The sequence below is a fragment of the Tenrec ecaudatus genome, chromosome 1, assembly GCF_050624435.1.
Source record: "Tenrec ecaudatus isolate mTenEca1 chromosome 1, mTenEca1.hap1, whole genome shotgun sequence".
NCBI lineage: Eukaryota > Metazoa > Chordata > Mammalia > Afrosoricida > Tenrecidae > Tenrec > Tenrec ecaudatus.
In genome coordinates, this window is record NC_134530.1 from 242,803 (window position 1) to 349,452 (window position 106,650).

General features: G+C 59.5%; 7 protein-coding genes and 1 pseudogene across 11 annotated transcripts; 1 reads left to right on the forward strand and 7 right to left on the reverse strand.

Annotated features, from left to right (window-relative positions):
- Window positions 1–7,241: 7,241 nt before the first annotated feature.
- EFNA2 (ephrin A2) lies at window positions 7,242–19,229 on the reverse strand. The gene is made up of 4 exons (XM_075543626.1): window positions 19,090–19,229; window positions 11,127–11,440; window positions 8,762–8,827; window positions 7,242–8,382 (listed from the first exon to the last, which is right to left on the reverse strand). The coding sequence occupies exons 1-4, from the start codon at window positions 19,227–19,229 to the stop codon at window positions 8,261–8,263; spliced, it is 642 nt and encodes a 213-aa protein (XP_075399741.1). The 3' UTR covers window positions 7,242–8,260.
- Window positions 19,230–24,169: 4,940 nt separating this feature from the next.
- Window positions 24,170–26,517, reverse strand: FAM174C (family with sequence similarity 174 member C). The gene is made up of 3 exons (XM_075543638.1): window positions 25,961–26,517; window positions 24,728–24,844; window positions 24,170–24,470 (listed from the first exon to the last, which is right to left on the reverse strand). Coding segments are annotated over exons 1-3 (351 nt in total). The 5' UTR covers window positions 26,194–26,517; the 3' UTR covers window positions 24,170–24,469.
- Window positions 26,518–26,705: 188 nt separating this feature from the next.
- Window positions 26,706–31,392, reverse strand: CIRBP (cold inducible RNA binding protein). Of its 2 annotated transcripts, XR_012783434.1 has the most exons (8): window positions 31,274–31,392; window positions 30,107–30,214; window positions 29,913–30,019; window positions 29,683–29,821; window positions 29,518–29,599; window positions 29,345–29,415; window positions 26,901–27,042; window positions 26,706–26,819 (listed from the first exon to the last, which is right to left on the reverse strand). XR_012783434.1 is itself a non-coding variant. In XM_075543654.1 (7 exons), the coding sequence occupies exons 2-7, from the start codon at window positions 30,207–30,209 to the stop codon at window positions 28,996–28,998; spliced, it is 519 nt and encodes a 172-aa protein (XP_075399769.1). In that variant the 5' UTR covers window positions 30,210–30,214; window positions 31,274–31,324; the 3' UTR covers window positions 28,205–28,995. The 2 variants fall into 2 exon arrangements, 1 of the variants encoding a protein (XP_075399769.1); XM_075543654.1 differs by lacking the exons at window positions 26,706–26,819; window positions 26,901–27,042 and adding an exon at window positions 28,205–29,012 and having other exon boundaries at window positions 31,274–31,324.
- Window positions 31,393–39,740: 8,348 nt separating this feature from the next.
- Window positions 39,741–49,089, reverse strand: MIDN (midnolin). Of its 4 annotated transcripts, none has more exons than XM_075543671.1 (9): window positions 48,943–49,089; window positions 47,180–47,772; window positions 46,070–46,157; window positions 45,794–45,856; window positions 43,663–43,791; window positions 43,270–43,575; window positions 42,960–43,104; window positions 42,516–42,782; window positions 39,741–41,632 (listed from the first exon to the last, which is right to left on the reverse strand). In XM_075543671.1, the coding sequence occupies exons 2-9, from the start codon at window positions 47,410–47,412 to the stop codon at window positions 41,358–41,360; spliced, it is 1,506 nt and encodes a 501-aa protein (XP_075399786.1). In that variant the 5' UTR covers window positions 47,413–47,772; window positions 48,943–49,089; the 3' UTR covers window positions 39,741–41,357. The 4 variants fall into 4 exon arrangements, with proteins under 4 accessions (XP_075399786.1, XP_075399778.1, XP_075399802.1 ...); XM_075543663.1 differs by having other exon boundaries at window positions 42,960–43,107; XM_075543687.1 differs by lacking the exon at window positions 43,663–43,791.
- Window positions 49,090–50,828: 1,739 nt separating this feature from the next.
- On the reverse strand, window positions 50,829–52,538 carry ATP5F1D (ATP synthase F1 subunit delta). Its single transcript, XM_075543702.1, has 4 exons — window positions 52,288–52,538; window positions 51,685–51,838; window positions 51,251–51,339; window positions 50,829–51,152 (listed from the first exon to the last, which is right to left on the reverse strand). The coding sequence occupies exons 1-4, from the start codon at window positions 52,426–52,428 to the stop codon at window positions 51,030–51,032; spliced, it is 507 nt and encodes a 168-aa protein (XP_075399817.1). The 5' UTR covers window positions 52,429–52,538; the 3' UTR covers window positions 50,829–51,029.
- A 2,855-nt stretch (window positions 52,539–55,393) lies between these two features.
- CBARP (CACN subunit beta associated regulatory protein) lies at window positions 55,394–63,380 on the forward strand. Its single transcript, XM_075543715.1, has 10 exons — window positions 55,394–55,642; window positions 56,917–57,026; window positions 57,099–57,238; window positions 57,732–57,796; window positions 57,990–58,134; window positions 58,205–58,361; window positions 58,528–58,668; window positions 58,948–59,164; window positions 60,444–60,618; window positions 61,392–63,380. The coding sequence occupies exons 2-10, from the start codon at window positions 56,937–56,939 to the stop codon at window positions 62,416–62,418; spliced, it is 2,157 nt and encodes a 718-aa protein (XP_075399830.1). The 5' UTR covers window positions 55,394–55,642; window positions 56,917–56,936; the 3' UTR covers window positions 62,419–63,380.
- On the reverse strand, window positions 63,227–77,143 carry STK11 (serine/threonine kinase 11). The gene is made up of 10 exons (XM_075543724.1): window positions 76,286–77,143; window positions 72,226–72,309; window positions 71,786–71,875; window positions 71,553–71,685; window positions 71,334–71,470; window positions 71,049–71,176; window positions 67,661–67,718; window positions 67,188–67,390; window positions 64,794–65,014; window positions 63,227–64,294 (listed from the first exon to the last, which is right to left on the reverse strand). Exons 1-9 carry the CDS (start codon window positions 76,573–76,575, stop codon window positions 64,815–64,817), a joined length of 1,323 nt encoding a protein of 440 aa, XP_075399839.1. The 5' UTR covers window positions 76,576–77,143; the 3' UTR covers window positions 63,227–64,294; window positions 64,794–64,814.
- Window positions 77,144–92,697: 15,554 nt separating this feature from the next.
- LOC142430211 (prolyl hydroxylase EGLN3 pseudogene) lies at window positions 92,698–93,360 on the reverse strand (annotated as a pseudogene).
- Between the last annotated feature and the right edge of the window lie 13,290 nt (window positions 93,361–106,650).

Consider the following 106,650-nt stretch of genomic DNA (forward strand, 5'->3'; position numbering starts at 1 on the left):
ATGGGGACGCGTCCCTGTCCCCGCCCCGCCCCCAGCTGTCGCTGCCGGGTCCCCGACCGTGCGACTTAATTCCGCTTGTCACCCGGACGTGGGCTGGGTTTATTTATCAGGCGTATATGTGTATTTTAATATAAAGGTCTGTCCAAAGCGCGCCGACTCCCGCGGCGCCCCCCTGGTCGCAGCTCCCACCTTGGCTTTCGGAGGAGCGAGCCCCGAAGGAGGCCGGCGAGGTGACTGCGGGCCTGGCCTGTCTGACCTCCTGGGCAGCGGAGGGCACTCGCCTTGGGTGCCCCGCGGCGGCGCTGGCCGCGAGCGGGCCCGAAGGCGGGTTCTCGGGCCGGGCGCGCAGGGCAGTGGGTGCGCACCCCGGCCGGCGCTGCCCGAGGCCGCCCGCGCGCCCGCCGCGTGCCTCGGCTTCCTTTGCTGGCCGCCGGGCCTCTCGGAGCGCGGCGGGGTCAGCGAGGCCTGATGAATGGAGCTAATAACCGGCCCCCGGCGGCGCCGGGACTCCGGCGGCGCTGCCGTCATTAAACGCCGGCCGGCGGGGAGAGCCAATATTGCAAACCATAATTCTGGCGCGCCTGGCGGGCCGGGCGGGGCGAGACCCCCGCACCCCTCCTCAGTCACAGCTAGGGACCCACCCGCGCTGCACCGCGCCTCCAAGGCCACAAACGCACCGCTCCCGGGACCGCGCTGCTGGGGCGGGGCCGCTCCACCGCGCGACCCGGCGTCGCTAGTAGGGGCAGAAGGATAAACTGAGGCCCCTAAGAGGAGCCGGCCCCACCACCTCCCTTCCCACCGCAGGCACCCCGAGGGACGAACCTCCGCCAGGGCTTGTAAATGGGGAAACTGAGGCCCAGCGCGCAGACGCAGGGCCGAGGATAAGGAGGGGGCAATGGGGCGCGGGCCTCGCCGGGTGGGGGGCCGAGTCTTTGTTCTAGGGTCTGGGGAGTCACGCGGCGGGGACGGGGGGCGACGATGGAGCTCCGAGGTTTCACGCGGCGGGGTATGCCCACCTGTTCCAGATTCAAAGCTCCCGCCGCTCAGCCCGGGCGTCCCCTCCCCCACCCCGAGACCCTAGAGGGCGCCCCCTCCCCCGCCCCGAGGCCCTAGAGGGCGCCCCCTCCCCCGCCCCGAGGCCCCAGCGCCCCCTCCCCCACCCCGAGGCCCCAGCGGCCCCTCCCCCACCCCGAGGCCCCAGCGGCGGCCCGAGGCTTTTAAGCACTTTAGCCGCCGGGCGGGCGCGGGTGGGAGGGTGTGAGGTCAGCGTCTGGGCCGCCCGCCTCCGCCCCTCCTCGCGCCTCCTCTTCCTCCACCAGGACCCTCCCTGGAGGGGCTACAAGCCTGACACCTGCTCCCCGCCCCGCCTCAGTTTCCCTTTCGGAGTGTGGGTAATTGAGGACGCCCTCCTAGCACTCGAGGGAGGCCACTCCAGCTCCCCGCCTCCCCCTCCATCCGTGCGTTTGGGGGGGCTGCGGCTGCGAGGGTGGGGGCCAGGTGGACGACTTTCCTGGAACCCACCCCCAGGGGTCTGGGCCACACAGGCGAAGGAACCGGGATTGAGAGGTGGGGTGTCCCCCTCTCCGCTGAAGTGGGAGGCAATGGCAGTTTCAACCCCACCGGCCATGGGGCCACAGCCTCCCGTTCTCCCGCTTAGCACGCTTGTTGCCTAGCATCCACCCCCACCCCAGACACACACACATACACACTGTGAGGAGCTGGGGCTACCCCAGTCACGCCCACCCACACCCCCTCCCTGGCCCAGTCTCCTCCTGGACACCCTGGGCGGGGGCTCAGTTTCCCCATCTGCCCAGGAAAGGGGCGTCTCCTCGGCTTGGCGCCCCAGCCTGCGCTGACAGCTCAGCCCATTACTCTATCGATCTGTGGGCTCCTGACTCCATTTCCGGATCCATGGGGGCGGGGCACGGGGGTCCCCGTGGAGACCGGCCTATTCTCCCCCAGAGGTGGGGCTCAGCTGGCCAGGTGGCTCCACTGCGGGCCCTTAGGTGGTTCTGCCACCAACTATAGGCACAAGTTTAATGTCAGCAGCACTGGGTGTGGGGGGACAGAGGAGCAGGGAGATCCAGCTGCTTCTGGCTCAGCCACCCTCCCACCCTAGACCAGTACCCCTCCCCTCCCATCTCCAGGCCTTCCCTACTGTACTCCCCCTACATTACTCCCCTGCCCTACACCCCCACCCCAGGCTCAGCCTTCTGGAACCCACAATGGGACTCCAGCCTTCCCCAGCCCTCGATGGCCAGGCTGGGTGCAGTTCCCAGGGCTGCAGACTGCCTGGTCAGGCTGGAGCTCAGCATAAGATCTACACCAGGTCTAGACCTGACCGGGCCCAGCCCAGGGCAGAATCAGGGAGCTGTGAGCCCAGTACTGGGGCCAGCTCCGACGCTGTAATAAAGACTGTAGGTTCCAAAACCCCAAAGGAGAGACTAAGGCTGGGAAAGGGCTGCCAGCCCCACCCTGCTGTCCCTTCCCTGCTGGTCATTCACTCCATTTGTCCATCTGGTAGGGCCACTTGTGGCCTGCCCGAAGCCCCCCCTCCCTCCTGGAGCCCACCTACTCGAGTACTCACCACCTCAGAGTTGATTCAGACTCTTAGGGACTAGGGACGCTACAGGACAAAGCCGTTGGAGTGTTCCGAGACGACATCTCTTTTTCCAGTCAAAACCAAGTTATTGGTAGCTAATATCCTAACATTCCAGAGTTCAATCACACGATGCAGCTTTGTACAATTGCTACCACAATCAGTTTCAAAACATTTTCTTCCTTCCTAAGCTCCTTGATATCAGCTCCCCTTTGTCCCCCTTCCCCACTGTGCCCCCCAGGAACCCTTATTTTGCTCATTACCTCTGTCGCTTCATTAATCTTGGGTTTCCAGATGGACCCTTAACCCCATCTGAGCCTCATCTTTCTCCCACGAGCAGCTGGGGGTTTCCAGCTGCTCACCTGTGCTTAGCGACTCCCTGCATACCCACCACACCATCAAGTCCCCACTGGGGGGCCCGGAGACCCTGGGGAAGGTCCCACCATCCAGGTCCTGGCCCCGGAAAAGGAGGAGTCCCTGTGATGGCAGAATCTAGAAGTGAGGCTAACTATTGGCTGGAAGCAGGAGCATAGCTTCCGTGCAAATGCAGCAAGCGCTTTATTGAGTTCCTGCTGTCTACCAGGAAGGAGGCTGGGGGACGCCTGGTGGAAGGCACAGCCAGGGACCAGATCTAGGGTTGGAGTGCCTGGTACAGGGCAGCTTGAGGAGGGCCTGTCTCTGGGGAGTCCGTGAGGGTTGGAACGGGGCTCTGAGAAGGGCCTTAGGTCAGTGCAGTGGGGGAGGGGCTAAACTACATTCAAGGGGGCTCAACACCCCCTCTAAAAGGCCTCGGGCTGGGGTGATCCTCTTCTGTCCTAAGCCTGAGGATGGGGTGGGTGGGTAGGGCTTTCTTTAAAAGAGATGCAGAGGCCCAGAGGGGAAGGGGCAGTGGGCTGCTGTCCTGGGACTGACCACCCAGCCCACCCCAACCAAGGTTGGCTGGGTCTGACAGGAGGCACAGCCTGTTGTAGGATCTATCTTGAGGGAGGAGTCCTGAACCTGAACTGACAGGAGGGGGCAGGCAGCTCCACCCTAGTATCTGAGGGGGCAGGTAGTCCCCACCCAGGGGATCTTAATTGCGGCAGCCTTATGGGGCCCTAGGAGTCTGATAGGGAGGCAAAGACTAGCCCTAGGGAGGACGTTAGGGCTCCAGTCAGAATAGTCATCCTGCCGGAGGGCCCATCCAGGCAGAAGTCACCAGCCGACAGGAGGGAACTCACTTCCAACCAGAATCTTCCCAGCGATAGGTGGAACAAAGAGAGGTCGCCGGGGCCAGGCCCAGGGAGATGGGTGCCTGTTCACCCACCCACACCCACCCCACCCCTGCAGCACACTGCTCCCAGGGATGGCGGGCTGCAGGGAGATGGGTGCCTGAGAATCTCAGGCTCAGCATTCAGGGCCCTTGCATGTGATTCTGTGCACATGTGTCATACTCGTCAGGGGGCCACTAGGTCCTGGAGGTGACACCCACCCTGCCCCCAACTCTGGGCCTCAGCCGGTGGAGAGGACAGCTGAACAGAGAGTCGGGGAGCAAGCAGAGCTCATGTACTGGAGAAGAGGGTGCCAGGAGGGAAACAGCATGTGGGAGGGCCCCGCAGCAGGAACAAGGCACAGGTCAGCACTCACCCTCCCAGGTAACACGATAACCACAGAAACCACATGTCCACCAACAAATAGACCGGTGGATGCAGTGGCCCATCCACACGGTGTCCTATCTCAAGGCAGATAGAGGGACAGGTGGACACCATCCTCGCAGGTGCGGTCCATCCTCGCAGTGGGGTCACCCTGACCCAGTCTGCCTACAACGTGAATGAACCTTGAAACCAGGGTGCTTGGTGGGGGCGGCCCGGACTTTCAGGACCTATTTGAGTGGGTGTTGTAACCACAGGATAGGGTCCCCGGGGACAGGAAGTACACTCCAGGGCGGGGTGGGGTGAGGTGATGGTTGCAGGGTTGTGAATACACCAGGGAATACAGCAATGGGGAGTCGAACTTTGAACTATATGGAACTCAAGCTCCAGAGAGGGTGGAATGGCCCCTGTGGGTTTCCAAGAACGTAACTCTCCACAGGAGTAGAAAGCCCTTCTCTGTCCCACAAAGCCGCTGGTGGTTTTAAACTGCTGACCTTGCAGTGATCAGACTACGGGAAACCACTGCACAATAGGGTTCTGGGTTGCTGTTCAGGGCAATGGAAAATATGGGGGCAGAGAAGGCCAAGTGGAGGCCAACATGGGGAAGTCCTTAATGTCAGTGAATTGAACACATGCATCTGGCTGCAATACAGAGCTTCTTGTCCAAAGCACACGCACGCACACACATCCACACACAAGACCGTGCACATACGCCGTGCATGTGCACGCACACCCACACACAAGACCATGCACACACACACACCGTGCATGTGCAGGCACACACACGCACAAGGCCGTGCACGTGTGCACACACACAGGCTATGTGCACGCGTGCACGTGCATGGATATGAGCAAGCACAGTCACGCACGCACACGGTGAGCTCATGAACACACATGGCCACACACACACACGCACAGTGGGCATGCACATAAGCATGAGCACACCTGCACACGTGCACACTCATACCTGTGCTTCGCATTCACACACAGTACATGGACATGCGGGCACGCAGAAGCATGCACATCACGAAGGCACACATATGCATGTGTGTGGGGCTGAGGGACACTGAAAGGTCAGGGCCCTGGTCCACATAGGCACCAGGAAGAAAGGCCTGGCACTCCTTCTGAGGAGCCAGCACTGAAGCGGTGTGGTACTCAGGGGCCCTGATGCACCTGGGGTCACCGGGACAGGAGTCAAGGGCACAGTGATGACAGCCGATTTCAGCTCTTAAATATCCTTTGTGTTTAAATGTCCCCCGTGATTTTAAACCTGGTGATGTCGGGCTGCTGCTGCAACCCACCCACCTCTGGGGCCAGCTGACTCTCTCCAAGTCCGCATAGACTGTGGGTCAGCTGTGGTGACAGCATCCAGGAGCAAGCCACCTGGAACCCTGAGGTCACCACCACTCTGGGCCTCAGCGGTGGAGGGTATGCAGTCCTGCTGCCCGGCACCCAGCATGGGCACACCAGTCCATCCTTCTGTCCAGAGCTGCTGGGCAGGGGCAGGCAGCACACAGGCGTCTTTGTGCATCTGCCAGTCTCATTAGGAGGCAGCCCCCGTCAGCAGACCCGCTCAGCCGAGTTCCTTAGCTGCCAGTGTCCCAGCCTGGCTGGCCAGGCCACATGTGCCCCAGAGGCTGGAGTTGCCACAAGGGCAGAGACCTTGGGCTACTAGTTCTGCTGGCGAGGCCAGGCCTCCCTGTGCCTGTTTCTTCCATCCAGGGCCAGGCGCAGGGCCACCGTGCCCAGTCTACAGACCAAAAGCAGGCAATGAAATCTCAACAGAATGATTACCAGTCCGGGACAGGTGGGGAAACTGAGTCTGCCGGTTCAGCCCTGATCCCCCTGAGCAGAGCTGAGCGTCAGCACAGGGCCTCCGGCTTGCAGGTGGGGGACAATGCTCTGTGCCCACAGCTGACCAGCACCACCCATCGGGGGTGGGCAATCCTCCTCCGTTTCCAAGAGGGGGAACCGAGGCCCACTGGTGCCCTCGGGTGCAGCTATTAGGGGCTCAGATCCCAAGTAGCACAGACCCCCAAGGTCCCAGCTGTCGGTTCCTTTTGGTAATCAGATGGGAAAGACACATCAGGAGAGACCAGTCCCTGGAGAAGGCCATCGCACTGGGTGAGGGGAAGGAGCAGTGAAAGAGAGGAAGGCCTTCAATGAGACGGACACACCAGTGTCTGCCGCAGTGCCTCGAACCTAACCGCCACGAGGACGGTGCCGGAGTCGGCGGCCTTTCCTTCTGTTGTACTCAGGGTCGCTGCGGGTTGGAACCAACTCGACGGCTGGCCCGGCAACCACATGCTGCCGCCATTGCTGTGAATCAGGTCAGGGCATTGACCTTGTCATGAGAATGCCATGCGTGGAGACAGTGCCGACATAAACAGCACTGTCCTCTCAACTGCCCTTGTTTGCGGGCCTGGCTGGAACTCCGGTGTCCGTCCATCTTGTTGAGGGCCATCCTCTCTTCCGTTGCCCCTCTACTTGACTAAGCACGATGTCCTTCTCTGGGACTGGTCTCTCCTGACCACACATCCAAAGTAAGTGAGATGAAGTCCTGCCATCTTTGCTGCTAAGTGCAAAATCTGTTGCCAGAGAGTCCATTCCAAGGCACAGTGGAACCGCCCTGTGGGTGTCCGAGACTGCAACTCCTTACAGGAATAGCCAGCCTCAGCTTTCTCCTGTGGAGCAGCTCGCGGTCTCGAGCTGCCAACCTCGCCTTACCCAGGGCTCCTTCTCGATTCTAAGGAGAGCAGAGATCCCTCAAATACAGGCCTCCCCAGAAGACCCCAGGCCCCTGAGCTCCCACACAGACAGACACAGGCCTTGAGGTTGCTGCTCATTTTATTATAAAAAAATACAGAATCCAAAGTTGATTGTGGTAGGGGGAGGGAGGCCCCCCGCTGCCAGCTCCAGGCATGGCGACTGCACCAGCCCCTACAAAAGGGCCCCCCCCCACCCCTTGCCACCTGGTGTGCCTCGAGCCCCCATCCCCCCCCACGGCCGTACACAATATATATTTATATATAATATTTATAAAACACAGTCAGGAAAGGTGGGTAGAAATATGAAATCTGTATAAAGGAGTTGTCTGCTTCATTTAAAGTGACTTTGGGGAGGGGTTCTCTATTTGAGGGTGGTCCCTCTCTTTTCTTTTGTCCTTTTTATGAATTATTTTACACACATTATTAGGTCAGAGAGCATGGAGGGGGCGGGGAGGGCTCCGACAGACGAGACAGGCTTTATTGCGAAGGGCAGTGGCTTCTACTCTACAAGGTCCACCCGGCCCCCTCCCTACCAAAACAAAAGTCCCCTATGAGGGGTGGGCCACAGAAAGCAGGTTCATCCGCCCTCAGGAGTACATTAAAAATAAATCACAGTATAGACTTGCTGGTTCTATTTACAGAAACATAATGTCTTCAGGGACCCGGTGTCTACCCACCGTGGGGCCAGGCTTGGGGGTGAGGTGGGTTCATCCACATCGTCCAAAGCAGTTTATAAGTTGGGGGGCTTTGGCTCTGAGGGGCTGGGGGCTCGGGATTTGCAGGGTCACCAGGAGCCGTGAGAGGGTGGGATTGGGAGGGATCAGGGCCAGGTCACAAGGGCAGTGAGCCCGTTTGAGTGGACTCATGGGCAAGGGGAAGGGGTACGATGAGACAGAAAGGAGCTCCCCAGCAGGCGGCACCCGACCCCCTCCAGCGGGGCCGTCCCGAATGTTTCCTTCCTGTCACCCAAGACAGCAGGGAATAAATTAAATGAAAAGTGTCGGTCTCTCCAACCAGACATGAGACGCATGTGAAGGGGAAGCACCGGAGGACGCTGCCCAAAGGCCCCCGGCCCCCATGGGGATGGCTGGGCAGCACCAGGAGACAGGGCGTCTCTATTTGGTCTTGGAGGTGGGGCCATGGCCAGGGCCAGGCTAGCATCCAGGAGGCTGGCATCCGGAGGGGGGTGCGGGGGGGGTCCTGTGTCCAGGACCCAGTGTCTGGCAGTCCAGCGTCTGGGACCCAGCAGCCAGGGGCCAGCACTAGGAGCCCAGGATGGTCCAGAGGACGGGGACGGTGCTAAGGAAGAGGCGGCAGTGGCCCAGGCTGCTGCAGGAGTTATTGCTGGTGAAGATGGGCTCGGGGGCTTCATACAGGCTCTCGTCTGGGCATGGACGCAGAGATGGTGGTCAGCAGGGTGCAGTGGGCACCGTCCCACCCCACGCCCTCCCTGAGGTAGCTGGCCTGGAAAAGCACTGGAGGTGAGGTTCTGGCATCACCAGGAGTTAGGAGCCCTCTGATCAGGGGCCTTCCCTCCCCAGCCCTCCCCAGGTCGGAGGGATGGGGAGGGGCTGGGAGGTGTCAGGAAGGCCATCTGGCTGGCCATGGACCTAAACATCGACCCTTGAAGGTCTCAGACATGGTCCCCATTTATAGGACAGGAAACGGAGTGAGAGTTTAGGGGGCCTCTCCAGGCCAGAATCTGACTGCTCTCTCTCCTGGGACCCCCACTGGGCTCAGCTGGCAAGACCCTGAGCACTTACTGGTCGGTCGCACATACACCTTCAGCCGCAGGCAGGGCCTGTCCACAGCATTCGGGGGGGTGGCAGCTGAAAGAGAGGGGACGGTAGTTGGGTGACGGGTAGAGGGGTACCCACACCGAGAACTCCTCAGACTGCCTGAACCCACTCCCACAGCGGTGGGCCAACCGCCAACTCCTGTTCATACATCACATCCCCCAACACAATGCCCCTTCCCAGCAGGTCCCTGCTCCTGCCCTCCCTAAAGGAGATGCCCAGCATCTGTCTGACTCCATCCCAGCCCTAGGCAGGGCAGGCGGGCAGGCAGGTAGCAGAGCGAGGCTGAGAGGAGACACGGACAGGGCAGTGTGGCCTCCACGCACAGTCTTTGCAGCACTGTGGCCAGGGCTTGGGCTCCCGCTCTACAGGTGACTGTGGACAAGCAGCGTCCACTCCATCAGCCCCTCAGACATTCTAAAGATGCTGAGACCCAGGGTCCATGTGCCCACACGGTCCCCCTGCCTCAAATCCCACCATTGGTGCTCCCTGCTCCTGGCCCATGTGGCACATGCTCCCTCTGTGTCCTGGTTCAGCGAGGGAACACAGGGACTGTGATGGGGCTGGCCTAGGAGGCTAGAGGCTGGCTGGACAAGCAGAGTGTGGCCCTTCAGGGGCTGAGCGAGAAGATGGGCATGTCCACACTGGGACACACTGGCCTGTCCCCACCAGGCTGGGGGGAGGGGGCAGTGGCCTGGCTCTCATCAGCTGTCCCCTGCCCCCTGCCGGCCCCCAAAGCCCTTCCAGCTGGGAGATGAAGATAAAGAACATGTAATAAAGATAACATTTGTCACAGATAGGACGAATAATGACAATAATTATCTTTATGAAACTCCCGTCTCGGAGAGAAAAATGTAATTTTTCTTACATGATGGGGACTTAAACACCTTCTCCCAGCTCTCCCACCTCTTCCCTGAATCAAAAGGGGAAGAAAAAAAAAACCCAAATAGGGCACAGGAAGGAGGAAATGGGGCTTTGTACAGTTTAATTGACACAGTGGGAGCCAGGTGTGGGGGAGGCCCTCCCCAGACCTCCCGCTGGGACCTCTCTAAAGGCTGAGAAACAGGATGCCCTGGACGCCTGTGCCATGGCTCTGAGCAGGCTCCCCTGGAATGATGCCCGTCAGTCCTGCCTGCCTGGGGCCCTGGGCAGAAGGAAGCCCCCTGAAGTCCCAGCAAAGGCCTCATCTTCCTCCCAGGGAGCACTGAGGAGAGAGGTTCAAATGCTGACCTTGCTTGTGATTAGCAGCCACCAGGGCTGCCTACCAGGCACAGGTTTTATGGGGTATAAGCAGTGTCTTTACAACAGAGGCACGGGTAGCCCCACTTTCCCTCTGCCCCAGTTTGAGGTAGACCACTGTGGGCCCTACATTGCCAGCGGGGAGGTTCACCCAGACGCAGGAACTGGGGGGCTCAAATCTGGCCTGCTTCTGCCTCGCCCTGCCCCCTGTGCTGTGTTGGCATTTCTTGGGATGGCCCATCACAGCAGGGAGAATGCTGCCTCCCCCAACCCAGCCCACCGCCACTAACAGACCTTGAAATTAAGACTTCTGCATTCTAGGGATTCAGGGAGCACGCTTGCCCCCGAGGAGATGAAGAGACAAGCATCAGGTGCAGCTCTGCGTCACACTGGCTGGTACCCTCCCAGGCCACCAGCTCCACAGGCCCGCCCACCCGTGAGTGTGGGTGGCCCAGGCCTCTGGGAGGGGGTGAGGTGGTTCAGGTGGCCCCCAGAGGCCAAGTGGCCTGAGCTAGAGGCCTAGTCCCAAGCGGATACATGTGTGTGGCTTTGGCCTGTGTCTGAGCCTCAGTTTCCCTATCTGCAACACAGGAACCATGGTGGCCCAGGCCAGAGTCAGCTGGGGGGACAAGCCAGTGGTGGTCAGAGGAGGAAAGGGCATCAGGGGGCAAGGGCCGAGCTGGCTCCGATGTGGGGGGGGTGTGGGGGAGGACTAGGGGCCGGGCAGGCTCCAATGGGGGGGGAGGGGAAGGGGCAGGCTCTAATGCGGGGGTGGGGGGTGGGTGCAGACCAGGGTCCAGTTCTGATATGGAGGGGGGTGGGGCTGGGGACAAGGACAGGCAGGGTCCCAGGTTGGCTTCAATGGGGCAGGGGGGGACCCTGGGTGGCTCCTGTATTCTAGGATCCAAAGCTCAGTCCTGTCTTCCACAGATACCTGTCCCCATGTCCCTGGCCCTCAATTCTACCATCTGAGGCCTCTGACTCCCTGTTCCAGCCCCACAGGACACCCACCAGTGGGTTCACCCCAGTCTCAGAGGTCTCATGCCCCTGCCACTGCCCACTCACAGACGTAGTAGGGCCCGTGTCCACTCACAGATGTAGTAGTACTCGTGGCCCGGCCGGAACTCGAAGCCCAGGGAGAACGGCGTGAACAGCTGGAACTTCTCGGAGAACTTGAGCGGGCCGCCGGGCGCCGCGGGCCGGTTGCACTCCCAGCGCTTGAAGCCGCGCTGCCGGTGGTCGCAGGAGGCGTGGCCCTCGCCGTTGACCATGTACAGAACATAGCGCTCCATGTGCTCGGCCGGCGGCAGCGGGGCGCCATAGTGTGGACAGTAGATGTCCAGGTAGTCGTTGATGCTCACCTCCACCGTGTAGCCGCTGCCACCGCCCGCCGCGCCCGCCTGGAACCTGCGGGCGGGGGTCAAGGGCAGCGGCGCCGAGCGGGGCGGGGCGCACAGGGAGTGGGTGGGGGGCGTGGGCGGGCCTGGAGCCTGGAGGGAACGTGAGGGGGATGGGCGGCTCGAGGTGGACGTGGTGGGGATTGGGGGAAAGCAGGGGGGGTGGTCAGAGGTACCCTGGGGCCGACCGGGGGTGGGTGGGGGGCAATGGAGGGGCGTGGGGGTGAGGAGGGGGCGGACAAGCAGGCAGGTTCCAAGAAGTGGTTAAATGTGGGGGAAGGGCGGGAAGTGCAGTAGGGGGGCAGGAGCATGGCCTCAGGAGTCCAGCCCCAGACCAGTTTCCTCCCAGAAGATGGGCGTGCAGTAAAGGGTGCCCCACACCCCCAGCACACACAGCGTCCCAGACTCCGAGCTCAGAGGAGCCGGGTGTTGGAAGCCAGCCCACCCACCTCCCATCCCGCGGGCTCCGTGGGGTCCCAAGACCTGAACCTCCAGCGCCACGCCTGCCTCTGCCCCAGGACTGCACCCCGTCTGCTCGCCCTTCCTGGGGGGCCCTGACCCCACCTTGGGCGAGAACTGAGGTTAGCAGTGGCACGGCGCGACGCCGCAGCCCCTCATCCAGCGCCCGGGGCTACAGCCCGGCGCCCTCAGATCTCCCCACCAGGTCTCCCGGGCCAGTTGCAAAACGCTGCCAGGCCAAGGGCGCATGAGGGGCGCCCACAGGGGCTGATTAGCACTTAAAAGGCACTCTGGAAGGACTGGGAAAACTTCCCCCAGACGCCCTCCTCCCTGCACAGATGGGGTAAACTGAGGGCCAGTGACAGGCAGGGGCAGGCGACGCCTAGCTCTTCAGGGACAGGGAGGGCTGGGACTCCTGGGTGAGTCAGTGCCTCAGTTTCCCCACTGGCCCGGAAGATCAGAGGAAGGTGCCAGGGTATTTGGCCAAGTGAAGTATTGCAGGGCGAAGGGTGGGGGTGGGCGGATGAAATTTGCCCTCAGTTCCTTCCCTGGCCTGTTGGGTCCTTGGGTGGGGGCAGGGAGGGGTTGTCATTCACAACCCCCCATGGTCCTGGGTGGAGGGGGGATCTGGGGAAGACCATATGTGTCCAGGGGGCTTAGGAGGGGCAGGCAGGCTGGAAAGGGCTAGGTGCTGACCCTGTGGTCCCCGCACAGCCCCACCTTTGTTCAAAGGCCCTCTCCTGTAGTGACCAGAGCCCTAGTGGTTGGAAATGGACGCCCCTCAGACCCAAGTCCCTTGCAGGAGGGAGGAGCAGGGGCAGGGCTGAGGACCAGCATGCTAAGCCCCACCAGGTGGCCTCAGCTCCACCTTCGGGGACAGCCGGGGCAGGTCCCCACTGGTCCCCTACCTCAGCCAAGAGCCCCCTCCTGATTTCTCTGCCTTCACAGGAGCAGATGTCCTGCCCGAGCCCCCAATGCTGGAGCTGTAAACCAGACGCCCATCCCATAGCTCATGACTCAGGATACAACACACCAGCCTGAGTGGCCTCCACACCCTGCCCCCGCCAACCTCATGGGTCCCATGGATGTCTCCTCATCTGCCTCCCTGACCTTGAGGGTAGGGCTGGACAGCTCCTTCTGGACCCCTCCATCCCAACAGACCCCTGGACACGCGGGAGGAGAAGGAGGGTTTCCCAAGACGTGGCTGGTGATGGAACGGACAGGAATGGGGGAGGTGGGTGTGGAGCCTGAAAGGCCAGGTCACTGGGTCCCTGAGCTGCTAGATGTCCTGTCCTGGGAGCTGAAAACAGCCTTGCTGCATGCTGAGGCCGAGGGGTGGAGACAAGGACCCCTGGAAGGGGGTCCAGGAGAACGCCCCCACCCCCAGCTCCAGCCCACGGAGCATGCCTCTTCCCCCTTCCCTCCTGCTCTGAAATAGCTCAGACCTTGCTGCCTTGGTTCTCATTCCAGGTTCCAAGCTGGCGGGAGCACCAGGGGCGGCGCCTTGGCCCTGCTCAGGGTGGCGCCTGCGGTGGGGGGGCGTGGGGGGTGGGGTTGCCCAGCCCCAAACCCACGTTGCCTTGAAGATAAGGCCCCACTGCAGAGGTTCTCCATTAACACTGCATCTTGAGAAAAAAACACAGCCACTCCATGGGGGTCACGGATCGAAATTCTCACTAAGGGGTTAATGACTGACTTGGGAGTGTGCCCAGCCACCGCTCAGCACCTCCTGCTCTGGCCCCCACCCTCCTGGCAGCAATCCTGGCCCCAGGCCCACCGGGCCCACGCCAGCCCTCTCCTCCAGCAATCAGCTGCAGGTCAGTAGACATTAATAGCAAAACCTCTTATCAGGAGCCTCCTGGAAACTACAGGGGGTACAGTCCCATTTTCCCAGGTGGTAAACTGGGTGTCAGGCCACACTGCTGGGGGTCTCCACCTCCCTTCTGAAGAGATCAGAGGCCCTTAAGGAAGGCTGGGGTCATCCCTACTGAACCCTCAGGCCCCCACCCGCCACCCTGCCCACAGCCATTTAGGGACCCATAAGTCTCCTCTCCCAAGGAATGGCAGGGAAGAGCAGGGGGACCAGGACCCCAAGGGGCCGAGTCTGCTGAGAGGGAGCACAGGGGCTGAGGGGTAGGAGGGAGACCAGAGGCCAGGTCCCCGAGTCCAAGCAGGAGAAAATCAGTGGGAGGGCCCCCAGGGGAGTAGCAGGGCAGGGGAGCAGGGAACAGCCTGTGGGTGCCTGCTTCTAGACCAGGCAGCACCTCTAGGGCAGGGACCTCAGCTGCTCATCTGTGCAATAGGCAAGCTCCCTGGCACCAGGTCAACAGGGATGGGGTGGGGGGCAGCTGGCACAGAGGGCAGACCCTCTCTCAAGGCCTCTGTACTGGTGTCTGGGGTGGGGGTACCTCAGAAGCAAGCAACAGTGTGGCTGTGCCCTTAAGCAGGGGAGGACACCCCCCCCCCCACAGGGACTACACAGGGATTCACACCAACTCTAGGCTGTACCCACATACCCCTGGCTGACCCCCTAAACCTGCCCTTTCCCCTCCCCCAGTCCCCCTTAACCCACCCTGGATGACTCCCCTCAGCCCACCCCCACACCCTAAAGCCAATTAGGGTTCCTCACAGACCCCGGGCCAAGAGAGGCTTGAAGTCCAATCCTACCATGTCACCCCTTTGTGCCTCAGTGTACACATCTGCAAAGTGGGGATGACGCAGCTTCCCAGAACAAGGTGAGGTCAAGGTGGGGGCCACCACTCCCAGACCCGGCAAAGGCCACTGCTCCCAAGGCTGCAAGGGGATATGATATGGGGACACACGGGTCTCCCTGCTCTGTGCCCTGGCTGTTGGGTCCTGGCCATGTCTTGCCCAGTGGGGAGTTGCCTCACCCCAGTGCTGAGCAAATGTGGTCCCCCCCACAGCCCTGGGGCCCCAAGCCTCTGGTCTCACGCTAACCTTACTGCTGCCCAAAGCCCCTCCGTGCCCCTCCAAGCTGGCCCCCCAAGGGCGCCACACGCTTCACAGTGGATCCCACCTCCATTGCAGGGAACCACCACCCACAGGTTGGCTGGCCGCCATCTTTTCAGCAGCCCTTGGAGAGGGCGGCACAGCCAGGCTGTGGGGCGGGGCTAACCCCAGTATGGGGCAGGGCCATGAAGCATGGGCGGGGACAGACCCAGTGTGGGGCGGGGTTAACCCTAATGCCCCTTACTAGGTCAATGTAACTACTGCTCCAGCCAGAAAACGGGGTGCGGTCCTGTGCAGTCAGCAGGTAGCTGACATGGGGACCACTCCAGTTCTGGGTGGACCCCTGCCCCTCAGGCAGCCTAGTGTAGACTCTGTCCCCTGGGAGCCTCTACAGCAAGAGGAGGGTACTGTGGCTGAACCCCTCGCCCCACACACAGACCCTTCTTGGGTGATTGCACCCACACCCAAGGCAGTCAGAGCTGCTCCACACGCAGACCCACATGTGCATGGCAGATACACGCACGAACTCACATGTACACAGCACCCACGCACCCACACGTACACAGCAGACACACTCACGCAGACCCACACATACTGAGCAGACACACGCTCACGCAGATCCACACGTACAGAGAAGACACACAGACCCATGCATGTAGGGCAGGTACACTCACTGACCCACATGTGCATGGCAAATGCACACTCACAGGAACCCATGCATATGCGGCAGACACGCATGCACATGGGCCCATGCGTATGCGGCAGACACACGCTCACGTAGACCCACACATACACAGCAGACACGCTCATGCAGGCCCAGAGTGTAGGGAAGATGCACAGTAACACGGATCCATGTGTGCATGGCAGATACACACACAGACCCACGTATGCATGGCAGACATGCTTACACAGCAGAGACAAGCACACACAGCAGACATGCACACACATAAATATGCACGGCAGACACACGTTTACACAGACCCACAAGTGCATGGCAGGTGCTCGGTCACACAGATCCACATACACACAGCTGACACACTCACACCGACCCACGCATGCACAGCACACACTCAGCCGACTCACGGGTGCATGGGAGATGCACGCTCACACAGCAGACACAATCTCGCTCAGACCCTAGTGTGCACCGCAGAGACACACTCACGCAGAGCTACCGTGCCCACCAGGCACACTCACAGACTCACACATGCATGGCACAGACATGTTCATGTGAACCCACACATACACAGCAGAGATGTGGTCACACAGAGTTAGCTACACATGCAAAACAAAGACACAGCCACACAGACCTACATGTGCACAGCAGAGACGGGCTCCCTCAGACCCATGCGTGCATACCACACAGACAAGCTCAGCCTGCCCAAAGTGTGCACTCCACGCAGATGCACATACATGTATCAGCTGGCACATAAGCCTACTCCATGTACACTGCACATACATGTGTGCTCTACCCATACTCAGACACACGAATGCATCTCATGCACTCCAGGCGCAGAGATGTGCATATGCAGACACATGTGCAACCCGCTGCCCACACATGTGCACTGCACCACACGGGCGCACACCTCCCCAGACACAAGAACACACAGTCACGGGTGCGGACCCGCCCTGCGGCTGATGCGACACCCCCCAGTACGGATGAACACACAGCAGACCCGAACCAGGGACCTCAGCCCAGCCGGAAAGGCTCAGAGACCCCCAGCAGTCACCGCAGGGCACCCAGCCAGCCAGACGCTGGATGCTGGGTCATTGCCTGGGCTGGGGTGGGTGGCTGGACCGGCCGGCAGGCCCCACCCTGCCGCGACTGTGGGTTGGGTGCGGGCTCCCTGGGCGCCGTGGCTGGCCGCCTGCTGCGCAGGAAATGCATTTCACAGCAGGAGATGCAATTTGGGAAGCGGCCATGGCCGGCCAGGGTATGGCCTGGGTGCAGGTACCAGGCCCAGCCGGGGCGGTTGTCCGTCAGGAGATGGGGCATGGGCAGCCTCACCGCAGAACTGCATCTGCCCGATGCCCCATCACAGCTGGGCTTACCCCCATCAAAGCTCAGGCTGCTCCCCCAGCCCTGACACTGCCTGCCGTCCCCCCCCCACCTGAGGACAGGCTGCCTGACCCTGCCCGGGCTGCCCGCTGCCCCCCATCACAGCCCCCTCCCCACTTCTGTCTTTTGTGTGTGCCTGCTGCTCGCCACCGTCGCCCTTGCACACCGAGCTCTCTGCCTCGAGAATCAGTTCTCCAATGATACCCTCCAGTCTGCTCCCCAATTCTAAACTTCCCCCCAGTCCCCAGCCCTGTGACTGGATGCCCCTGAGAAATCCCATCCCGGTCCCCTCAAATGCCAAGGCTTGATATCCATTCCCCTTTGTGCCCAGCACAGACGGTGTCACCGACAGCAGGCCCCCACCCCTAATTGCAGTGGTCTCTGGCCTGCCAAGCGTGCCCCATTTCAGCAGAGAGCCCCCCCATCACCAGCCTCAGGGTCGATGGGGCCGATTCTGAATGGAGCCCAGCACTGTGAATGAGGTGCTCACCCAACACGGGGTGCCTGGGTCACTCAGGGCAAGAGGAGGACATTCTGGGGGGGCCACCAGGCTGGCTTCCAGGACAAGGAAGGCCGTCCCCATGGGCAGGCAGCTGGTGAGGGGCTGTCAGGTCAGCGTTCAGCAGCAGCAGGTAACCCAGTGGCCAGCAGAGCCAGGCGCTGGGCCACCTCCCTGCCCCACAGGAGTCCCACCAGTGCCCCGAGTCCCGTGCAAGTGGGGACTGCGGGAGGTCCAGACAACCATACTTCCCACGGCTCAGCCCTGTGCCTGGGGCACTCACTAGAACAAAGGGTGGACTGCTGGACCCCAACTCTGGAGCTGAAACCAGAAACTTGGGCCGGGGCAGCACTGCCCACTGGCCCTGCAGCTACAACGGGCAAGCAGCCTAATCAGACCCACATGTGACCGAAGGGCTGGCGGGCAGCCACGAGGGGCTGGCTCCACAGAGGCCTGCCAGCCCTTTGGGCTGGCCCCGGGGGCCTGCCCTGTGGCCCATGCTGGGGTTGGCCGCTCCCCATCCCCAAGGCGGGCCACTGGCCTGTCCAGGAGCCTGCGTCCCAATGGCCATTTATGCAACTTTCCTCCTCAGCCGCGGGTGGGACGCGGGGGTCTGGAAGTGGCTGCAAGACCGGGAGACAGGTTGGGGTGACAGAGGAGCCAGGAGCTGAGGTGCTTGCTGGATGCCTGGGCCCCTGATCTGAAGCCCCGCCGGCCAGCGTCAGCAGACACTGACCCTAGTCATCAGCTGACCCTCAAGCTGCAGGACCCCAAAGGCTCCCACAGGACCCACAGCCTGCTCAGGCTTCTGCACCCCAGGATGACCCAGGGGTGTCCAGAGCTTGTCAGTCCCGGTGAAACTTTCCTCTCCCCAATGAACAAGGGCTGCAGTTGCCCCCCCAGACCGCACCCAGACTCAATCTGGAACCCAGGGCTGGGTGCAGGCTGGTGGGCTGGTAAGGCGCCCCTGGTCGGGTGTGGCCACCTGGGCACCAGGCCACCTGGGTCCTGGCCCACCTCTGCTCCCTGGCTGTGACCTTGACCAGCCCCTCAGCCCCTCTGCGCCTCAGTTTCCCCATCAGCCTTAAAAGCCAAGGAGCAGGCGCTGCCCCACTGCACCCCCTGGGGTGACCCACACCCCTTCTATGTCTTGAATCTCCCCTTCCTCACAAAACCGGGCCAGGGACTCCCTGGGAGTGAGTGTGGGGGCCTCGAGAGGGACTTTTCAACTTCCCCAACTTTGCCTGGAGACCCGCAGGCAGGGTGCACTAGTGGTCTTGGCCAGGGGCTGCCATACCCCATCTACGGGGCACCTCCGTCCTATGGTCCTTGGAGCTTTGTACCAACTCCAAAGACATGGGAGTCCCTGGGGAGGCCGTGGGCACGGGTTCGCGAAGTCCAAGAAAGATGCCCACGGGCTCGCCAGCTTCTACCGAGGAGAGGGAGCAACAAACTTCAGGGGGCAGTGGTGCGAGGGGACTGTGGGGTGCGGGGTCCCCCAAGTCCACGCGGCGACAGGTCGCCGGGTACTTCCCGGGGGCGCAGGAGGAGCACAAGTCCCCAAACTCCCGGGAGCCCAACTCCCGAGGGGGCCCCCGCGGGGGCCGGCGGCGGCCCCGCAGGATTCCCGGGGTCCCGCGCTGCAGGGGGTCGGCGGGCCGGGGGGCGCGCTCACCTGGGGTTGCTGCGGTTCCAGTAGACGGCGTAGCGGTCCGCGTTGGCGCGGGCGGCGTCCTCGGCGCGCGCCAGGGGCGGCGGCGGCGGCAGCGGCAGCAGCAGCAGAGGCAGCAGCAGGCGCAGCGGCGCGGGCGCCATGGCCCCGGTCCGGCCGCCGCGCTCTGGCCGCCGCCTGCCCGCGTCTCCGCCTCCTCCTCCGCCGCCGCCGCCGCCGCGCGGGCGGGAGCGCGGGCCGAGGGGCGGCGCTAGGAGGGCTCGGCGGCGCTTGGAGATCGGGGCGCCCCCCGCTCCGCCCGCGGCGACCTGGGGCGCGGAGAAGTCCGGCGGCGGCGAGGGCGCGGGGCGCGGCCACGCGGACGCACGGGCACCCCGAGCTCGGGGAGCGGGTAGGGGTGGGCCAGCGCCAAGTCCGGTCTTTGTCCCGCGCGAGCGCTCACAGGGTCGCGGGCGCCCCCTCCCGCCCTGCCCCGGCCTCGGGGGCTGGACAGGGATTAGGGAGCGCCGGTTGCAGTTGTAACCATGCCTTGGCCCAGCGCTGGCCATCCGGTCTCAGACCCGTTTCTTCCCCAGACTTCAGCGACCCCCGTCTCGGGCTGGACCGAGTCGACACGTGCAGTGACTCCACCTCCCCTCCCTTCACCGTCTGCAGCACACACAACCCAGACACGCTTACGATCTGGGTCTGGGGGCTTCAGGCCCCCTGCAGCGGGTCGGGGGTGCTCAGTGGGCACCTGAAGCGTGGAGGGTGAATGGGCTGCCGTGGAGACCCCAAGCAAATCTGGGCACACACAAGCCCACACACCACTGTTGCCTGGCAGAGGATGGGGGAAGGGTGCTGGGGAAGTGGGGCAGCGCCCCCTCCCTCCCAAGGCCACGGAGTCTGAACTGCTAAGAATTCAGGGGTGCCAGCACCCAAGGGCCAGGCTTGTTTCTGCCCTTGTTTGTGTGGCAGCCTCCCACCGGACTCCACTTTGCACACCAAGGACTGGCTACACCCTGTCGGAGGGCCATCCCCTAGAGACAGACTTACTGCCATCCAGTCAATGTTCTTAATGGCCTTATGGCACAGGCCCTATAGAAGTGTCCCGTGGGGTTCTGAGAATGGAGCTATTTACAGGAGTAGAAAGCCCAGTCTTTCTCCTGAAGAGCTGATGCTGGTGTCAAACTGCTGACCACACGGCCCCAACGTAACCCTTGCCACAGGGCTCCCTCAGCCGAGGTCTGCCTTCTAATACAACCAAACTCACTGCTGTCCAGTCAGTGCTGACTCACAGCAGCCCTGGAGGACAGGCTCAGAGGTGTCCAAGACTAACTGTTCCCAGGAGTAGAAAGCCCAGTCTTTCTGCCACAGAGCAGCTGGTAGTTTTGCAGCTCGAAGTCCAGCGCTTAACCACTGCACTACCAGGATTCCCCCCACCTCCAGCCTGGGAGCCCGGAGCTCTTACAGGGCGGCCGCTGGTGGACACTCCTGGCAGGGGCAGTGAAGGCCCTGTGAGACAGTGATCACTAGCTGGTGCCACAGAAGCCCTAGCAGCATGGTGGGGCTGCAAGATGGGTAGTTCAAGCCCATTCCCAGAATATTGAGGCTGTCTGCTCCCTTGACCACTGACAGCCTCAGAAACCCACAGCGGCAGCTTCACTGTGTTGGCAGGGAACTTGGCACCGGGAGCTGGAGTTGGGGAGCAAGGTGGGGAAGGGAATGAGGAAGCCAGGTGTGGGTGTGTGCCAGGTGTGCCTGAGTCTACCCCTTCTGCCCCACCCTGACCTCTGCTCTAGCTGTGGCCCTACCTGGAAGCCCTCCCATGTAAACTCTGCTCCTCCCACCCAAGGGACAATGCTTTCTGCCCTTTCCACTGGCGGTTTGCCCCAGCCATGAAGGGACCATAGGGTGAAACATCCCCTCAGGCCACACTCAGGCAGACCCTAGACCCCAGATGCACCCCCACAGAGGGGGCCCAGGGTGTGGGGAGAGGCATCCTGAGCTCAGGGGCCTTCTTGGGGAGGTCAGGGGTTCGGCCCGGTCCAGTGGCCCCATCCTGCTCTGCAGGGCTCTGCGGGGTCTCTGGGGGCAGCAGGCATGGGCTGCGGGCTGGCACCTCATCTGCATGCAGGCTCAGGCAGGCTCAGAGCTTCTTCTGTTCTGTCTCTCTCAAGGTCAGAGCAGAGTGGGGACAGGAACAAAGGCAGCGAGTCCCCCATTCAACCTCCTGCCGCAGGCCGCTCCAGAGGAAACTGGGGAGGCCGGGCAGGCAGCTAGAGGCATGGGCCTGGGGGGCAAGGGGGAGGGCAGGAAACCCTGCCTGCCCTGTGAGAGTCTGAGACCCCTGGCCTGCCAGAGGCTCAGACTGGAAAGGGTCAGCTAGGGCCAAAGGTCATTCAGGGGCCAAGTTTTCTTTAGCATCAGGGGTTAGAGGTCAGGGGTCAGCACTCAGCCAGGGTCAGTCCCAGGCAGGGTCTTGATAGGCTGTGTCCCCTCTCCAGTTGGGCGGCATGCACTCTTGAGCTCAGTATCCTTGCTGCCCTTGGTGGGGAGGGCCTTTGGTCCTGCCGTGGGCCCCAACCTGAGCCTGCCACCTAATGTCCCTGCCCACCCATGGCCTGGGCTCGTCACATCCAGCCGCCCTGCAGCCCTCAAAGGCAGTTAAAAATTAGCAGAGGGATGTTTCTCATCGCTGAGTCAATGGACTGCTAGGCTTGAAGTTTCAGGCACCCAGAGAGATGGCTGGTTGGGGAGGGTGCCCGCTCCGAGGCCAGGCCAGTGCCCTGGTGATAAGGGCCCCCTCAGGCTTGTCCTTCCTCTGGGCCCAAGCCCCTCAGCACACCGTGGGGCACGCTTGTCACTGAACCTAAACCCACCTTCCCTTCCTCTTCTGGGGCCCTTGAAACTGCTGCAGCCATGCCCACCAGGCCTGTCACCCCACCATCTCAGAGACGGAGCCACGGAGGTCCTTCCTTCTCCTCCAGCTCTGGCGCCTGGTGACACAGTCCTTGGTCCTCTGATGACACCGTACTGTCCTGGCAGTCCAGCCACACCAGCTGCTAGCCACAGGCAGTACGGCTGAGGACTGGACTGTCCTGGCCTCACAGGGTAAACAGAGGCTCTGGTGCATGGTGGCCACATGCTGAGCTGCTCACCACAGGGTCCAGCCTTTGGAAACCACCAGCCACTCCTTGGGAGGCTCCGGGGGGGGGGGCAGGGGGGGGCTGTGCATGTGTGTGGTCACAGAGGGAAGCCAGAGCTCTAGGGTTTGGGAGTGATGGCTGAGGCAGGGGTGCTGCAATGGCACCCCCTAGAGGATGCTGAATTCAGGCCACATCTGTGGGTCCTGGGGTCAGATACAGTAAGGGGCTCTCACTTGCCCCCCCAAATGCTGTGCTTCTGAGCCCAAAGTGCCCCGGTGGCCACCCTACCCTGGACTCTGGCAGACTCGGTCCACGGAAACAGGACTTGAAACCAGACACAGACTACCTGAGGACTTTGAGTGAGACGTGGTACGGCATCCTGGGGGCAGGTGGGGCCCAGCTGTCCATGTCGGGTCCACATTGTGGTGTCAGCTGAGTGTGGATATGTGCGCATGACCTAGCTGTCCACGTGTCTAACTTGTGGTGTGAACTGAGTGTGGGCGTGCACACCTGACTCCATGTCGTTTCCATATTGTGGAGTCAGCTGAGTGTGCATGAGAGGTGGCAGCACACAGGCAAGCATGTGCCAGCCTTTCATCTCTTGCTGACAGCCCGTCTCTTGGCTTTTTGCCGCTGAGCACTTCCTACTCACAGCACATTAACCTTGGCGGGGCTGCCAATTACCCCCATGAATGCCAGGGGGGCCAGGGTCAGGCGCTGACAGGCCGCAGGGCGGGCATGGGGTGGGGGCACTGCTTTCTAGAGCCGGATGGCATGTACAGAGTCTCTCCTGACCTCATTAGAGTAATTAATGTGCCTTTTGAAGCTGGAGAGCAGCTCAGAGCTATGGGAAGGGGCACAGAACACAGGGTGGGAACCAAGGCTGTGTCTTCCTGTTTGTCCCTGCGGGTCAGAGACAGAGATGGGAACACAAGAGAACAGACAGAGGGAGACAGACAGGCAGGCAGAGGAAGCAGACATTGGGGAAGATGCAGAGACAGCAGAGGCAGAGGCAGGAAGAGTTAGATTCAAAGCCGAGGAGCCCCACAGGGTAGTGGTCACTGAGAAGGGAGAAGGTGACTGCCCGTAGGCCCCAGCATAGCCAGGACAAGCCACTCTCCTTGCCACCTGGACCCCACTGCTACTCCGGCAGCTGCTTTGCCAACCTTCCCTGGGGGAGCCCTGGGCCCAGTGCAGGGTTCTTGAAAAGAGCCATCCAATCCCGGAGGTTCTCCCAGAGACCCTGGAATGGGAGCGGTGCGAGCAGGGCTGGGCTGGTCCAGGAGACTGGGGTCTCCTGGAGAGGAGGCTATTGCTTTGTGACCAGTTCTGGTAGTTTGTCAGGTCTGTAGCAGCTGGCAGCCATCGCTATGAGGTGGATGGGCTGGGCGGAAACAAATGTGGTCCTGCAGAGAGGCAAGTAGTGGGGCAAACCCTCTCCTCCAACTGGACAAGGGTCCCCCTCCCCAGGCTGAGTTGAGGCCTGCCACAGGCCACACTGGGCAGGCAGCCCACAGCTGCCATCTGGTGGCAACTTAGCCTCATGACATGGAGGTGGCGGTGGCAGTGGCTCTGGGCAGGCAGGCAGGGAGGAAAGGTGCCAGCATCTCCCCAAGTCTCGAGGGCAAAGTCCCATGGAGAGGGGGTGGCAGAATCCAGATGGAAGGAGGCTCACACAAGGGAGGAGACCTGGGTCCTTCAAGTTCCCACAAAGACTGACAGGGGGACAAGAGGATCCACAACAGCAAGAACATCTAGCCCCAGTTAACTAAGGTTCCAAGACAGGGGCAAATGAGGCTGGGTCCAGAGGAAGAACAGGAGCCAGGGGCTGAAGGGGTGCAGGGGAGGGGCAAGTACCCTGGACAGGGGCTTTCAGAGATGAAGTGGCGTTCTCCCATGCAGCTGGAGCCCTTGGCTGCAAGGACACCTGTGGGGTCAGGCACCAGCCCGTGAGCTGCAATCACTGCTGATTTTATTGTCCCTATCCAGGTGGGTGGGCACTTTGGCAGGCCCACCTACCCAATGCCCTCAGCTCCAGGATACCATGCCACATGGGAAGGGGGAGCAGCCACGGTCACAGTCGAGGGGGCTGAGGGGCCCTCATTTCTTGGGGTGGGGGGTTGGCTGAGGCTGCTCAGGGCATGCTGGGCACGCTCCGGCAGGTGCTCCCCGGACCTCTGAGCCAAGGCCAGCAGCACAGATGCCAGTCCTGCCCTGGTCCTTTTCTTGCAGTCTGCTGGCCCGTCTTGGCCTTGTCTGGAAGAAGAGAGAGCAGGGGGGATGCTGGGGAGGAGAGACCCTGGAGACCTGTGTCCAGCCCTGTCTGGATCCCTTCTGCCTGAGTCCCTTTCCCAGGACTGGGCCCCAGCCCACCCACAGCATAGAGGCCCAGAATATCTCCATCCTGCACACCCACTGTGTCCCCGGGTCTCTCGGGAAAGCCTGCTAGAGAGAATACAGCAGGAGAGGGGGAGGCAACCCAGCCAGACTGCCCTCCCCACCCTCCCACCCACCATCTCCGGTTCCTCCTCTCAAAGACCGTCTCCTCGTTGCTGTCCAGCAATGACAGCTCTGTGGAGTCGTCCGTGTTGGCCAGGAGGCTGTAGCTCTGCCGCTGAGGCTTCTTCAGCCTGGAGGGGGAAGCAGTTCAAGCCATGGGGCCCCTCCCCACCAGCTGCCTTGGCCCCGCCTGGGGCTTTTCAAGCTCTCAAGGAGTTACGGAGCACCAGTGACGCTTGGGGAAGGGTGGGAAAGGGTAAAGTCGCTGACACTGTCGTTGGTCTCAGAATCCCTCCCTCAGGTTAAGCATTGGACTGCTCACCACCAAGAGGTCGGCAGATCAAACTCACTGCCTGCTCCTGGCCCCGCCCCCTCCCGGCAGCTGCAGAGGCCATGGGATGAGCTGGCTCAGTGGTTGACACTTCCAACCTACCAGCTGCTCCGTGGGACAAAGGCCTGCTATCTACCTTGTGAAGGCCAGTCTGGGGACTAAGGTGCATTCTGTTCACTAGGGGTCAGGATGACACAGTGGGCCGGAAGGACCCCATCTCCACACACATTGGGGCTACAGCCACCAGGAAGTCAGGAATGAGGCTAACTCAGCACAGGTCATGGCCCAGAAGGGAGGGATCTAGAATTTGCATAGGGCCACTGGAGGTGGTTAGTTCTGTGGGACTAAGGCTCTTTGGGGGGTCGGCATGGGAGAGGAAGGCAGTTTGATGTCTGGGGACTCTGTTGAGATTTATACAAATCAGCCTGACTTTGGAGGTGACCAACACAGCCAGCTCTGCGACCAGAGGAAACCCTGTGGGGGAAGGGGCTGCCCCGGGCCTCGGTAGCGCAGGTCGCTCACACGTGGGGCCAGGCTGATTAAAGGAGCCTCCGTGGAGGGAACCTGGGTAAGGGTAGGTGGCTGGCCAAGAAGACTAGGAGAGCGTGGCGCAGCCCAGGAGGAAGCCGGAAAAAGTCGGTTCCCACGGACGGGAGTCCACAGGGCGCTGGGAGCGGCACCGGAAGCAGGGGAGGGCGGAGGGCTGGGGCTCCCGAAGAGGGGTAGGTGGTCAGACGCGGGTCCCGAGGCGGGCGAGAAGGCCCGCCCGGCGCTGCTCAGCCTCCGCGTCCATCAGTGAAAGTTAGCAGTGCGCCACACAATCCCAGCACCCCCACCTCGTGACGATGGCAAAGCCACGCCCGCCCAGGGGGCGGGGAAGCCGCGAAGAGCGCCTACATTGGCCGCGTCGACGCACCTGAAAGCCCGGATGAGGAAGTAGCACGCCACCAAAACGCTGACGCCCGCGAGCACGTAGAGAGCGCGCAGCAGCGGTGTGCCCGGAGCGCCCGGCGGCCGGGTGCCGTTGCTCAGCGGTACCGGCCGGCTCCCGTTCGCCGCGGCGGGCGCCAGCAGGCGGGCGGCTTCCTGGGCCCCGCAGAGCAGCAGCAGCGCCGGGAGCAGCAGCGGCGGCAGCACTCGCGGCCCCATGGCCAGGCGGAAGCGGCGGCGCCCAGCTCGTGTCACTCAATGCGCGGGCGGGGCGTACAACGCCCCACCCCCAGCCAAGCCAGACCCCGCCCCGTTCCTACAGCAGGGGCTGCCACCCAAGGTCTGAACTAAAGCCTGGACCCCAAAATTATCCTGAACCGGAAGCAGCTGTACGGAGGCTGACCCTATGGAGGTAGCTAGCCACCGCTTATCTTGAGTAGCAACTGGGTAGGAAATTCCTGGATTGGCCTTAGGACAGGTCGGGACTGTCCAATTCAAGGCCCCTAACGAGCAAACAAGGTGATGTGAAACTTCCACTTGGGACCACAACATAGGCGTGCCCCCTCGAGCAGGAAGGAACCCATCATTAGCCCCCCCCTCCCCTTGGGCCCAACCCTGGACCACCTGTCTGGTGTATACAGCCGGTCTGGGCCTCCACCCTCTCTGATGATGGTCTCATCTGGCAGCCTCTGGAGCCACCCAAAGGCACCCCCATCAGACAGACACTTCAGTGGGCACACACACTTTATTCCAGCTGGGCCTTGCAGGCACCACCCCACTTCCAGCTGTCATGGGGGTCTGTCCTGGGTCTGCACTGGGTGCTCAGCCTGGAGCCACCGCTGTACCTGTGGAGAGATGGAGGAGTCAGGCTTGCTGGCCCAGTGAGGTGGTTAATACTGCCCAGCAAGCCCAGGTCCTGCACTCACGGGGAGGGGGAGGGACCAGCTGGCTGCAGGCAGCCCACTCCAGCTTGTGGCCCCTGGTAAAAACCGCTCCAGACCAGTCCCTCCTGGGATCTGAGAATGTGGGGAGCTCATCTTCTTCCTGGGTTCCGCTTGTTCCTTCAACCTGCCAAAGCAAAGGAGTGTTACTCCTGTGTGCTGGCCGGGGTTCACAGCTGTCCTCCCCACCTCCCAGAACCTGCCACAGCTCCTAGAAGGGTCTCAAAGCGAACTGTGCCCAGCCCGGCCCAGGTGCACTGCCGGGGCCTGGCCAGGAGTGCCTGCACCTGGGCCGGCCAAGGCCACATCCACCCGAAGCAGAACCAGCTGCCCCTGAGAGGATCACTGAGGGTGCTGGGAAAACATAATGGAGGCAGTGAGACAGTAGAGGATGCTCGGTACAGTGTGTGGCTCACTCAGGAGGCTGGAAGGGCACTTTGACCCTGCTCACAGGCCTCCTACTGTGAGCGAGGCCTGGCCACCCCAGTTGCCCACATGGGAAAGAGCGGCTTAGAGATGGATCATTGTGGGCGCTGGTAAATCTAATGGCAGCAGTAAAAGATGGCAGAGGATACCACTTGGTGCAGCCCTCACCGAGAAGGGCTGGAAGGGCGCTCTGACCCTGCTCACAGGGTGGTCACCGAGCTGCCCACAAGCCAACAGCTGAAGCCTGGTAACTTTAGTTCCAGCTCCACTTCAAAAATCAAAAAAAAAAAAAAAAAAAGAAAAGGAAAAAAAAAAAAAACAACCAAAAGCCAGTCAAAGAAACACTCCCCGGGTGGGCGCTCTCGACAGAGGGATGCGGACACGAGCAAAGGAGTTACCTCGAATTACAGGGCTATTTCCACATATGAGCTAGCCAAGGAAGCAGCTTGCATCTGAGGTTTCTGTTGGGCGCACAACACTTCTGTTCTCCAAGGGGCTGCAGCTTCCATAGGCTAGCAGAGAACGCTCAGAACGGGTCAAGTAACGGTAGGCTAGCTACTCAGTCGGGGGCCCTCAGGTCAGCGTCGGGAGCCTACCTGCATGTCCACGTCAGTCCGTCCCGCTGCACTATGCTGTGCTGCCCAGCCCTCCGAGCCCTCGGGGAGCCCAGCCCCCAGGGCTGACCTGACACCTGCACTGCCCATGCCCGTCGCCCACCACCTCACCTAGCCGAGACTGGTGGCCGTCAGCTGGAGGTCTACTGGCTGCTCTCGGCTATGGCTGACTGGCCTGTCCTCACTGCCCAGCTGATATGGGATGGACAGGGCGTGTTGTGCAATGAAAGGGCGAGTGTCAGAGCAAGGTTCGTTTCAGACGGGCTTTTAATCGGCTTCGTGAAGCCAGAACTTCGTACAAGAATTCCTTAACCACTTCAAATACAACATCAATGGATATGCACACGTCTTCCAGTAAAAAAGGACAATATAAATAAACATTTTTAAGAACTTCTCGGGCATATCTGAGTCTCTACTGGTGGCGTTTAACAGCGAGTGAGACACCTGTGCAGGTGGCCAGGCAGGCAGAGCTTGGGGCAGCTGTGCGCCCCGAGCTACAACCTGCCTGCCCGCCTGTGCCCGCCCTACTCCCCGCTCCGCTCGGAGTTGGGGAAACCCACAGCGTGCTCAGCTTCCGATAAAGAGTGGATCCGAGTCCTTTCCGGCTCAAAGGCAAGGTCACCAGGGAAGGCCCCCAGTGTCCAGGAGCCATGCGCCAAAAATAAACCAAAATGGCCAATCCCCCCAAAAGACACCCAATACCACCCTCCCCCGCCCCCCGACCACTTCGGGGGGAAAAAAAGAAACCACAAAACAAAACCTCATGGCTCATGATAAAAACAAAAAGGTAGAATCTGAAGTGCTTTCCAGAACATGTTCAAAACTCTTAAGACTAAAACGGACAGCGAGTCCTCAAAAAGCAAATTCTATAAACGGCCCTCTCGGGTCAGAAGCTGTCAGGCTGTGTTGGACAAGATCAAAACGGAAAGGACTACAAAAGTGGAAACACAGGTGTGTCAGTACACACGAACGACTCCGCGAAGCTCCCACAATCTGTAAATATACGGCCATTGGCAGGACGGTCTTGAGCAGGAAGGGTTTTACTCGTTGTGTGTAGCTGAGGACAGAAGCAGCACAGTGTCAAGGCACCGAAGCAGCAGCAGCCGCGCATCCTCACCCCGCGGCCGGCCGGGGGCGGCCTGGGCCGGAGCACCAACCCCCCAGAGGCCAGGGCACGGGCCAGGCCCGCACATGCATGTGGGGAGGCCACGCGACCTTAGGCCCCTTTCTACAGCGGGCGGGCTGGTTTTTCTGCTCTGTGGGGACAGATGGTTCCATTACGGGCAAGCACTGCGATCAGGTCTGAATGTGGTGCCCAGGGCGGCAGGCAGAGGCCGCAGAGCGCCCGCCTCGGCCACAACAGCGTGGCACCCTTGGAGCAACACTTACCATAGCTGTCATAGCTGTCTCGGTAAGACCCTCCTGAGCTCCGGTCACCATAACCACCACCCTGACTCCGGCTGTAAGGACAAGAAGGTTTGCAACCAGACTACCACACCCCGCCCAGAGCCATCTGCCCAAGGCTGTCTGCAGCATAAGAGAAAAGCCACCCCACACCTCACCTGCTGTAGTAGTCTCTGGAGCCTCCATAGCCCCCACTCCGGGACTCAAATCGGCTTCCCCCATAGCCTCGGTCCCCTCCACCTGCAGTGGGGGACAGACAGGAGAGGGTGAGGCCTTGCTGTAGAGCCAGTACAGCTGACCCCAGTCCGCAAACAGCAACTCACCTCTGGAGAAGCCACGGCCACGGCCCCGGCCCCCCCGGAAGAAGCCTCGGCCCCCTGCTGAACCACCTCGGTAGCCACGAGAGCGGTTGTCAGATGACTTGCCGGCCTGGTCCACTCGAATCTGCCGCCCATCTACAGACTGGAGACAGAGGCCACCAGGTCAGCCCCCCTGCTGCTCACTCCCTACCCACCCAGAGCGTTAGTGGGAGACGTGCTGCAGGGGCACTCACCTTCCCATTCATGGCCATCATCGCGTCCTTGGCATCATCGATGTTCTCAAAGGTAACAAAGCCAAAGCCCCGGGACCGCTGGGTCTCCCTGTCTTTCACGACCACCACTGCCGGCAAGAGTCCCAGTCAATGCACAGCAGCCCCACATCAGCACCCAGTAGCCCTAAGGCCCACCCTACCAGCCATAGACTCACCTTCAGAGATCTGCCCATACTTTGAGAAGACCTGCTCCAGCGACTGCTCGTTGGTGTCAAAACTCAGCCCTCCAACAAAAAGCTTGCCCTCATCCGATGCCATGATGCCTGCCACAAATGCTTTTTCAATTCTGGAGCCTCCCTGCCCATCCAGGCCCATGTACCAAACATACGGACACAGGGACGACTAGGAAATTTGCCCTGCGGCCCAGTAGCACCCTAAGCCTTCCTACTTCTCATACACCTGACACTCCTCGGTGCCCTTACACCCCTACTACTCCAGGTTCCCCCTAGCACTCCTCTGCGCTGAGCCCAATGGGAAACATTACATTACCCAGACTGCCTTGGGAAGCTACACTTCATGCCACCTTGTAAACCGGACAGAGGTGGTGCCAGGCTGACCTGACGTGGGGCTTGGCTAATTGTGGGCGTCTCCCTTGAGCCGGCTGTTAACATTAGCACCTGGGACGGGGACCCAGGATGGGAGCCAGCAGTGTAAATACCAGCTCCACGGGTGGGCCTACCTCTTGGGAGTATGGTAAGGGGACGAGTCAGCGATTGAAGGAGGGCAGACATACTTTAAATGAGAACCACTATGAGGTGGCTCCAAACACAAGAACCTAAGTGACTTGGAAAAGAGGTTCTAACGGAACCAAACGCTGGTGGCGTGCGTGTCACGGGGTCGAAAGGACACTACAAGGTGACTTTCTCTAACGTCCTCGATGAAACAGTGGGCTCCAGGGGCTGAGGCGACGTGGGAGGTAGGGAGCGGGGTCCCCACCACTCCTGAGCCTCCAGCTTCAGAGGAGAGGTCGGATCACGTGGTGCCGCCAGGCCCGCCCCTGCCCGCGCGCATGCGCCCCCCGCGCGCCCTGCGCCACCACATCCGGGCACTGGGCGCTCCCGCCATTTCGCTAGGCGCAGCTTCCAGCCCGCGGCCGCCATTTTGCGGCAGTGCCCCGTTCGCCTGCGGCCCCTCGCCCGCAGAGATCCGTCCCTGGCCGCCTGGGCCTGTCTCCCGCTGCCCCAGCCGCCGGCGGGGCCGACTCCACCCCGGGCCCGCCCCGGCCGCCGACCCGCCCAGGGGCGTGCCGTCGCAGTCCCGCCTCGCCTGCCGGCCGCCCGCCGCCTCAGGCTCCCCGGAGCCGGCACCGCCAGGGCCCTCACCACTGAGCCGGGCAGGTCCCTGACGCAGGCGGGAAGACAGCGTAGTACAACGACCTGAGCCTCCTAACGCGCGAGTGAGGGGGGGCGCTCCACAGCCAGTCCTTATATATGCCACCGCCGGGGCCCGCCCAGAGCCCGCCCCCAAAGCAACATAGGCCAATCCGAACCAGCGGAAGCCACTGTGGCTTCTCATATTCATGAGACGAGGGGCTGAGCCTGCATGAGCCCCGCCCCTAACCGCGCGCCGGCGCCGGGCGACGAGGTGATTGGCAAGGCGCTTCCGGCCCGCAGTCCGCAGTCCCCACCCGCGCACGCGGGGGGCGGGGCCGGGGCGGAGCTGACCCACTTCCGTGCTCCGCCCTCCCGCCTGCGGGAACAAAGAAGCATCAGGCCACTGTTTCCCAGGGCCAGCCTTGTGAGCGCTCCCAGGAAGAGCTTCACCCCGCACATTGTTCCCCACCCCGGCCGGCCTCCGGGCGCTGCCACCTCTGAACTCCAGTGTACCTGACCACCGCTTCAAGAGATTTACGCCAAGCTCCCCCACCCCACCCCCTGCAAGTATATTCTCACGAAATTCGTCACCCTGATTACTCGTAGTTGACTCTTGGACTTCGCTCAGGTCAGATTGCCTAGAACCCTAACTTCCCCACAGAACTCCTGACCTGACCCTCATTCTCCCTAACTCACTGCACCTCAACATTCTGCTCGCCCACCACGCGCTACCTCACACCAACCCCTGCTCCCGCCCGCCCAACCCGTGTTGTAGCCCACCTCCAAGCCGGCTACCACTCACAACCCTCCCTGAGGCTCCCAGCTCCACCCACCTAGCCCCCACCGCCAACCTAAGTGTTTTATCTTTCAAGAGACGTGGTGAGCCTGGGTTCTGGGAGACTTGGAAGGTCCCAAGACCTCTTGGGATCAGGACGAACCCTGTAAAGATCCAAGACCTCTGGGAGTCCCTGGCTGGCCTTGGCTCTCAGTCGTCTCCCCTGGCTATAGGTAGCCCCTCCTGGGGGTGGCAGAAGCTAGTTCAGAGCCCTGACCTGCCCAGACCAGAAATCCAAACTATAGTTTAGCACCCAAGACCCTAGGTAAGCAAACCCGGTCACGCACAATGCCTCCCCCCCCAAGGGGCAGGAATCCCGTCTTTGCTCTGACCCCTCCCCACTTGGGCTTCGAGACACACAGCAGGAGGCAAGGGCAAAGCCATGTCTTAAGGAACAAGGTTGGCCAGACTCCTCCTAGGCTGGAGAGGCCTCCCTGAGGCAACAGCTGTGTGACTCATGGGCGCCTCCCTGCCACTTCACAACCCGACTCTGTACCCCGTCCTTGTCCCTCCCGTCCCCCCCCTTCCAATGCAAGTCCCAGTCAGCAGCAGCTTCTGCGTCAGCCCCTCACGCAGGGGAGCTATTAAAAGCAACAGGATTCATGGGCATTCAATTCAGCCTCCTTCCTGCGGAGCTGCTGCAGGGGGTGGGGGGATGGGCACACATGGGAGCCCAGGAAAAAAGCCACTGGGTGGACAAACTATGCAGCCCCCCCCCCCCGCTTCTGATTTGTAACGCCAGGTGCCTGGACCGCCTGTCTCAAAACAGACCCAGGCCCTACATCCTCCTCTACTTGCCTTTGAGCCCCCGTCCCCAAACGCACACACTGCCCTGCATTGCTGCCAGCTGCTGGATCTGTACCAAGCTGGGGCTCCTTCATTCATTCTTCCTGCTCCTTCATAGTTAGTAAGCGCTCACTTCAGCCCCAGGTGCACCTACCACTGCGTGTACTTTATGGGCAGACGATTCTTAGCGTGTTCTCACATTCATGGTCCCTACGTGCACCAGCGTTCGTACCTGCATCGCAGGTGTGTACCTGGCAGGGCCACCTGGGCTCCGTGGTTATCTAGGTCTCTATACATTTGTGACTCGGTGCCGACCCGCGACCCTGTGTGTGTGTTCTGTGAGGGGCCCCTCCCGCCATCGCCGAGACGCCACTTGGGTCCTGGGCGCGATCTCTGACACGAGGGGGCGCTGCAGCCTCAGCCGCCCTGCCTGGTCGGCCAGTCTTCCCCGTGGTCCAAGCCCCCGTGTCGGCCCGGGGGTTGGGGAACTCCGGTGGGAGAAGGGTCCTATTTGAGTCCCTAGTTCCCCCGACCTCCGACCCGGACGCCCACCCTGCGAGCCTTCCTTCCCGCTCAACTCCACGTGGTGTGGGTATCCCGGCCCCTGGACACAAGGTGTGGGCTCGCCTTAGCGAAGAAGCAGGGTCTGCGAACGGCCGGCCGCCCGAGGGGACCGGAAATCGCGTGCGAGGCCTCCCGTACGCCGTCCCACCGGACCCGCAACCCGCAGGCGCCAGCCCCCGCCTCCGCCCGCTAGTGTCGCTGTGGAAACGAGGGGGGCGGCGCTTTTGCTCTCCTCACCGCCCGCCCCGCGGGCCGGGCCTGCCTGACGGACGCTGGGCCTCCTCCGACCCCGCTAATGATCGGGCGGGAGGCGTAATGAGCGTCTGGCCAGGGTCGGGCGCGCCGGGATGAAAGGCGCGTGGGGGGACCCCAAGGCCACGTAATTAGCGCCCCTCCCGGCTGGGCGGGGGCCGGACAGTGCACCTGGCGGCGGCCTGTCGGAGGCGTGGAGCATGGAGCAGAGCCCAGATCCGCGGGGGCCAGAGCCCGGGTGGGGGTGCAGGGAGGTGGCCCATACTGTGCCTGCGTCCACACATGTACCCATGGGCAGGGAGGACTTAGGCACGAAGAGGAAGAGTCAGGACCAAGTGTGCATATGCATGCCAGTGCACGGGTGTGGGATTGTGTGCAGGAAGCCCAGATCACTGTGTGTGTGTGTGTGTGTGTGTGTGTGTGTGTGTGTGTGTGTGTGTCCACATGGGAAGTGTGGCCATGTACTGGGCTGTAAACACTGCAGTTGGGACTTGGGCATGGGAGCCCTGTGTGTCTGACTCAGGGGAGCAGGCATCACATGGACCCAGCCTGTGGTGACTCATGACCCCCACACACACCGTGGGCACCATACTGGGCCAGCAGCAGCTGGGATGCCTCAGAGAGGGGACACCATTTAGCAAGAACCAGGGCCAAACCTGCCCTCCCTCAATTCCCCAGGTGTCTTACTAGGTCAGGCCAAGAGAGCTGCATCTGGTCCTCAGTCTCCCTGCTGCTCCTCTACAGAGTCTGGAGGGGAGGGGCAGCACAGGGTCAGGCCTGGTCTCCAAATGACTCAGCCCCTCCCCAGAGGACTGAGTCAGGGCTTGGGAAGTAGCCATCTGCTCACAGAGTCCCAGCTGAGGCCTCCCACCCCAGGGAACACACAGTCCTGTTTTCGGACACAGCCCTATATAGCATGCCCACAGTCACAAACACATAGTTCACAGCGCCCCACCGGGCCATGCATAGTAACTGCAGCCCCCACCCACCAAATATATGTGCAGCAAGTTCTGTGTGCCCCTCCCCACCAAAAAAACGAAGATGCTGCACACCGAGAAACCTGGACTCACACAGATAGAGACACAGGCCAGGCACCAGTATGTGGGCATGTGCCCTTGGGGTCACAACTGAACTTGCTCTTTCTGTCTTCGTGCCCTTGGCGCACAGATGGAGGCCCTCCAGGGAACCCACAAACGGCTATTGCTGTATCCAATAAAATCCATGTTATGTGTGTCTGTGGAATGCCTGAACACACAGTACATGGAAGAGCTAGGGCTATGCCAAGGTGGGTATGTTAGTTAAGTGTCCCAACTCCATGCACCCTCAGATATTAGACACAATGCCTCCCACCGTCCCTCCCAGGTAGAGGAGGAACCCCCGTGCTATCAAAGTCTTGGTCAGTCACATGACCGGGGACCTCAAATCTGGAGAAGAAATCTCCACAGACATGATCAGGAGCCCTATACATGGAGGTGCAGATGACGTCTCCACACACATGGTGGAGAAGGGCCCTGATCTGGGGTTGGTGCCGGCCATCTGGCGGCTATGAGGGTAGAACAAATGAAAAATGCTCCCTGGGGCTCAGAGTACACACAGGGCACGTGGGGGTGTACAGCAGATACAGCACCAGCACAGATGTCTCTCCCCACATACCTGCACACAGGTACCCAGGTCTGTGGCACGCCCAGGCGACCATGCAGACAGACCACACAGGCTGCCATTAGTCAGTCACCCGAGGCCCCCAACTTGGCTGTTATGGCCAAACACAGCCAAACCTTGACCACTCTACTGCCACCAGGCTGATTTCACTCGTAGGCGACCTGCAGGGCAGAGAACAGCTAGCTTGCTTTACCCCAGCACCCAGCCTTATTTTTCTGCCAAGGAATGGCTGGTGGGCATACACTGCTGCCGTGTGGTTAGCAGTTCAACCCAGCTCCTCCTAACATAAGAGGAGGACTATGGGGGAGCCTGGGGGCGGGGGCAGCACCCAGGCCCCTTTGCACATCAGCTGCTTTAACCCAGAAATGGGCACCAAGGAGTGGCCACGTATGTAACCTGTTTTGTCCTTTCTTCTTGTTGCAGGGCCCATGTTCTCCTACTCGCCCCATGGCCAGGCTGGGAGTGGCCTCTGCAAGGGTCTGCAGGCAGTACTGGTGTTTGGGGTGTCCTGTGCCGTGGGGTCAGGGGCTGGTTGGGGGGCTGTAACTGGAAGGGGATGCCTGTAGTGAGTACATGGCTGTTGACAGGGAGACCAGTTAGATTGGGGCCAGATTACCCAATAAGCAACTAAGCAGGAGTGAAGAATTCCACATTTTTTTCACATCAAATCCATGTGGCATGGCTCACTGCAAGTTCCTAATTACAGGCTAGGTTGGGCTTACCTAGCTGAGGCGTCTGTCTGCTCTGGGTGTGATTAGGGATGGGGGCTGGCTTTAACTCCTGGGGGCTCTGTTGCCTGTGTCTCAAGTCAGGGTGAGCCTCAGGCAGTGGTCACCAGTTGTCCCCAGCAGGTCCAGAGAGAGGGCCTCCCGTAAGGGGCAGGCCCCAACCACATTCCAGAGGGGTTAGGGTGGCGTCCCATCTGCCCTGCCCATCCCCTCTCTGTCTGACCTCTGATCTGGAGCCCACCCCCTGTATCTCCGCACTCTCCAGGGCAGCTGGCCCCAGGGAGGGCCAGGAGGCTGGAATTCCAGCAGGGGGAGGGGTGGATGGAGGCCCCAAGAAGGGCCGGAAGTGGGGGATGGGCCGGGGCGGAGGAGATGGTGGGACCCGGACAGGCAAAAATAGCCGAGACCGCCAGAGAGAAGGAGACAGAGACAGAAATAGAGGCGGAGGGACTGAGAGAAGCCTCGCTGAGAAGCAGAAGCTGGGAAAGAGAAGTGGAGGGGGAGGGGACCAGAGACTTGAGAGATGCAGAGGGGGAAAGGACAGGTAGTGAGGGGGAGGAGCAGGTAGGGGAGGTAAACTCAGTTGTGAACCAAGAGATCCAGAGCCGGGCCCAGGTGACAGCCGCCCTCTTCCACAGGCACGGCTTCGAGGCTCCGAGGGGCCAGGTGACATTGGAAGTGGCCGTTTTGGGCCCTCTCCCAGGCTGTATGCAGGCAGATCTTGGGGCTGGGACCTCAGGTGAGTGGTCTGAGGACTTGCCTTCAGCCTGGCCAAACTCACTGCCACGTGCCCAGACAGGAAGTGGGTCACACCCAGGCCTGATGGGGGTCTCTGTGCCTGGGGTACCATGTCTGGTGCTGGCAGTACAGAACCTGACCCTACATCCACAAAGCTTCTCTCCCCAGGGGTAGGGCCTCCCTGTGACCTTCTACCTGTCTATCTTGTCACAGGAATTTACTCCTCACCTGTGAGGTCCCAGCCTGGGTTCCCTCTGGCCATGACCTGTGCACATAGCTAGCCCCACCAACTCAATGGTTTGCCCTCTTCTCAAGCTAGTCCCAGGGTCTAGGCTGGGACTGGTACAAGTTCACCTGGCAAAGACACCCACCTCACTCTGGCCTTTCGGAGTGGAAGCCAGGGTGCTTCCATGGCAAGGTGGCTCACGACAGGTGCAAGTATTGCTCAACCACCCTTTAGGGGCCCCGTGGCCTCCGGGGCCAACCTCTCCAACCAGCGTGCTTCCTCGAACCTCAGCCCTCGTTGCCAGTCACGGAAACCAGAGTGTCACCTGCCCATCTGTCCCAGTATCCATGGGCACCCGTGACCCCCTTTGCTTGCCATGCTAGAACCTGGCGGAGGCACTGAAGGCCCGCCTAGGTCCATGCTAAGGGTGCAGTTGCCCCCATACGTCCTGGACCTGCTTCTCTCCCAGGTCCCCCTGTTACCCCTCCCTCAAGTCACAGACTAGGAGTGCTAATTATCTTCCCAGCTGCTCCCCACATGCTTCCACTCTGCGCTGGGCGCCTTGCCCTCTGCTGTCGCCACGCCACCTTTGCCTCCTCTTTAGCCTGTGCTCCGGCAGGCGGGGCCAGGAAGGGCTAGGGGCGGCGAGAAACGCCCAGGCTTCGTAAACGAGTGGGTGCACGTGTGCGTGCCAGAGTCCACGTGTGGCGGGGTCCCCAGATACGCCCCCTCTTCCGTTCGGGCCCCGCCGCAGCTCTCAGACCTGCGCCTGCGTCTCCCGCCCCCAGCTTTGCAGACGCGGTGGGAGGGGGCTGCGCGTCTCTGCGCTCGGGCCTGCGCACTCGGCCCAAGTCCCGCCTCTAGGGGTAAGTCCCTAATCTCTATTGGTGAGTACAGATAAGTGACGTGCTAATTCACCAATGAAGTGCCTCGGGTAGGATGGATGGTTCCTAAGCCTCTCGACGCGCCGTCGGGGGCCGCGATGACGTCAGGCCCGCTTCGAGCTGCGTTGTCCTGGAAACCGCGTTCCTTTTCCCCGCAGGTTCCGGGGCCGCCCCCTCCCATTCATCTTTTTCCTCAATGGAGGGAGGGGGAGGCGCAAAGCTGGCCCCGCCCCTTGAGATCGGGTCGACCCTGGGCCGCCTAGTTAGTCATTACGTACCTTCCAGTTCACTCCTGGCTCCCTGCGCTGTCCCCCTGGCCCCCGCACTACTCGGGATCGCCCGATCGACCCTCGGGCATCTGCTGAAGCAGGTGTGGGTGCTGAGGGCAGGCGAACAAACGGGGTTAAATGGCTCCCACCCTACCTGTCTTTGTAGGTGCCCAGGCAGGACCATGTCCCTCAGAACCAACTGTGTTCCCTCAGCCTACCCAGCAAGGCTAGCCCCTCCGACAAACACCCCCCCAAAAAAACCAAAACAAAACGACATGCTGTGCCCTTACCACTCCAGGGCAGGCCTGTGACCCTTGAAGGGCCCCAGGCTGGAGTCCAGGCTGTGAGTCAGCCTCACCTGGCCAGCTGCTCTCCCCACCTAGTCTAGGGGCTGGCGGCCATCCTGACCTCAACCATGTGGCCCTGGCCACGACCTTTCCCACCCACAGCCCTGCCTTGTGGCCCTGCCTGAGGCCCAGTGATCCCCACTGTCGTCAACTGAGGGGGCCTGACTCAGCCGCCCTCTCTGTTGAGTGTGGAGGGAGTAGTGCAGGATGCTTTCAGGGTGACTGGGCAGTGGGAGGGGCAGATGGAAGAGCCTTCAGGAGGGGTGGGTGGGTACATAATTTCACAAACACTGAAATACTCTGGCCTGTTTCCTCATCTATAAAATGGAAACAAAATTACGTCTGACTCCATGGTTGTGAGCATCACAGAGATTCCGTAAAGGGGCAATGAGCAGAATAATGATGACTATCCCAGTCTCTGAGGGGGCTGAGGCAGTGCCCTGGCGGGGAGCCTCAGGCTGGGGGCAGTCCTGGAGGAGCAGGGCACCACTGGCATGAGGGCGGTGCCAGGCGAGAAGTTCCCAGGTTGAGCTAGAGGCAGAGGCAGTCTGGTGGCAGGGGTGTTCCACAGTCTGGGCAAAGACCTGTGACTGTTAGGGCCAGGGTGCAAGGCTGAGGTGTGGCTGCAGAGGGGCCAAGGGTGTGTGTGTGGGGTTGTGGGTCACTGAGGCTGGCTGAACCAGGCCTTGAGCACCTGCCCACTAGAACCTGTTGCAAGAGGAATGAGGGGCAGAGGCTCCTTGCCTGCTGTGTTCACTGCAGCAAGAATGACAGAGATTTGAGAATAGGATCCAGCTACCTCACTCCCCGCGACTGGGGAAACAAGTCCAAAGTGGCTCCCAACAGACTGACCCATCATTTCACGAATCCAGGTACTGAGGCCTGCGTGGGGGCTGGCCAGCATAGGTCCCCTCGGTCAGTAGGGGAAGTGGTCAGGTCCCTCCCCTCACCCCAGGCAACTTCCTGGCTCACCCCACGCCAAGGGAGGGGGCGTGGGAACCACTTAGGAACCTCACTCCACCCCTACTAGGGAGCCTTGGCCCCACTTCCTATCACCCACTGTAAAGTGGGCACCACCCTCGCCTTCCCACAGCACCCCTGCAGCCAGGGAAGACCACAGCAAACTCAGGCAAGGGCTCTCCCAGGCCTGGAGCCCAGCTGCACCCCGCCCCCAGCAAAGCAGGCCAATTCTTGTTTCATCTCGTTTATTACTCGAAATCAAGGTGTTTTGGAGGTTTCTTTTTCTTAGTTTTTCCATACCAGAAACTCCCGCGAGGTCCGGGACCCCCACAGCCCGGCCCCCAAGGGCGGGTAATTTTTTTCTGGGGGGGAGTAGGGGGTGAGAGCCTGGGGAGGGCAGAGGTGGACAGGCCATGGCTGCCCCAGGGAGCCTCCGCCTCCCACCCGCGGAGGCACATACGTTTATTAGAAAATTGAACGTTTAAATAGGATCCCAAGACCATTCTTGGGGGAAAACCCGCTTTTTTTTCCTTTTTGTTTTTTTTTTGAAAAAAAAAAAATCCTCGACCCCCCTAACCCCTCCCGACCCACCCCCCAAACCCCCCACGAAAAAATTTACAAAGCTACAGTAACACATGAAGTTCACATCTGAAACCATTAAGTTTAAACACGTGACTGAGCGGGAGGGGGCTGAGGACCTGGGGTTTACCTAAGGGGGGACAAGCAGGGGCTGGGAGAACAGGGGAGCAAGACAGGACAGGTAACGAGATTGTGGCCAGGACTCAGACAAGGGCGTCAGGTGGCGCCCAACATCTCCATTATCAGTGAAAAACAATTAAAAAAAAAAGCCCACCCACTTTGAAATGGCCCTGGTCTGGAGGCGTGCCCCAGTGACCCCATCTCTGGGGCCTGCACACCCCCAGGACCCTCACTGAGTGGGGAGGGTCCAAATTAGACCAGCAGCGACCCCCCCTCCCCCAAGGGGGTTAATGCTACACGGCTTTTGCCCTGCTCAGGGATTCACAGCTCAGCATGCCCCTTCCAGGTTGTGGAGAGGCCCCTCCCCAGACAGTTCCCGGTCCCGCAGGGAGCCTGGATGGATGGGGTGGGGGAATCTTCTCAGACCCCTGGCCGTGTGCTCTTCCGGGGGCTGCGACCCATGATTGGCTCAGTCAGAAATTAATAGTCTATAAATACCCCAAGCTCAGGCAGATCAGTTAGGGGTGCCAGGGGAGTTTGCAGCACAGTGTGCGAGAGGTGCCTGCGCACCTGGGGGCGGGGCCCTGGGTCCTACCCTCTTCCCCTGCCCCTCCCCGCTCCCGCAGCAGACCCTGGGCCTTTCCCAACAGAAAATAGGGCAATGTGAAGGTTGCCCGGTCACGGCCGGCCGTCCCAAGAGTCTTGGGCCAAGACTCCAGTGCCTTTTGGGGGAAGGGGTGTTCCCGAGTGGGCGTCTCCTTGTGGACGGGGCAGGGCGCAAGGGGCGGGGGTCTCCGGCCCCTCCCCTCCGTAAAGTGCATGAGGCTTGAGAGTTGTGACTTTAACCTGAATGGGGTGGAGGTGGTGAGGGGGCGGAGCGGAAGGGGCGGGGGCGCCGTCTGTCTTCCGGCTCAGCCATCTGGGAGGCTGCTACATCTGGGACTCGGGCGGGCAGGAGACCGGGAGGTGGGCGGCGGGGCCGGAGCCGGGAGGGGTGGGCACGTGAGAGGCCCACGGGCGTCTGGGAAACCTTGGTGACGCGGGAGGGCGCGCGTGCGCGAGCGGCCTGCGGAGGGGCGCCTGCTGTGAGGCGCCTGTGCTGGCTCTGCCCGATCACCAGAGGCTCCCCGGGTCCTTGGCCGATTCCTAGGCCACCACGAACTCAGATTTGATGTCGGGGTTCACTTCCGGTTTCCACACGGAGTCCTCAAAGTCGAGGCCCAGGCCTGTGGACTCGCCAGGGCTGCCCCCGCCCCCGCTGGGGCTGTCACTGCGGCCAGCCTTGCGGCTGGGTGGCCAGTGGTAGGGGCCTCGCGCGTCGCGCCTCGCCTTCCGACGCAGCCGCTTCTGTTGCAGCAGCAGCTGCAGGCGCTCCACCTTGCAGCGTGTGGCGCGGTTCTCAGTCTGCCGCAGACGGTCCCCTGCAAGGGGTTGGGTGGGAGCGTGAGTCCCAGGCTGGCCTCAGAGGGGGCCCAAGTGGGAGGCCATGGGTGGGTGGGGCAACCCTGCAATGTCTGTCTGTGGTGGGGTGAGAGGACTGCCCCTTGGGGTTTGTCTGCAGTCTTGGGGTCAGAGGCCATCGGCAGGCCTAAGGATGAAGAGCCCACTTTGCCACTAGGTCCACTTCAGGGTGCTCTGCCTATCTGTGTTTAACTGAGGCTGGTTATGGCCCCCCTGGTCCCCCACCATATCACCCAATTTACCACAAAAAAATCACAAAGGTGGAAATTTTATCCTGAGGCTGGCTCACTCCCTCCCTGCCACCTGCTTGTCCAGTGTTCCCAAGGACAGCTGAACTGGGACTGCTGCAGCAGCCAACTGCCCCTGCCCTGCAGCCCAGTGCCCTGCCCCTGCTGCTCCTGCCCTGGCTTGAGAAGAGCAATGTGACCCAACAGGAGCCAAGTAGGAAGAAATGGTCATTCACTGGAGGACAAGGGGAAGCGGGAGGTCAGGTGCCTGCCTGTCCCCTGAGGGTTTTTCCCAAGTCCCCAATGAAAGGGGCAGGGGGGGCCTCCCTCCCTAGGGGAACCTGGCCTGAGCTGGCTATTCATAACAGATAACAGCTCTGAATGCCATCTGGAAGGGGGTCTCCCAGCAGGGGGGGAAGGGTGTGAAGAGGAAGTGAAGAAGGATGACCCCCCCCAGGGGTGGACAAGGCCACTTTGTGCCCCTGTACACATGCTCCCTTCTCTAGCTTAGGCGGGGGAAGCAGCAGCTGGTGCCCATGGCTCGGTGGGTCAGCTGCTAGGCGCCAAGCCGCACAAGAGGGTCCTTGGCGGGGTAAGGGGGAGGGTGGATACTCACCCGGAGGCTTACACATTCGGATCTGGGAGGCCGGGGGCCCAGCCGGCAGCTTCTCACAGGAGGTAGACTTGGGGGTCAGCTCGGGGCCTGGGGTAGCGGTGGCATTGGCGGGTGTGCACTGTGCGTGGCAGCGCAGCTGGGTGAGTGAGGGGGGCATGCCCTGGTAGTGCCGCGTAGCACTCAGGAGGTCGTTGAGGATCTGCAGGATGGTGCCAATGTCCCGCCGGGGTCGCCCGCTGCTGTCCTGACAGTTGGGGTGTAGCGTGCCTGTGGGGGTGGGGTGGGCATGGGGTGAATACACACACGTGGCCCAGCCGATTAGCATGTGCAATGCACAGAAGTGTGGCGAGATCTGTAGGTTTAAGTGTGTCACCTCTCGGGGAGAAGTGCTCCAAGTGTAGGGGCCCCTGGGGTTCACCATGGGTACAGTCATGCATCACCTACCAGAGAAGGTCCCTGAGAAGACCCCTGGTGCGTGGTTCACAAAGCTCTCGATGACAGCGCCAGGTTTGCGGGGGCGGGAAGCTGGGCTGCCCCCTGGGGTGGATGTGGTGCTGGCACCACTGCTTGTTGGAGTGGAACAGTCCGTCTGCTGGCGGAGAGAAGGATTGTGAGCAGGGGTGGGATGGGGTGGAGCGATGACCTGGGACTGGAGAGGGCCACCACCTGCCCACCTGAAGCAAATGGCCAACCTCCCAGGAGTCCAAGAGCAGCACAGCCCTTTGGCTCCAGACCAGCCCCGAGCTAGACTGACCTTGGGACAGGTAGCTGAGGCTGGGTGCGATCTGAAGGACCCAGCTGTGAGCGGTGAGGGAGATGCAGGGGCTGGGCTGTTGGGCACTGGGGGAACACGGGTGACACCGGACACGGGCCGGCAAGGCGAGGACACAGGGGTGCTTGTGTTGGAGTCTCCGCGGGCAGCGGCGGCTGCAGTGGCCAGCACGTGCCGGTGTTGCAGAGGGGCATGCTGGGCAGCGAGCTGCAGCTGGACGAACATCATGTGGTCACCCACTCGAAGCGCCAGGGTCAGTGGCGAACGGCCAGACAGGAAGTCGCTGACCTACAGAGGGAGTGTGGCCTGTCAGCTGCAGGGCCCCACCCGTGGCGCCCCCGCCCGGCCCAGCCCGGTCCCCCCGCGCTGTGTGACCTGGGGCCTCTCGCCGCCCCTCTCTGGGCTCTGGGGTCCCTGTCGCTGCCACGGACGCTTAAATAAAAGGAATCGATATTTCCGGAAGCCGCCTCCGCCAGCCCGGCCCAGCTCAGGTGCCGCATGGGGCTGTGGGGGGACAGAGGCGGGTCAGATGGGGGCCTGGCCCTCCCTGGCCAGCCTGGTTCTTAAAGGGAACTTGAGGCCAGAGGGGGCGGGCCCAGCTGCAGAGCCTGCTCTCTAGTAACCCATAGCCCACACCACAGCCCCGCCCTCTTGGTGCCCGTGAACATGGGGAGGGGAGGCCTGCCTCAACCCCCTCCCAGCTAAGCCACCCAGCAGGCCAATGAGTGGGTGGAATTCCTGTACAAATTCTTCCATCCTAACCTTTGCTTTCTCAAGATAAATATTTATCTGTCCTGGGCGGGGCTAGGGCTGAGGCTGAGGCATGGTGCCGGCCCCAGGGAAAGGGAGCCCTACTGGTTCCCTGGGGTCTGAGTCCCCCACCCCCAGCCCTTTTACCTGGGGCCCCACAGCCAGCACCCCATAAAAAGGAATACCAAAGTAGCCTCTCCCAAGGCCGAAAGTGGGGGTTGGGGTGGGTGGAGTGGCATTTCTGCCCCCTTGACCTGGTTTTAGGGCTCCCCTCCTCTGAGCCTGGCCAGTGCCTTGCCCTCTCCCCAGGGGCCAGGATGGGGGGGGGTGGAGGTTTCTGAGAAGTGACACAGGCCGGAGTGACTCAGCGGCTGCCTCCCTCTCTCCACCCCAGCTCACTTCTCTGCAAGGGGGCCGTGGGGAGGGGGAGGAGGCAGCAGGGTGGGGCCCCCATTCTGCTGCCAGACCCCCAGTCCAGAGGCAGCCCCTCCTCACAGGAAGGGCCCAGGGGTGACTTCCCGGGAGCAGCTGGGGCCCCCCCACCCTACTACTTCCTCCCTGGGGAGGGTGTGCGGGCATGACTGTGCCAGGCGCCAGGAGCCCAGTCACTCCGCCCAGAGGGCCCCCCCCCCACACCTTCTGACGCAGGCACCCGGGGCGGATGCGAATCCAGCCTGCGGGAGGGGGGGGCGCGGCTTGCCAACCACAGCCTCCTCCCCAGCTCTCAGAAAGCTGTCTACACTCGCCCCAGGAAGTCATGTGCACCCACTGCCGCTGGGACCCCAAGCGCACCCCCCCATTTGGTAGCAGATCACCTAGGTCCCTGAAGCCCCCCTCTCACGGGCAGGATAGTGCATGCTGGGGAGGGGGCGAGCAGAGGACCCAGCTCCTCCTCAGGAGAAGCCGCCAAGCAGGTTTCCCGAGGGCCTGGCTGGGGAGCCCGGGATCCTACCGCCCCTGCCTGCTCCCCCACCCTGGCAGCAGGCCTGTGTCAGCTGCCTGGGAGGTGGCCAGCGGGAGGTCCATCACTAGGTTAAAATGAGGGAAGCAGGACGGGGAAAAAGAGAGGAAAAAATAGTCCCCACAAAACTTGGAACCCCTATGGGGAGACAACCTTGAGCTCAAGCCCCCCCAACCCCCCTTATTGCCTCCTCCAGGTTACTAAATAATTTCCCAACATCCTGCCAGTGCCCTGCTGGCCAGGCCCAGCCGCCCCCGCCCCCTTGGGGCTGAGAACAAAGGGCAGGGGGGGAGGGGTGTGAGGTGCCTCTCCACCCTTCATAGGGTGGGGGCAGGGGGTCACAGCAGATGGAAGTAGGCATCACTAGGACAGCCCTGCCCTTCCTGAAACCCCCACCCAACAAAAACTGAAACACAAAAAATTTTAAAATCAAATTAGAAGAATTTTTTTTTAACCACCTCAGTCGACTTTGGGAAAGCCGCAGTGGGCGGGGTGGTGTGTGGGGCTGGGGATGAGCCAGTCAGGAGTGGGACAAGGTCACCCTGCAGGCAGCAGCTTGTGAAAGCAGCCCCCAATGGCCACCGTGGGAGACAAACCCTCAAGGTCAGGTGGTGATGCTAGGGGGTGGGGGTGGAACGGGAGGAGGAGGAAGTAAAGGTGACCAGGCCAGGCTGGCACAAAGGTGGGGGCAATATCTTCCCTGACCTGTGAAGGAGCTAAGGCCACCCACAGTCCACTTAGGATTCCCAATGCAGCCTGCCCCGTGGGCAGCCCCCAGGGCTGGGAGGGTCTTACCTGGGTTTCGGTAAGGCTCTCCAGGGCCTGCATCACAGACTGCTCTGGCCGGGCTGCCTGGGACTGGAGGAGAGAGGGATACTGTGAATTGGTCATCTGGTCTGAGGAGGGACTCTGTCTGGTTTGGGGAGGGACCCTGCGGCTCAGGTACACCAGGCAGGGGGGTGAGGGTGGTGTGGGAGGAAACCCAGCTTGCAGTGTGTTCAGAAGGCAGGTGGGGTAAGGGGCTGCCAGTGTCTGGGCCCGCAGGCCACACAACCCTGAGCAGGCATTTACCATGAGGCCGGCCTCCACCGTGGGCACCAGCGTCAGCTTGCTCCCATCCCCCACGCCGAGCTCTTGCAGCTTCCCCGAACTGAGCCGGCTGGGGGAGGAAGGAAAAGGGTGAGACTGGGAGACACTTGGGGACGCGGAAGCGGCGGAGGGGAGGGCTGGGGAAGGGAGAGCTTGCTCTCACCCCCACCCTTCCTGACGGCTTGGTCTGATCCCCAGAGGTGGCTGTGAGGACATCTCTGCCAGCCTGGAGGTCCCCATCCTGCCAGCCAGCCCCTCTCCCAGAGGCACCTCAACTCCAGGCACAGGAACCTTTTGGAACCTCAAGACGCTGTCATCACCGGCCCCTCCCCGCTGGGTGACTGCTGCTGCTGCTGCCTCCCCAGGGCCGCCCTGGCCTACAATTCCGAAAACTCGGGCCCAAGGCCATCTTGGTGGGCGACTGGGCCTGGGCCCAGGGCAGTCTTTGCAGCTCGGGCAGGCCAGCCTCCCTTCTTTAAGCCCTGGCCACCGCCTCGTCTCAGACAAAGACCTTCCCCCTGCTGCCCCTCCCCCACAGAGGCCCCTCCACTGGGGACGGACACTGATGTCCCCGGAGGCCCGCGGGGGGAAGGGCACCCCGGCCTGGAGGCGATTTAAATACCGAGTGGGAGGGGGAGCTTGCGGGGAGCGCTCAGTGGCGAGAACAAAGGGGGGCACAGCACGCAGGGTGGGGTGGGGGTAGAGACAGACAAACGCAGTGGGGGCAGCCCAACAGATGCGGAAGCTGGCGGGGACGCAGGCAACGGAGGGGGAGGGCGCGGCGGCCCCCACCCACGCGACTGGGACCCCCGCACAGCCCTGGGATTCCTGTCTTCTCCCACAGGGGACCTCCTGAGCCTGGCTGAGGGAAGCCACCTCGAAGCTGCCTTTGTGCAGCGACCCCAGGCGGGGGAGGGGGCCCAAGCAGGCGAGGCCGAGCAGAGGGCGCCCGAGAGCGCGCGGCGCGCCCCCGCCCCCCGTCTGGCCGCCCCCTTCCTCCCCACGCGGCGCGCTCTTTGTTAACGCCCGGGGCTGGGGCCCGAGGGGCGGTGGGGCGGGGGCGGTAGGGCGGAGGCGGCGCGCGCGACCTACGTGTCTTTGTGGAGCAACGCCAGGCGCTCCTTGGGCACTTTAAGGCGCTGGGAGAGTCGCTTGCGTAGCCCGTCTACCGTCTCGTCGGGCGGCACCGACAGCTCGTAACGGGTGCCCGTCGTGCTGTGGATGGCCAAGCTCATGGCCGAGGCCTCGACAGCCGGGCTCAGCTCGCAGGCGCCGCCGGGGGCCCCGCGCCGGCAGCTCCGCGCGCCGCCGGGCTGCGGCTCCATCCCGGCCCGCGCTGGGGGGTTGCGCCGCCGCCGGGGAACAGTGTTCGCGGGTCCGCGGGGCCCTGCCAATTCTCGCAGCGCCTCCGGGACAGAGGCGGGTGTCTCCGTTTAGAGCAGGTCCACAAGAGGCAAGCCAATTCAAACCCCAAATCCGAGTGGTTCTTTGGGTTGCGTCGGCTCTTCCGGGCACCTTCCGGGGTTGGGGGCGGCGAGGCGCGCCCGACGCGGGGGTGATCGGGGAAAAGGCGCCGCGTCCTGCCCGGCCCCACTCGGGGCCGTCTGTGCTTGGGCCGCACGGCCTGCGTCCCCTCCCTTAGCAACAGCCGCCGCCGCCGCCGCCGCTGCCGCTGCTCCAAGGATCTGGGGGTGAAAGTAACAAGAAAAAAAAGTTATAATGTATCAACGTTCGAAGGGGCGGGGCCTCCGCCCCCTCCCATTCACTACTTACTCCGCTGGCCAGGAGGCGACCAATCGCTAACCTGACGGCCTCGCACCTCAGCCAATTAGAGACGCCCGGGTGCTCCCCCACGTGGCAGGCGGGACAGCCTTCGCTCCGCCCACGGAGCCCGGGCGACCAAGGGGAGCGCGGCGAGGGCGGGGCTGGTGCCGCTGTGAGCCGCCCCCGCGACCCCCGCCCCCCAACCATTCATAAGGGCCGGCGCCCACAACAAAGGGCAGGGGAAGGCTCGAGGCTGGGATTTCCAACTGCTAGCTGGCGCCTCTGCCCTAGAAGGACAAGGGCGTGAAGTGGGGACGGGGCGCCGGCCATTGTTCGCACGGCTGCACTGGAGGGCGTGTGTGAGGAAGTCGTGGGGCCGCCCCGCCGCGTCGGTCCGGGAAGCAGCCGCGAGCGGAAGCGAGAGTGGACCCCACGCCTCATGGCGCGGGCCTCGCAGAGGCCCGGTCGGGTGCGGCGTGACGGGCGGGCGTGGCGGGAGGGCAGGCCCTGGCAGCCCCCCCCCCCAGGCCGCGCCACCTCGCAACTCCCCCGCCCCATATCCCCGGGCACGGCCCCTGCTGCCCGTGACTCGCCCGCCCGATCCGTGACGTGACGCGGCGTCCCCGGCTGCGCCCGCCCGCGCCCGCACCGCTCGGGGCAGCGGTGAGTCAGCAGCGCCGGCGCTCCCTCTGCCGGCGCCGCCCGGGAGCGCAGCCCGGAGTCCGGGGGAAGGGGCACCGCCGCCGAGGTGGGGGCGGAGAGAGGGAAGGCAGCTCCACAGATGGGGCTCGGGGAACCCCGGAGGCCAAGCAGGCGGAGACGCAGTTGGGATATGAGACTCCAGTTCAAGGTCACTGGAGGGGATGACAAGAGGCTGGGGAGGGACGGGGTCTGAGGTCAAGTGGAAGCAGCCCGGGTTGCTCAGAGCCCCTCCCCTTCACAAGTGTGATGTGGGGAGGAGGGAAAGGGTCGTCCCCGACTTGAAGCGCCCCTAACCCTGCCTGACCCCAGAACAAAGATGAGGGTTCCTTTCTGAGTCTCCAGCTAGACCCCCCCCTGTACATGTCCACAGGGTCGCGTCCCCCACTCACCGGGCACAGCAGGTCTGTGGTCACGGTACTGAGTGTCCCCACGTCCGGGGCAGGGTGATTGGTAGCTGGTCTGGTCTGTGGCCCAGCAGGGGGCCCCCAGCCTTTATGCGAGCCACCTCCCGCCTTCCCCCGGGGTGGAGTTTGGGCGGGCAGGGGCGGGGGCTAGAGCGGACAGTGACGCATGCCAGCCCCCGCCCTCAGGCCAGAGCCCTGGGGTGCCAGGCCGCCAGCCACCCTGCCCGTCCCACAGTGTCAGGGGACACATCTAACCCGGCGTTGAGCTCTGCTTAAGGCTGGTCCTGATGGCCGCCACCCACTGCCCGCATTTCCCCCTTGACAAGATGGGTTCGCAGCCCCACCCATTGCTTCCGAGTGGGGCGGGGCTCCAAGGGGCCTGAGTCAGTGAATGCCCTCCAGGAAAACAGGCAGCAGTCACCTGGAGTATGAGTGCCCTGCAGATCTTTCACGGGTGACCTCAGTGGGCGTTCATCCAGCCTGGCCCTCCCAGTGTCCGGTCATGACCTGCCTATGCTGTGACCTTGGAGAGAGGGGCCTCAGCCTGTCTAGTACCCTCACCTAAAGCCAGAGACAATCCTTACTGTACTCCAGGGGCTATTTTACCCACAGGGAAACAGGTCCAGACTGGGTTGTGTAGGGCCTCTGCCTTGGCTTTTCCTGCCAGTTTATGCCCATTGTGGTCAAAATTCACAAACCAAACTTACTGCCACTGAGTCAATTTCATCTCATAGTGACCCTATCTCATTGTCTAGGGCTTAATTCCTAGTAACTTTTAATGGTAGAAAGCCTCATTTTCCCCTCAGAGGGGCTAGGGGTTTCAAATTGCCAGGCTTTAGGATCATAGACCAATGTATAAGCACACCACCATGACTAGGTAAAACTGTCCCTTGGGGGTCTGCATGGGAGCCAAGTTCCATCTTTCTCCTGAGAAACAGCTGGTGGGTTCAAACTATTCACCTTGGGGTCAGCAGTTCAGCCCACTATACCACCAGGGCTGCTTTATCTGGCCTGGCCACCTCTGCACTCACCCTGGCCTTGGGTGCCAGTTCCCAGCCTCCTTCCAGCTTCAACCCAACAGGTCCCCCCAGCCCCAGGCTGGTTCCAGGTAAAGTCTTTGGACCAGATCATGGGGGATGAATAGTTCTTTGGACCAATGTGAGAGGACAGGTGTGGTGTTTCTTAGGACTAGGAAAGAGCTGGTGTGGGGCTCACTAGGTCCTGAAGGGAATGCAGTGTCTGAGGCTGCTGCCTGTACCTGTCAAAGGGGTGGGAACTCAGGCAGGCTCCCAGGACATCATACAAAGGAGCACTCTGGGATGGGCCACTTGAGGGGGATTTGCAATTGTGAGGCTCCAGGTGTGCCTGGCGCGCCTACAGCCTCACTGCCCTCAGGGACAGGCCCCCTGTAGCCTGTGAACAGGCTGCTCTGTGGGCCCTGCTGGCCCAGGAGTAGGCTGGGGTACAGAGCTTTGGCCACCTCCCAGCAGGGCCTGAGCCCAGTGAGGCCAGCTGGTCCAGTGGTCCTGGGTTTTATTTATAGCACCAGGGTGGCTGAGAACTCAAGGACTTGGACTCCCTGTGTGTGTTGTGGGAGGGGTGTGTGTGTTGTGGGAGAGGGGGCAACCTAATGTGGGTTTGCCCAGGGCAGGTCTGCATGGGAGCAAGTGAGTCCAGCCCTTTCTCAGGGCTGGGCCTTGGATGGCCCTAGGCATCAATGCCACACCCACTGCCTGAACCCTCTGGCCCACCCAAGCCTTGGATGGTCCCTGACCCTGCCTGGTGGCCCCCAGCTAATCTCTGCACTTCATTAGGAGACATTGGGACCCCTTCCTGGTCCCCACCTCAGCAGGAGTGAAACAACAGCAGAGTATAGTTCCTGGTTTTTAATCGGGGTTCAGAGGGATCGGTGCTTGTCCAGGAGGACTGTCTCCACGGCTGCCTGTGATGGGCAGGGAGTGAAGGACTGCTGTCAGGCTGCAGGCAGGAGCAGCTCCCTGGGTACTGCACTGGCTCCTGAGCGTTGATACCCCAGCCTCTGCTCTCTGCCCACCTGCACTGTAGGCACACGGCTACTCGAGGGCCTTCACCAGGGCCTCACTAGCCTCGATCCTGATCTGGATCTCAGCCCGCTGGGCCTCGTCCCCAGCTCCTGACAGTTCCGACTGTGCCTTCTCCAGGTTGGCCTTGGCTGCCTGCAGGGGCCAAGACAAGGGGGGTGGGGGTGGGATGGGTATGAGTAAAGGGCAGGCAGGAAACAGAGCCCCTGCCCCTCTCCCAGCCTGGCACTCACCCCCAGGTCCAGCATGTCCAGAGTCACAGCCTCCTCAGCCAACAGCTGCACAGAGGAGTCTGCATTCACTGTGATGGAGCCGCTGCTCACTGGGGGGCATAGTGAGAAGGGCAATCCCAGGGACCACGCTGAGCCACAGCAGAAGAGCCACATCCTAACCGGGGCCCCACCCACTCTTCCAGAGCTGTCCCAGGCTTCTCCTATGGGCCCACCAGGGGAATCCTCCTCGCTCCCCAAGGCATGGAGAGGATGGGGTTGCTCCCTGCTCTCCGGCCCCCGCAGTACCTCTCTTCCCACACCTGTCAGCTCACACTACCACCTGTGAGCCAGGGGGGTACAGGGTCTTGTGTGCCCCTCTGAACCCATGGTGCCCCAGGTGTCAGCCTGCTCATCTCAATGAGAATGAAGGCTTAGGTGCCCGCCCCACGGCTCACCAAAGTACTTGGTGGAGGAGCCGTCCTCCGCATGGACGACCACCAGGCCGGGCCGCAGGACCTGCAGCGTGGGCACGTGGGATGCCAGGATGCCAAAGGATCCCGTCAGTGTGGGCACATCCACCTGGCGGACGTTGGCCTCATTGAAGAACACCTGAGGAAGGGGAGGGCAGGAGCGGTCACTGTCTGGTCAGCATTTGACCACCTTCAGGAGCTGTGCAGGCAGGGTCCAAGCAGTCAATGATTCCTGGGGTAGAGACCCCACCCCTGTGCCCATTTGTATAATCATCGAGAATGAGACAAGAACCATAACCCTCCCTCCACCCAGAGTGTCTGAAGGGCAAGGGGAGAGAAACGTTTGTTTCGGGGGATCAGAGGTCTCGGGCCAGAAAGGTGGCGCAGCAGGAGCGGCAGGGGCCAGATTCTGGGCGTGCACGGATCAAGCCCAGGGCTGGGAGGGGGCCAGATTCCAGCACTAGAAAGTGGGGGTCCTCAGGTCAACGAATGGGGTTGCAGGGCGGCTAGGGGTCCGGCGAGGGGAGGGGACGGGTCCGTGGACGAAGGGCACCAGGGGCCGGAGTGCGAGCCGAGTGGCGTCCGAACCTGGGTGGGCGACGCGAAGGTGAAGGACATCTGCCCCGGACCCGCGGCAGGGGCCGGAGCGGCGGCGGCCTCGGCGTAGGTGCGGGCCAGGCACATGAGGCGGCCCAGGCCGGGGCGGCGGAGCAGCGTGGCGGACAGCATGGCGGCAGCGGGAAACCAGGCGCAGAGAGCGGGCGGCAGCGGCGGACGAACTGGAGCCGAGCGCGGGCGGCCTGGAGGGCGAGAAGGACGGCTCGCGAGGAAGTCTGGGAAAGCCAGTACGCGCCACGGCGCAGGCGCGAACTACGACTCCCAGGGGGCTGCGGGCGACGTTCTCTTCCTCTTGCCCGCATGGCGCAAGGCTTGCTGGGGGTGTGATTTTCCAGCTGGTCCTATAGCTCTGGAGGCCCGCGCTAGCACTCAAGAGGATGGGTCAGAAGCAGAAACACAGCTCTTTTGGGGAGGGCCATTGAAAACCTGCGAGGATGCCCGAGGTGTAATTTAGTTCATTATGTTTGAGGTGCCGCTTGAATATGAGACTTAATTTTTGTGGAATCCAGGTTTGGGGGTCCGGGGAGTTGGGGTGACCCACTCAAGGCCTTTCCTTTAGATGGCGTTTTGAGTCTTGAGAAAGCTGATTTTCTTTTCTTTTTAAAAAAATAATTTTATTGGGGGCTCGTACAATTCTTATCATAATCCATACATCCATCCATTGGGTCAAGAACATGTGTACATTTGTTGCATCACCATTCTCAAAACATATGCCTTCTACTTGAGCCCTTAATATCTGCTGCTCATTTTCCCCCTTCCTCCCCACTTACCCCTACTTCATGAACCCTTCATCATTCATAAATTAGTATTTTTTCATATATTACACTGTCCGACGTCTCCCCACCCCACCCCTCCTTCTCTGCTGCCCGTCCCCTCACCCCCACTCCAGGAAGCTATACGTAGATTCTTGTACTCAGTTCCCGAGAAAGCTGATTTTCTAAAGTCACCTTTAGGTTAAATAATAGTCTGGTAATGAGCTCTGGTGGGTTACACGTTGGGCTGCTAAAGTCAGGCATAGGTTAAAACCCACTAGCTGAACCGCCTGAGAAAGATGGGACTTTCTGCTCTGGAAGGCACTGAGCCTCGAACCCCACAGGGGCAGCTCTTCCTTGTCCTATAGGGTCGCTATGAATCAAGCTCCCTGGGCGGGAGGTTTTTTGTTTTTAATTAGTTTAGGAAGTCAACCTACCCCACCGCACTTTGCCCTTGTAGTTACATAATTCTCTAGGTGGGGCAAGAGTGTTTTAGGGTGAATTGTTATGCAAAACCCTGTTCTGGCCCTATCTATCCTCCGCGAAGCAGACCAAGTGGAACAGAGGAATCTGAAAATTCTTAATCTCCAGGGTGCGTTTCATTGCCTCTTGTAGTTACCCGAGCGGCAAGTTGGATATTAAACAAGCCTCCGCGATCATTGCTGGTTTGTTTTCGTTGTACCAAAGGTCAAGGCTAGAGGGACAGCAGGGGTAGAGCTGCATGTGACAAGGTGCTTGCAGGTGTAGGAGTCCCAGGGACCACGCGCGTCCTGGCCGAAAGGTGGCGCCACGAGCCCGAGAACCCGGTCGCCCACACGCGACGCTGACGCAGGGGCGCGTGCGCGGGCGGGCCGGAGCTCCGCTGACGTCAGCCGCAGCCCGCGCAGCCTCGGTCGCGGCTCTGACGTCAGCACCCCGCCCCCGCGCTCACGCAGGTTAGCGGCTCCAGGCCTTGGCGCCTCCCCTGGGCTCTGAGAACACTGCATACTCAAGACCTGAAGCTGGGCTTATAACCAGAAACCTATCGCGGACCCGTCTGAGGCCAGTCTGGTCCAGCACTGCCACCATCACCGGCCTGGCTTGTTCCAGCCTCCTCTTCTGGCCCCACAGGAAGCCTTGTCCCTAAACATTTAGAGGGTGTCTTTTTGTAAAGTCAAAAGCTCATTGTCATCCTCCCGCTGGGGACCACTAAATGGCCTCCCTGCAGCCCCAAGCCCTGGCAGCCCCCTCCACGCCCTTGCTCACATGGCTTTTCAGCACATCCATTGTGGCCCCAGGGCCTTTGCACCTGAGTCCGTTTGCCCTAAGGCTGCCCTGGTCCAACCAGCACTTAACTCCTGCTCTCTTCGCAGAGCAGAGAGAGTAGGGAGTGAACAGTCCAGGGGAAAGTAAAGCCCACCCCAGGGAGAGAGAACTTGGCAGGGGGCTAGACATGAGGTTTCAGCCTTGGGAAAAGAGTTGAAGGAGTGAGGGAAAGAGGTAATCACTTCTGCAGCTAAAAGGGGAAGGCACCTGATGTGCAAAGCCCACCTGCACCCCCAGGCTGGCCTGAGGCTGGGGGACTGAGGAACCAGAGAGTACAGCCATGAGACCAGGGGCCATGGAGAGCCAGGAGGACTTCCCCGGGGCTGATGGGGGCGTAGCAGGTACCTAGACCAGGCTGGTGGCATGTCTGTAGGGTGAGCATTTGGGAAGATGGGTGTTTTGAGGGGGCTAGGGTTTAGGTTGCCCTGTATAAAGGTCACCCCAAGACTGGACTCTGGTCGTCCAGCACAGATTTGTAGGTTAGGCGTAGAACGGCTAACCACAAGGTCAGCCGTTCAAATCAACCAACTGCAATTTAGAGGCGGATCTATGGGGTGGTTTGCTCCCTAAAGATTCACAGCCTCAGGACCCCCGGGGTGTGCACCCTACTTTGGCCTATGGGATCGCTCTGATTATAGACAGCAGTTTGCTGGATTCACCCCGGGAGGGTCACAGGGTGAGGCTTGGATGGTGCCAGCCAAGTGTTGGGGGACTCTTATGTACGATGCTCCCAGCTCCCTGGGCGGGGCATCCTGAAGACCCAGAGGTACGCGGGAGCAAGCTGTGCGTCTCATCCTTGAACTAAGAGGAGTTGGGCACCCCAGATTGCATGCCCTGAGCCCCGAAGCTGTCAACAGACCTGAGGGGTGGGGTGGGGGTGGGGTAGTCCGGGAGCAGAGGAGCGCCCCTAGTTCGGGGGCGGGGATCAGCGGTTTCATGTGGGGAGGGGGCGCCGGGAGTGCAGACTCCGCCCCCCGCCCCCGCCCCCGCCGGAAGGGAAGGGGAGGCGGTGGCCGGCTCGGAGCGAGCAAGCCAGACGAGGCGGCAGAGCGCGGCGGGGGCGGCCCGCCGGGACGGAGCGGCCGCGAGCGGCCCGGAGCGCGACCCACCGGGCCGGGCGCGCCGCCAACGCGGTCACGTGCGCGCCCCTCCTGCCACTCCCGGGCGCGGTGGCCGCGCGTGCTCCATTCATAAATCCGCGCCTCTCCGCGCCGCCCGGCCAGCGAGCCCGGAGCTGCAGCCGCCGCCGCCGCGGCCCCCGCGCACAGGTAGGAGCGGCCGGGCCAGGGTCCAGTCCCCAACCTGGGGCTCCGCGCCCCGCCCCTTGGCCTCCCGAGGGGCCCTGCCCGCGTCCTGCTCGACCTCAGTTTCTCCGTATTGGATGGGCGAGCCCCCCAGAGAGGCGCCTGGGACTGGGGTCTAGGCCACTCGCCCGCCCCACCCTAAGACTGGTTGGGCACCTCCGGGTAGGTGCTGAGCAAGCTCGAGGGAACCCGAGCCGCCGTGGGGACCCCCTTCCCGAGCTTGCCTCTCCAGCACCCCTCCCTCCTTCCCTCCGCCTCTCGCACTCTTCGTGGTCCCAGCGCCTCACCCCAGCATGAACTCATTCCCCGACCGACATCTCTGCCCGCACCCGCACCTGGGGCTGGGGAGCCCGCCGGCCTCTGCCTGCAGCCTCCCTTACCCAGGCCTCAGTTTCCCCACTGTCCCCTGGCTTTGGGACAGGACCCTGTGGCCTCATGCCTAGTCAGGACTGGTTTCCGGGAGCAGCCGCCGGACCCCCGCAAGGCTGAGCTGAGTGTGGGGGCAGGGCAGTGTCCAGGCGGCCCTGAGGCCAGGGTGGGCCCACGGGAGGCGGCCGCAGCCATTTTGCTCGCCCGCCTGCCCGGCGGCTCCGCAGCCGCCCCTGCAGGGCCTCCCCCGCCGCTCCACTCCAGCCCTGCTCCCTGGCAACCCTCCCGCTCCCGCCCCACCCACCCCCGAGCCTGCGCCGTCGCCATGGGAACCAGATTCTTCCGGCAGGAGTCGATGTGCACGCCGCCGGGTCCTCCTTTCCCACAAGCTCTGCAGAGGGGGGGCGGGGGGGGGGGGACCCTCATGGCCCAGTTGTGACCAGGCTCACTGCCGTGGGTGAACCCCGGCAGCCGCGGTGCTTCCCTGCTGCCTCCCTCCATGGGAATCTGGGTCCCCGTGAGGGGGGGGGGCATCCCCTACTTTGAAGGGTAGACAGGATATGGGGATTTTTGGGTCCTGGCCTGTTTTCTCATTTCTTAGAGGGGTGCTGCCCACTGACTGGCCCAAAGTGGGTGTTGGCGCACCGCCCCAGCCGTCCCCTCCAAAGATGGAGTGGTACAGAGAACCCCTGCTTGCGACCACGCAGCCCACTCAGGGCAGGGGGGGCTTCTCAGGGCTCCCCATCCCTGACCATGAGTCACCACCCTACATGTGGGCTCCTGCTATGGTTGGGGAGCTGACTTCAACGGCTCCTGTGGGCTGTGAGCAGAGGACATGTGGGCGCTGAGCAGGCCCTGCCCTCCTCCAGGACCTTTTTCTGGCCTCGAGATGCAGCCTACGGCCACCATGGCCACAGCCACTGCTGCCACCACTGTTGCGATGACCATGTCCTGGGACAACACCACGGGGCAACCCACGGTGAGTGAGGGGTGGGGGGGTAGGGGTGGGCCTGAGCATTCAGTCCAGAGCTCCTGACTGCGTTCCTTGCAGGTGGCGCCCAACCCGGTCCTGGACAACTACACAGTTCTGGTGGTGGTAATGTGCTTGTTTGTGGGGGGCACCCTGGTGGTGCTCTCTGGCCTGCTGCTGCTGTGCCGGCGGTGCTGGGAGGGGCACCGGAGGGGCCACAGGTGAGGTGGGGGTACACAGGCGTGAGCCCTGGCGTGTGATATCTGGGCAGGTGGGAGGTATGTGCAAATGTGTGTGGGCAGGGTGTGAGGTGCACTTGTGTGTATAGGAGGCATGTAAAGTGCAGGTATGTGAGATCTGTTCAGAGACTCGGGTGTCTAGTATGGGGATATAGATGTGTGTGGTTGAAAGCAGGTATGCAGCATGTGTAAACCAGGATGTTCATAGTTGCATGTGCATCTCTGTGCAGAGGTGTGCGCGTGTATGTGTGGTCTGAGTACATCAGTGCACCTAGTTGCACAAAGGTGAATACAGAGATGTGTGTGTGTGCGTGTGTGTGAGATCTAGGTACACAGGTGTGTACCTGGGTGTGCCTACGCCAGGCTGAGTATTGGGCAGCGTGCTGGCCAGGGGCCTGCCTCAGAGTGAGCCTCTGGCTGGGCCTAGGGGTAGATTTCTGCAGGCGCTCAGAGTGTTGCTATGCCACCCTTCTAGAGCCATGGAGGAAGCAGAGAAGACCACCACCACCTACCTGGACAACAGTGCTCACCTAGCCCAAGGTGAGACATGAGGCACCCTATGGCCCCAGCCCCTCTCCCCTAGCCGCCTGATCACACTGTCTGTCTCCCCACCAGACTGGGCATGACCCAATTCCGATTCGTCCCGGTTTCCTTAAAGCCCACTGCATAGGTGCCCTCGGGCGAGGGCAGAGCGTGACCAGGCACAGCCCACCCCTCTGCCTCTGCTCCACAGACCCCGACTCGCGGGGCGAGGATGCTGAGGGCCAGGATGCTGAGACGGAGCGTTTCCTCTCTACCAGCGCCACTGGCCGCCGCGTTTCCTTCAACGAGGCAGCCCTGTTTGAGCAGAGCCGGAAGACTCAGGACAAGGGGCGCCGGTAAGGGGGTGCCTCCCAAGGGGGGGAGTTGAGGTGGCGCATTGCTGATGAGTCTGGGCGCACTACACAGGTACACCCTGACAGAAGGCGACTTCCACCACCTCAAGAACGCACGTCTCACCCACCTGCACTTGCCCCCACTCAAGATTGTCACCATCCACGAGTGTGATGGGGGTGAGGCCAGCGCGGTTGCCACCACCTCCAAGGCCAACCTCGCCATCTTCCAGGTAAGCAAGGAGCCGGGGCCAGCCCACAGGGCTGGGAGGTGGCAGGCAGCTCCTGTGCCCAGGTCCTGTGCCTCTAAGTCTGGAGGTGGGATGGCGTTAGGCCCAGGATAGCTAATGTCCTATGCCCTTTGACCTGTCACTGCTCCCCTACGGCTCTGTCCCACAGCCCCCGGGGAAGGCCCTCACCGGCCGCTCTGTGGGCCCCAGCTCCGCCCTGCCAGGTGACCCCTTCAACTCTGCTGCCGGCAGCACTGACCTCGTGGAGATCAGCCCGTCGGCATCCAGCGACTCCGGGGAGGGCACCTCGGTAAGGAGCCGAGTGGGTGCGCTGAGCCAGCCTGGGCTCAGGGGAGGGATCCCTAGCTAGTCTACTCAGGGTCCAGGTGCCCCAGAGGATGTGCCCAGGGCTGTAGATGACCCTTTCCACCTAGCTGTGGAGCCCGGTCATCTCCCAAACCTCCATTCAGACCTTTCCCAACAGGAGGCAGGGGGGTTGCAGGCAGCTCTGGGGAGGAGAGTCCCAGCCTGAGGGTGTTGGGATACACATGGGCACTCCAGCGCTCACAGCCCCCCTTCTCCCGGCCAGCTGGACGCAGGGCCCCTTGGCAGCAAGCCTGGTGGGCCAGGGGCCATGGCAGTGCCTGGGGAGGCCTGCGTTGGCTCCAGCTCTGGGGCAGGCTCCGTCCTGCCCTTCCTCACTCGCCTGCGGCGCCACGCCAGCTTGGACGGGGCCAGCCCCTACTTCAAGGTCAAGAAGTGGAAGCTGGAGACAAGCCAGCGAGCATGCAGCCTGGACACGAGAGGTGGGCATGGCCCCCGGAGGGAGGGCGTGTAGGCAGCCGAGCCAGGACCCCCCCTGAGGCTGACCTCTGAGGTGTCCTCTGCCTTCCGGGGGCCCTCCCCCTCTCATGCCTGCTGACCTGTTGCCCAGGAACCCCTGCCCGGTGGCTCTACAGGTTTCAGTGTGGCCTTCTCTGGCTGCAGAAAGGTGCAGAGGTCACAAAAGTCTGTCAAGTTCCAGGGCGAGAGCTCTGGGTTCTGGTGCAAGTGTGCCTCTCACCTCGGTTCCAGGGCAGGAGCGATGCGGCTGGTGGGCTGGTTTGGGCCATGGGCCTCAGTGTGCCACCCCTGGGTTCAGAGATGCAGCCCTCTGGGGCCTCAGCAGTCTTACTACCCAGAACAAGGAAAGTGAGGTTGAGGGGTGGGGACAGGTGTGGCTGAGAGCACTGTCATGGACCTTAACCCAGTGGGGGCTGTTTAGCTGGAACTGGGGGCCGGGGGTTGATCTTGAGGTCAGTGGTCAGCACTGCTGAAAGCAAAGTTGCAGGGTCACCTGGCAGGGCGGAGCTTGGCTGGAGAAGCCGCCCAGGTGTGGGCCAGTGTTGCTTCTAGCCAAGACTGATGTTCACCTGTGTAGGTAGGGAGGGGTAGGTGCGCCCACCCCAGGGAGGGACCTATATTGCTTAGAAACAAAGCTTGAGGTTCAGCCATGCAGGTATAGGGCGCATCTCTTGGCCCTCAGGGGTCAGGCACCATACTGCTTGGAGCCGAGACTTGGGGTTCAGCGGCACAGGCATAAGAGTGGCTTCTGCGGGATGGGGTGGGGGAGCCAGTGATGTGGAGCACGATTACAGTCACATACAGTTGCAGGAGCACCCAGAACCTGTTTGCTGGGTAACTGGCCTCCCCGCCCCAAGACTTGCCACAGAAGCTTCTCCCAGGCCTCTCTGGCGTGGGAGGCCTGGTCTGTGGCCAGAGGCCCACGGGTGGGGCTGGGCAACCCCACACTTCCCTGCACCCCCCATCCCAGTCTGCCACACTCCCACTCCTTCCGGCAGCTGTGCCCCCTTACCTCCGGTCCCTGTCTTTCTCTGCCTCTGCCGTCTGCCCAGTGATCCCTTCAGCTGCATGTTGAGCCCTGAGGCTCTGCGGGAGGAGGCCTGGCATTGGTCTGCTCCTGCAGGCCCTGGGATAGCACCAACACATGGGGCACTGGACCCCCATGGCAGCACTGGTCCTGGGGAGCTGCTGGGCCTCACCTGGCCAGATGTGCTGACAGACCCTCCCTCCTCCTCTGCACAGGGTCCCCCAAGCGACACCACTTCCAGCGGCAGCGGGCAGCCAGTGAGAGCATGGAGCAGGAGGGGGATGTCACCCACGTGGACCTCATCCAGTACATCGCCCGGGCTGGTGACGCCGTGGCTTTCCCCCACCCCTCCCTGGCCAGCCCCTCCAGCCCGCCCCCCGCTCTCGGCAGGTATTTCTCAGTAGATAGAGGTGCTAGGGGTGGACTCGGGGGCCCCGCTGGCCCTTTCTCCCTCAGGCGGCCCTGCAGACACGTGGGTGTGCCCTGCTCTGCACAGCCCCTCCCGAAGCGGACTCGTTGGGCCCGCCTGCCCACCATGGACTGCAGGAGGGAAGCAGGGACAGACCTGGTAAGGGTGGAGGGCCTGGGGGGGCACCCAGGACTGACACCCAGCTAGGTGGGCCCATGACTGGAGCACACTCCTCCAGGCACTGCAGGGCTTTCTGGTGGCCCCGTCCCAGGGCTAGAAGCCATAGTGGCTGAGTCTACCCAGGCTGGCTTCTGGAGCTGCCAGGGAGCGCCTGGTGCTCTGGGCAGGTGAGGCACAGTGAGTGCTGGATTGCTCTGCTCAGCACCGGGCCCTTCCTCTATCTCTTCATCCTGGTTCCTGTGGGTTCAGGTGGGATGGGAATGGGCAGCTGGGTGACTACCCAGAGTTTCCTAGTAGTAGGGGAACAGCTACCCCCGGTGGGCCACATGGAGATCAGAAATTCATCCCAGTGGATCTGTTTGGGGGAGGAGCTGCCCACTTGCTGGCAAGAAGGTCCTTCCTACTCAGCAGGGTGGGGCAGGCCCTGCTCTGTCCTGGCCAGCATTTCAGAATGACTCTTAAGTCTTGCAGCCGCCACCCCCACCCCCCACCCCGCCCTGAGGTAGGTGGGGGGGGGCTGGACTGGGTAGCAGGGTCCTGGCAGACAGGTCCCCTGATGCCCGCTGGCTTGCAGGCTAGAGGCACCTGAGGGGCAGGGCGCCTTGGGAGGAGCCAGTCCTGAGTCCCCCCTGGAGCAGCAGCAGCAGCAGCAGCAGGACTTGGAAGCCGAGCGAGAGGTAGGACCAGAGCACGCAGCCTGCAGCGACATCTGGAGTCTGCGCGCCTCGCTCGAACTGCACGCGGCGGCCGCCTCGGACCACAGCAGCAGCGGCAACGATCGAGACTCAGTGCGCAGTGGAGACAGCTCCGGCTCTGGGGGCGCCGCGCCCACCTTCCCGCCCTCCTCATCGCCGCCGCCGGTGACGACGCGGCCCAAGGAGGGCGACGGGGGCGACACGGGGGGCCCGCGCAAGCTGCTGCAGATGGACAGCGGCTACGCCAGCATCGAAGGCCGCGGCGCAGGGGAAGACGGGCTGCCCGGCGCCCCCGATAAGCGCGTGTCCTTCAGCGAGGGCCGCGCAGCCGACAGCTTGGAGGATGTAGCAGCCCCTGCTCAGCCCCGCAGCCCGCGCGCCTGGCCCCGTCGCGCGCCGCGCCGCGACTACAGCATCGACGAGAAGACGGACGCGCTTTTCCACGAGTTCCTCCGCCACGACCCGCAATTCGACGACACCCCCGGGGCCGCGCGCCACCGAACGCGCGCGCACCCTCACTCGCGCAAGCAGTGGCAGCGCGGCCGGCAACACAGCGATCCGGGCACACGTGCCATGCAGGCCCCGCTCCCTCATGGCACCGAGCCCCGCCCCGCGCGGGCGCCCTTGCGTCGAGGCGACAGCGTCGATGGTCCACCGCCACCTACGCGTGGCGCGGGCACAGGGCCGGACGACGGGGCCGCCGCCATCCCGGTCATCGAGGAGGAGCCCGGAGGTGGAGGCTGCCCTGGCTCGGGCCTGTGCCTCGAGCCCCCAGAATCTTTACTGCACAAGCTGGCGGCCGGCCTCGAAGAGAGACTCTTCCCACCGCGCTTTGCCCAGCCCGGCCCCCCGGCCCCAACGTTGGCAGCAGCCGCTCCAACGTCCCCCGACCACAGCCCGGCATAAGCCTCAGGTTCCTAGTAACCGGCAGCGCAGCACCAGGCTTCGGGGACGGGAGGCGCAGAGCCTGGCGCGCGTGCGCGACCTCCAGGTCACGTGGCACACAAGCACATAGGTCGCTGGTCGCCCCAGGGCGTACAGGCACAGGCCCTAAGAGGTGTCCAGTCCCCAAGGTGTCCAGAGGCGACAGGCTTGGGGGCTGCTGGACAATGGGAAAATTGAGTCTTCGGCCTACTGAGAACTATTCCTACTACCTTTGGCCCCAGATAGTGGCCTATGGGTGGTGGGAACCATCATGGGACAGCTGGCACTGGGCTTACTGGCGGGTGGCCTCGGACACGTGCGTTGGGGCTTCAACCTGAAAAGGTAGATGGTGTACCAAGGTGCATGCACAGAACCCTCCTTCGTGAGAGCCAATCCGGTCACACGGGGCTGGTAATCAGTGCGCAGGCGTTACCTGGGTAGCCTTAGAGGTAGCCGCAAGGTCATGGCCCACCATGGTCTGTGGGGAGGTTGGTCCTAGGGAGCGCTGTCGACCCTTGAAGCTGATTACCTCACTGCGGCGTGTGCTCACGGCCACCTGCGCCCCCTCTGAGCAATAACCGCCCGCCGCCGCCACAACTGCTGCTGCTATTTGCTGCTCCAACCCTCACCCTTCACCCGGCCCCCAGCGGCTCCTCCCGCCTCCTCCATCTCCCCGGAACCCTCTGCATGTGAACGGGCTGCCCGCCCCTGCAGCTGTGTTATCCAAAGGAACTGGAAGGGCACCAATAGTGTTTAAATGGACGTTAAAGAAATGCCAAACGGCCCAGGGTTCAAGTTTTCCCAAGCTTTATTTATTGCCAAAAGATGGGCAGCCCCTGCCGCCACGGTCACCCTGCCCAGCCTCTACCCAGTGTGCACTCCGACTGTCATGGTTTTTCATTGTGTTTTTGTTCTCTGGTTGGTTATAAATAGTCTGAAAACTCGTGGCTTGCTGCTCTGTGGACCCTGGGGCATGGCGACCTTTGGAGGGGTGGCTGGACACCACTGGTGGTGAAGCTGTGGGGCTGGGTCTGGGCACCAAGAGGCAAGGGGTTGAGCTCTGCAGAAGTAGCACCCTCCACCCCCACCCCCCCCACACACACACACCCAGTGGGCACAGGCCAGGCAGTTCCCACATAACCAAGTACGGAATTGCCCTAGATGCCTCCTGTTGCTTATCCCAGTACCCGACAGCCTAGGTCTTAAAAGCCACTCCTTGGGAACGGCAGAAGGGAGGGACTGACGCCAGAGCCTCCACCTGACAGCCGACACAGCCACCCGGCAGCACCCAAGCACCTGCACAGCCACAGCTCAGTCCACCTCGCTTTTATTTTTTTCTTAAAAAAGAAAAAGGAACCAACCAAACGAGAACAGAAGGCAGCCGCGTGGCACCCTCAGCGGCTGGGCATGCGCTGTGGGGCCGGGAGCCTGTTTGCACCCCGGCGCCGTTGGTGCTGTGACCTGTGGGGACACGTCACGAGCGGTGGCAGGCTCTAATGTAGCAGAGTCAAAACAAACACGGGCGAGGCAGAGACACCAGTAGTCTAAACATAAAGTGCATCTCGATGGCTTCGCCCACGGCCGACACCTCCGGCCTGGGCACTGTCCCTCCTCCCCGCGCTGGGGGAGGGCTGCCAGTCAACAGGAAGTTGTGTCCATTGGTGAGGAGCTGAGGCCAGGTGGTCCGGGTGGGAGTGGGGCTCGGTCCCTGCTGTCCCCCGCCCAGCCCCTCCAGGGCACTCATGGCTCCCCGAGGGTGGCCAAAGCGTAACGTGTGCCGGTGAAGTTGTTCCCAGGCAAGTGGTGGGCTGGGCGTCGGTGGGAAGACTGAGGAGGGCCTGAGGAGCCCAGGGCCAGGCTGCGGAAGGGAAGGCAGAGGTGGGTCACACTGGGCCAGCAAGTAGTGCTGCCACCAGCAAGCCCTCTGCATCCTGGGGCGTGGCGACTGAAGCCCTCCTTTTCCCCAAGAGGCCCCTGCGGCCCACGGTGAAGGCCATGGGCTGCACCAAGCTTGTGGGGGATGGGCTGTCAGCACAAGCCGGCCTAGCAAATATTAGCTGTGGGCACCCACTCGTGTGCAGAGCAGGGATTAAGACGAGGCCGGGGGCCCGCCCCAGCACCCCTCCCCGACACCAGGTGGCAGGACGCAGCACCTCAGGGCCCAAGACGCCAGAATAGAGCAGACTGTGTGGGTGAGATGGGATGGGGGTGCCTATACACATGACCCCTGCGGTGGACCAGCTGTGGGCGGACCTGCTGGCAGCCCGAAGAGATGTTCTCGGTATGGACCAGCCTCCACCCACACGCCAGCCAAGGCGCCCTCTCTAGGGAGCGGCGTGGACACGGAGGGCCCTCACCTGTAGCCAGACGCGGTGTCCTCACTGCTGCTTGCAGGCCGATAGGCGGCGGATCTTGCTGCTCGCAGAGCAGGCCCGGCGAGCTGGGTTGGAGGCGCTGGTGCGGCGCTCAGCCCTGGACCTGGGACCCGGCTGGGCGGTCTCGGTGCCATTCACACACATGACCTTGGGCAGACCCCGGCTCTGTCCGTTCTGGGCAGCCTCCTCCTCTATGACCTGTCCTGGGAAGGTACAGCGCAATGTCCTGAGCAGGAGCAGGGGCGGGCCGTTGGCCCCACGCACAGCATTCTGGGATCGCCGGCCTGGTGCGCAAGCGCACTGAAGCTGCCTCGGCCCTTGCCAGCGCACTCGGACTCACCTCCGGGGAGTGGGGCTGGGGCAGGGGCTGGGCGGGAGAGGACCAGGTCCTGTCCCCTATGGGGCTGGCACATTCCACTGCCTTGGGCCGCCCTAACAGTGACAGAGGTTGCTGTCGGGGAAAGCAGGCCAACGTGCCTGGTGAAGCCCTGCAGATCCGTTGCCTGACCCTGCTGCTCCGGCTGGCGCCTAAGACGCACCAGGGAGCTGCCCAACAGAGCTGCTGCCACCGCGGAAAGGCCTCCGCGGTTCCCGCTCCAGAAGAGAAGCGGGTCTGGAAGGATGTCTCCTGAATGACCAACCTCTCTGGTTGCAGCAGCTGTTATTCCGGCTCCAGGAGGTGCATGTGGCTATGTGCTCCTGCTGGGTCCTCAATGCCCACCTCCATTCCCCCACATCATGTTAATTTCCTGCCGCGCGCCCTCCTGCCCGGCCCTTACTGAGTCCCCATGAAGCCCGGGGACAGGCAGGATCTCACCATGCCCATGGGGCATAGTGGAGGAAGCTGGTCCCTTCTTGCAGGTCGCCTATGCTTGGGTTTTAGGGAGGCGTGTCCCCAGCCTGTCCAAGGCACCTGGGAGTTCGAGGAACATGCTCATCACACAAGGATGGTTGTCCACTTAGCCTGGCCACGCTACCCTGACACATCAGCCCTGACCTGAGCTACATCAGTCTGGAGGTCACACACACAGCTCCCCTGCACGAGTCCCGCCCCGCCCCACCCCCACCCCCACCGCCCTCTCCCTGCTAACGGGGGGTGGGTGTGGGTGGGTGCAGAGCCACAGGCCTCTCCCCAGTCCGGCCCAACTTTGAGGTCTGCTCTAATGATGTCAAAAGGCTGCAGGGCAGCAAGGGCAGGGTCCCTCCCGGGGCAGCTCATGATCCCCTTGCTCAGCATTGCAAGGACAAGGGGTGTCTCAGGTAAGTGTGGACGCTACCGAGCTGCCTGTTTACATTGAGTCCCTGGTGACAGCCCACCCAAGCCTGTCCAGTGGAGCTGGGTTTCAGGCTCCGCCTGGGACTGGGTGTGCCTGGACACAGCACCCCAGCCAGCAAGTTTCTGGTGGTGTAGAGATGCACCACCACACAGGCCACCCACATTTCTCCAGTGGCTGCTGAGCTCCAGCTACCCTGAAGCAGTGTGCCAACACCGGCAGGGAGGCAGGGGGTGGTATAAGGTTAGGCCTGTGAGCCTCAGGTACACCCAGGCCCCTCTGCCCCTGCACCACCACCACCACCACAGGGGAGTGGAGATCAGTCAGCCCTCAGGCTCTGGGCCAGCACCCAGCTTGCAAAATGAGTAGAGAGCCAGGTGTCTGGGGCCCAGCCCTGCCTCTGCAGTGGGTGCTTCTAGGCCCCACACCTGCCCACAGGCCGAGCTCCCAGATGGACTGAGCTAGAAAGGGGACAGAAAGGATAAAAGCATCCCTGCAGACAGACAGCGGCCATGGCAATGAGCAAATCTTTTATGACACTACACCTGACAAGTAGCCCCCACCCCACCACCAGCAAAACCTTAGCCCGGAAGGTGGGGCCTGTACCCGACGGGGCCAAGCCTGGTCCCGCCCCAGGAGGGTACTTCTGGCCTACTGGCCAGGCAGGCAGGCCGCGAGGGAAGCGGCTACACTAAGACAGCCCGAGGGTCCTCTCCAGAAAGGCCGGAGCCCACGCTGCACAGCGAGCCCATCTCCTCTCTAAGCCCTGCCTCAGCCTCGGCCTCGTCACCTAGGGAAGAGGGTGGGGCGTCAGGGCAAAGAGGGTGCTCTGGGACCCCCAAACTCCCACTGGCCCTCCATCTCCCTGCCCCGCCACTCTCCCACATGGTCTGGTCCTCAGGGAGGGGCTACAGGGGAAGTGAGGGGCAAGCTGGGAAAGGCAGGTATGTAGGGAGGCAGGGGCCAAAGCTGTCGGGGTTGGAGATGTCAAGGAATGACCCTGGTGGGATGGGGGGGGGGGTAATGTAGGTGTAGGTGGGACACAGGAGGGGAGGGGTATGTATCCCTGTGGGTGGAGCAGAGTGGATGGGAGGGGCCTCACCAGGCACAGTGAAGTCCTGAGTGTAGATGATGTCATCCTCCATGTCCAGCAGGCCGTCGCCGTCCTCGTCCATGTCGCCGGCGCAGCTGTGCAGGTCTTCGAGGTAGGGCACCACCGTCATGCTGCGCCACCGGTCTTTGGTGTCCGGGCTGGGAGGGATGGGCACCGGAGCCTCGGCCACTGGGTGCTTCTTCCGGAACCAGCTGTGAGGAGACATGGCAGGGAGATCTCAGGCTACAGCCAGGACGGACGCAGGTACCCGCCCCCCCCAAAGCCCAGACTGCGCACAGCAGTGCTGGGCTGCAGCCAGCTCACGACAGGGTCACCGGAACCACAGCAGACCACTGTCCTGGCACCACTTCCCACCGACAGCCACCTGGGCGTTCTCAGGACTCTGCCAGCTCACCCATGTGCCCCACTGCAGCCGTGCTGCCCTCCTCACCTGTAGCCCCCCCACACACACACTCACCCACCTGTGGCGCCGAATTTGCTGGATGGAGAGCCTGCGAGCCGGCTCATACTCAAGCATTCCTGAGGGTAGAGATGCTGTGGTCAGCAGAGCACGCAGGTCCAGGTCCCACACCCTCCTGCCACTTCCTGCTCAACCCTCACAGGTCTGCCTAACCCTCCACGGGTCTGAGGAGCCAGAGCGCTGGACAGACTTGTCTTCTTGCCAGAGTTGAGGCAGGTGGGTCAGGTTTCCCGGAGCCACCACCATGTCCACCTTCAGCAAAGACTGCACGTACAATGGTGTTCACGTTGCTCAAGGCCCGCAGGGATTTGGGGCCCTGCGTTACAGCCGACTATGAGCTCCAGTGGGCTGGTCCCACACCAGGGAGTGACTAACTTGTGGAGAGGGTACCAGCTGCAGTGAAGGGGCCACCGAGCCCTTCCCAACATATGGCTCCCCACCACCACCCCCTGCCCACAATCACTGACCTGAGTCCACACGCAATGCTTATCAAGAACAGGGGCCAGAGAGAACCAACACATGCCTCGGGCGGCCTCCAAGCCTATGGCCTCACACAGGACAAAGCCCAAACCAGACTCGCTGCCACCTCAGTGATGCCAACTCACTGCAAGCCTGCAGACAAGGTGGAACTGCCCCTGTGTTTCCAGGGCACCAACTCATCACGAGAGCAAACAGACATCTTTCTCCCACAGAGCAACGGTGCGTCCGCACTGCTGACCAGAGTCGAGGAGCTACAACCCCTGGATGTCTGCCACTCCTGTGGCCTCACCAGCTCGTGGGCATCAGGGAATAATGACACCCTCGCTCCCCACCTGCAAAGGGTCACACACAGCAGTACACCAGAGCCTGCGGGGGGCCCCAACTGGACCAGGAGCCTCATCCCTCCATGTGCACATGGGACCACCAAGCACCTTGATCCCCATCTAGAGGCCCGCCCGCCGAGAGTTCGAGGTCAGTGTTCACATACAGGTGGGGGCCGCCAAGGCCAGGCAGGGCCACTTAGGATGACAGGCATGGGGGGTCTACGTGCAGTGCCCAGTCAGCACTGAGACCTGGGGCCTCAGGGTCTGAAGATAGTGGTCAAAGGGGCCTCTGTCAGCTGGGGCAGCTCCAACCATAACGGTGAGGACTAAGTGACATCACCTTAGAGACCAGCGGGATTCGCCTGTCACATTGGGCTTGTGAGGACCACAGCCCCTGGAGATGCCATGGGCATGGCTGCAGACAGACAGACAGACACAGGGTCACCACAGGACAGAGAACACAGCATTGCTCCAGTGTGTGTACACTCATCCATCCCCAGGATGCTCTTATATGTGTGTGAGCACTTTTACCTGTGGCCTATGGAGACCCAGGGACCAGTGCTGCAGGACCTCCTTGTATCCAGAGGCCAGCCTTGAAACGCACTGGAGAAGCTCAGTGGCCCTGGGCCCGCCGAGGACCAGAGTGGACAGACCAGCAGCCGACTGCCACCCAGTGGTCAGCATGGGGAAGAGAGCCAAGTAGAGCCAAGCGCAGGTCAGAACCAACCAGGAAGGAACCAGGCAGCTGCAGGGGTGGGCTGATGAGAACAGAGGAAGCCCTCCCACGGAGACCAGGCTATCCAGGGTGGTGGCAGGAAGCTCTGGGCAGGGCCTGCAAGTCCCCCAAAGGATGCCGGGGGTCAGCACGAGCAGCTGGCTGGACAGCAGCTGGCTCTCTCCCCACCTGGGGCAGGCACAAGCTCTGCTCACGAGTGCCTGCTCGCACTCAAGGCAGGGCCTCTGGGACACTGCAGCACCATGACCAGCAACCCTGCCAGAGGCAAAGCCAACACAGTCAAATGCAACCCAGCCACACAGAGGTGCCAGCTGATTCTAGAAAAGTTCAAAAAAATAAAAGTTCACAGAAAGCCTGCCACAAACAGAATCAAAACTCCAGTGCAGGGACAGGTACTGGGTGGAGGTGGTCCTGTGACCTATTCAACCACCTCCCATTTCCTGCCTCAATCGCACAAAGCTACTGGGTGGGACTATGCAAACGTGGTACCAGTCACCCAAGAATTGGGCAGCCTTCCAGACATGCAACCCAGTGAGCAGAACCCTTGCTGGCCGGGGATGATGGTAGCAGTGAGTGGCCTCTGATTCAGCCACCCTCATAGTCGTCCTGTCTGCGGACCAAGGCCGAAACCCCTGAGAAGTCCCACCATCTTTACTTCTGTCCTCCCTTCATTCTCTGACTGTCCGCAGGACATAGACACTCTTTGCCCACACAAAGGCGAACACACCGCTCCTCTTTCCTCGCACCATCTAGTCGGTTCTGACTCACAGCGGGCTGGACTGCTGCTGCCGGTGGCTGTGCCAGACTCACCACCATGCTTGTATGAGAGCCCACTGATCTGACGCAGCCGCAGGACACTCCATCACATCGAAGGCCTTCCCCGTTTCCGCTGCCCCTGCACTTGACCAAGCATGATGGCCTTCCCAGGGGCTGGCCCCCCGTCCTCGGCTCTCCAGGGCATGCTGGCTGCTCTTGTTCTAAGACAGTCCACGGTACTGTCGCCACATCGGCTTCCTCCCTTTCCCTTTTACAAAGGCCAACGTTCACGTGCCCAGGAGGGGTAGTCAACTGTCGAGTGGGAATATGCAAACAAGCTCACCACCATCAAGAAGAGCCAGGAGCGAGCCTTGTCCTCGGAGCCCAGGGTCCCAGCACTGGGAACAGCGTCCCCTGGTTTGGGACACAGAGGCCATCTGACATGGCAGCAAGCTCAGCGACCCCCATCCCTGTCCTTGAGAAAGAGCTAGGCTGCCTGCAGCACTGGCCAATCCTCTTGGCCAAGAGCCTGTCCTGATGGAACCACCTGGTCAGATGCGTTAGTTCCTTCCAGGCAGACTGCCTTCTGAACACAGCAAGTTGTCAGTGCCATCCAAGTCCCTGGGCACTGCTGAAGACAGCCAGGCCTGGCCACACAAGTCTACCCTCCGGGAGGCAGAGGGGCCTTGGCTGCCAAGCAGAAAGCAGGGCAGGAGGTCAAGGGCTGCTTGCCGACCACCCGCTGCTGCACCCTGAGTTGCCAGCACCGGCGGCTGGAGGCTGTAGACAGATGCCAGCCACCCTATGGCTGAAGCATGTGCCACTTCCTGGAGTTCCCAAGTCCATGTGGCCTCTAAGACAGGGAACTCCAGCAGACTGCTCGGTAGCCCACCCAGGGGCCCTGCTGATACCCTCACAAGTACCTTACTTAGCCATGTGTCCCCAGCCATGACTGTGCACCAGATCCACCTGCCAGAGCTGTGGCAGGAGACCCTGCTAGCCAACACCACGGCCTTCCTGGGGCCTGTCCCTGAACACCTCCTCCACTGTAGCCCACTCTCCCTGCCCGGCTCACCCCACCTGCCCCGCACTACCTCTCAGTAGGTCGGACAAGGGCGGGCCACAGTCACTGGGGATGGTGTAGTCCCCCTTCCCGATGTTCTCAAACAGCTTGTAGATGTTGTCGCCTTCAAAAGGGTAGAGGCCCGTCGTGATGTTGTAGCTGTGTGTGGAGGGAGGAGCACTAAGGGTGGGGTCTGCATGGGGGCCCATCATAGACTTGGGGGATGGGGGACCCCTGGCACAATAAGGGCAGGATCTGCAAGGGTGCCCACCAGAGCAGGGGAGGACAGGGTCTACAGCCATGGCAGGGCACTTACAGAGTGACCCCCGCTGACCAAATGTCCACCTTGAAACCAGAGAACGTGTCCAGACCGTTGGCGATCTCGGGTGGCTGGAAGGCTGGGGAGCCCTGGCTGGTCCTGCACGTGTCGTCCTCAGCAAATGGGTGCAGGGCCTGTGTGGCCACGGTCTCATCAGCGTACCCGCCCACAGACCTCAGCCCACCCCACCCACAGGCCCCGGCCCACCCAACGCACCTCGGCCACGCCCAGGTCAGAGATCTTGAGGGTGCCAGCAGTGGTGAGCAGCAGGTTGCCGGGTTTGATGTCCTTGTGCACGATGCCCTGGCTGTGCAGGTACTCAAGTCCGTCGATGAGCTGGCAGAAGTACCTGCAGGCAGGCACATGCTGGCCCAGGCCCTCCGCTATGGTGTCCCTTAAGCCCCTGGGAGTGGCTGGAGTGGGTGGGGAGGGGGTAGCTGTGGACTCACCCATGGGCCTGGCACACGGGGAACCTCTTCTCAGGCACGCTGTCCAGCATCTCCTGCATGCCGCACACGCAGTACTCCATCACCATATACGTGTGCCCGTCAAGGAAAGCACAGCTGGGGCCGCCTGCCTGACCTGCCCCAGGCACTCTGCACACCGGGCAGAGGACACCACCGTTCCACCATGAGGCTGACTCACGACAGGAGTTGGGCACTCACCTGCCATTTTGTGTCTTTTGGCTGCAAGGAGGCTTCGAGCCAGGCAGCCCCTGGGAGGATGTCTCCATGCCCCCTCAGTGTACGCTCACACACACAACACAGAGCAAGCTGACACACTCAGACACACACTGTGCTCACACACACACAATATCTCTTCTGCTTCTCCTGGTTACACAGTCCCCTCCACCCATGTGCGTGCGCACACACACACACAGACAGGATATATCTTCTGCTTCTCCTCATTGCACAGCACATCCACAAGCTGGATGACATTGCGGTGCTGCAGCCGGCGCAGGAGCTGGATCTCCCTACAGGAAAGGGCAGGGTTAGCATACCCCATCATCACCCCCGCCATTCAGGCCCCGAGACCCAGGCTGGCCCATCCTGAGGTCCACGCAGGCTGTGCAAGGAGCAGGTGGAGGGCCATCTGCTAGGCAGGGGACCGGCTAGAAGAGGACCCATTCCCACCTGCACAGGCTAGACTGAGCAGTCACCCCTTCCCAGGTTAATTCCTGCCCCAATGACTCCAGGCAGGGCTATTTCTGGTGCAGGCTCACAGTCCGGCTGACAGACAGCAGCTGGACTCTCCCAGCGTTAACAGGGCCACACAGGACACACTGCACCCTCCCTGCCGCAGGGTGCCCCAACACGGAATGCAGGGGTGGGGCTGTCTGCCTGCACAAGGCTCGGGTCTAGTTGAATGGCTCAGAGGTGCTGCCACAGGGTCTGAGCAAGGGGCACTAGGGAGCCTGCCTGGGCTCACTCTTGTCTCCAAGGCCAAGCCAAGGCCCTGGCTCCTGGGATGGACATCGAAGGGGCACTGGGTCTTCTGTCTCCCAAGAGAACCCAGCAGGTCACTTAGATGTCCTGATCTGACTGGAGATGTGTCTGCAGTGGCAGTAAGTCACTTGTGTGGTCCTATAGATGTTGGGAGGGTGTAGTGTGTCATGTGTGGTCTGTGGACGCTGGGGGTTTGTGATGTGTCCTTTGTGGTCTGGGGACATCAGGGGTGGTGTGACGTGGATGTGCTGGAGGGGGTGGCATCGACATCGGGCCAGGGCCTAGGCAGAAGAGGGCTGGCCAGTCAAGCTCTAGGAGCACTGGCTGCTACGGCCAGAGCGTCCATCCGTCGAGGGAAGTACTGCTGACAGGAAGGAAATGGGGCCTTCCGGCCAGGGTGGGGGAAGGGAGAGAGGTCCCACGAAGTGTGCGAGGATCTCCGCTAGAGAACCCAGGCCCTGAACACACGGCAAGTGGCCCAGAGCCACACAGACAGCTGCCCTGCCCCTGTGGAGTGAGCAGAGAACTGTGGATGGGCACAGCCGCGCACATTGCTCGGGTTCTGCACAGAGCAAACGGGCCTGCATGACAGCTGGGCTCCAGGCCTGGCCCTGTGTCGGGAAGGGCCTCTGGCAGCTAAAAGGGGCTACCTGCTGGGGCCCCGAGAAAGATGCAGGGGCTCACTCAGGGGCAGGAAAAACTAGCTTGCAATGTCTACAGCTGCATTCTGACTGGGCTAGGAGGTGGGGCAGCCTAGCTAACAGTCCATGTCCACACAGGGCTGTCACCAGGCCACTGGGGGGGTGGGTGGGGGCTGACACTGGCCACAAGATGGACAAGCCTGGGACACTTGGTCCTGGGAGAGAGGAACTGGACATACAAGACTGGGGTCACGTGGCACTATGCATATAAAGCACGTGGACGCACTGAGTCAGAGCAGCCCTGTGGGCCGGGGCAGGGTGGGTGCAGGCTTCTGTGTGGAGGCAGCAGAACATTCTGGCAGCGGACAAGTCTATACACTTGGCATAGGATCAGTGTGAGCTGCCATGGACGGAAAGGAGGACACACAGTAGTGGACAGCCTGTGGCAGGCCCACGCCGGCCCACTGGGGCTGAGCCTGGCCCCTAGAGGTCGGAAGGGTAGCTGCCCAGGACCAAGCACCTGACCTGCGCCACTGCCAGAACCTCAGGTCACAGGTCACAGCAGCGACACCCAAGGCTCCTGTGAGCAGCGCCCCCCCACCCCACTGGGACCATCAACCCACACACTAGTAACCACCAGCAAGATGCAAAGTTGGGACGTGATGGTGAGTAGGTGGACAGATCTGAGGGGACATACTTTCTCTCTGCCCAGAACCCCCCAGCTCACCCACCCAGCTTCTCACAGGAGGGTATCCAAGTGCTCAAAAACCTCAGAGGGGCCCTTGTCACCGTGCAGGACAGGGGGGGTCCCTGTCCCGGAGCAGGGAGCCCGAGGGGGCTTGGAGATAATCTGGTCCCCAAGGAGACCTTTCTCCCGGGCCAGGCTGGTGACGCGGCTGCCAGGGGGCAGGGACAGGGACACTGCAAGAGCTCACAGGCCCGCTGACTACCCAGACTGTCAGGGAGGCTCAGCTCCCTGGCTCCCCCACAAAGCCTCAGCAGGGCCAGCACATAGTCTGACGTGCTTGGCGGCAAGGGTACTTTCAAAAGTCCAGGTGCCTGGGCCAGGGTGTCTGTGCCCAGTATCCTGTGATAGTGTCCTGTGAGGGTCTCAAGCATTTTCCCCAGAGCAGAGTACTTTCTGGAATCTTTTCTGTCCTGACACTGGGTGGTGTGCTTGACAGCACCTAGACAGCTAGTCCCTCCCTGGGGCCTCAGGCAGTGCCCTGACATGGGACCTCTGCCCAAAGGCTTGATACTCCTGCCTCAGCAGGACCTATACTCATCACCTGCCAGGTGGGAGTCTCCCTCCTGACTCCCACAGCCCCAGCCCTCCCTTCTCCTGACCCCCATAGCCCCAGCCCTCTCCACTCCTGACCCCCATGGCCTCAGCATCCCCACCTTATCAAGCACTGGACATTAACCCTAACCCCACCTAGCACCAGACCAGCACCACGGTGGGACAGGGTGATAAGGGTCCCACAAGCAAATGGTGGTGCCCTAAGGGAGCCCAAGATCAGGGGTGTACAGGGACCCTAGCCACCATGCAGGCCCCGCAGAACCCAGCCAGGGGCATCTGACAGGGTATTTCTGGTTACTCTGGGAGTCAAGGCCTGCCCTGCTGTCTCCAGGGCCCCCTAGGTTGTGGCCTCAGTGGTCAGCAAAGTGGCTGAAGGTTCAAGTCACCCAGAAGCCCCTCAGAAGCTATCAAACAAGCCACAGAGAAGTAAGACCCTGCTCTGCAGCCTAGGGGCCACAGGGGGAAGGTAGGGGGCTGCTCTAGACCCCAGAGAGCCAGCACCCCAGGCTCCTTGCCCAGGGGGTCCCTTGCTGGGAGCCACAGCTGCCCTCCACAGCGAGGGAGGGAGGGAGAGAGAGGGAGGGAGGGAGAGAGAGGGAGGGAGGGAGAGAGAGGGAGGGAGAGTCCCTCCCCCTCCCCGCCTGCTGGCCTGAGATAAGCCAATGCCAACAGCCCATTTTGGCAGTGTGGGGACTCCCCTGGCACAGGGTAAACAGGCCACATACCCGCAGTAGCGGCAGGGGGTGCTCCCCACAGGCCGGGAGCTGGGACCAACACATAACCCCACCGAGGGTAGCGCGGAGTCTGGGGAGGGCAGGGCAGAGGAAAGTTGGTGGTGGGAATACAGTGAGGTGAGGCTGGGGATCCAGGACAAGAGGAAGAATGGAAGAGGAAGGGAGTCAGACAGGAAGTCAGTGGGGGGCAGGTTGGGAGTCAGTTGGGGAACAGGAGGCAGGGAGTTAGAGTTGGGCTGGGAGAGGGGTGGGAGGGTGTAGAGTAGGAAGCCAGTTCCGGGAGGCGCGGGCAGGAGGGCAGCAGGTAGGAAGTGTGGGGTTGGGGGGGAACGACACACTACTGGCAGGGAAGCATTTGGGGGCCAAGCAGAGTGTAGGAAGTAATACCAGGGATTGAGGAGAAAGTTGGGAAGTTGGGGGGAGGGGCAGGTAGGAAGTCCGGGAAGGAGGTAGTGAAGCAGGAGGGGGGGGCAGTTAGGAAGGGAGGGAGCAGGTAGTGGGGGCAGTTAGGGAGGGAGGAGAAGGACAGGTAGGAAGGGGGCAGTTAGGGAGCATCCAAGCCCCCCTACACTCTCACAATTCTTCCCATTGGCCTCACTGTTGGTGGTCCGAGCCCCCACCCACCCACTCTCACACAGGCACACTCACTTCTTGACGTTGGCCACCCAGTTGGGGGTCCGGGCCGCGCCCCCCTCACTCACACACTCACTTCTAGACGTTGGCCTCTCCGTTCGGGGTCCGGGCCGCCCCCCTCACTCTCACACACTCACTTCTGGACGCAGGGAGTGGGGGTGTCCGATTCCCGACCATCGGCCGGTCACACACTCACTTCTTGACGTTGGCCTCCCCGTTGGGGATGCGGCGCAGCTTCTTCTTCTTGAGGATCTTGACGGCGCGGCGGCACAGCGTCTCCGAGTCCAGCACCTCCTTCACCTTGCCGTAGGAGCCCTCGCCCAGCAGGTCGCCCATCAGGTACTTGCCGATGAGCTTGGCGCGCTTGCGGCGCGGCTGGTAGATGACCTCGGTGGAGTCGATGCGGTGGATGAAGGTGTCCATGCCCACCGACATGAGCTCGCCTTCCGAGAACATGGCCAGCGGCGGGGGCTCCGCCACATCCATGCCGCCCCCCGAAGTCCGCACACTCCAAGTGCTCAGAGCCCGGGCGGCGCCCACCTCATGCCCCGGGCTCTCAGTCCCGCCGGCAGGCGCGCGGCCGGCGCGGGCCAAGGCGGGCCATGCCGGGCCCCGCGCCGGCTCTGCCCGGACCAACTTTCGGGGCGCGGCTGCGAGCCCAGGCCGCGCCGCGCGCCTCCCCTCCGGCCCGCGGGGCGCGGCGGCCGCCGGGCGGGGGGCTCCGGGCGCCCTCTCGCCGCCGCACCCGAGGCGCCCTCGCGGGGCGGCCGCGCAAACGGCAGGCCGAGCGCGCTCCCCGGCCCGAGCTCCGTCGGCCCGCGGGACTCCGGGCGGCGGGGCGGCCCAGGCCGCAGGCTCCCGGCCGGGATCCGGAGCTGCCGGGGCCCGGGCGGCGCGTCCCCCCGCCGCGTGTGTGCAGGAGGCGGGGCGGCGAGGGGGCCCAGCCCATGCAAGGCCGGCCCACCGCGCGCGGCCGCCCCGCCGCTCCCGCCCGCCGGCCGGCCGAGCTCACTAGCGGCCGCCCCGGGCCGCCTCCCCCTTCCGCGCCCGACACGCTACCGCCATCTTGTTTACCTCCCTCCCCCCTCACCCCCCGCGCCGCGGCCGCCGCGCACCCCCCACCCCCGCGCAGGACCCGCCCTCTCGCGCCGCCGACGTGCACGTCCGTTGGCTGGAGCCACCGGCCCCGCCCCGCAACCCGCCGCACTGCGTCTGCTCATTGGTTCGTTTGGACTCGGGCGGGCGCCTGAGCGAGGATTGGTTCCCTCTTGGCCGTGCCCCGTGGGCTAATTAGGCTTTCTCATTGGCTCGTGGGTGCGCCCGTCTCCGGGAGGGGGCGGGATGAGCGCCTGGAGGCGAGGCCGGGGCGTTGACCTCCAAGGGGTTCGGCCTTACTTAGGGATCGGGACGCGAGCGCCAACTGCCACCTCGCAGGGCACGCGCAGTGGGCATGCCTCTCTAGGGTCGCGATTGCGGCTCGGGGAGTGGGGAGAGGGGGCGGGCCCTCGGGGGCGCTTTCGCTGAGCCCCTCCCCAACGCCACCTTGGGAACGAGGTCAAGGGTCAAAAAGTAGCTCAGAGTGGACAGTTCATAGCAAAAGTTGACAAAGTATTTAAAACAGCTGTTTCCGCACCAACCTTTATTTCCCACCTTTCTGCTCCTGAAAGCAAACGCTCCCGGCGACCCCGTTGTGTCAGAGCCAAGCTGAGTGTGGAGGGAAGGCAGTCCCTGGCTAGCTTTCCCCTCGAGAGAGTGCCGGGTCCTGAGTGGACTTGAACCTGTTACCACCTCCTGGGTCCCTGCTGCTCCTCAGTGCTGGGTGAGTATTAAGTAGCTCAGGCTTCCAGCAAGCGGACACTCGCTAAACAAACACAATCTAGGCACAGACTGCCTCAGCACACACGCGCGCAGAATTCCCCAGAATGGAGTGCAGACCACCCATGGAAACAACCTGGAACAGAGACAGGCTGGCTCCCTCAAGAGGCCTGCAGCCAGGAGAGGGGCCCACCCGCTTCCCTTGCCCCCTGGGGTTCCCAGGTCAGCGGCAGGCCAGCACACAGGGCGGCTTTCTCAAAACCGGAAGTGGGGAATCTAGGTGTGGGCGGGGGAAGCCCTCTATCTGGCCTAAGGCAGGATCTGCCCCAGCCCTGGCAGCCCAGCTCAGGGCATTTCTGAAGATCCCAGGCTCTCACCCTTTCTGATTGGAGGGACAGTAGAACTGCCCCTGTGGGTTTCCATGCTGTCCATCTCTATGGGAGCAGACAGCCTCATCTTCCTCTGAGGAGTGGCTGGGGGTTCAAACTGCTGACCTGGTTAGCAGCCCTGTGAGTAACCCATGGGGGCCCCAAGAGCCCTTTGCAGGTTCTAGGTCAGTGAAAAAGTTTTTTAAAAAAAAGGTTTGCCCTCCCTCCAAACTCCCTGCTGTCTCATGCCTGCCCTGGATGACTAACCGTGAAAGAGTCAATGTCTGAAGGCACACAGAGGGAAGGTGTCAGAAAGGCGTGGCCACTCCCATCCCCCCAGTACAGGTGTAGTCTGTAACAGAGGATCAGCATAAGTCAGACTCTACTCCCGGAAACTGTTTCAGTGTGTGTCTGTGTGTGGGGAGGGGGGTTTAGAGTGTGTACGTAGGGGGGGTTTGGAGTATGTATGTGTGAGTGTGTGACATGTTTAGAGTGTGTTGTATGATTTGGAGTGTGTGTGTGTGTGTGTGTGTGTGATTTGGTGTATATGTGTGAGTGTGTCTTGGAGTGTGTGTGTGACTAGTGTTTAGAGTGTTATGTCATTTGGAGTGTGTGTATGTGTATGAGGTTTGGCATATGTGTGTGTGATTTTAGAGTGTAAGGGGGGTTGGAGCATGTGTGTGGTTTGGAGTATATGCATTTAGGAGGTTTAGAGTGTGTGTGTAGTATTTAGAGTGTGTTATGTGATTTGGAGTGTGCGTGTGTACGTGTGAGAGGTTTGGCGGGAGTGTGTGAGGTTTGTTGTCTGTGTGAGAGGTTTGGCGTGAGTGTCTGTGTAAGAGGTTTGGTGTGAGTGTGTGTGAGAGAGAGGTTTGGCATGAGTGCGTGTGAGCATCTTCCCAAGTTTGCTTTCCATTTGAGTCAGAAGGGAGTGGGCACACCCTTCTGTGGTAGGAGCTCAGTGGGCAGGTCCTCTAGTGGACTGACCTCTCTGTGAAGCACTTCTGGGCACAGGGAAGGGCTTATATGAAGCCTATCTGCTGGCAAACACCCTCCTGCCCGTTATCAAGGCCAGCTCACGATGGCCCCATGTGACCAAGGGGAGCTGCCACCCCTGGGTCTTCTCGGCTGCCACCTTCACTGAGGGAGCAGGTCACTGTGCCTGAGGAGGGTTTGAACTGCTGACCTTGCGGTTGTGCCCCAGGCTAGGCCCCTCTCCCCACGACACCAAGGCTTAGAAGGGGAACTCGGGGAGCCATTGGACACATGAGGGTCTAAGCTAGCGGTTCTCAACCTGTGGGTCACGACCCCTTTGGGGATTGAATGACCCTTTCACAGGGGTCGCCCGATTCATAACAGTAGCAAAATGACAGTGATGAAGTAGCAACGAAAATCATGTTATGGTTGGGGTGGAGGGCCCCCACCACATGAGGAGCTGTGTGAGAGGGCCGTGGCATGGGGAAGATTGAGAACCACTGGTCTCCTCCGCTGTGAAGCGTGATGTGGCCCCAGGGGCAGCGGGAAAGCTGTGGAGGGGCTGTGCTTGTGGTCGTGGTTTGTCTTCTTTGACCTCACAAGGTAGTCCTCCTGCAGGTCCACCCATTGGCCCATCAGGTCACCTTCCTGGGGCTGCCCAGGAGGGCTGTTCGACCAGCAGGGGTTCAGAGGAAGAGCCCCCACCTTCCATGCAGGGGGTCTCAGTTGGACGCCAGCCATGTATCTCGGGTTCTGCCACCAGAGGCCTGTGAACAGGTTTCAGGTTTCGGCAGAGCCGTAGTCCTGAGAGCCTCGGTGGCATAGAGGCTTTGTATCTGGCTGCTCATCCCAGGGTCAGCAATTCAAAACTCCCAGTCACTCTGAGGCAGAAAGATGAGTTTGCCAGCTCCCATTAAGATGAGAATGCTCCATCAGGCCCCTGGAGTGGGCACTGCCCAACAGCAGTGGGTTGAGGTTTCATTTGGGGCGTGGACTTCAGTGGCTGGGGGTCTGCCATGGGCCACAGTCCCATCTTAGAGTGCTTTGTACCTTGCCAGGATGAGGCACAATTAGCGTGGGGCAGGACTCCTGTCTCACCCTGAGGGCCCACGACGGTGTGGTCTGCATCCCAGGACAGAGAGGCATCCCTGTCCAAGCTCGCTCTTTCACTGGGCCCTGGCCTCGAAGAGCTCCAGTTCTGGGACCAGCCAGCAGCCTGTCCTCTGACCTGTGGGTCTGCCTGCCCTGAGGAGAGGGCTCCACCCTGAGGCCTGGCTCCTGGTTTTGGGGCTTGCCCATCTCCACCACCAGGCGATCCATTTCCTTGGTGACTTGAGAGCCAACTGAGCCAGTGCACCAAGTGTGGGAACCTGAATACAGGAGGTGGGTGGTGGTGCTGTGTGAGGGCCACAGCTCAGGCTCAGGCACTAGGCTGACTGCCAGCCTCCAGGGCGGTGGTTTCTGCCACTTTTCCTGCTGGGTTCCCTTGGGCAGGCCTCGGCCCCTCTCCTGCTGCTGGGTCATAGCGAGCCTCACACTCCAGAGCCTGGCACAAAGCCAGGGTCTGTACAAATCTACCACCTGGTCCTCAGTGTCCATGTCTATAAGACGAATCAGCCTCCACGGCCCAGACTTCCCTGCTGTGTGGGCTGGGGAGCCTACCACAAACCTCCGTCTTCTCCTGCTGCTTCTGCTGCCCTTGAGCCCCACCCCGACCCCACGAAGCCTCTCCCCCTGGCAGCCTGTTCACCCTTCAAGCCTCTCCATGCCATGCTGCAAATACTCAGTAACCCTGTGGTCAACCGAGCCTGGCCCCAGGGGGCAGCAGCTGTCCAGGGCAGGAGGCTGGACAACCACAGCTGAAGAAATCGATGGGGACCATTGCCAAAGGACCAGGGTGGAGGAGGAGTCGGACCAGGGGGAAGGGTGGGTCCTTATAGGAAATGGGCAGGGAGGTCTGGCGCAGGTGAGCTTGGACATGACCTTCAAGAACTCCTCTGAGGTGACCAGTGTGCCCCGATTCACATCCCCGGAGTGTGGAAGTTGAGAGGATGTCATAGTGGGCGGGGCAGGCCAGAGAAGATCAAAGCGAGCGTGATGGTGGGGTGAGAGAGAGAGAGAGAGAGAATATGAGCATGCCAGCTCCAGTGGGGCGTGGCTGCTCGCTCCGTGGGTGGATCACTGTCCTCACCTCTGAAGGGCACCAGGCTGGACAGCGTCCAAGGCCTGTGGGTTCCTGCTTCCAGCCATCTGTAGGACAGTCGGAATTCCTCACCAGTACCAAGCCCAGAGGCTGCAGTTCTTCACAGTCTTCCGTATTCATATCCCAGCTTGCCCGCCCTTGAAAGCATCTTGGCTTGGGTGAGGCCACCTTCTCGGCCTCACAGTGGAGTCTGGAGGAGGAGGGTTACTCAGAGGCCCCGGGCCAGGTTTCTCAGGCAGCCAACACCGGGCCTGACAGGAAAGGTGGTGGGTGCAGTCCAGTGGCTCTGACCCGTGGCAGCCCCGTTTTGTTAAACTGGGCTCCCTAGACAGGGACAGCCAAGGACATCTAGCTCTCCCCCAAACTCCCTTCCTTGGGGTCAAGCATGTTGACTCACAGCGGGTCTTTGAGACGGTTTACCTAAAGCCCAGTCTTTCTGCCCCTGAGCTGTTGGTGCTTTTGAACTGCTGACCCTGCAGCCCAGCCGGTCACCTTTACACCACCACGGCTCCTGACTTATACAGCGAGAGAATCTCATATCAAGAAAATAACTCAGCCAGTGGAAAAAGCTAGTATGTCCAGGCTGGTTTCAACCTGCAGGTCCGATGTAAAGCTATGGACTTCTACTGACTTAAGTAGTTTGGGGGCTGATGAGCCTGTATAATCGGTGAGCACACCACACATTGCAGAGAGGAATAAATTCTAGGTCAGCAGGTCAGGCTGCTAATGGCTCTTACGATCAGCAGGCATGAAGGCAGCCTGTCTGCTCAGGTCCAGAGAACCACAGGTGCATGCACCAGATGCAAGACCCAGGCCCAGCAAAGGGCAAAGCAAGCTTCTCTACGCTGTCCGTTTAGGTGGGAAGGAAGCTACAGATCCAAGGAAAGTTTCAATCACATGAGACTGTGATCTGCATAAGGGAGTCAACCCCACTCCAGTCCCCTCTCTGCTGCCTGGCCCTTTCCAGCAGATTCCATCTGGAGCTGAAGGCCTTGTGTCGGGTCGCATGGGGGAGGGGGGCCTTCATGGTAAATCCACCCAGCATCCTGGCCCAGCCAGCCAAGTGCACACACAGTGTCACTCTTCATGACTGGCTGCGGATAGGACCGTGTGGTCTCAGGAGGCTTGCTGGCTGGTTTCCAAAACTTTGTTGCCAAGTTTTCCTCCTAGTCCATCTCACTCGACGCAGTACAAATAATTTCTTTTCAGGAGATCAGCGCCAGCTGGTCCCTGTGAGGCAGAGGTCAGAGAGGTCCCAAACGTCTGACTTTCCCCAAAGGCGGTGCTCCCCTCCCCCCAACCATCTCTGATGGCAGCTCCTTGCCCTGGCAGCATATGAACAAACAGATTAGCTAATCATGGGAAGGAGGGGAATAAGTTCACTTTGAGCATTGCACTCTTTTTTTTAACAGTTTTATTGGCATATAATTCACACATCATGTAATTCAATAGTTCAGTCATCTCCAGAAGATCTGTACAATCATCACCATAATCAGTTTGAGAACATTTTCTTCTGTCTGGTATTCATTGTTTTCACCTCCCCACATCCCCCCAACCCCTTCCATCATATCCCGAGTCCAGTTACTGTATAAGATTTACCTGTCCTGGATTGCATATGCAGATAAACATTTCAAACAAACAAAAGTAGTAAGTAAATAAATAATAAAACAAGCACCCTAACAACAACAACAAAGGACAATAGATAAAAACCTCAATCAAAGCGAGAGAAGGTATTAAAAACTGGAACAAATGTACAATGGCTCACAGGGAGATCAAACGATAAGGAGTTGTTAGGCGCGTCTGGTCTGCAGTGATCCACTTTCCAGGCTACTCACACCGTTAGTCCATGATGGGAGCAGAGTCACCTCTGGCTTAATGTATATGAATTTCTCCTTTACTTTTTTTTTTAATTTTAACAATTTATTGGGGCTCATACAATTCTTTTCACAGTTCATACATATACATACATCAATTGTATAAAGCACATCTGTACAGTCTTTGCCCTAATCATTTTTTTCTCTTTTCTTCTTTTACATTTTATTAGGGACTCATACAACTCTTACCACAATCCATACATATACATACATCAATTGTATAAAGCACATCCATACATTCCCTGCCCCAATCATTCTCAAGGCATTTGCTCTCCACTTAAGCCCCTTGCATCAGGTCCTCTTTTTTTTCCCCTCCTCCCTCTCCCTTCCCCCCTCCCTCATATGCCCTTGGTAATTTATACATCGTTGTTTTGTCATATCTTGCCCTATCCGGAGACTTTTTTTTTAACTGAAACAACTTTATAATGAGTCAAAAGGGAGATCAAATGATAGATACAACATTGTAACTTAGCTAAATCCAACTAAGCTAATTGAACTTACTATTTGATAACAGGATTCTCCACACTTCTTCCCGTATGGTCAGCGCAACGTCCCCAGAGGCTCCAGCCACGTGTGAACCCTGCAAATGGATTTGGACTCTGGACACCTTTCCCTGCATCAGATTTGGATTTTATTCTTTCCAACCCTGCGATCACACAGGCTGATGTGCAACTTCCGCGTGGACTCAGTTGATGCCCCAGCAGCATGCTCTGTTAAAATTTGACACTGTGGAGTCAAACTGACCGCTCCAAGAACCAAACTCCCCACCGTCAAGTCCATGCTGACACAACAGTGACCCTACAGGACAGGGTAGAACTGCCCCCCATGGGTTTCTGAGACTGTTAATAGTTTACGGAACTCAAAGCCTCATCTTTCTTCCGAGGGGTGGCTGGTGGTTTTGAACTGCTGACCTTGTGGTTAATAGCCCAAGATAGAGCCACTGCACCACCACGGCTCCTAAGGGGACTGCAGGACTCACATTGAGGGAGGAGCCTTAGGGAGCAGTGCCTCGAAGCTCATGGGGGCAGGAACCCCTGGAAAAGGAAGTGGGCTGGGCACCATGTGAAGAACTGTCCCTGAATTTCCCGAGTGGGAAAGACTGCTTTGCCTTATGGTTTGGTGGACTTGCTCTGAAACAAAAGAAATAAAATGGAGAGAAATAAGTGAAATAGAATGCATTTGTCAAAAGATAAGTCGGGTCCTCAATACTTGGGAATGTAACTTATTTAGACCCAGATGTAATTGAGAGGTCGGGGAGCCGACCTCGGCTTTGCAGACATAATTCTGTATATTGGCATGAGTTCAAACGGGAGCATGTTGAGCCCTGATCCTATAGGATGGGGTGGTGGCTGTCAGTCGGTCCTGGCTCGCAGCACCCTGATGTACAACGGAAGGAAACACGCACAATGGTTCCTAAACTTGAGCCCACTGTGGTAGCAACTGTGTGAATACAAGAAGGTCCTCTTTTCGGCTGCTCCTCCAACATGTCCAAAGTACAGTAGATGAAGTCTCACCACGTGGGGTGGGACCATGCAAATAGGTGTATGGAGCTCCTAGAGGTGATTTTGCCACACCCAGCAGTGGCAAAAGGCAACTTACGGTCCCCGAGGGGGAAGAGCCAGGAGTGACATGGCCTCACCCTCTGGACCGGAGATCCCTCGTGGACCCCTCTGCATGAGGACACAGTTGTGACAGTGGAGGTGGGTAGATGGAGTATGTCAGCCAAGGGAGTGGGTGGTGGGGGAGGCTTCCCAGTCAGTGGTCAGTGGAGTGAGAAGGCTGAGCCGTTGCAGTGGCATGCTCTGTGCGGGAGGTGGGCGGGGTGGGATGAGGGGGGGGTGTTGCAGCGCAAGGACCTTCTTGTTACTTGTCTGGGACCCTGATGTGCTCAGCCTCTGAGCTAGAGCTTAGTGCCTTCAGCCTCATTAGGGACTTAGTGGGTCCCTTTGAGCACTTCATGGCAGAATGAAAAGAGATTTCTGGGTAACATTTGCCCGGACAGAGCAGAAGCCAAAAGGCTCTGTGACCGCGAGGCTGAGGGTCAGAGGGCTGTGCGCTTGGGCACCAATAGTCTACCCCTGAGCCATTTCTGATCCTGAACTTTAACGGCCACTTCTCTAGCATGCCCTGACTGTGCGTTCTGTGTGGTCCTTGCCGGGGCTCAGCCTAAGCATAAGAAGCTCTAGAGAGCCCCTGGTGCAGTAGTGGTTACAAGTTAGACTCCGGCCCACAGGTCAGCAATTTGAAACCACCAGCCACCGTGAGGGAGTAAACAGAACACACTCTTATTCCTGTAAAGACAAAGTCTCAGAAGCCCACAGGGCCAGTTCTACTCCACCTTTACAGGGTCAGAATCAACTCTGTGGGAGTGAGCATATGGAAACCCAGTGGTGTAAAGGGTCACAGCTGGAAACCTGCCCAACCCCCACTGGAGAAAGATGAGACTTTTTGCTCCCATGGAGATTCAGAGCAGGGGTGAGAAGCTTTTTTTTTTTTTTTTTTGCCAAGACCATTTGGATAATTATGGCATTATTCCCGGGCCACACCGGTCAAACACTTGATTAACTCACTTGTGGGTTGCTAACCACAAAGTCAGCTGTTCAAAACAACCGGCTGCTCTTCGGGAGAGAGATGAGACACACTTTCCATAATGAGTTACAGTCTCAAAAATCTCCAGGGGCAGTTCCACTCTGCCCTCCGTTGTCCGTTGTGTTGTTAGGTGCCATCAGTTCCACTCTGACCCTACACACAGCAGAAGGAAAGCCAGTCCGGTCCCTCGCCACCTCACAATGTGCCTGAGCCCATGATTGCAGCCCTCCATCTCCCAGAGGGTCTTCATCTTATTCGCTGTCCCTCCACTTTACCAAGCATGATGTCCTTCTAGAGGGTTATGCTATGAATTGGAATCAACTCAATGGCAGCGAGTGTGTGTGTGTGTGATATGTATATCCTATACATTATCAAACCCTGCATGAGACAGAAGGCTGGTGTTAGAACTGGTTAAAAACTAAAATGGTCAGAGGGTGGAGGCCTGGGGGCCCTCTCCTGCTAGGAATCAGCCCTGGGCTGTGGCTGTGCAATCCTTTCTCTGTGCAGGGATCCCTGGTGACCTAGTGGTTATACATGGGCCACCAGCAGCTCCAAGGGAGAAAGGCTGGGGACTCGACTCTCTGAAACAGCTACTGTGTCAGGATCCCACAGGGGGATCGCTAAGAGTCAAGACTGACTTGATGGCAGTGAGCTTGGTTTGGGGTTCCCCCGCCTTTGTAGAGCCCAGGTGGCATAGTGGTTACACATTGAACTGCAAACTGAAAGGTCAGTCGTTCTAAATCACCAGCGGCTCTGTGGGAGAAAGATAGGCTTTCTACTCCCATAGAGAGTTATAGTCTCAGAAGCCCACAGGAGCTGATCTATGCTGTCCTATTGGGGTGCTGTGAGTACGCATCCACTCAGTGGCAGTGAGTCTTTTTTTCCCTTTGTGAGAATGGGCCCTGGTGAGGTACAGCATCTGAAACCCATAAGGGCAGCTCCCTCCTGTCTCATTGGGTTACTGAGTGGCCATTGGCTTGATTTTTTCCTTTGTGAGTGAGAAGCAGTCAGAAACGGCCCCCAGTTTTACACAGTAACAGCACATTGACTATAGGGTGAAATGCTACCCTTCTGGTATTTTAGCTTGCTGTGATCTGAATTGTGTAGCCCTCCAAAATGCATGTGATAAATCCTAGCCTTTCTGCTCCCGTCAAGATGGATAGCCTTGGAACCTCACATGGGTCAGACAACGGGGAGGGTCTGAGGGGCTGGTTCCAATCCCAACAATGTGGACAGCTGCCCCGTCCCCCAGAATTCACTGCAGAGGACAGCACTGAAGCTGCAGCTCAAGGAGAGGGACATGTCTGATCAGCATGTACCAGAGCAAATGAAGGGGGAGGAAGAGAGAGTGGAGCACATCCTGACCCACCAGGTGTTGACAATGATACTCCCGCTCAGAGCAGCCAATCCACAGAGAAGACCATATGGACAGTCCCACATCCCTTACTGACCCATAGCCCTACAGGGGACAACACTGGAGACACAGTGTGGGAATTGCTCCTGATCTGATCCCACCACACCAAGGCAAAACATTAAGGGCGTGCAACAGAACAGCAAGGGGAACAGAGCAAGAAAGTCCCCAGGAATACCAAAAAGACTTTGGGGCCAGGGCTTGGCACCCCATCAGACTGGACCAGAAAACACTCCTAAAGGCCAACAAACAGTCCTTGAACTAACTACAAGCTTTTCTTTTTTGTAGTTGTTGTGTTGTGGGGTTTTTTTTTGTCATTGTGGTTGTTTTGTTTTCTTTTGTTGCTTGTTTTTTCTCTGTCTTGTTTTTGTGCATGTAATTATCTCTGCAGGTCTGTCTAAATAAGATAGGCTGGATGAACAATCTGGAGGAGAAAACAACAGGACCAACAGTTCTGGGGGAACATGGGAGAGGGAGAAGTGGGGGGAAAGGAAGTGGTATTAACAAACCCAGGGACAAGGGAACAACAAGGGATCCAAATCGGTGGTGAGGAGGTTGTAGGAAGCCTGGTAGGGTGTGATCAGGGGTGGTGTAACCGAGAGGAATTACTGTAACAAATGAAGGCTGAGCACAATAGTAGGACAAGAGGAAAGTAATAGGAAATAGAGGAAAGAGCTAGGAGGCAAAGGACATTTATAGAGATCTAAATAAAGACATGTACATATGTTAATATATTTGAGGATGGAGAAATAGATTTATATGTATATATCTATAAGTGTAGTATTAAGATAGCAGATGGTCATTGGAGCTCCACTCAAGTACTCCCTCAATGCAAGAATACTTTCTTCTATTAAACTGGCATTCTATGATGCTCACCTTCCTGACACGATTGCTGACAACAAAGTGCGTGCATAAGCAAATGTGGTGAAGAAAGCTGATGGTGCCTGGCTATCAAAAGAGCTATCAAAAGGTATAGTGTCTGGGGTCTTAAAGGCTTGAAGGTAAACAAGTGGCCATCTAGCTCAGAAGCAACAAAGCCCACATGGAACAAGCACACCAGCCTGTGTGATCACAATGTGTCGAGGGGATCAAGTATCAGGCATCAAAGAACCAAAACTCATATCATTGTGAATGAGGGGGAGTTCGGAGTGGGGACCCAAAGCCCACGTGTAGGCAACTGGAAATCCCCTTAAGGAAGGGTTTCAGGGAGGAGATGAGCCAGTCTGGGTGCAGTGTAGCAACGATGAAACATACAACTTTCCTCTAGTTCCTAAATGCTTCCTCCCCACCCACTATCATGATCCCATTTCTACCTTACAAATCTGGCTAGACCAGAGGATGTACACTGGTACTGACAGGAACTGAAACACAGGGAATCCAGGGAGGATGATCCCTTCAGGACCAGTGGTGAGAGTGGCGATACCGGGAGGGTGGGGTAGAGAGGAGGAACCGATTACAAAGATCTACATATAACCTACTAGCTGGGGGATGGACAACAGAAAAGTGGGTGAAGGGAGACGTTGGACAGTGTAAAATATGACAAAATAATAACTTAAAAGTTATCAAGGGTTTTTGAGTGAGGGGGGATGGGAAGGGAGGGGGAAAATGAGGAGCTGATGCCAGGGGCTTACACGGAGAGCAAATGTTTTGAGAATAAGGGTAACGAATGTACAAATGTGCTTTATACAATTGATGTATATATGGATTGTGATGAGTTGCATAAGCCCCCAGTAAAATGACTTAAACAAAAGAAGATGGGGAGGGAGGGAAGCTTGGTGTGATGGCTGTGGGGAATGGGCTTTCTGTTATGGGATGAATCTTTCTTCAGCCTCTTACAGAAAATATAGGTGATTAAGGAAACAGAGAAGGGGAGAGGCCAAACCACACGTAAAAACCACCCCACCCTCCTTCCAGGGTCCACAGAGAGAGCGAATAAGAGACAGAGAATGAGAGCCACAGAGAAGAGGCCTCCTAAACTGTCAAAATCCCACTTGTGGCCTTTCTGCTATCGCAACCGAAAACCAGCCACAAGTCCAGCGCCAAGCAAGATTGAGGGGGGCCCCCCAGGTGACTGTAGGCGGGGCCTGTGCCCAGGAGAACAGAACGCACACGTGCCCCCCCAAAGCAGCTCCCGCACCGGCCGGAAATGACCCTCTGTGCGTCCCATAGGGGCGAACGCCATCGGGGGCGGGGCCGGGGTGGCGAGAGTCAGACTCTCCGAGGTGGGCTTCAGGCCGGGGCAGGGGCGAAGATTCTCCCCGGGGACGCCATTCCCTCCCCCGCTGCGAAGTGGGGACGCGGACGCCGGCGACCCCATAGCCACGCGCTCCCTGAGCTGATTCCCACCCGGAGGGCCTCTGGGGGCTCCGAAGATGCGTGGTTACACTGGGGCGACGGGTCACCCGCTGTCCCCCTCCGGCCACCAGGGGGCGGGCGCGCATCGCGGGCCAAGCTGGGGCGAGAGCGCGCCTGCGTGTGTGCGTGCGTGTGTGAGTGTGTGTGTGTGTGTGAGAATGTGTGTGGTAATTAGTGTGTGAGAATGTGTGCGAGAGGATGTGCATGAGAATGTGAGAGCGTGTGAGAACTGTGTGGGTGTGATCATGTGTGAGGGAGAGAATGCGTGTGGGTGTGAGAAATAGCGTGCGGGTGTATGTGAGAGAATGTGAAAGTAGGTGTGAGGTGAAAACTACGTGAACGTGCGAGCATGTGAGGAAGAATGTTCACGTGCTGCCCACAGAAAGCTCGTGACAGCGTGTGTTCGCACATGTGCGTGTTCGAGTGAGCGCGCATGCATGTGGCCAGGAACTGTGTGAGGAGATGCTGTGAGAAACCGGCAAAGGAGCGTGAGAAAGGGAGTCTGAGGCAGTCCGTGCACGTGAGTGTGGGAACGCATGCGATGGTGTGCATGTACGAGAACGTGTGTGGGTGAGTGTGAGAGAGGAGCGGGAGTCTGGCTGTGCATAAGTGTGTGAGAGTGAGAGAAAGTGTGCGGGAGAACGCGTCACGCACGCCCTCACAGCACAGGGATGGCCCGGGCCCCACGCATCTGGCCGCCCCGCCCTCGGGCTCATTTTTCTGCGCGGGGCTGTGCGTGCTTGACAGGAGGATGGGGGGCCTGGGAGCAGCGCCCCCACACCCCCGGGGGCCGAGGTGGCAACCGCCACACATGTCTGCTGACCGTGTGCCCCCCCACCCCGCGCCGCACTGCTTTAGACGTGGGTGTCTAGGGCTTTTCTCCCAAAGGATCCAGGACGCTGGGTCGTGTCTGGGAGCGTGTGTGCTGACGGGCCACCAGCTGGGGTTTTATTTTTAAATGAGGTCACCGAGACACATTTGTCACAGGCCGGCGCTGCACACCGCAAAATGCCGTCACAAGCCAGGCTTGTAATCCTCCCATCGGCTCCACCAGTTCTCCCGGGCCCTCTTCGCAGCCCCCTTCCTTCCTTCCTGGCCCTCCCCGACCTTAGACACACCGCCGGCCGCTGCAGGCGCCTTTCTGGAGACTGACGAGACGGAATCCGCCGGACGACGCGCCGGGCTTCTCCCTCTGCAGGGCGTACATCTGCCATCCGTTCCTGTTGCTGGGAGTTGGTGTTTGGTTTGGGCCTCCTTGTTGTCCAGGCACGTCTAGTTTACCCACGTACCACCTGCGAGACGCTCGGGGCGCTTCCACCTGGGGCCTGGATGAACACAGCTGCGTGCTGAGCGTTCGTGGCGGATCTTCGTGCGAAAGTGTGCGCTCATTTCTTTGGGCCCAGCAGTGAGACGGCCGGCTCACGTGACAGTCGCAGAGATACCATGTCAGCCGACGGTTGGCCTGCTTCCCAACGGGCCCGCCCACTGCGTCCTCACTCGCAACAGACAAGCGTTCCCGCTGCTCGGCGGCGCTCTTCTCAATGTATAGGCAACTGGAAATCCCCTTAAGGAAGGGTTGCATGGAGGAGAGGAGCCAGTCTGGCTGCAGTGTAGCAACAATGAAAAATACAACTTTCCTCTAGTTCCTAAATGCTTCCTCCCCCCACCCAACCCCCACTGTCATGGTCTGAATCCTACCTTGCAAGTCTGGCTAGGACAGAGGATGTACAGTGGTATAGATAGGAACTGGAAACACAGGGAATCCAGGGTGGTTGATCCCTTCAGGACCAGTAGTGTGAGTGGCGATACTGGGAGGGTGGAGGAAGGGTAGCTTGGAAAGGGGGAACCGATTCAAGGAGTCTGCATGTGACCTCCTCCCTGGGGGACAGAACAGAGAAGGGGTGAAGGGAGACATCGGGCAGGGCAAGATATGACAAAATAAAAATTTTTTAATTATCAAGTGTTCATAAGGGAGGGCAGAGGGGGAGGGAGGGAAAAAATGAGGAGCTGATGCCAGGGACCTAGGTGGAGAGCAAATGTTTTGAGAATGATGAGGGCAATGAATGTACAAATGTGCTTTACACAATTGATGTATGTATGGATTGGGATAAAAGTTGTAGGAGCCCCTAATAAAATGATTTTTTAAAGATACACATATGTTTAATGTATATCACTAGACAAGGGTTTTTTACACCATTATCAGAAGTTGACCCTAAAACTACTGAGATATTTTTTCCCCTTTGATTTAAATTCAAATTCCATTCCAACAACAAAAAAAGCAACCCAAACAATTAATGCCTAGCTTTAGGCTCCAGATTTCCAGATTAGAAAATGAAAACAGAAGATAAATGATGTCCTTTTTTTCCAGCAAAGTCCATTTTCAGGAAAATGGCCAGAAGCAGAAAGTCCAGGGCTACAGGCTCAGGAACAAGGAGTGACTGCCCCATAAGGCACTTCCAGGTTGATGGCTGTGACAGCAGCCTTTTCTAGAGGAAATTCTGTCCTTAGGCTGGGATCATTACCCAGAAACCCTAACAGCCCTGGATTAAGAACATCTAGAAATTGTTCAGACGGCACACATTTCTGTTTCTTTTAGCTGTGGAGGCTTCTTGGATGCTGCTCTGTGTCACCTGTCATCGTTCCCCCCCTTCTTTTGCTAATCTCCTCTTTTCAAATCAGCAAGTATACATAAAGTGCAAATGAGATCCAAGCCTCCCCTGTCCGTCATGCTCACATCTTGACAGCCAGTGATACCAAAATCGATGAGCAAGGTTGCCTGCAGGTATTTCTGGAGTTAGCAAAAAGTTGGCAAAGATGGTGTCTGAAGGCCAACAAAGACTTGGCGAGAAGACACAAAGTAGCACACGCAAGACAGGGCAAGGATTACGGGAGGCCTTCCAGTAGCAGGGAGAGGTTCTCATCACTGAATTATGAAGCAGGCCACCTCTGGGCCAGCTCTTCAAAGGAGCTCAGGGACTACCGCTAAAATGAGTGATATCAGCAGATTCGGCGCTCCAGTCACTCTTCAGTAAGGGCAGATTCAGCTGTCCTAGTTAAATGCTTGAACTTCTTTTTGGTTTCTGCCCTTTCTTCAGCACCACGGTACCAAACAGTCATAGCATATCTGGTGGCAGGAAGGCTGAACTTCAAGTGGGTTCCGGCGGTCTGACCAGAAGAGGAGTATGTCGAAAATAGGCTCTATGTCAGCTATGAAAGGTTTTCCTTATGAAAATATCCGTAGGATCCCACCTTGCAGCTTAGCATCCCAATTCTTGTTCAGATAGTAGATGCAGGTGATGCAGCGGCCCTCTGTTGGGGCTGTCCCATGGCGAACATAACCTGTTCCATTGGCGGGTAGCAAGCCATCATCATCTTGGACCTCCCCTCGACAGAGACTATTGCCCAGCCGGCATCCGCAGTACAGGACCAGTCTATGAGGGACAGGAAGCTGATGGCCTCGCAGCCTTCCCTCCTCGTTGCCTCAGATTCACGTGATCTGGTCGCTGCTCCGCGCAGAGCGCCCTTGCAGTGCAACTGCTTGACGCACTCCAGGATGCAGTCACCCACCACCTCGCCCAGAAAGTTGTCCAGGTAGCAGAAGTCGACTTGGTGCCGGCAGGGCAAGATGTACTCCAGGGCGATTTTCTCCAGATCCAGCCTCATGATGTGTCCCAGGGGCATCTCGCCCGCAGAGGGAAGGTGGGGGACCCCAGCGTTCAGCCCGGGACGGAGAGACCTAAGCGTGAACGGAGCTTGGGCTCGGGGAGCGGGAGACCCAGTCAATGGCCAGAGGGAGTCATGCGGGGCTCCACGATCCAGGCAGGAATGACCCGGCCAGGAATCGGAGAGATCCCCCCTCCCGCCCCCCCTTCCCCCTCCCTTCATCCCCCCCCCCCCCCCCCCCCCCCCCCGCCCCGCGAGGTGCGAGCCCCACCGCCTGCCGCTGTGGCACTAGGCCACCTTACTTACTCGGTTCCAACTCTCAGTCTAATTATCTAACTCTCACCACTAATTATCAACGCATCTGAATGCATGTTTGATCCATTCCCAACTGCCAAAGCTGGTAAACATCTTCAGTTTCCCCATCTTTGTCATGAGTGCCAGGTATGTAAATCCAAATAATAGTACTTTGAGCTAGTTTTGTTTGTAGGTGTGTGAATCTTACAGGGTAGATCTTGAAACGTTCTTCTGCTTATCATAGATCTATCTGAACTGGAAATAGCCAATATCAGTTCATTTCAACTCATCAATGCCTGTGATGTCCATTTTTACATGTCCCATTTACTTTTTGATGAATTCTACTTTTCCTAGATTCACACATGGCAGATTTCATGTTCTCATGACTCATGGTTGTTTGCACCTGTGTTCTCGGTTAGAATCTCACCACATCAGCAAATGAAGGTCCGAGAGCTTTGCTCCATCAGTGTCACTAAGGCCGATTTTCCTCTGAGTGGATGTCACAAGAGGCTCTGAAACTTGCTCTTGATCATAGAGTAGCTCAAGGAAATGGGCGAACGTATGGCGTGAAAGCGCTGAGTAGAGAAGTTCAAAGGGCAGCTCAATAAGACAAAGTAAAGTGTTCTAATGAAATGTGAAATGACCTGGAGTTAGAAAACCAAGAAGGAAGAACACACTTCGCACATCTTGAACTGAAAGAACTCAAGATAATGTTCAAGCCTCAATCTGCACTATTGATAGACTCTGTAGGCAAAATATTGAATGATCCAGGAAGCATCAAAAAGTGGGACCACTGTACCAAGAAGAACTGGTCAACATTTAGCCATTGCAAGAAGTAGCACATGAGCAAGAACCAATGGTGCTAAAGGAAGACGTTCAAGCCACACTGAAGATATTAGCTAATATCAAGTGTCCAGGAATTGATGTCAGGGTACATAGTAAGAGGCGGCCGCCAGAAATTCAAGCTAGGTTCAGAAAAGGAACAAGGGCTATCATTGCTGCTCTCACATGGATCTGGAGTGAAAGCAGAGAATACCAAAGATACTTACGTGTGTGTGTGTGTGTTTTGACTATGCAAAGGCATTTCATAACAAATTATGTGGAGCATAACAAAGTATGGGCAATCTTGAGAAGAATGGGAATTTAAGAATGCTTCATCATGCTCATGCAGAACTTGTGGATGGATCCAGGGTCAGTGTGCGAACAGAACAAGGGCACACCACATGGTTTACAATCAGGAAAGGTGTACACCAGTGTTGTATCCTCTCACCACACTTGTTCAATCTGTACGCTGAGCAAATCATCAGAGAAGCTGGACTATATGGAGAAGAACACTACAGCAGAATTGGAGGAAGACATTAACAATCCAAGATATGCAGATGACACAACCATGCTTGCTGAAAGTGAGGAGGAATTGAAGCACTTGCTGATGAAGATCAAGGATTGGATCCTTCCATATGGATTACAACCCAGTACCAAGAATAGCAAAATCTTCACAACCGGACCAATAGGTAACATCATGATAAATGGAGAAACGGTTGAAGTCAAAGATTTTTGTCTTACTTGGATACACGAATACTATTCATGGCAACAGCAGTCAGGAGATCAAAAGACGTATTGCATTAGGTAAATCTGTTGCACAGAACCTCTTCAGAGTATTGAAGAGCAAGGATGTTGCTTTGAGGAATAAGATGCAACTGACCCCAGCCATGTGAGAAAGTTGACATTTATTGTGCCAACATGGCCAATAAACACACGTGGAATTAATTGAAGGGCAGAGACATAAATGGCTCTTGCTCTTTGATCATCGGACCAGTGTGCGGCTGCCTTGCTTGTTCTGTGCCTTAATTTGCAAGCTACACTACCTGTGGGACACCTAACCTGTGGACTGTGTTGCTGTCATTTGAAATTCCTTCAAGACCTGCTTTGCCACACCATTGGAATTACATCTCTTGAGCTGGGGCCTGTCGGACCCTGTCATCTGGCTGACTGTTGGTGACCTAGCTGCCTTTCTGTTTGCTGCCTGTGGCTGGATAGCCTGAATTGCTCTTCAGAGGACTACCCGGCAGCCCTCAAGACTTGAAGGACTGCCAGTGTCTCACAGCTGTTTCATGGGAGTGAGTTGCACTGAGCCATTTGTATAGCTTTATAGATTAATTGTTTATTTCTTATGTTATCTATCTATATAAAATTATTAGCATTCTGGTTTTGTTTCTCTAGAGAACCTGTCTTGCTTAAGAGTCTGACCTTGTGGAACAGACTCCAAATGCACCATGAGTTGATATTTTCATCTGTTTGGAAAGCTGACAGACATCCAGAATGAGGTTTGTCATCAACCAATGTTTCACCTTTTTTGAAATGAGAAAACCACTCGTACAGCTGAGTTTTTTCCATAGTACTGTCTTTGTAAGCTGTGTTCAGCATCACAACAGTTTCTGTGTCATTCTTCCTAAACGGGAAACAAAATTTCACAGTCACACGTTGTTATCTTAAATCAACCATCACAAAAAACGAGGTTTGAGAGAAACTACTTGCATGAAAAAATTCACTGTGACCAGAGAGCACTTTCCCAGTCAATGCCACTGGGTGCACTAACTCAGAGTGAGTTGCTCAATACTTGCCTAGTGGGGCGGGGAGGAAGGGGGTAGGGGGGATGCAAAATGCGTACTCTGAAAGGTCCGCCTAGTGGAGCTTATTTCCACTTGGGGGGATAACCCCTCGTACATATATACTTACAACAATTTAGGTGCCATTGACTCAGCTCGGACCCATGGCATCCCTATGCACAACAGGAAAAATCATGCATAGTCATGTGCCATTGTCACCAGTGTTCCTATACCTGAGCCCAGGGATGCATCCATTGGGTGTCAACCCATTTCCTGGAGGAGTTTCCTCTTTTTTGCTGCCCCTCCCCATTACCATGCATGTTGTCCTTCTCCAGGGCCTGGCCTCTCCTGGTACAGGTCTCAAGTATGCAAGATGAAGTCTTACCATCCTTGCTTCAAAGGAGCATTCTGTGTGCACTCCTTCCAAAACAGATGGGTTTACCGGTTTAGCAATCCGAGGTGCTTTTGCTGTTCTTCTCCAGCCCCACAACTCAGATGCATCCGTTCTTCTTCCGTCGCCCGCATTCAGGGTCCAGCATTCGCACTGGGAATACCAGTGGGTCAGTGGCACCTTATTCCTCAAAGCAATGTCCTTGTTCTTCCAGTCCGTTGCAAGAGAGTTCATGCAACCCCTCGTCTGACGCAGTACATCACTTGATCTCCTGGAGCATGCGCGCTGATTGTGGAGCCAGGCAAGAGGAAATCCTCGGCAACTTCAATCTTTTCTTCATTTACCATGATGTTACCTACCGCTCCACTTGTGAAGATGTTGCTTGGTCTTTCTTACATTTAGTCATAATCCACCCTGAGGGCTGCAATCCTTGATCTTCATCAAGTGCTTCAAGTCCCCTTGGCTTTCAGCAAGCAAGGCGGTGTCATCTGCATATTTTCTTTTGTTACAGTGCTTGGGCTAAGCAGGTTGGTACTAAGCCTTTCTCTGGTCCTGATGCAGTTTTTCATAGAGTCTAGCTTCTCTGTGCACCTGACTCAGCCAGGGCATTTTCTTTCTTTCTTTTTAAATCATTTTATTGGGGGCTCGTACAGCTCTTCTCACCATCCATACATCCAGCCATTGTGTCAAGCACATTAGTACATTTGTTTCCCTCATCATTCTCAAAACATTTGCTTTCTACCTGAGCCCTTGGTATCAGCTCCTTATTTTTCCCTCCTTTCCTGCCCCACCTCACGAACCTTTGATAATTTATAAATTATTACTTTGTCACATCTTACACTGTCCGATGTCTCCCTTCACCCACTTTTCTGTTGTCCGTCCTCCTGGGAGGAGGTTATCTGTAGATTCTTGTAATTGGTTCCCCCATTCTACCCCACCTTCCCTCCACCCTGCCAGTAATGTCACTCTCACCATTGGTCCTGAGGGGTTCATCTGTCCTGGATTCCCTGTGTTCCCAGATCCTATCTGTACCAGTGTACATCCTCTGGTTTGGCTGGATTTCTAAGGTAGAATTGGGATCATGATAGTGGCGGGGGGGGGGGGAGGGAGGAAGCATTTAAGAACTAGATGTTTCATCGTTGCTACACTGCACCCTGACTGGCTTGTCTCCTCCTTGAGGCTCTTCTGTAAGGGGATGTCCAGTGATCGACAGATGGGCTTTGAGTCCCTAATCTGCACTCCCTCTCATTCACAATGATATGATGTTTTGTTTTTTGATGTCTGATACCTGATCCCTTTGACACCTTGTGATCACACAGGCTGGTGTCCTTCTTCCAGGTGGACTTTCTTGCTTGTGAGCTAGGTGGCCGCTTGTTTAACTTCAACCCTTTAAGACCCCAGACGCTATATCTTGTAAGAGCCGGGCACCATCAGCTTTTTTCACCACATTTGCTTATGCACACATTTGTCTTCAGCGATCTTGTCTGGAAGGTGAGCATTATGGAATGCCAGTTTAATAGAACAAAGTGTTCTTGCATTGAGGGAGTACTTGAGTGAAGGCCTAGTGTCCATCTGCTACCTTAATACTAAACCTATAAATATATGCACATAGATCTATTTCCCCATCATCATATAGAAATATATTTACATATACACATGGCTGTATTTAAACCTCTATAAATGCCCTTTGCCTCCTAGTTCTTTCCCCTATTTCATTTTACTTTCCTCTTTTCCCACTATCATGCTCAGCCTTCATTTGGGTTTCAGTAATTCCTCTCGGTTACATTGCCCTTGATGAATCCCTACTAGGCCTCTTACACCTTCCTTGTCACTGATTTTGGATCACTTGTTGTTCCCTTGTCCCTGGGCTGGTTAACACCGCCCCTTTCCCACCACCTGCCCTTCTCCTATGTCCCCCCAGAACCATTGGTTGCTCCCATTGTTTTCTCCTTCAGATTACTTATCCAGCCTATCTTATCTAGATAGACCTGCAGAGAGAATGATATGCACACACACAAAAACAAGCCAGAGCAAAACAAAGTGACAAAAGAAAACAAAACAATGACAACAACCAAAAACAATGACCAAAAATAGAGAAGCCTGTAAATAGTTTAAGGTCTGTTTGTTGACCTTTAGGAGTGTTTTCTGGTTGAGTCTGATGGGGTGCCACACCCTGACCCCAAAGTCTATTTTTGGTACTACCTCAGTACTTCCTTGCTTTGCTCCCCTTGTTGTTCTGTTGCATGCCCTTAGTGTTTTGCCTTGGTGTGGTGGGGCCAGATAGGGCATAATTCCCACACAGTGTCTCCAGTGTTGTCCCCTGTAGGGCTATGGGTCAGTGAGGGACGTCATGTCTCATAAAGGGGCTGGCCATATGGTCCTCTCTGTGCATTGGCTGCTCTGAGCAGGGATATCGTCCCCAGGGATTGGTGGACCAGGATGTGCTCCACACTCTCTTCCTCCCCCTTCATTTGCTCCTGTGTGCTCCTATCAGACATGTCCCTCTCCCTGAGCTGTAGCTCTGTCTCTGTAGTGCTGTCCTCTGAAGTAAATTCTTCTGGGGGGAGGGGCGGCTGTCCACATAGTTGGGATTGGGGCCAGCCCCTCAGACCCCTCTACAGGTTCCCTGCTTCATGCCCATATGTTGCATTCACATCTTGAAGCCAGGGTGTTTTCAACCACCAGGGTATGCATGTGAAAGCTGGACACTGACTAAGGAAGCTGAAAGAAGGCTCAATACATTGGATTATGGTGCTGGTGAATGATGCTGAAAGCACCCCCAAAAGCTAAAAGACTAAATAAATCTGTCGTGGAAAAATTACAGCTAGAATATTCCTTAGAGGTAAGGGTGGAGAGGACAGGACAGTAGAGACCAAGCCCCGGAGAAGGAACTCATGCTTGGTAAAGCAGAGGGCCAGAGAAAAAGAGGAAGGTCTTCAGCCAGATAAATTGACACAGTGGCTGCAACGAGGGCCTCAAATATAAGAACAACCGTATTGGCATTGCCGAGCCGGCAGTGTCTTGTGTTGTACACTTTGTCGCTGTGAGACGTTAGAACCGACTTGATGGCACCTCACAACACCACCACCACCACCTAGCTTCTCTGGGTGTGTTGCCTGCCCACAGGGCACATGGGCTAATTTAAGGGGACGGATCTGTGTTGCTTTGGGGCTGGGTACAAAGTGAACCATCTGAGCAGCAGGAACAGAATCTCAGGACCATTCAGAAAGAAGAGTTTCGAGAAGGAGGTATCTGAAATTCCCTCTGGGAGACAAGGTGGTGGCAGCAGCAGAGACCGGGAGACAGGTTCCTTTCCAGCTGCGTGCCTTGAAGTCGGGGACTGGCTTGGGGAGTGGGAAGCCCCCTGGGCATTAATCAGTGCAGAAGGAGCTTTGTAACACTTGCTCAGACAGGGCCAAAGCCAAAGGTCTGTGTGGCTGGGGGGCTAAGGGAAGAGCAGCGTGGATGATTAGAGGCACTGGGGCAAAGAACTGTATCCTTAATGTTTCTGATCCTAGTGTGTGGAAACTTGACAATTCCCCTAAGAAACCCACATAGTCCTGAGTGAGCGCGGTGAGCTCTGGGCGGCCAAGTAGAGTGTGGTGTGGCAGGGACAGTTGGTGTCAGAAGGTTGGAGGATGGGAGTGTTTGACTCTGCTTCATGGAAGCATGTGGAGTTGAATTCTCCTTCCCACTGGGACGTCAGATGGGGGCCCCGCCCCATGCCAGCCAACCCCTGAAGTGGCCAGCACAGTTTGAGCACTAGCTTGCTAACCGGAGGTTGGTGGGTCTAGCCCAGCTGAGGATTACTTGGAAGTGTTTCAGGGGCCAAAAGAAACCTCAATCTCAAACATAATTTAAGGGGAACATTGGTTGAGTCTTAAAAGGGACAAAGACGACATGAAAACAGTGACAGGTCATCGGAGGATGCCATTAGCACGGGGGCAGTGTGGCGTCGGAGGATTCAGTCTGGACAGGGGTTAAACCGGGCGTGGAACTGTGAGCAATGAAGTGGGACCACAGGAGCCGGATAGGGCCCATGATTAGGACCCTTACATTATGTCAGCAGAAAGGTTCCCAAGATTGGTCTAGGGCCTTCCCATCAAGGCAGTTAGGGTGTGACTGAGAGAGAGTGACTCACGCCTAGGAACCCCTGTTACCATCCATCAAGGGCACACCCCAGAGCAGCTTGAAGTGCTGGCCCCTCCCTGGGCTGGCTGGAGACCAAGGGAAGTAATCTCCTTGCCAATGCACTTTGCCTGAGGGCAAGATTATCTACTTCCTCAGCCGGTCAATAAACCCGAACCAAACTCACTGCCCTCAAGTCCACACTGGCTCCTAGAGGCCCTGTAGCACAGGGTACACCTGCCCCTGTGAGTTTCCGACACTATAGCTCGTAGCTCTTTATGGGAGTAGAAAGCCCCATCTTTCTTCCTTGGAACTGCTAGTGGTTTCAAACTGCTGACCTTTCAGGTTCCAGCCAAATGTGTAACCAATATGCCACGAGGTTGATGGTCAAAGGAATTCACTGGAGGCTCTGCTGATGGATGTTGGACTGCCACTGCCATTCACCGCTTTCTGCAAATTTAAGCTATGCTGGAGCTTACGGGTTGGTGGCTTTGAACCCCTAACCTTGAAGTTAGCAGTCCAAGGTGGAACCACTATGCCATGGAGGCTTTTTCAGCTACCCTCATCTGATTCACAATCAAAAAATGTTTTAAAAAGACACATAAAAACATTGCCTGGAATCCTCCACCTCTCTGCTTCCAGACTCTCAGTTGGGTTTGTCTCCAGGAGACTTCCTCCTCCAGGGAACAGAGGTGGTACAGCGCCCCAGGCCTCCTCAGCATTAGTGTCACCACCCATCAGCTACAACAAGAGTCCCAGGCAAGGTCCTGATTGTCCAAGCCCAGTCACGTGTTCCCCCACCACCACCAGTGGGCAGGCCCAGGCACGTCTGGGAGCTGGGGTCTGCAGTGGCCTGTGATGTAAGGGCACGCATCATCATGCAGTCACTCATGTCTCTGGGGTCAGGCTGCACAAAGGCTGGATGCTCTAGGCAGTCCTGGGCCAGAACCTTCTCCCAGGACAGCAGAGACTGGGCAGTTTCAGGAGTCGAATCTGCCTTCCCCTTCTAGAGAGTTTGCCGTCTTCCCAGACAGGCCCTCCGAGACCCAGGAGCACACGTACTCAGAGCCAGGACAGGATGGAGGACACTGGGACGGTCTGCCAGCCATGTGTGGGCATCTGGGTTGTTTTCACTTTGGGAGCTATGATGAATCAGGCAATGAGAAATGTGTGTTTAACTGATTTTTACCATTAAGTCCTCACCCTGTCCCCAAACTCCATTCCAAATGCTTTATGCATGTGGGTACTTCCTAAACTCTCCCCGGAAACCCCCAAGCCCATGATGATTCCCATTTTGTGGACAGGAAGTAGGAGGGCCCCCATGGTGTCACTCAGGCAGGATTTGAACCCAGAAGGTCTGTACACCTGTGTCCCATAACCCTTTCTCTGCTGGGGTTCCTGTCAGCCCTCGGAGCGGGGGGAGGGGGGCAGTGTGCTGTTGAAACCCTTCTCTGATAAGGTCAAACCCCACAAATGCTCACCTGTCATCCAGAGTCCCCCACCTGTCCCTGTGCTCCTGACAAGGGTGGCCAGTACAGGCCAGGAGGGACAGGTGCTTCCCCAGCCCCTTGGGAGCATCAGGAAAGGCCACGAGGAGGGTGCTGGGTTCCAGGAAACTCCCAGATGTCCTTGGGATGGGGCCGCTGAGTCAGCCAGGCAGAGCCTATCCCCCCTGAATTTCCGTGCTGGGCTGGGCTGGGCTGAACGAAGGTTCAGAAAATTCCTGCACAAGTTTACATCAGCACCTGGGGCTGCCACCTCTGCCCAAGAGGAGGCGGGGCACCATGAGGGCTTCCCCTGCCTGGCCCCAGGCCCAGCCCAGCTCTCCTCCCAGCCAGGCCTCACCCTCCATCTGCCCCAGCTCCAGGGCCACTTCTGCCCCTCTGCCCCTCCCCATGGCTCGCTGGAGGCAAAGCAGATCGGGTGGGGCGTTCAAGGCCCTCTGTGTAGCTGTAGCCCTGGGGCGTGGAGCCTGGCATACAATCAGAAAGGGCCCTGCTGCCTCCTCCTCCCCCAGCTTGCCCCAGCTCACACAACCAACCTCTGAGAGAAGGGAGTTTCAGCTCTGGCCTTGGGCACCAGCTCAGTCTCCTGGGTGTCCCTGGGGCAATCCCTCAGAAGCCAGCTCCCACCCTGGATTCAAGGGCAGGCCCTGTGATCGCTGGCCCCAGCCTGTCCCAGGCACTCCCCCGCTCCATATCCTTCTAGGACTCCTTGTTGTTAGGACTCAAAGTGCCCGGATGTCCAACAGAACAAAACTGCCCGGTCCTGCGCCATCCTCACAAGCGTTCTTATGCCTGGGCCCATGGCTGCAGCCACTGTGTCCATCCATCTCTTTGAGGGCTTCCTCTTCTTCGCGGCCCCTCCATTTCACCCAGTGTGCAGCCCTTCCCAGGACTGCTCTCTCCTGACCAAAGTTCACCAGGGGCAGTCTCGCCATCTTCACCTCTGAGGAGCACTCTGGCTATCCTCCTTCCAGGACAGGTGTTTGTCCTTTTCCCAGCTCCCTACTGCCCCATAGTGACCCTCTGTCCAAGGCCCTGCACCCCTCCCTATAGGCACTTCTTCCTGGGAATGGCGCAGGGGCTTTGTCCTGGAGCTGACATGCCTGCTTCTCAAGAGAAACTGATCCAGGGCAGGACCCCCTCCAGCTCCCTGACTTCAGGGCCTGGCAGGGCTGCCAGGGCAGTGTCCGGCAGGGTGGAGGCCCTGGCTAACTCCTCAGCCCTGGGGCCCTGTCTAGATACAGAGGCGGGAGGGCCTGTTCCCAGCAGGATCTCAAACCGGTCCAACGGGTTTGTTGCCTGGGCCCTGAAGGGGCAGGCGATGCAGGCCTGCGTGGGCCCTGCCTGCAGGGGAGGACCCGTGATCCGCAGAGCGCTGGACAGCGCAGCTAGAGCCTGTGGACAGGTCAGGCAACCTACAGCCTGCAGCCCCTGACAGGTGGGTCCCGCCATCGGGAGCGCGCTTGGCACACGGATAGGGCGGGCTCAGGAGGGAGGCAGAGACTGGGGAGAAACCGAGAGACAGGGGCGGAGTTTATGGGGCCAGGGACGAGCCTGACTTAGTCTTGGCTCATATTGTGTGTGTGTGTGTGTGTGTGTGTGTGTGGTGGGGGGCCTCAGTTTCCCATTCTGCACCCGCAAAGGGGAGGAGGGATTTACAGGACCGGAGGAGGGCGGGGTGCTGACCACAGAGGGGTCCCAGGGGAAGTGGGTGCAGGAAGGAGAAGTGGCCAGAGACCCAGCGGGAGGAGGGACTCCCTGCTGCTCTCCGGACCCGGGAACGCCGGGACTTTCCAGAACGTGGGGAAACAGGAAGTGGCTGTCCTGGTCCCCAGCGGGCTGCCCACGGAGCGCTCCTCACCTGCTCTGAGGATCACTGACCCGGAACGCCCCGCCAGCGCAGCCTCCACTCTGGGACCTGGGAGCGCACCTCCGCCCAGACAGGGGCCAATGAGGGCTCCTGGGTGCACTCCTGCGGCGAAACCGAGGCTGAGGTCCAGGGACATATCACCCAGGGGAAACAGGCTGGGGGCTCCAGGGACACACCGCCCAGGGGGAAACTGAGGCTAGGAGTTCTAGGGACACATCATCCAGGAAGGAAACCCACAACCCCTCCTGACTGGCAGAGAACCTCAGAACCCCACTGACCTGACCCTCATTTTTGCTGGAAGTTCTCCTACTAAGACGACGGTTTTCGACCTGTGGATCTCGACCTCTTTGGGGGACGAACGACCCTTTCACAGGGGTCACCTGATTTATAACAGTAGCAAAATGACAGTGATGAGGTAGCAATGAAAATGATTTTATGGTTGGGGGTCACCACCACATGAGTAGCTGTATGAAAGGGTCGCGGCATGAGGAAAGTTGAGAACCACTAAGCTAAGAGGACAGGACAGCTGTGAGATCCAACCACACAAGCTACTGCCATTGAGACCTGAAGGACAGGGCGGAGCGGCTCCTTAGAATTCCTGAGACAATCTCACAAGAGCAGACAGCCTCATTTTTCTCCCTGGGAGCGGCTGGTGGGTTTGAACCACCAATCTTTCCGTTTCTAGCCCCATGCTTAACCTGTCTGTCTTTGTAGGGCCCTGGCTCCAGCGCCTCCAGCTTCAGGCTGCTGTGACCATGCCCAAGTAGCAGGTGAGCAGATTGAGGCTTGTAGGGCAACCCAACCACCCAGCCCCCAGGGCTAGCCCACCTCTGGGACCCATGCCAGGCAGTCAAATCCCACATATAAAAGTATAGGAGGCCTGGATGCTTGGCCAAATTTGAATTTCAGATGTATCATGAATACTTCTTCAGTATGACGACGTCCTTACCATTGCCTGGGCCATAACCCAGGCAAAACCCCTATTGTCACCGAGTTGATTCCGACTCATGGCGCCCCTACACAGGGTTTCTGAGACTGGAGCCTCGACAAGGAGCAGAAGACCTCGGAGCCAACTGCTGGATTAGAACTACTGACCTTGCGGTTGGCTAGACTAGCAGTCCAATGCTTACCTGATAGCAGCAACCCAGGGACATCCTAGTATATTAAAAAGTATTCGTCTTGCAGCAGAAATTAAAACTTAACCTGGTGTCCTGTGTCTTACCTGGCAATCCGTCTCACGGGCTAACCAAAGGGCTGAGGGTACCCATAGGAGCAGGGCAGCTGAAGGAGGGGCTGTGGGTACATCAGGCCAAAGGAGTAGCCTCTGGGTCACCACCACAGCTAGCATCTACACGCTGCACCCCAAGCTCTCCAGCTTCCAGGCTCCACTCAATGAGGAGGGATCTGGGTTTCTTGGGCACTGCAAGGAGTGGGGGGACTGGTGGCGTGGTGTGTTCCGAGCTGGCATTGGGCTCTAGCCACAGGTCAGCAGGTGTGCTCCCGGCACAGCCGAGGCTTGGCCCCTGTAGGACCCCTGTGGGCGAGTCTGCTCTTCGTTAAGCCGGAACTGGCAGTGGTGCCTTTGGCTTGGTGCGACACTTGTGGGGCACTCGGTCTCTGGCCACGGGGAACGCGCCTGGTGGCCACCCACTGGTCCAGGAGCTCTGCTGGTTCAGCAGCCAAGTGCTCGGCTGCCTGTAGAAGGGTGGGCAGGCAGTGCAAACCTGCCCCCAGCTCTGTGGTAAGAACCCCTGGAGATCTGGTCCCATGTAGGTCACGGTTTAGAGACCTTCTCTCTACCACCTGGGACCACTGTGTGTCAGAACTGGCTTCCCGGAACCCTCTGGCCACACACACTGGCCACTGTTGGTTTTGTCCCAGAACAGGAGGGAGTTCGGGTCCATCAGCATCTCCAAAGAGCGAGTGGTGAGGTGCTAGCCCTCTGGGGGTGGTGGGGGCGGTACGGAGCTTGGCTCAGCGGCAAGGCTGCCCCCAGCCCTGGCTCCAGGCTCCCGGGCTCCCGAGCCATGTCCCCGTTGCTGTCCCATACTGTGCTTTCCTGGAAATCCCCCAAAATGACTAATTCCCTTGAAATCCCCAAACTTGGCAGATTCTCTTGTGCTGAGGAGGCTGGCCCCACCCGAGCCCCTGGCCAGCAGGGAGCCCTCTATGCAGGCAAAACCACCAAGTGGCTTTGCTGTAGATGGCTCCCTGACTCAGTGTCTTGCAGTGCAGTAGCACGGGTCTCCAGCCCCAAGGGCTGGCATGGGGACTGGGTTGACTTCTACAGTGTGGGCCCAGGCACCAGGGACGGCATTCTCAGCAAATTGCCACCTGCCCCTCCCCTTTCGCCCCCTCCGCCACCCACCTCTTGAAGTTCCTGGTAATTTCTCTCTTGGTCCCTGAAGTGGCGTGGCCCATCCTGTGTGGGAGGGGACAGGCAAAGGCATCCGTGACGGAACCTTAAGTGTCTATTGCTCAATTGGATATATTTTCATTAGCCGGGGAAGGCAG

What these genes read in the sequence shown, in the direction of transcription:
- EFNA2 (XM_075543626.1), bottom strand. Translation starts at nt 19,229, where the DNA reads ATGGCGCCCGCGCCGCTGCGCCTGCTGCTGCCTCTGCTGCTGCTGCCG. An exon ending in CCACGAGTACTACTACATCT is followed by an intron (nt 8,828 to 11,126) that starts GTGAGTGGACAC and finishes CCTCTCTTTCAG; the next exon opens with CTGCCACCCCCCCGAATGCT. An exon ending in GGTGTATGTGCGACCGACCA is followed by an intron (nt 8,383 to 8,761) that starts GTAAGTGCTCAG and finishes GTCCATGCCCAG; the next exon opens with ACGAGAGCCTGTATGAAGCC.
- FAM174C (XM_075543638.1), bottom strand. Translation starts at nt 26,193, where the DNA reads ATGGGGCCGCGAGTGCTGCCGCCGCTGCTGCTCCCGGCGCTGCTGCTG. An exon ending in TTCCTCATCCGGGCTTTCAG is followed by an intron (nt 24,845 to 25,960) that starts GTGCGTCGACGC and finishes TTCCCCCTCCAG; the next exon opens with GCTGAAGAAGCCTCAGCGGC.
- CIRBP (XM_075543654.1), bottom strand. Translation starts at nt 30,209, where the DNA reads ATGGCATCGGATGAGGGCAAGCTTTTTGTTGGAGGGCTGAGTTTTGAC. An exon ending in GTATGGGCAGATCTCTGAAG is followed by an intron (nt 30,020 to 30,106) that starts GTGAGTCTATGG and finishes TCTTGCCGGCAG; the next exon opens with TGGTGGTCGTGAAAGACAGG. An exon ending in TCCAGAGACTACTACAGCAG is followed by an intron (nt 29,416 to 29,517) that starts GTGAGGTGTGGG and finishes TTGTCCTTACAG; the next exon opens with CCGGAGTCAGGGTGGTGGTT.
- MIDN (XM_075543663.1), bottom strand. Translation starts at nt 47,412, where the DNA reads ATGGAGCCGCAGCCCGGCGGCGCGCGGAGCTGCCGGCGCGGGGCCCCC. An exon ending in AGAGCCTTACCGAAACCCAG is followed by an intron (nt 43,792 to 45,793) that starts GTAAGACCCTCC and finishes GTCCCCCCACAG; the next exon opens with CCCCATGCGGCACCTGAGCT. An exon ending in CCGAATGTGTAAGCCTCCGG is followed by an intron (nt 41,633 to 42,515) that starts GTGAGTATCCAC and finishes AACCCCTTGCAG; the next exon opens with GGGACCGTCTGCGGCAGACT.
- ATP5F1D (XM_075543702.1), bottom strand. Translation starts at nt 52,428, where the DNA reads ATGCTGTCCGCCACGCTGCTCCGCCGCCCCGGCCTGGGCCGCCTCATG. An exon ending in CCTTCGCGTCGCCCACCCAG is followed by an intron (nt 51,839 to 52,287) that starts GTTCGGACGCCA and finishes CCCCTTCCTCAG; the next exon opens with GTGTTCTTCAATGAGGCCAA. An exon ending in TGGACATGCTGGACCTGGGG is followed by an intron (nt 51,153 to 51,250) that starts GTGAGTGCCAGG and finishes TGGCCCCTGCAG; the next exon opens with GCAGCCAAGGCCAACCTGGA.
- CBARP (XM_075543715.1), top strand. Translation starts at nt 56,937, where the DNA reads ATGCAGCCTACGGCCACCATGGCCACAGCCACTGCTGCCACCACTGTT. An exon ending in GGGCACCGGAGGGGCCACAG is followed by an intron (nt 57,239 to 57,731) that starts GTGAGGTGGGGG and finishes CCACCCTTCTAG; the next exon opens with AGCCATGGAGGAAGCAGAGA. An exon ending in ACTCAGGACAAGGGGCGCCG is followed by an intron (nt 58,135 to 58,204) that starts GTAAGGGGGTGC and finishes CGCACTACACAG; the next exon opens with GTACACCCTGACAGAAGGCG.
- STK11 (XM_075543724.1), bottom strand. Translation starts at nt 76,575, where the DNA reads ATGGATGTGGCGGAGCCCCCGCCGCTGGCCATGTTCTCGGAAGGCGAG. An exon ending in AATGAGGAGAAGCAGAAGAT is followed by an intron (nt 71,876 to 72,225) that starts ATATCCTGTCTG and finishes TGACGGGCACAC; the next exon opens with GTATATGGTGATGGAGTACT. An exon ending in TCAGGACTTCACTGTGCCTG is followed by an intron (nt 65,015 to 67,187) that starts GTGAGGCCCCTC and finishes GTACCTTCCCAG; the next exon opens with GACAGGTCATAGAGGAGGAG.